This window comes from Vanessa tameamea, chromosome 24 (genome assembly GCF_037043105.1).
Source record: "Vanessa tameamea isolate UH-Manoa-2023 chromosome 24, ilVanTame1 primary haplotype, whole genome shotgun sequence".
NCBI lineage: Eukaryota > Metazoa > Arthropoda > Insecta > Lepidoptera > Nymphalidae > Vanessa > Vanessa tameamea.
This window is the reverse complement of record NC_087332.1, coordinates 6,878,522-7,001,218: the sequence shown is the minus strand read 5'-3', so window position 1 is coordinate 7,001,218 and position 122,697 is coordinate 6,878,522. Positions and strand designations below refer to the sequence as shown.

The window sequence follows — 122,697 nt, the reverse complement described above, 5'->3', positions numbered from 1 at the left end:
TTAATTGTATTATATGTAAACAACTTGACAGATATAATTAGTTATAATGTCCGAAAAGTATTTTTATTGTTTTTTATTTTACGCGGCTTACAGTAGAGTGAACTGGCAGACATCGTCACGTAAGGAATAGACTTTTTGCCTCCATCAATCATTCCCTCTCTTTCTGTTTCTCTGTGTCTCTTTCTCTTATATAAGGTTTAATATAATTTTTTTTTTGTTTTAATTTTTTAGTAACAATTTTCTTAATTAAATTATTCACAAATTTATTTCATTTTTTCTCATCAAATACATAATTTAACGCGAAAGCAACTTCGTTTCAACCGAGTGTGCCACTACACCTAATTTTATATTTTGTACGCATTTGATTGTACTGGTGTATCAATGACAATGAAATTATAAGGCCCTGTCCACACCGCAGTGTACTATATATATTAATGTAAAGTCGGAATAGGTAACTAAGTATAGTGTAAGGCGTAACGAACGATGTAAATATCCTGACATATAAATTATTGTATTTCATAATAAAAATTTAACTATAAATCTGTGATTTATTTTATACTTATAATCCTTTTAGTTGTGCTGAAATTATAATAATAAATATTGCATGAAGGTTATAAGTTATAGAGGGAGTGTTACGTCGTCACGGTATACGACTTTATCTAAAAGGCGCGCCAATGTTGCTACATATCAAAATTCAAAAACATTTGCCGTTGAATGAGACACCGACCTATTGCAATCCTTCAATCTTTTTTTTTTTTAATAAGTACTAAGTCAATTTTAATTTATAAAAAAAACGATCACTTTAAATATGGCCGTTGTAGAAATAAACCACTCCTTATATAATTAGTGTTACTAATCAAGAAATCTGAGATTGTCTGTATCGTCTCCTCTGCCTAGTATTTAATATGTTATATATTTAGATGGGCCAGTTATTATATAAATAATTATAAAAATATAGCGAAAAAATATTTGAACTTTGCCTATTAATAAATTTAAATATGTTAAATACTAAGACTTATTACATAAGACTGCATCTCCCTACTCATATACCAATATAAAAAATATGTACGGGTACTGTCGCTATAAAAAATATTTTAACTTTTTATATAAATACCTTTTAATAGTCCTTCTGTGGGTTTGAAGTTTGAATATATATGGAAAACAGATTCCAACTATATAACTTCTATTCAAATCGACCGCGGGAGTGGTGTCAAAAATGGTATTAAATATAATGTCTAATTTACTGGGCGAAAAATAGATCATTAATCTGTTTTATCTACATTTAAAAAAAAGTTTGACATTAGTTTGATAGAAGTAGGTATTTAACCTAGCGTTTTGTATTTTATTTATTTCGTTTCATAAAATTTATGTAAATATTCCAATTATTTATTTGTTAAAAGTTTATGTGTGTGGACGTCATGTGTTACAAATATAGATTCGTTTCATGAAAGTGAGTGCCTACTTTTTGATAAAAAAAAACGGTTTTAGAGTTTTAATAATTTTTTTTATCATCATTAGTAACTTGCAAATGTCCATATTAAATTTCACAAAATGTAGTAGTTATCAATTTATAAACAGATAATTAAATTCTAATGTATTTTTAAGAATTATTCAAATGTAATTGCTAGTCTACTAATGGAAAAAAGGTTTAGAGCGGCCTCGTGTCTACCCACACAATGAACCAACCAATATTCCTATAATACTAATCAGATACATTTTAATCTATACTAATATTATATATACTAATGTAATTCTGTCTGTTACCTTTGTACTCTTAAACATCTGAACCGATTATGATGATATTTGGTATGTAGATAGATAGATTACCGGGGAGGGACAAAATGGTGGGGACGGTTTGTGTTGTATAGGGCAAGTTTGAAAGAGTAAAGCAGCAGGTTCAGCTAGTGAAATATATTTCCAGCTTTGCATTCATGTTGCTAATAATCTTGATACTTCTGGATTTAACCGCATCTGAAGTGGACGATCAAACGTACTGCGCTCTGCGGTACAGGCGCCTCTGTCAGGGCAAAAGACAACATGTTGCCTGTCATTTCTCTTCTGTAAGTTAAGACTTCATATTTTCATACAATTCAGCAGTGGTACAGTCAGCAAAATAAAATTTTATTGAATGGCTAATTTAACCAGTTGGTTCTATGAAATAGTGATGTTTTCAGCCTGGACCGGGCCCCTCGTGCCAGAATTACACTAAAATGGAATTCAAAAGTGACTTAAAACATTTCGTCATACATTATATTAACAGGTGACTTATATTTTATTATTATATTAATATGCTCAAGGGTTATTATGCATTCGCCTCAATATTGATTGAAAACTATTGTGTTAAAACAATCTAGGATCTAAGACCTAACAAACCCTTTCTTAAATCAAATCAAATGTATTTTATTCAAGCAAACTTCACAATGTAGCGTTTTTGAATTCGTCAATGTTTAAACAGCATCGTTTTGGAAAGCAGCCTCCAGCGAGAAGAAACGGCACAAAACTAGCATAATTGATATTTTCAAATGAACAGTTTTACAATACTGTTGTATTCTTAAAAGTCTGGATAATCTTTTTATAGCGCCAGATGGAGCAAAATTTTACGACAAAATACTTCGTACTTATTTCATTTCATGAATATGCTTAAACCATCAAGTATGTGTAATTTAAATAGAGTGTTTAAAGGCGTCGCCAGCGGATAGCGGCGGGTAACGAACGCGTGCGCGGCGGGGCGCACCTCCCAAGACCCGAGATTATGATGTTAGTTGTAAGTTTGTTAAAATATCAAGTTTATCACAGAATTCAGCTTTATTTTTCAGTTAGTTCTTGTTGATTCCAATGTATGAAATGTGTTCCAAATTTGCGTATTATCTTCCTATATTATATGGACATTGGGACCTTGTAAGTTTGAAGTACTACTGGTACTTGTGTCAGGAGATTCCGCTCCATTTTACTTTATACTTTTACTAAAAAGTGAATATTGGATACACATGAAAGTAGGAGACGATATTAAATGGAAGGCAATTTAGAGGAAGGCTCTAGCTCTGGGCCCTTGACAAAAATTAGCCCTCCCAAATAAGATTTATTTTTATAGATAAGAAAACATTTTTCCACATTTTTCATAATTATTCTATCAGAAAAAAATAATGTTCATATTCACAAAACGCTTTTGCAAAACTATTTCAATTTCTAATTGTTAGGTTAGTTCATCGATATCAATTTTCTGTTAAAACAAAATTTCGTGCTCCGGTTCCAAGCCTTTAAATTCAACTTTATCTATCAATATCTGACAAGTACAGCTTTTAATCACGAATTTGTGTGCGTGTGTGTGATATAATTGCCATTCACATCCACAACTTCATTTATATTTAAGTTAATACATATTTGCCTCATATTCTAGAATTAGCCGTATCCGAATAGCATCTGGCTAACTTGTGAACTTCTTTCAGGGCTGGGACCGCGAGTTGGCTTTTCTGGCACAACGTCTGGCAGACCAGTGTGAATTCGTGCACGATTATTGTCGAGCCACAGGTACAGTAATTTACCTTACTGTCGTTTGTGTTATGGCTAGCTTAGTAGGCTGGAAATCCTCGATCGATCCGAATCGAAAAGAAAGATCGGTTTTTCTGTGAAGACTTTTTTTGTAGCAGCTAAATTTCTTAGAAAGTTGGTAGTGTGTGGGCAAGAAGTAGTCCTTGCCTTGGGAAGCAGATAAGGCTGTTATCCCATCCCCAGCCTATGATAGAACGAAGGAATAAAGAGTTCCCCTGAGCCTGATTAAAACCATATTAGATATGTGCATACCTAAAACGGTTTTAATATGTTCTATGTATACGTTATAATATAATCTTCGCTACCTAGCTAGTCTTATTACTATCTTAATCTATAATTTATTTCGTATCTTATAAAGCAATTACTTTTATACTTAACTTCAATTGATTGGCTGTGAACCGGCAAACAGCAGTTCTTAGTATTGTTGTGTTCCGGTTTGAAACGTGAGTTAGTCAATGAAGTCAGTCATGTTATGGTTAATAGTTCTTACAGCACCAATGCCTGTGGACGGTGTGGTTGTGGCCACAACCTTCAGTCAAATGCCCGTCATTCTACATATAATAATAAAAAATATGAACATTTGTATTAAGTTTAGTTAGAAATAATTCTCCTCTCAAATTGTCTGGTAGAAATTGCTAATAACAATAAGTCCATATAGGCCAGTCAATAAGGCCCGTGAAGGTCAAGTAATTAGTATCATTGTGATTTTTTGATATGTGGTTTTGGGACGTTAAAATAATAACAAATTAAAATTTTCAACCCTCTGGGGTGAACGCTAGGGGGTTGAGAGGATGAAAAGCGTTTTTGTTTATAACTTTGTGAAAAAAATTGTTAAATGGTTGAAAATTGGACAGAAGGTATAAATAATTATAACTTACCTTGTATTAAAATTTCAACCTTTATTGTTAAGTGCAAAATTAGTTATTAACAAAAAAGTATGTTTTCGAATAACAGTGGTAAAAACTTGTTTAAACGAGTTTAAATGTTTATATAAATTTGTTAATTAGTAATTAATTCAAGTGTCACCCTCAATGGTACTTGTTTTATTATTTTTTCATAAACAAATTCAAATTTAACAATAATGAATGTGAAAAAAGGGGAAAGTAGGGCAAAATGATAGATAACTTAGAAAATTGTCTTTAACATTCGTATTACAGATACGATTTTTGCAAACAACATTTTATTATTATTTGTTAATTAAAAATTACATGAAAATCATTGTTTTTAGTTTTAACCGCTCAAAAAAATTAAAGAAACATTTAAGAGGACAGTCCTTGCGGAACGCCTAAATAGCGCTTACTGTTTTCGAAATATCTTAAAACTGGAGCATTGATTATGGATGAAAAAAAACATTCAGTATCTTAATAGATAGATCTCAAGTTTCACCGCATGATATTTATAAAATTTGTATAAATAACTCAGTAAATTCATCGTCAACATCACTCCAAACACTGAAATCGACCTTTTCTATTAACGTTTTTTAAGCTATTTAGCTGCTAGTTTATACATGTATTTTTGGTTAAATGGGGACACAAAAGTGTAAATAATAAGTTCACCGTGTTAAATTTCTATTATATCACATAATATTATAGTAATTTTTATTTAAATATTGCTTACTTTTTGGCATTCGTCGTCCATACTTTTTAGTATGGAGAAAATCATTTGACGGTTTTGACTTATTATTCGACATCGCTGTCAATAAATTTTCAGTCCCTCCCCAGATCTTAAGGTGGGAGCACGTCAGTTTTTATTTCGAGCCGAGTCTTATAATTTCGCGAATCGTCTACGCACACATAGACAAGTTAGCATAAGGGTGGGGCGCGAGTGTCATGGGATGCAATTGTTAATTTTTACTTTTCAAGATTTATCGACTATTAGTCAAGTCACATATTATTAAGTTAGTTCTTTGATAAATAAATATTTTTGTAATAATTAATAAAAATTGAACGATTTTAATTGCCCTGTATGAATCTACCCCATGGCGTACGAATTTACCGCATTTACTGTACGAACGTACCCCTACCATACCAATACGTGGGGTACATTCGTACAATTATTTTCTGTAGAAAAAAGCTTATAACCCTTTAACCTTTTGTCATAAGAATTTTGGACTTTTTTGTAACAAACTATAATATATTTGTTGCACTTAAGCACATAAACTAGGTAAATACGACAATTAATCACATCGTAAAAAAATAAAATCTGAAAAGTGTACGAAGGGTAACTATTTTCCCCTAATGTCGAATTAAAAGTACAAAATTATAAGGATGAACATAGTGAATACCCGAATGAACCTGAATGTAATGTAATTTTTGCACTATCGTGCTTATTTTTTTCTCTTAATACGAAATTTAAAACAAACGCCAACTCATACCCAAACTCATGTCGTTTCGTTCGTCTGCTTAATTCCTAATTATTTAAATGCTTAATTAAAATAGTGCATAGTGCTAAGCAAAAACGGTTGATATACATTCCATTTTGTACTGATGCTATACTTAGTTAGTACCTTTCATGACCAGATACCGTCAGCGGGCCGCCCCCCTGATTTTTGTGTAATATAAAATAATTTTAATTGACTTGTTTAACCAAGAAGATTTATGTCTTTAGTTAATTAAAAAAAAACTGATTAATATTTACCTCCATTATTTTTATTTATAAAATTTAAGTAAGTGATTATAAAATGTGTCTTAACGCCCTAATTCGTTATACCTACCAACCTTAAAATATACAGAAAATAATTATTTAGTTAGAGGAGAGCAGTAGAATCAATAAAAATCATAATGTATATGAGGCATCTTAATGCACTCTGACCGCACCCTATGCTAACAAATAATTTATAATTGTGTTTGCGAGTGACATCCTTATAGCTAATACATTACTCATAAATAAATGTATTTTTATAAATCCTACGTTATGAACGCGCAATGAAAATTTAATTTATTCGTTGCAACGAAAACAAGCAACTAATTGTCTAGGGGGTGCGTACGATACACTGCACAATGCAAGTGTATTATTGGAAAGTACCTATGTGTGTGTTCTAAAATAAATTCCCACGCTGACAAACTATGCTCTTAAAAGAAAAATTGGAAAGACACTTCTTACACAATCCTATGTTGCCTCTCCGTCACAGTCATCTGAAAGTCTTAAAATTATTACTTCAATTATCTATTTAGAGTAAGATGGAAGTTCATAAGCGAAGTAATTTTGCAATTGCTCCTGAGTCTCTTTAGTAAAAGAAATCCGCTGGAACAGTAGCATTGGATCCACAGAAACGACGGTATCATCGATTTTCAGAGATGAGATTTTCAGAGTATTGTTATTAATTTAAAAAAAACATTGTAACATTGTAACAATGTTTTTTTTTTATTATTTTATACTACATGAATACTTCAAACAGCTCTGCATGATCAATAATTACATATCTTTCTGTAAACATACGTATGTTTTATTTCATAGAATATGCTCAACAATATTTGTTTATCAAAACCGCTTATCACAAAAATCTATAGTACGCAATCAGCGAATGAGGTCATCTGATAATAAATACATATTATATTACAAACATGTCAATTATAAAAACTAAATTATCGTGAAATCAAAAAGTTATGATGTAATTTTTTTAAACGGATACTATTACGAGGTCAAGACATGTTATATTGATATATAAATATTCCGTTTTTCTTTGGGAAACTTTTAACGGTATAAAAAATTACTAGCTTTGCGAACCAAGTGATAGACTATAAGATTTTTTATATTAATTCCAACAAATATCGAAATATTAGGGACTTTATTCAAGATTAAATTAAGCTTAAAGTCACCACCGACTTGGAAGGTAAATCCCACTGAGAAAAATCGCAACAGGAACTTCTTTTAAGAATAGTAGCAATGCCCCACTTTGGAGTTACTAATATACCTATTTACCCCTCCAATTAAGCTTTAAGCTTGTGCTATGAATAGAGACGACAATTGCCCAAGGGGTCACGATCGAACCTGTTACTTAACATGTCTAGTTGGTCCGTAAGCAATGAGCTATTGACGCTTCATTAAAATTAGTAGTTTCTCTCATCCAAGATTAATTTGGAAAGTAGAAACTACCATGCCAATAATGATTTATTCGGAATGGTTAACATTTTTTATACTGGCAATGTCTATGAGACTCGATGACCACCTCCTTTGAATAGACAAATTAAAAAATATATAGTCGTTATTTATATTTATATGTATTATAGACAGATATACTAACCCGTTTAATTAAATATAAAGCATTTTAATTATACTTTAGTACGATTCCCGTACGCTGGTCAAAGCGTTGGTGAGGTACGCTGGCGTCGTTCAAGCGACTCCGATAAGCTGAGCACGCAGCGTGTAATACGACGCGTACTGGATGCCTGGTGGGGCGAGCGGAGACGTGTGCAGATCCAACAACTGGTTGCACCTTTCAGGCTGAATCCAAAGTTAGTATATTCGTTAACCAGAGGTGTCCTAAAAACAACTGATATGCATATTACTTAAAACTCCTCCTTGAGTCTGTTCACCGCTAGGAATTACTTTTTTTACATTCTAATAAATTTAGTGACACTTATATATTCTTTACCTACGATGAAGTATTATACAAGCACAATACTAAGCACAAAACGATTTCGCTCGATATTACACAAATAATAAAAAGTAATCACTTGGTTGTACCATACACTCATCAGATCTTCTACTACCAACCAGGATTACTTTGTATTGTTGTGTTCCGGTTTAAAGGGTGAGTGATCCAGTGTAACTACAGGCACAAGACACAAGTACTATGCGCAGATGTGACCACTTGAGATCATAGAAAAAAAAATATTGTGATATATACAAGATTCAAACAATTTTGTATCAGTCAGGAATAGCATCTCGTTAACGTAAATGTAAAATTACATATATATAAACCATTAGTCACGTGGTCAAAAGAATACATACATTAAAAATGAAATTCGTTTATTTGTGACGATAATACTTCTAATATTTCCATAGAGGATCAGTTTGGGGTCACTTCAGTCAGCTGGCAGTGTGGACTCTCCGCGCGGTGGGTTGTGGCGCAGTGCGCCACGGCTTTGATTACACACGGATGCTCTTGGTCTGCGACTTTTCCCACACGAACATGCTCGGTCAAAGAACGCTCAATCCTGGCCCACTTGCACCGTGTCCGATACACACAATACGACGGCCGAGAACCGCTTATCCGTTACTCTGTGCACCGGTAAGTACTTTTTCCAATATCTTTGAAATCGAAAACTTTAGGTTTTCACATCACAAATTTACTTTGTATTCCTAAGAATATGTTGTCATTTTACTAGACTTAAGATTAAACTTAAGGTTAGGGTAGTTCCTTTTTTTCATCAATGATGTCATTCTTACCGATTTCCGTAGTAGAGACCAGCCAGCTACGCAGGACATGTTATAGTGCACAGATTTGTACGCAAATACAGGTGCACTCTTTATTCCTTCACTTTCATAATCCGATGGAACCGCAAATCTGACACCGACCAACGGCTTTACGTGCACTCCGAGGCACGTTAGTGTACACACTTCGTACTTCCAGACTCCGTGCTGTTCCTGAGAAGTTTTCGTCAGAGAAACCCAATAAATTTTACCCAACTTGACTTTTTTGAACCCAGAAACTTGTGATCTGTGACGAAATTTAACCTCTAAATCAACGAGGCACACATACACATGTAATATGTAATCATATTCAATGTTAAGTAGATATGTATACAGACATATATCATGTAGGAGAATCAACGATTACTATTTCCAAGATATTTTACGACCGCGTCTTTATAATCTTGTAACGTATAATACGCCTGTTTTGTTATTGTATTGTAGTCTGGGTTTTATCCAATAGTAATATAAAATTTAACAAGATTTAGTCGTCTCTTGTTCATGATAAATATTTGCAATAACTTTACGGGTGATCACATGATTTGTATTAATATAACGTTGACTGACGGTTCTGGGTTGAAATCCCAAGTCGAGCCGATAAACAGTTTTTGTGTTTTTCTGTCCAAAAATTTGTCCAAAAGTTGGAACGTTACGTACGTTGAAAGTTAAACCCTGGAGTTCTGCGTATGAACTCTTTCCTCTCATGTCGGATTTGCCGTCCCATCAGATTATAAAAGTGAGTCAGTAGTTGGGTGGTAGCGAGATTGGCGGCCTTGACCGAAATCTGCCAGGTCGATATCATCATCATAATTAATATTACCAGACCATGGAATGAGGTTTGTTTAAATAAATGTTTCTAATAACTTATTTATACAGGTAAAACGACAAATATCTTCGGAAAATGATTATTATGAAATCAAAGAAAAATATAAAGATGATTACGATGATGATTTTGAAAATGAGCGTGTTGTTACAACTGTCCAATCAGAAGATACGTCTCGTGTCGAAATTGTGAAGACAGCAGCGACTAATAAATATTTGAGAACAACAGTATTACAAGATAATGGATCTATGAATTTTAATACTGGAATAAGTTACTTGGGTACTTAAAATTTTTGATCGTTTTCTTCTAATAGTAGTAGTTGGATTATAATCACTGGAACAGTTAAACGAGGTTAGATTTTAATCTCGCTTAACTATTAATTCAATTTGTACGTTTTAATGGCCGAGATGGCCCAGTGGAGAGCCGAGATGGCCCAGTGGTTAGAACGCGTGCATCTTAACCGATCATTTCGGGTTCAAACCCAGGCAGGCACCACTGAAATTTCATGTGCTTAATTTGTGTTTATAATTCATCTCGTGCTCGGCGGTGAAGGAAAACATCGTGAGGAAACCTGCATGTGTCTAATTTCAACGAAATTCTGCCACATGTGTATTCCACCAACCCGCATTGGAGCAGCGTGGTGGAATATGCTCCATACCTTCTCCTCAATGGGAGAGGAGTCCTTAGTCCAGCAGTGGGAAATTTACAGGCTGATTATGTTTATGTTATGTTTTAATTATTACCGCGATATCCGACTCGTACTACTCGCCATAGCCTTCTGACGTAATAAAAATATTATTTACGTTAGATACGAAACAAACTAATCTAAAATTTTTCCGTGGAAAATTTCCTAACTAATTTGAAATATTCCTATAAGACTTGTAAAAATTTTATGTTTTCGGATGTTTGGAAATTTGGAGATCGTGGACTCAACTTTGCATAGCATCGCTGACTTTTCATGTACTTAGTTTATTTATATTTCATTGTTTGTAATGTATCTCGTACTTTGGTATCATTTTTAAACGTGTCATTTAAAATTCTGCCACACTTGTATCCCGACATTTGAGCGGTGTGGTCTAATAGCTTGTTCGTAAAAGGATTACTTGTTTTGCTTATCAGACACATCTAGTAAATATTCCATATGATTTACAGGAACTTTAGAAGAACCATCGACTCGTGTATTAGAAAAACTACAGCACGAGTTAGAATCAAAAAACAGTGAGAAGCAGCTAGTTCCGATGAGTAAATACCAGGAGTGGGTTACAAAAAGAAATTATTTTGGACGAGTGAGGTACAATTTATAATTATCGTTTCTTTTTGGAATTATACTACAAGCAAGCTTATCTCTTTTGATAATACAAATATTACAGATACCAACGGATGGTAAGTGTTTTTTTATAAACAATAGGTAGTCGGACTGGCAAATGGTAACTTGATGGTAAGTGGTCACTATCGTCCATTGACAATGGCGCCGTAAGAAATTTGAATCATTCCTTATATCTCCAATGCGCAACTAACCTTGGTAACTAAGTTATTATGTACCTTGTGCCTGTAGTAACACTGGCTCACTTATTCTTGAAACTGGAACACAGCAATACAAATAACTGCTGTATGGCTATAGTATATACGATGAGTGAGTGGTACCACTCAGACAGGCTTGCACAAAGACATTCCATCAAGAAAGTGTTATCCGCCAATATATGCCACTCTATCACTGCGTCACTTCCCATTAAATCTAACATATATTATGTTTCACGTGATTGTAGAAACAAAGAACATCCTTATACTTAAATATAACGATAAAAGTACCTTTTGCTATTTGGTCGGAGAATAGCTGGTGAATTAGTCGTATCTCCCACTTAATATGAGTAAATGTAGGTAAATAATTAACTTACGATAATCAAACAAACTATTTGTTTGATTTATACAAATAATTTCATGTTAGAGAAGATCAAGAAAGTGTCACGAATACGTTAAATACCTTCGTAGCTGATGAAGATGAAGAACCTTCCCATGTGTACTACACGAAGTTCACAACAAAATTAAACTTCGGTACCAAACAAGTACGTCAATAATAATCCGTCGCCCAGATCCGCACGCGTAGCCATATGTAGAACTAATTGTCCGCCTCGGCTTTGCTCTAGTTTCAACGGTTGGTCGTCAGGTGCTGACATAAAAAAGTGGCCGAAGTCCTTCCTTGGAGTTCGGAGTTGCTTCATACCAAATTTCATCAAATTTGTTTTAGTAGTTTAATAGACAAACAGACAGACAGACAGACAGTGTTACTTTCGCATTTATAATATCAGTATAGATGACTGGTGTTCATGAATGTAAATTATCAACTTTATGAAATCCGCATCAATATCCAACGCCTGACGTCACATCATTCTATATTCGTTTTTATTGTATATATAATTATGTACATAAGAATTATTAAAATTAATTCCATAAATATATAGATACAATAATGAAATAAAAATTATTACTGTATAAATCTTAACCACGTGGAATGGTGTCAAGATTGCTAGCAGCATTTCCCCGTTGAATCGCAATTCCGACCCTCTGGGCAAAAAACGAACAATTCACCAGTGGAGGCAATGAGGCAAAGGTGTTATTTAAATATATTGTAGATTAAATATTAAATAAATAAATATTGGACAACATCACATACATCACTCTGATCCCAATGTAAGTAGCTAAAGAACTTGTGTTATGGAAAATCAGAGGTAACGACGGTACCACAAACACCCAGATCCAAGACCACCCAAGACAAAACTAACTTTTTCTACAGAAACTTTCGGCCGGAAATCGAACCCGGGACCTCGGAGTGGCGTACTCATGAAAACCGGTGTACACACTATTCGACCACGGAGGTCGTCGTGTATCATATAATTATTAATTGCTTTATGTTAAAATGAATTTTTATAATTATAAATATGTCTCTGTTATAGAGCAGGCAGAGGTGGAGACAGACAAGATTAAGACCTCAAAGGTTGGTTTATATTTAAGAAAATTGAGTTCGACCATGAGACAAGAGACTTGTTTGATTGTTTTTTGATTTAAGATCGACAATTCCACACAAAGCGCAACTGCATTGTTGTTCAAGTAGAACATGAAAACGACTGAACGGCAATGATTAATTTTCAATTAATAATAAATTGACAATTTGTTAGTAAAATTGGCGACCAGTTTTTGAAATTCGAGCATATTTTTTTCCTTTTATTTCCAAAATGTTTTTGTTGATAGCACTGAGGTGGTCAATAAGTCTTCCGAACAAAAATTGGAGGCCGTGGAAGGTCGATCAGATGGACATTATTATTTGAAATATTTTTTGCCATTATGGGTCACCTTTTGGTAAGTTGGCACCAATTCTCTGAGACATTGGCACTGTAAAGAAATATTAACCAGCCCTTATATACGCTGATAACCTTGAGGACTAAGACGTTATACACAGTTTAGTTTTGCTGGCTCACTCACTCTTCAAACCGCAACATATCAACACTAAGTATTGCTATTTGGTGGTAGATAAATTTACGAATGGTTACCACGAAATGTGCATTTTTCTAGGCCTGGTGTGAATGCGCTTATAAAGAGACCGCCCGAGAAGTCGTTACGTGGACCATCAGTGGTAAGTGTCTCTATTTCCGTTTGAAACATGCAGATTTTCTATGGGTGGTCACGACTGAAGTGGTCATTATTATAGTGTCCTTTAAAATATAATACTAATCACATGAATGCGATTCTTTTAAATTATTAAAATGAACAATTTAGTAAGTGAACTTTTTCGTATTGTTACCAGTACAAAACTGAGCAAAATGTCAACTCGCCTGTGTGGAATTAGCTTGAAATTAATTAAAAGAATTCGCCTACTTATTTTGGCAGATGGACTTGTAAGACGAAATAAAATCTATTTGTAATTGTCAAAAACGAAAGCTTGTTTGTATTAATAACTTATGATTTTCAAACAATGCAGTGTTATTTGAAGCTGGATCAAGACGACGTGGATCAACTATACCGCGATACTGGTTTCAAGGTTAATTGGAGGAACCAGTCTTCATCTCTGTGAATAAACTTTTTTCTTTATTAATCTTATTTTTATTTTATAATTTAAATATCGAAGATCGACTTAATAATCAGAGAAATATTACAAATGTGATTATAACCTGTCTATGTAAAAATAAAATTGGATTGAGCCGACTGAAACGAAATTAACACGTAGCAACGGTCGTTGCTTGCTTGTATTTGAAGTTTGGTGGTTCGAATTACGTAACAATATCATTAATGTTATACTAAAGTAACGCTAAATATAATATGAGTAGAAGTGAATATTAATTATAATCCTATTTAGTAATATGAATTTAAAAATAAATAAATTCTGAAATACAAAGTAGCGAGTGTGTCTCAGCCTTAAATTTAAATATTCTTTCTGTAATTATTTGATAAATTATTGTCAAATATCATATGACAGAATAAGATTATTTATTTGACATGCTATTTACAAAACATAATGAATTATTGTAATACAATATTTTAACCTAAAATATTTTGTTACACGGATATTTTTAATAAATTTTATTTTGATAAAAATATAAAATACAATGTTCAAGTTTAACAATTAAGTTGTAAGAGTCATGTGAAAAACGATAATGTGCTGTTGCTGCTGCGATTGGTGCTGGCGCTGCGTGCGAGTGGTGTGCTGCTTGTCGTGCTGCATCTGGCTGCTGCATTTGTGCGGGTGTGAAGAGTGCTGTGAAGACTTAACTGTAGCGGACGATTAAACTTTTTAAAACATGATTAATATTTCAATGTAGAACATTGAAATATAAAAAATATAGACATACGTAGATTAAAGATTTTTGAAATAAAAGTTTGTGTAGTTCCATTGGATCTTTGTATATTGTGTAATATATAATTACTGATTTGCTCTACCAAGTCCTGAAGTCCTATGAAGGTGAAGTGAGAAGGCAATGGTAATTACTAAACGGTTGGTGCAGTGGCGTAGCTGTAGGCAGGGGTCCCGGTGCATTGGAAAATAATCAGGCCCTCACCCCCTCTTTGACTCATATTGCCCTTCAAAAGTTTAGATAGGAAAACAAATTCTTGTGAGCAAGGTCGAGGTATTCTAGCTTCAGGAGCTGGCGAGTTGGTTGACCCGTTTTTTTTTAAAAGTTTGGGTTAGAGCGAACTCTGAGCTCCGGGGCCCCGATGCACTGCACCACCTGGCTACGCCACTGGTATGGTAGCGAATTTGATCATCTGACTCCCATCCATACATTTATTTATGCAACGGCTAAACGTGCACGAGAGAGTACACACTTCTAACCTCCAGACTCCGGGTTGTTACTGAATTTTTTGACGGAAAAATCTCAAAACTTTTTATTGGCCTGAATTGAAGTTTGAATTCAGTGATGTGACAAGATTATAATAACAGAAGAGTAGCAGACTTGATTTGGAATAGAATTGGTGAAACCTTTAACGAACTAGATAACGTCCGGTTCCTCTCAAGACAGTTGAGGGTGGCATACTTCAAAAACGACGGATACTTTACTTATTCCTAAACAAACGGTTGTATTGCGTTTTCGAGAGATGAGATGGCTCAGTGGTTAGAACGCGTGCATTTTAACTGATGGTTTCGGGTTCAAACCCAGGCAGGCACCACTGAATTTTCATATGCTTAATTTGTGTTTATAATTCATCTCGAGCTCAGCGGTGAAGGAAAACATCGTAAGGAAACCTGCATGTGTCTAATTTCAACGAAATTTTGCCACATGTGAATTCCACCAACCGGCATTGGAGCATTGTGGTGGAATATGCTCCAAACCTTCTCCTCAAAGGGAGAGGAGGACTCAGACCAGCAGTGGGAAATTTACAGGCTGCTAATGTATTGTGTTTTCCGAGAGGTTGATTGAAACCCAAAACTTCCTAGCACCAGCGTGCTACTGACAATTTGTCGAGAGAAAAACAGCCGATTCAGCCAGCTCATGTACCAACTGCACCGGGAATTAGTGCAGTGTCTTTCAACATCTTGCTTATACTTGCTTATACGTACTTGGGCTTTTAGACATACGCTGATACCTAAAAATACTCATCGACCCGTTCACGTAATAAAAAACTAAAATGTAAACCCTATTGACTGATGTTAGATGTGTGTATATTGATTAAATATTAAATATTTTTATCATTATATTGCCAATATAAAAAAGGAATGATTCCTCATCTCTTAATTTAAATATTCATACCCACAGATTGTAAATACGTTTACTGATAAGGATGGTTCAAAATAATTTAGTATGTCATTCTTGGCGAGATATGTACATAGGTACTTCATAAATGTGGATTAGATTTTTTATTGCAACTAAATAAAACTGAAAGGGAAATACATATTAGTTTGGCTGCGCTTAATAACAAATATTCAAAATATTTGAAAATATGGCACTGAGAATATTTACTTAAAAGTAAGGTGACATAATTACCTGATAGCTTCTAAATTCTACATCAATTCTGTATTGTTATCAAAATAGAGGTATTGTCTTGTTTGGCTACTATTAGAGAGTCCTTCGGCATACACCCTACCCACATAACAGCCTTCTGGCGTAGTTTCAAATATAAAAGGAATGAACTAGAAAACAGAGATAATAAAATTTAGACATAGACGGTTTTGCTACTTTTTATTCCTTACAATTTTATGTACATTCTAATTAATTAATCAATAAATTCCGTAATGACTTTATTAATAAAAATTGTATAGTGGTTATATAGTTACCCAAGTCAACGTTGTCTTCTTGTGAACTAAATTACTGATGTCGGAGAGAGAGAGATTGAGAAAGAGTAATCAGTGTGAAAATATATTAAGTACTGCTGTTTGGCGGTAGAATACGTACCGCCTAACAGCAGTACTGTTGTTTTCTGGTTTGAACGGTGAGTGAGCCAGTGTAACTACAGGCATAAGGGACATAACGTCTTAGCTCCCAAGGTTGGTGGCGCATTGGCGATGTAAACAATGGTTAACATTTCTTACAGCGCCACCAACCAATATCATAAAAAAATATATATTAAGTAAGTGAAATTTATTAATATATACCTACTAATATCATAAATGCGAAAGTAATTGATACTTTCATGGCTAAACGGCTGAACCAAATTTGATAAAATTTAGTATCAAGCAAACTTGAACCCCAAGAAAGTAATATAGGCTATTTTAATACAGAATACCTAACGTCCAATCAGTAAAACGAGAGCGGAGCCGCGGCCGACATTTAGTTTTTAATAAAATAAACTTATCAAATATATAATATCAAATATATAATATGTATGTATTTTTTGCTATATTTACTCTTAGTCGTCTCACACACTTATCCATCTTGTCATTACGAATCAGCCCTGTCTTGAGCACAACAAGCGCCAAAGTGCAAGCAGTGTTCTCGTGACCTTTATTAAAAAGATTTTGAAGAGACTGAGGCCTCACCGATAATCCAAGACTTGATCACGATCGGCGAAAGAAGCACCACCCAAGACGCGGTGCTCGAGTTTCTTTCGGCACTCCTGCAATTTTGACGGATCTGCCACGTCACTCATACTAATGTACGCCTATAATAATTTACCATGAAACGCGCGTTCGGAATTAACAGCTATTTACCGCTAAACGAAGTTTATAAGTGAAATCTTAATAAAGGGTTATTCTTTTAATAAATTCTCAATGGCAGCAATCTGGGACGATGCGATTAATGCAAAGAAAATTTCACAACTTTTTAATGATTTTATATATTCGTAATAGTACTTCTTGTGTTAATGTACATACTAGTCGTTAACAAAAACTCCAAGGTATATGTATATATGTATATGCTATTCCAGTGGAAGTAGGAATAAAAATAAACAAACCTTAGATTTATGAATTCCATGCGATTTTACTTCCAAAATTTCGATAACAATTTCGTCGACATTAAAAACGCGATTTTTTTCGCAAATCCATAGTGAATATCATAGATTGATCAAGCTCTCGACCAATGATATCCCCTCAATTCGCTGTCAAATGTTGTTTATTTGGCTTTTCTCCTCTTATGGTTAGAATAGAGTATAGATGTTATTAGAAGAATGCCCAAAAATCGGGAGTTGGTCTTCATACAGACATCAACAGACAGATAGTTTGAAAATAATCATTGTTTTTCATTATATAAATAGCATTAGTCATTCCAAAATCATCATTACGACACCGACGAAATAAACTCGCAAAACCGTGTTGATCTTATCAGCACTGATAATAAAAAATAATAATAATACGAAATCAAATATAGTCATAAGTAAGATTTATTTCGTTTATTTTACAGAACTGTGTATGTAGAGTAACTCCTTATTTATCAATGAGAAAAATATTATTACGTCATAACCATTCAAGCGTGTAAAGTATGACTAACAGACAATAAAACCCATTGTATTCGAATTGTCCGTGTATTAAAACAAATACTTTTGTTGCGACGGTGAGCGAGTTTTGATGAATATTGAAAACTGTTCTTTTTGCCGTTTAGACGTTATTTGAATTGATATAAAGTTAGAAATTCAGCAAGATGTGTTGCTGGAAGCCCTGTCGCAGGATCCTGAGATTCTCTGCATAGGATGCTGTATTCAACTGTTTAGGTGCTGCGGCGTTGAAGTGGACGAAACCTGCTGCTGGGGTGAAGGACCAAACCCAGAATCGTAACATATAATGATGATATAAATATTTTTTTATAAAACAATGTTTTTTTTTAATTTGTTTTATTAATATCGTTATACGTTTATTTTGTTGGAATAAACAAATTCTTACACTACCAAGAAAAGAGATGATAGTTTCTTGTAATTTGCATTATTAAAAAAGAGAAAGAAATGTTAAATCTTGTATTATGATGCTAAGTTTAATATATTTACATGTTATTCATAGTTGAATTCATAATTACGCCGCGGAAAATGCATCTCTTATAACAAATTATGTGCTTGTCCTATTTGCAATTGAAAGTCTTGAATCTTGGAGTAATAATGCAAATACCTTTATTAAAAGTATAACCTTATTGCCACCATTGTTAACAGGAGGTCTGGTTCGTTTTTTGCCCAGCGGATCGACATTGCGATTCAACGGGGAAAACTGCTAGCATTCTTGCCACTATTCCACGCGGTCATGATTTGTACAGTAACAAATTTTATTTGTGTATAGTTAAGTCATATAATGTTAATATGTAATTAAATATATATTTGTATTGAAATATGTACGATTACCTGTGTAATTTAATTTGTGGGAAAAATTAACAAGTAATATTCTTGCAGCTTCTCAGTGGAACCTAAGTATATTCCGAAGCGGAGATTACACCAACCTCAGGATCGGTCGCCGATTAGGCACCTACGGCGGCAAAGCTTGGTTAAAACACCAACGATCTCACACATCATGGTTTTAAACTAAAAAACACATCTAAAATTACACGTATGTATAGGTACACAATTTTTAGGTACACGTTTATTAATCCTTTTGTTTATTTCACCGGCATTCACGATATGAATTATAATATTTATTAAACACATGATAACAACAAACAATAACGAATTACTTGACCGGATGTTAAAACTGAAATCTACGGTTAAAATTCACGCACTCTAACCACTGGTCTGATTTGACTAAGAACTCAGTTAATGTTTGAAATTAATAATACTGCCAAAATATTTTTGGATTATCATTATAAAGTCATCTCTTTTAATAGTAATATAGTAACTCTTACATAAAACAGTAAACAAAAATGCTATATAAGAATCAGGACCCTATTTAGGGGAGGGCAACTGTCTGGTGGGGCAACTGCCCTGGGGCCTCCACAATAGAGGTTACGACGAGTTAGGAATTTTAATATAATATATGTTTAGATATCTGGATATAGTCAAATTATAATAATATTAGTAATTACTTTTTTAAAAGACACTCATAAAAAGAGTAAATAAACTATTGTCTATTTTTACTGATAGAAATTATTTGTTCAATTAATTTGTAAAATAAAAATTAGGGGCCTCCAATCCTCTCTTGCCCAGGACCTCCACTCCTTTGTGACCCCAGAGTCTCCAAACCTCCAAATTCGGTCCTGATAAGAATAGATAATATATAGGAAAGTATGTAGTTAACTAGTAGACTAAATAACTGAATAATGATAATAGTACAAAAAAAACATGCGTATGATTTGTATGATACCCATTTGTCATCTTATAAGTCATTCATTCGGTCATTCAGTCATCAGCCATTTTTGATCTTACAGTAACAAAATCAGCCTGTAGATTTGCTGCAGCTGAGCTAAAGCCTCGTCTCCCTTTGAAGAGAAGACTTGGAGTTTATTCCCTGCGCTGCTCCAATGCGGTTTGGTACATACACATTTTACTTCCAAAATTCCGATAACAGTTTCGTCGACGTTCAAAACGTCAGTTTTTTTGCAATTCCATAGTGAATGTCATAGATTGATCAAGCTCTCGACCAATGATATCCCGTCAATTTGCTGTCAAATGTTGTTTATTTTACTTTTCTCCTCTTTATTATACTCTTATTATTCCAACCATAAGGTTGGAATAGCAACCATAAGGTTGGAATAGAGTATAGATAAGAATTAAAATAGAAGAATGCCCATAAATCGGGAGTTGGTCATCACACAGACATCAACAGACAGATAGTTTGAAAAAAACATTGATTTTTTTTATATACATATCAATAGTCATTCCAAAATCATTATTACGACACCGACGAAATAAACTCGCAAAGCCGCATCGATCTTATCAGCACTGATAAGTTATCAGTGATAACACGAAATCAAATATACAGTCACAGGTAAGAGCATTCATTTCGTATTTAAAAATCGAACTGAACTATCGTCCATCTTTACAGAACTGTGTATGTTAAAGTATCTCATTGTTTATTAAGGAGAAAAGTATTATTACGTCATAACCATTCAAGCTTGTCCAACAGACAATAAATAACCCATTGTATTCGAACTGTTCGTGTATTAAAACAAATACTTTTGTTGCGACGGTGAGCGAGTTTTGTTGAATTGAAAAGTGTTTTTATTGCTGTTTAGACGTTATTTGCATTGATATAAAGTTACCAAGATGTGTTGTGACCTCTGTGAGCCCTGTTGCAAGATTCTAAAATGTCTTCTCTGCGTAGGACTCTGTATTCAAATATTGAAGTGTTGTGGCGTTGAAGTGGACGATACCTGCGGCTGTGGTGAAGGAGATCAATAATTGTAATTTATGAATTAAATATTTTTATATAAAAAAAATTGTTTCTTTTTTCTCATCGTATTACGTTTATTGGTTTGAAATAAATAAATCCATACATTAACTGTTTATTTCGAATATTTGCTGCTAATAAAAATAATAGGTACTATAATAAAATAAGGAAGTTTAAGTCGTGAAGGGGCGTAGGTAAATCCCATAGATATTTAATAGAAAAAAAAACCATTCTGGCATCTGTTCCTCCACTTTCGCTTCCAAAACTAAAAAAAAAAAATTTTTTTTAATGATATAGGTATACGGACGGTGAAATGGGCCATCTGATGGTAAGTGGTTACCACCGCCCATAGACAATGGCTCTGTATGATACAGTAGATTCCGGTTATAACGACGGCAAAAGGACCGGTGACATTACGCCGTACTTACCGGAAGTCGTACTAAGGAAAAAAATTGCTAGTTCGTATAGTATCATAGAAACCACAATATACCAACATAGAAAGTAAATATTTAAATATAATTTTATTTATTTCACATAACTAAGAATGAAAAGAAATATATTTAGCTTCATATAAACATACTCGTAGATAACCAAACATAGGTACATATGTACTTAAACATATAATATTGTGTTTGGTTTTTTACTATACTAAAAGGGTTGGACAATAATATGCAAAGCAGACATAATTCTTTTCATAGTGTCATATCATCAAAATTAAAAAGCACGAACACGTTCAACACTTCTGCAAGTTTTAGAGATTCAGATGAACTCGGAGTGCTACAATGTTCTTTCAGGTCGTCCTCATTATTATAGTCGCCATCTTTGCTGTTGATGATAACATTTTGTGGAATATTTTCGTCAGGTCCTTGCACGTTGGGAAATCATTATCAACAATTGAATATTGTTCAAATTCTTAATTTCCTATGCGCAGTCCTATATTCAGAGCTCTTGCCCAGACAGGCAGCGGTTTATCATCATCAAAATCGTTGTCATTGTAACTGGACAGTTTGAGTTAAATACAGTCGTTAGGGCGATCGTTGTAAGCGCAGTCGCAATAAACGGATATATTTTCATAGCGGCTCATTTTTAAAACGAAACATATTCCTATACTTACGTTGCTAAAAACGGTTGGTTGTTGTAGTCCCGAATTCATACTTTAGAGGTGTGTAGCAGTACAATAAAACGTCTGCTTTGTAGTGAGTAGAATTGTGGAATGTTTATCAGAAAAATGTTTCGAGTATATATACAAAATGTTTCAACGTAACAAACAACTCTTTTCAGAGCCTATCATCTGTTTCAAATAAATAGTTTATTGTTAGAATCAGTATAACAGTGATGCGTTTGACCGTATTTCGCGCTGCTTCCCGCCAAGTGTGGATACATTTTAAAACCAATCTGACAGCTTGGCCTAATGAAATTCGGATACTTAGACTCCTTGTTATTACAATACAATAATAATATATTTTTTTTAAGTTTGAAATAAAACATTATCATGATTATCATTTCAAGACGAACAAACAGAGAGATGATAATTCTCTATTGTTTGGGCATTAGTCCATGCGTGATGCGAGAGTACCCCAGGGTTTAGTTTTTAGTTGAGTCTTGTACAACATATCTACGTTTGATATTTCATTAACCAGCGCCAAAGCTACAACTACAATAAATACTTGATAAAATAGATATAATATGTTGAATTAAAGATAAAACATATCGTTACGGAACAACTAAAAGCGAAATAATAAAAATCCGTTTAGTCACTAAACGTTATCAACGACATTAATCTATTGGGCGGAATTTGGTACGACGGTCTCGTAACTCAAGTATCTAGCTTAATTTGGAACTTAGCAGTTTAACACTCTCACTCATCCAGCGTTAGGTTCACACTCGGGGGTGCCCAGGGTGGAAAATTTTCAGTAAAAAATAGGAGTATGAGAAAAAAAGTCCGCGTAATCGAAAATGCTGTTATCTTCTAAAATATGAATATTTAAAAAAAAAATACATAAGTTTCTGTGAAGAATGAGCCATTTTATTTATTTAAAAATGGAGTTTCGAAAATGTGTTACGTTTCGTGCGGCGGAACTTTTCAGTGCCTAAGGCGGCACTAAAGTCGACTTCTGAAAGCAGTGCAAGTATCTAAAGTGTCTACAAGTATTTTAGTTTTTTTTTTTATAGTCTTATACTCTTCGATCTTATATGTGAAAATATGTGATTAGAGTTGTGTCACGCTTGCACTTTATTTCCTGTTTAGTTAATATCCGTAGAAAATAGGAAAAAAATAAAATGGCGGACAAAATAATCTATGAATAGACTTTGTTACTCGTTTAATCTTATCTCGGTTTCGATTTCCTGTTAGATAAAATATTTTTCCTGATAGACAAGACCGGATTTGGAGGTCTGGAGGCCCTGGGGCAACAGAGAAGTAGGGTTCGTCATCCGTACATCGTTATTTATATATATATAATTTAATTTCTGTCAGTAAGGTTTGTTTATAATTTATTAACTCTTTGTATCGATAACTTTTAAAACAGCAATACTGCAATATTACTATTAATATAATTTGACTATATCTAAATATCTAAACATGTATTGCATTAAAAATGTTAACTCGTCGAAAGTTATTACGGGGGCTCCAGGGCATTTGCCTCGGTTGCACTCCTTTAAATCCGGCCCTGCTGATAGATTCTACGTCTAATGCCAACGGTAGAATACATTTTTCATTTTCATTCTGATATTACGGGATAGGTGATGTAATGACATTCTCATCATTTTTTCTATCCCTACCGTCTTCCACCTACAGTTCTAAAAGTACAGTATCATGGTCAGCATTAGCGTTAGCAGCCTGTAAATTTCCCACTGCTGGGCTAAAGGCCTCCTCTCCCTTTGAGGAGAAGGTTTGGAGCATATTCCACCACGTTGCTCCAATGCGGGTTGGCGGAATACACATGTGGCAGAATTTCGTTGAAATTAGACACATGCAGGTTTCCTCACGATGTTTTCCTTCACCGCCGAGCACGAGATTAATTATAAACACAAATTAAGCACATGAAATTTCAGTGGTGCCTGCCTGGGTTTGAACCCGAAATCATCGGTTAAGATGCACGCGTTCTATCCACAGGGCCGTCTCGGCTCTCAATCGCCATTTTACTATATCTATGGGCAGATTATATCTACCAAAACAGTTTCAGTGATTATGATAAACTACGTATCTGCGTATTTTATTCTTTGCTATCTGTTAAGGAATATAAAATGTGATAAAAAAAAAAATGTTGTTTATAGAATTTGTAACTGCTCCCTTAGGGTCGAAGCGGGAAGTTAAGTGACTTGCTCATAAAATCATATAAGCGAATCATACAAACTAACGCAAATATAAGATTGCATTAAGCCATAAAAACAGTTCAGATTTATATATATTTATATAATTATCTAACTTGTATTTAAAAATTTAATATATCAGCGCAAACATCTGAATGGAAAGACGGAAATAAAATAACTTAATTTTGTTCAAAACATTTATTAATTTTATTCATAATAACTTGAACTGATTATAATTAAACGATTACATATTTTATTACGAACAGATTATATAATATATAATATTTGTTGCATTTAAATACAAAGAATGGAGTATTATCTAATTAATCTCAATTAATCAAGGGAGTGATAAGAACAGAATGACATCTTCGTCTCCCTCTAGTGCGAGCTGATACAGATAATATATAATATATTGCACAACAAACAAAGAAGCGCTTTCTTAGTTTGGACCGACTCATGTCCGAGACTAAACTCCTCACTCGAGTACATCCTCACATGCATTAAAAAAAGTGAATTGTCTATCAGTAAGGATTTTTTATCAATAGATTCTATTAATAAGAGACTAAGCTTTTGTATAGTGTTTTTTGTTTATGTAACTGAAAAATATTTAGCTCACAATGCCTTTAAAATGTAATTTAAACGGCTATTTCGGCATAAACGCTCTTAATTTTTTTTTTTTAAATATTGCTCAACATCTCATACATTACTCTGATCCCAATGTAAGTAGTTAAAGCACTTGTGTTATTGAAAATCAGAAGTAACGACGGTACCACATCCACCCAGACCCAAGACAACATAGAAAACTAATGAACTTTTTCTACATCGACTCGGCCGGGAATCGAATCCGGGACCTTGGAGTGGCGTATGAAAACCGGTGTACACACGGAGGTCGTCATCATATCTCATAGTAATACTTTAATTTTATATACAGGTGATCGTTAGACGCAATTAAATTCGAATTGTAATATCGCTTGAAAAAAAAATTACATCAAGCTATATTAAACTTTAAGTTGATCAAGATATTCAAAGTTTAATAATCGAGTATATAATCATAGTAAGATTGACATATAACTTTAGTTAGACCAAATACCACAATTCTTCTACCGAGGATCGAGATTATTTTCAATTTTTCCACTTTATTGACTGAAAATAAAACAAAACATATTACTTAAATGTATTATTCGTAATAATACATTGAGTAAAGTAAATTAATGATGAATTTTGACTTTATTACACAACAATACAATACAATTTACGTTATTAAATTATAAACAATAATTTAATAAAATGTTATTAGGAATCTATCGGACTCACAAAAGGTCATAACTTACACAATAAAAAAAAAAGGTAACTTAAAAAGGCCCAGACGATAACGCTGTTTTTTGGTCTGTTCTGTTCACCGAGCAACGTGCGACTATAGACAGACATAGTGTGCGAGCAAGAGGTGAATAAGGATGACGTAATTTTTAATTTCAATCTTTATTTTCGTAGTTAGAATACAATTTTGTTAATTGAGTTTATTATATATATATTACTTGAGTCTGGACTGAGATAAGTATCGCAGTCCAGGTTACTGACTGTGTAAGACAACAAAGACTGGATATCACGTATTTTATTAGCAAACTGGCCCGATAGAAGGGAGGGAGGCCTGTTCCCAAGCCAGATCACTCTCGTCGAGTCTACACTCATTGCTAAAGTATTTCATACTCACCGCATCCCTGAGCGTGTTATCGGCCAGGATGTACTCCTCTGACTGAGGATTCAAGGTCATCTTGTAATTCGTAAGAGTCGACCTGTCCTTCTGTTTCGCGAGTGATTCAATCACAACGGAATGCACCTGAAAAGTTTATACTTATTATAATTGAAGATTAATAAGACGTTTGAAATACTATACTATATAACGAAAACACGCTACTCTAGTGGAAATTAGGCCACTTGATGGAACACGATGGTAGGTGACGGTATTTGATGGTCACAACCGCCCATGGACATTAGCACTAAGAAATATTAACCATTCCTTACATCACACCAATGCGCGAGCTACTTTTGGGAGCCAAGATGAGTTCACGATTGCATCATTTTAAATTAATTAGTAATCACCTTTATATCTCCAGATGGCCCAGTGGTTAGAACGCGAGTATCTTAACCGATGATTGCGGGTATACCAATATCCAAGTGCTCAATTTGTCCTTATAATAACGCCTTGTGTGTCACAGTGAAAAAAATATCACGAGGAAACCTGCATGTAACTTATTTCAATGAAATTCTGCCACATATGGTTCCATCAAAGGGGGGAGGAGGCCTTAGCCCAGCAGTAGGACATTCAGCGGTCGTTACTTTACCTTATATTTTTGCGCTAATCTTAGTCGATCCTCTGAATTATGTATCTTGTTGAGGCAAGTCGCCAACATTTGCTTGCTGGCGGACAGTTCGCTCAGTCTCGATAGGAGTGTCTCCATCGGTATGTGAGACGAAACCGTTGTACGACCGAGCCAGTCCTGTTAGTGTTGCCATGATACAAATGAAAGAGAGAATAGTTTACATTACACTTAAATTACAAAATACTGAGATATTCAGATGTAACATAAGCTATTTAACTTTATAATACTTTAAAAGAAGGTACGCATTATGATTTGTTGCCAAACATATTAACAACTTTTTTAAAAAAAACTAAATTAATAAAATGTTACAAAGAGTTCTTGGAAAATAACTTTAACTGTCTCCTATGATACATTCATAAAGTTTTTAAGCCAACTTTAACCAATAAAAAGCAATTATTACCTATGGCAATACATAAATTACAATATTAATATTTTATCTATTTCTAAGTTCTAATTGTATTATCTAAGAATAATACTTACTTTTTTCGTGAAAAGAGACTCTACGATGTCCCATTTGTTCGAGTTCGCGTGAACGTTTAAAACCACCCAGTCGTACTGTAATGGCGTCACCTGAAATAGAAATATAGCAATGTCACATATAGTATTTGTGGCAAACATATACAAATAAAAAAATTAAAAAACATGTAACCGGCGTTAAATTGTTTTTTTTTTCAAATTTAAATGGGAGAAATAAATCTAAATCAGTTCATAAATTACGAACGAAGAGGTAACAATAATAAAAACTTTATTTTAGTTGGTTGTTAATCGAAAAATTGCCATAAGAAGTTATCAGTTTAATATAAAAAATCCTGTATTTTATTTAGAGGCATTATACGAACATGGTCTCGAAAAACAAACTGATACTGAACTTAAATGAACCGATGAATGAAAAACAACAATAAAAGTAGAACATGCATGTTTACATATGGCAAAGAAATAGTCCGAAAAAAAAAAAATTGTTAAGATAATACTAAAATAATACCTGCTACTACTTTTCAACCTACAAAAAAAAAAAACAAAGTGAGACGAATTTAATTCGAGAGATCTTGTGTTATATACCTGTTGTCGTTGGCAAAGCGTGAGCGGTGACATCATATTCCCCGCCCCCTCGTTCCAATGATGAGTACAACAATACGACAAGCAATGTAACGTTGACTTGTTGTTCAGTTCCGTTTTGTTAGCGCATTTCTGCCATTCTTTAAACACAATATTAAAAACACATTTTTTTATATTGGAACACCATGTACATATTATCAGAGTTTACACTTAAGACATTTTTATTTAGGACTTGATCTTCAATCATCTTAGTTATATTATTGATATTATAAATCTATCTTTTATATCTATCTATATATATCTTTTTTTCTGAGTTTGTGCTTGTTTTAGTTTCTTTTACTAATTTAATAATGTATTACTTTTTATTGTAATTCAATAGTGCTGTAAATACCTGTAGTGGTGTACCGTGTACTTTTGATTGCATTGTTTTTGTGAATATGCCGATGGTGTTTCGAATAAATAAATCATGAATAAGTACCTGAGGATCTGCGGTCTTATATTCAGTCACTAGACCAACCCCAAGTCGGGCTAGTAAAAATTTATTGGGTTATTCGATAGAAAAAAAAACTCAGTAACAGCCCGCAGTCTAGAAGTTGGAAGTGTACACTCCCGTGCCTCGGAAAGCACGTAAAGCCGTTGGTCCTGCATCTGATCTATCCGATCGTGTCGGATTTGCCGTCCCATCGGATTATGAGGGTGAGTCAATAGAGAGTGCACCTGTGTTTGAGCACACAGTTGTGCACGATAATATGTCCTGCGTAGTTGGCTGATATGCCTTGACATTGGCTGCCGTGGCCAAAATTGGTGCCGACGACGGTCATATATTAGTATCGTACATTATTATTATTATTATTTTATGATATCGGTAGGCGGACGAGCAAATAGGTCACGTGATTGTAAGTGGTCACTACCGCCCATAGACAATGGCGCTGTAAGAAATATTAACCATTCCTTACATCACCAATGCGCCACCAACATCGGGAACTAAGATGTTATGTCCGTTGTGCCTGTAGTTACACTGGCTCACTCACCCTTCAAACCGGAACACAAGAATACTGAGTACTGCTGTTGGGCGGTAGAATATCTGATGGTACCTACCCAAACGGGGTTGCACAAAGCCCTACCACCAAGTAAAATAAACAGCATTCATAGATACTATTTTTCTTTGTTATCTGTGACTATAACTTACCTAATAATTTAACATAGTCTGTGACCATTTTAGTCTGATGAGTGTCAACTCCGGGTTGATTGAAATGATTCGATAACAAATTATTTAGTTTCCTCAACAATCCTTCGACGCTGTTCCCTTGCGTCTTCACTATATGTTGGAATTGATGAACCTGAAAATTATCAAAATAAATCAATGGAAATGAAAATAAAACAAAATTCATTCAAGCCAATACAATCTCAAAACTAAGTATGGAAAAAGATTTTGCATGTCAAGGGGTGTATCATAATTGTGATATTGTGGTGCACCGTACAGGAGAAAATAAATTATACATAAAATATTTTTAAAAAGGTACATTTTCTCAAATATCTCATAACACACACACACAGAAATAAAAATTATAATGGTTACCGCGGCTTCTGGACTTCTTCCGGGCATGCTGAAAATGAAACATACCATTACTAAAAATTCTTAAAGAATATAAAACAATATATGGAAAGATATAATATTTTTTCTGTATTATATTGTATACAATTAATTGAACTTGAAAAAAATGCTTTTAAACTATTGTTTTATATTATTATGTAATATATATAAGCATTATAAACATTTATTGTATACAGGTGATGTTCAAATCCAAAGAGTTTTAAAGTAAAATTCTCATGACACCTTAATCCAAATAAATTAGGATTAAAGTAGACCAATAACAATTAACATGTACGTGAGTTTATTTAGTTTTTTTTTTAAATAATAACTTACGTAAGTAAATCGGTGAGGTCAGTAATTTTTCCTTCTGTTTGGAGGAAACTGATATAATGATTCAACGCTAACGGCCGTGATGATAGCAGCTCATAGACTAGCTTCTTATTCAGTGTTTGAATTAAGAAGAGAACCACCTAGAATATATTTAAAAATGTGTTTGATTTTGTTTTTTAAACAAATGACAGACAACTGCCTGTAAAGGAGATTAGATTGTTGAGATGAATGTGTGGTCTTACACAAATGGACAGAGTAAGGATTGAGTTCGTAAGAGGAAGTCTGAAAGTGGAACCGATAACCGAGTCATGGTATGGGCATGTTATTCGGAGGAATGAGGACCATGTTGTGAGAAAGCTCTTGAGCATGGATGTGGATGGATATAGAGGAAGGGGACGACCGAAGAAACGATGGATGGATTGTTTGAAAAACGATATGGCTGGAAATAATTTTACTAGTAAGATGACGTCTGACAGAGAAGTATGGACGAAGAAGACATGCTGCACCGAGCCCAAATAAAATTGGGATGAGAGCAGGAGGATGGATGAAACAAATGAATCGCTTGGAGAAAACACAAACAGTAAAAAGTAAATAAGTACAGCAGTACTTTACTAATAAACCTACTAATTATGTCGTCTTGACCGATTTCCAATCTCAAGGGAGACCAGTTAGGTATGTGCGCAAACACAGGTGGACTCTTTATTTTCTCACTCTCATAATCAAATAGGACGGCGAATCCGATACGACCGGAAAGAGGGGCAGGAACAACGGTTCTATGTACTTTCAAGGCAAGGCAAGGGAGTGTACACACATACAACTTCAAGTGCTAACGAGAAATTTTCCAAAGTAAAACCCAAGGATCTAAGGCCTTCTATCTAGCGACTTCACAATGAGGCAGTCGAGCCTACTAATATTATAAACAGAGCCATCTCAAGCTGGGGAACCTTTGCTAGATATTTAATAAAATTAAATATTTAACAAAATAACAATGAAACAACTTATATTTAATTTTAAAAATACGTCTACATTCATTAAGTTTAGTTTCAAATAAACGGTGCGGTAATTTTCGTAAATTTTTTGGAATCTGATTGTTCGTTATGGCACGTCTATATCTTTCAACTTTTGTTACTATACTGACTGAGTGACTATCGTCACTAATACTTTGATCTATATGTTAGTTATTTCTTACAAATATGGCAATTTTGAAAATATATATAGCAGTCAACTTGTGAAAGAAATTGTTGGTTCTTAGGATGCCCCTCCCCTGGGCACGTGTGCCGTGTGCCCTTAGGGTAAAGATGGTAATGATTATAAATGATAAGGTTGTATGCTTAGTTATTCAATCACATAAAAACATCAAACAGAAATTTATACATAGGGTACCCAACACATGACGACTTAAACATGGACAAAGCCATGAACTGAAACTAGTTACTATAAAATGAATGCTTACAGTTAAAATAGCATTGCCATCACCAATTGCTACGGCCCCATCCAGTAATTCAGTTTTACTTTTCAGGCTGCGGTGGGTATGCAGTAGGAAGCTTCGACCCAGGACTAATCTCTTTAAAGTCACCGCCACTGTTTGTTCTGGTTCAGGTTTATCTTTTGGATCTTTACCAGATTGTGCTAACAGAACTGCAATAAACGAACGAGTCTTAGAGTAGTTGTATATGTGTTACATCTGACATCTTACCTAATGGTAATAAACAAGATTAATATTATATCCCCTGGAAAATGGGTTGGTACCATCTGGAGTGCAAAGCTTCCTATAATATAAGTGTGTACACTTTACTGTCTTTTACTTGGTGGTAGGGCTTTGTGCAAGCCTGTCTGGGTAGGTACCACCCACTCATCAGATATTCTACTGCCAAACAACAGTACTCAGTATTGTTGTGTTTCGGTTTGAAGGGTGAGTGAGCCAGTGTGAACAAATTTATTATTTTTAGTCAACTAAAATCAAATGTTTTAACTAATACTCACTTAAATCCAAAACTTTAGATGAAACCAAACTTGACAGAGGTAAAAGTGTTGTCTTAGCATTACTAACAGTTGAAGTGAACACATTCTCCGATTGTCCTGGGTAAGACTTTTGACCGATAGCGAGGATTTCTTGAGGAGTTAACTGGAAGTAACATTATAAACATACTTAAAACAGTCATATCTAATATATTAAATACGTTAATGGTAAAATTGATCTAATAGTTAGCTTATAATATAAGGCTGCAGATTCTGAAGGTCCTGGGTTAAAATCTTAGGTTAATTTCAATAACAATTTATTTGATTGTTCTACACTGCATATAAATCATTTGGTCCCGCAACTAAACTGCATCCTATCTACTTCTACAACTAAACTGCTAACCCGTTCAATAATGAACGAAGGGGGGGGGGGCGGAATAGTTCCCTAGTTAATATAACGCACAAACATCTCATCATATCTAAATCTTCCGTAGCCGAAATTTATCAAAATCTAATTAAATAACAATAATATACTAAGCAAGAAGTAAATAAGAATGTTCATAGAAAAATCTCTACGAACCACATCATCGTCAAAGCTAAAGGCTTTAGTTTTAGTTTCACTAGTATTCCAATAGTCATCGTCAGCCATTATCGCGACAATTAATTAGAAAATTCTAATAAAAAACTCAAATTAATAATATAATAACAAAAGTAAATAAACAAGATATTACATCAATTGTCAATTTGACATTTGTCATTTGTCATTTGTGGCAAAGGTGCACAGGTTGTCAACTGCAAAAATAATAGCCACACGTAATGATTACTCCAAAATTCAAAAATCTTTAAAAAGCTGAAATAGTTGAAATAATTTGGCAAAGAAAAAAAAGACTGATAAAGAGATTAAATATGAAAAACATTTCATAGCTATATTTATTTTGTTAAAAACTAGCGACATGCCTCGGATGCACCCATAGATAATACACTTATCCTAAATGCAAATTATCTGTACATAGTATAAAACAAAGTCGCTTTGTCCCTTTGTACGCTTAAATCTTTAAAACTACGCAACGGATTTTGATGCGGTTTTTTAAATAGAGAGTGATTCGAGAGGAAGGTTTTTGTATATAATACATAGACAATATAGTTAAGTAACATTAATCATTTTAAAAGTTTCTAATGTGATGTCGTAAATTTATATTTTTTTTGCGCTTACATTGTAAACGCTGGCTGAACCCTACTAGATAGATCAAAATAATGTACTACAGAATTGTACACCTCAAAAATGTCTATAAAAAATCCGCAATGGTATATGTCTTATCTCTTAAAGATAACCCACTATAAACATTTTTTATCGTTTACTTTTTACGAGAAATAATGGCTTATTTTCGAAGCGATTTTAAGCAATATAGCATTAATCCTTATCCAATTAGGTACCTTAAATAAATTGTGCATTCAATATAGATCAATATGGCCCTTTACAGCATGTTATTTAAATGAATATTTTTGAAGATATTACAGTTTTAAAACGCAGGGACATAGCGGTTTGTATTTCATAATGAGTGAAAACTGTGTAAGTTGTACCTATTTGTTATCACTACATAGTATAAAACAAAATTGCTTCCCGCTGACTGTCTTTTCCTGTCTATGCTTAAATCTTTAAAACTATGCAACGGATTTTGATAAGGTATTTTTTAATAGATGGAGTGATTTAAAGTGAATGATTTTGTATGTATAATACGTGGACAATATAGTAGATAAACACTGATAATTTTAGAGGTTTCTAATGTGATGTCGTAAAAAGACACATTTTTTGCGCATATATTGCAAACGCTGTCTGAACACTATGAGATAGATCAAAATAATGTACTACAGAATTGTACACCTCAAAAATGTCTACAAAAAAGTCCTCGATCTTATGTGTCTATCTGTAAGTGATAACCCACAATAATATTTTTTGTTATTTATTTTTTACCACAAATATTGGCTAATTTTCGAAGCGATTTTAATCTATACAGCATTTATCCTTATCCAATGAAATACCTTAAATACATTGTTGATTTAATATTGATCTATATGGCCCTTTACAGCATATGATTTAAATGAATATTTTCGAAGATATTACAGATTTAAAAATTGCGGAACGTAGCGTTTGCGGTGGTACCGGCCGGCCGGGATGGCGGGAGCGTGCTATAGGCGCATCGGAGGCCGCGGTTCTCCCTGTAGCACTTTGAATTTAGCAGTGATCGGACGCGGTTATTATCGGAGCTCTCTAGCGATTGAAATAACAATCCATACTTCCATACTAATATTATAAATGCGAAAGTAACTTTGTCTGTCTGTCTGTCTGTCTCGCTTTCACGCCAAAACTACTGGACCGATTTAAATGAAATTTGGTACACAAATAATCCTGAGAGACATAGCCTGAGAAACGACATAGACTTTTTATTAGGAAAAAAGTGCTGTAAAGGTTTGAAAAGGGGGATGAAAGGTTGTAAGTTGTTGAAAGTATTGTCATGTTTAGAATTTTTAGAACTAGAAGCATAAAACTTATATTTTATATAAACTAATAAAATAACATATCATGACACCCACTCAGGAGGGAATTTTGGATTTGGACCCACGTAGGGGTGATATAAGGGTTTAAAGCTTGTATAGAAGTCCGTCATTTTTAAGATAGAAACATGAAACTTTATTTTTGGGATACTGATAAAAAATGAGTAGATACGTATTTAAACGTTTCTAGATAATCTACCATTAAGGGGGTGAAGTAAGGGTTGAAAGTTTTTATGGGAGTCAGTCATTTTTTAAGTGACAAACATGAAACTTTATTTTTGAGATACTGATCAAAAATGAGTAGATACGTATTTAAGCGTTTCTAGATAATCTACCATTAAGGGGGTGAAATAAGGGTTGAAAGTTTTTATGGGAGTCAGCCATTTTTTAAGTAACAAACATGAAACTTTATTTTTGGGATACTGATTAAAAATGAGTAGATACGTATTTAAGCGTTTCTTGATATTCTACCTCTGAGGGGGTGAAATAAGGGATGAAAGTTTTTATGCGAAATCGAAAGCGAACTCGTAGCAAAGTAATGATTCCTCGTTACTCGAACCATCATCGTCGAGTTCCTCCTCATCAAGTTCATCATCATCGTCTAGTGAGAGGGATCGCTTCCGGCGTCGCCGCCATGTAAAGAAGTCGTCAACCGTGAGTCAAAATACCATCTTATCAACTGTGATACCAGAGTTTGATCCTTTAAGTGATAATATCGATGTGGATTAATTTGGTTGAAGCTAATGCCCGTGCGTACGGTTGATGACTAAATTTCAAGCATTAATTTTTTTTTAATAAAAACGTTTCCACGTAGTCCAACGTGTTTCAATCGGTCTTTCTTAATTCAATTTAATCAGTTTTTCTTAAATTTTTTTTATTGCTTGAAATTTAGTCATCAACCGAACGCACGGGCATTAGTTCTTTTTACCTGAAAAGTATTGGATAATCTGATTATCCAACACTTTTCAGGTAAAAAGAAATACCAACATTTTTAAAAAAAATAAAATTGATACTTGGCCTTTCCAAAGGCAATCACTATATGAAAATGTCGAATGGATAAGTTATCATTTTCTTTTTCGGAATATAACATAGTTTCGATTATTGTAGGAACAATAGGTGACAAAACTCGTCGATTGCGTCGGAATCGGGTAGCTTTAGATATTGTGACGAATTAGCGTCCTTTTTAAATTCCAAAATTTATGAGTGCGTAAAAGAATATAAAAGTAACCATTTAAAAAACAATTATATTTGCACAGGGTTTTCAATCTCGAAATGTACCTAAGAATAATACAAGTAATAGTTCGAGTATGAATTATGCCGATTCAGGGACTAAAAGTAGCAATATCCGTTGTTTGATTCTCCACAGAGAATCCGGACATAAAATAAGTGATTGTGATATAAAGTATGTATGATGATATAATATGCGTTTTGTAAAAAAAGGCCATTTAGACATGGCTTGCATGACTAGGCTACAATGAAATCGGAAAAAGATGTCATAGATAATTTAATTAGCGAGACGGAATCGAATCAAACATTTTTTTAAAACATTGTAATTAATAATACTTTTGACTGTCGTGCATTTATTGATATGTGGGAGATAATATTTTTAATCAAGTTTCGGTCTTATAACACGGTTGTGTAATTGACTCAAGTGACAAGTCTTTATAAGAAGCTCGACAGATGTCAACAGATCACCGCTTACTATGCATTGCCTCGGGCTGTCCGTGGTACATGCGCAACGTAGACCTCCATAGAGATTTTAAAATCGAGTCAATAGCTAAGCTATTCAAAGACCTCTCAATCCGATAGTTCGACAAAGCGTCAAACATTAAAACCCACTCATATCCAAGGCGAGCAAGTATAGCCCCTTGGAGTTACCCTATCCGATCCGTAGGCGCATAGATAATACATATATACTGCAACGTAGGCGTCCTAAGCACGTCCTACATGATCCCGTCGACAGACTTACTGCCGACAACTCTATTTTTATAGGTACATACAACACACACCGACCCCGCCGGCAGGGTCGAGGTCCCTCATACTTACCGTCTCGTCGACGCCTAGGCGTGCGACGTTGAATGCACACGTCATTTCTCCCTCGAGTCAACGACGGCGTCCTAAGCCGAGGTTCGGCCTCACAAGAGGCCTTAGGACGCGCGTATTCTGAGCCCTTAAGTGGGCTCCCAACACTAGGCTTGAGTAGTTTAGCTCACCTACCCCACCCGGTGACGCTGTAGAAGCCCTTAGGGCCAACAGCAACAAACATTTCGAAAAAAAAAAAATCAACAAATCAGTACCCTTAGTACGAGTTTGACAGTTAACTTCAAGTAATTTACTTTCGGTTTTCTTTTCATACAAATCCTATCAGCGCCCCAAGCGTAAACGCAGAGGAACTAAAATCGGTAGTAAGAGTTTTTATAATTAAAGTTATCGAGTTTGAAGTCGAAATAACGGGCGGTTTCGACATTTTGGTAGTACGAGTAACACTTTTGACAGATTTACGCATGTCAATTGACGTTTTCGTTAATTTCTTTTCGAGTTTGAACTCACTTGATTTATTTAGACGAGAGCAAGTGAAACTTCATTTTGAAAATTAACTATTAAGCGTGAGTTAAGAAGTTATAGATGTAGCGTCACACTGGAAAATGCAGCATAGATGCATGATGGATGGATATTAGTAGTAGTGTCTAGGTTTGTATTTCTTCTTTGTAACTGTAATCACAAACAATATTTTTTTTTTTTATTAAAACATTCACAAACATATAAAATAATCATGATCATAGAATAATTATAATCTAATAATAGAAATATTAGGTCTATGTATTTAATGATAATTAGATATGCTTATTATTATAATACACTGAAACGCAAACATCATTTGGGAAACTCAAACAATATTATGGAGTTTTTCACACAAAAGAAGAGCATATTATCTATAGAATTAATCTATGTATGTTTGTTTAAATTAACACACAAGACACATCGCAATTAAACGCGAAGTAAGCCAAGGAAATTAAATTTACAATACTTAAGGTTAGGTTAGTTACAGTTTAACTCAAATTCCTCTATATTAAAAACAATATACACTGTTTATAAGTTTTTAAAACATTTCTAATCTCTATTATAAATTTACGGTCCTTATAATTATTACGGGTCGTATTGTATATAAAGCGTAATAATAAATTTATGTTTACATACCTCTTGATGAATTTTATAATAATTTCAAACTCCGATAAATATTTCTTTAAGCCAATCATGTTTCAATGTAATTATTATTTTTTCACCACTACTAAAACACTTACAAATTAATACATTCACAGTTTTTATTTCTTTTAATAAAATAAACATTGTAAAATAAGATAATATAACCTTCAAAATTTTAGAGACAATACTTTGCGACAAATGTCAAATACAATAAAAAAGGGCGAATATATTTTTCTCACCTTTTTTAGCGCGTGTAAGTGAGATGGAAATATAAATTTTGGTGTAGTCTATTTCGAGTAGCTCGACGGTTATCATGGGTTTAACGCAAACGTGTAATGTCAAACTCATACTACCGAATACAAATTACAAATACTTCGTAAACGTTTTCGAGAATTATTGAAACTCGTACTAGGGGTACAGAAGCGGTTCAGTGTTGAACACGGCACTATCGGTGCTCTGAACTGCTATTTGGTAATAATCTAGGTGAGCGTATTTTTGTGTTTATTCTGTAATAATGTAATTTAACTTAATTGTTTTATATGGAATTCATTGTAATCCGTGATTAGAAATAAGTATAATTACCTGCTAATATTATATATTAAATATACTTTGTTTACTTATAAATTGGTTTTACTATTTGTTTTGGCTTCCGTTCTCTCACAGATATGAGTACTGATTGTTCCTTAATTGTTTCTGACTTCGCTGAAGAATATTCATTACATACATAATCAGCCTGTAAATTTCCCACTGCTGGGCTAAGGCCTCCTCTCCCGTTGAGAAGGTATGGAGCATATTGCACCACGCTGCTCCAATGCGGGTTGGTGGAATACACATGTGGCAGAATTTCGTTGAAATTAGACACATGCAGGTTTCCTCACGATGTTTTCCTTCACCGCCGAGCACGAGATGAATTATAAACACAAATTAAGCACATGAAAATTCAGTGGTGCCTGCCTGGGTTTGAACCCGAAATCATCGGTTAAGATGCACGCGTTCTAACCACTGGGCCATCTCGACAAATTAGATTATAGGGTATCTTTAAAGTACGAATGGACGATGTGGAGCTTCCCATTACAATGTTTAATATTATTAAAAAGTTATCTGGTTAAGGGGTACTCATGGATAGAAATTTTACTGAAAATAAAAGCATAATGTATAGCTGTATCGGTAATTCATTGAAATTTAGGAACATTTATTTAAAAATACATACATAACTAAGCATCTAAAGAATGCCTTAAAGATATTTTGTCAGAATGTTTTACGAATGATTTGAGTAGCCTGGACAAGGTACCTGGTATCGAAATGGAAATCGACGTAGGCACCAATAAACCGGTTGTACGGCGCCCTTATCGTATGTCAGATCGCGAGCGTATAATGACGCGAGCAATTATTGAAGATTTGCTAAATTTGCTAAAAAACTGAATCATACTCTGCAGTATCTCACCATATGCTAGTCCGGCATTATTGTTTGTTAAAGCTTCCGGAGAAAAAAATACTTTGTATAGATTACCGAAAATTAAATTAAATCCATTTTAACAAGTGATACTGTACTCAATACTTGAGTTGATACCAAGTTACCTATTCTTCTTTATATCGATGCCAGTCGTGAGGGCTTAGGATGGGTTCTTATGGAAATGACCGAATCATGGGAGAGCCCAGTTTACTTTTATAGTCGACAAACAAGTTATGAAGAAAAAAATACCACTCGTTTGAACTCAAGCTGTTAGCGATAGATAAGATTAGATTAAATAAATTTAGACAAGGTTCATTACGTTCAAACTTCAAAATCACAACAGACTGTAACGCGGTTCGCCATGCTTTTAATAAACGTGATATTGTTCCACGTATTAGCAGGTGGGAATTACAAACCCAAGAATTTACGTTTAAGGCTATCCACCTACCAGGAATTCAAATGCAGCACGATGCCTTAAGCAGGAACCCTGCCATCATTGCTAACCACAATACATGTGCAGAGAGTAATGTTTTGTCCATTTCAGAAGGCGACTGGTTGCTGTCGGTACAGCTACAAATACAAATACAAATTTAAAAAATTGCAGAATTAGATATATTTTACATTTAGGACAGAACGAGTCTAATATGCAAATATTCAATAATTACGAATTACTGGGCAATAAATGCCTTAAAAACAAAAAAAAATCGTTATGAAACCTGTCCTGAAGGTGATTTTAAAAACATAACCGTTTTCTTAACTCTCCAAAAATGTATTACAACTAAGAACTTATTTCAAAGCAACCGCAATAAAATGACCGCAAAGGACGCTGGTGGAAATTCGTATTCGAACATGAACGAAATCGGACTAAAGGTCGCTCTTTATAATTCCTACAAAATTAATTTAAAACAATATCCAACGTAAATAAAACAAAAATACAAATAAATTCAAACAAAATTTAGAAACACTTCAGTAGTTAAGTTACAGTTAAGAAATTTTGTAATTTAGCCTAATAAGTTCTTGCTCGAAAGCGTGGATAAACAATCCAATGATGATTTAATGCATTTGTCAAAATACATTATTATAAAGAAAAAAAAAAAACTGTAAGTTACTTAAATTTAATGCCTTCGACGAATATCAATGTTTAAAAATATAGCAATTGTCTAATGTCTGGTGTACAAAGCTTTGAATAGAGTGTTGAATCATTTTGATCTTTAAAAGCATGTGACAGATGACAGGCATCGATGTGACGCTGTCTCTTGCGAAAGATAACATGGTGATATGCAACATCAGTGACCTAAGGTTGACCATGAAGTTGAATTAGTTAGACGCTGATGGGATAACTTGAATAATACGTACGTTACTAGCACGATTACCACGATGAGATACCTTGTTAAAGCTTGATTGGGTAGTATTCATTATGGGATATAATCATCATCCTTATATGAATACTATTTTATATATATATATAAAATAATATATATTCAATTTATTATAATATATTCAACCTTCGTTTACAGCTGTATACACCAGACTGACAGACAAAAAAGTGGCTCAAATTGTCGCGAATGAAACTCTTTCCAACCGGCTTGACCCTTAGGTTTTGTTAGACACATAGAACCACTCTGCATCTTTTCCGGCATTTTCGGAGGCTTAATCCCGTTGTTATAATTTTTTTGGATTAATCCCAGCCGCTTTCAACATCGGATATTGCGCCAGAATTCCAAATTCCATTAACCTCGATGTCTAGAAATCTACAATAGATAATTTTAAAGGCATTTTCTGCCATTCTGTGATCAATTAAAGACTATCTACGCACCTGCAAGGCTCCCGGTGGTGATATCCATGGGGCTCCTGGCTGTTTGCCATATTTCATTAAATATTTCAAAAAAGCCCTCCAGCCTCAAACATATATAATTTGTATAGGAATCTTAGTCCAGAAAATTCAAATAGCCACTTTGCTTGTACTTATAGTTTTAGTTCGTATTATATGGATATAATTATTTGGTATTATAATTAGCGCCAATATTTTTTGATATTATGCTCATGCTATTTTAATACTTTTGTAGATCCATTGTCTATTATTCTGCGGATCCGTCGTAACTGCTCGTAGACGACAAAGTGCATTCAGCAAAGCATCAAAGCGATTTTGAACTTAATTATCGTCCACTTAATCTTCTGTTAATTAATGTTATTTATGTACGTTTTTACATTTCAGTTGCTCCCGTTCTTTACTATTACATCGTACCTCACGCCTCACGTATTATTTATGTATTTATTAAAATATATCTATATTCGCTTTGTTTTTTTTAAAATTTATAGTTCGAATTGCTATGTGTTAAATGCAATATTTATCTTTATGAAACGTTTAAAAAAAATTGATATCAAAATGTAAACATGATTCACGTTATGACGAAACGAAACTGCCATTATTGCAATTGCCATTGTTTTCCCCCTTTTCCTTATAGAAAGATGACAGATAAGGACCTCCAAATACTAAAGTACTAATACTATGTTAAAGTTAGTGCAGCGACCGCATATGCATATTAAGAAATATCTCAAAAAAGATACAACATTTACATGTAATATTATCCTCTGGTCAACTTGGAATTATAAGCTAAAATTACTTAAATAAAGTTCTATACAAATGAAATTATAGTTTTTGCGTGAAGCTGACAAAAACAAACCATACACAGAGCCGTCTCAAGCTGTGCTGGGGCCCTTGGGCACCCACGAATTTGGGGCCCTTTTACTATATATTTTTTGGTTTAATTTGGTAAATTGCTGATTCTTCGGGGCCCTCTCAGGATGGTGGCCCTGGGCACGTGCCCCATGTGCCCTTTGGTAAAGACGGTAATGACCATACATATATGTATGTAATATTAGCAACAATAAATCGTTTCTTGTCCAAGTATTATTACAAATTTATGGCATTCATTTTTTTAACCGACCTGTAATATTAAAATTGATCGACTTTATATTATAGTGCATATAATCTTATATATAAAAATATCTAAAATTAAAGGCATGGATTAGGTATCGGAGATAGAATACAAGATAAAGTTATCAAGATAACGTTATAATGTTTCCTTTGTCTGGTTTCAATAAAAAAAAAATGATGACAAGATTACATATTAATCAGAGAAGTCCGAGTCGTATTCTAAGTTCAAAATTAATGTATAGAAAATCCGTACGACTTGTAAAATAAGATGCTGCTGTTTTTCTATTTTAAATAAATGCCTCTTTATTCTTGGTGTATTGTAAGCCGGTCTATTAAAAATATATTGCCCAAATGTGAACATACCTTTAGTGAAAGTTAAACCACCTTGTGATAATCATGGTTTTGCCATTCGTATTGCGTATTCTGTGTGAATGACATTGTGGCTGACGATCGCGACGTTTTGATCGCGAGTATTTTATTTAGAAATAAACAAGTGGAATATAATGGTGTGATTTTAAATTTAAAAAATAGAATTGAAGTTTAAATTATGAATAATACGTGAAATAAGTGAATTTAAAAATTATTTTTTGGATCAAGTAATATAGTCTGTGCTATTGTTAAGTGTTATAAAATAATTTAAAATGAAGCTTAATATTTCACCATCGTTAATTAGGCAGTATGCTGTGGTTGTAATAGGTATTACATTTTTTGTTTATTTAAAAAAAAAAAACAATATAGGGTAGTAAGTGTTTTTCTTAAAGATTTAGTTAAAGAAAAAATTGACACAAGTTTTATTTTATAATTAAAAAAAAATATTATGAAAAGAGACATTATGAATTTCTTAATATTTTTATCAAACCCATGTATGGATAATAGGTACAGCAGGTTGTATTTATTATAGTATACTATATTTTTGTTATAGTAATCTGCTATCTTAAATTATCTAATAATAATCCTGATATGAAACCCATGATCGGGCCGATATGAACTTGTCAATCGAATTCTGTCAGATTATGTTTATACAGTCTGTTTATTTTGATGATCTTTTAATTTTCCACAGTTTTTAGTATTTTTATATTTTTTATTTTATCATCACTGTCAGACAGAAATAATTTATGCTTGGTTGTCTTGCTTCCAATATTATGAATATTGATATATTTTTCTAACTTATAAACTCAACAAAAAACCTAGTTTGTACGAAGAACTTTGAATTTTTAAAAAAGTCTAAGTTTTAGTTCTGTTTAACTACCGAAGATGCTATGCTAGGCTTGGCAGTTACTTCTTCTTGCAGTTTTGATAGTATTTGTAAAATTTAATTTATTCCCTCCCATACTTGTTTAATCAACGACCTTTTAATAAGTATTTGAAGGTCTTCCTATAACATTTTTTTACAACCGCCATAAGTTTTATAATAGATTAACGTATGTAGGTACATCCCGATGTGTGTTTAGGACAGAATAAGATCCGACCTTGACCATTTGGATAGTTTCAATTGCGAATATTAGATTATTTAGCTTATTCGATTAAGACAGAAAAACATATAGCCTTAATAAACTACCTTAAAACTATAATAAACATATTTTTTTGTTGGATTCGATTATAGTTTCGGATAGATTTTTATTTTGGATATTTTTCGGTTATTACATAAGAATTTGAATAAAATAACAATAATAAGATAATGCGTTGAATGGGTAGCAATTTTAAGACGAACACGAATATTATATTGCCATATACATATGTGTATTCTCATGTAAGCAACTTATGTCTTTTTGAGAATAAATGATAAATCTATCTAAAGTTAGGTCTTTAAACAAATTAGCGAAGGAATGACCAATAACGTAGTTATTAAAATATATTATTTATATTGATCGACAATTGTCGCCCGATTTCGCTAGGTCGTTAGGTTTTAATCATAAAATACTCTGTCCTTCCTTGGAGTTCACTCTTATTTTATAATAAATTTCATTAAATTGGACCCAGTGGCGACAGACATACAGTTATTTTCGCATTTATAATATTAGTATAGGAAATATTGTCTTTGTGTTTGCCGAGACATGAATTATTGTAACAAGTACATGAGATAAATTCCATAGCAAGTGACGAATTAACAGCGGATATGGATAGCGGGACAATGGTTACAATTGAATGATTCCATTGTGTGGTGATGATACGATTCTCAGTGGAGACCAATCTCTTCAAGTACAACATGTACTCTGATTTTTCTATGTATTATAATTTTTCCACAGACGTGCAATCCGACGCTTTTATATCATATAATTGTTATATAAAATTATGCACCAGTCGTTTCGTTCGTGATGGTACGATGAACACCAGTGTCATAATGTCTCATTTATTACAAATTCCCTTATTTTATAAATAATGATTAGGATACGGGACCGTACTAGCCAATCCCATTGCGGGTTCAAACCCGAGCAAGCACCGCCAAGACTGAGCACTCGAACAAAAAAATCAGAAACACAGGAGTTTTCATGCGCTTAGTTTGTATTTAAATTTAATAAAAATAAAATAAACTATTATAAACAGGGTTGTTAAGATTAATGTGTTCTATTCACTAAGCTATCTCAATAAATATTTAACTTTCGACTATTGTGAACCAAAAACAACACTACTATATTTATATTTGAAGAGTAATAAGGATTACTCACTGAGTACTTAAATTAACTTACTTTAAATTAGTTCAGCGGATGTGCTACACTACGAGTATGTTATCGAGCATCAATTTACAAAACCAGAAGCACTTTTATTAGGCACTCACTTCGTATCTCATTCGTAAAATTCTACAAATCAATTAACAGTGATACGCAATATTGATGCGTGAATGCTTTAAATGTTTTTATTATAATAGTCAGTATTGCGTATCACTTACTAACATTTTACGATCCAGTTCTGCGGTTAGATTTTTTTATGTAATAGTTAGGCGGACGGCCACCTGATGGTACGTCATTATCTTCCATATACATTGGCGCTTTAAGAAATATCAATCATTCCATACATCACACCAATGCGCCATCAACCTTGGAAGTTAAGATGTTTTGTGCCTGTCACTCTCCTGTCAGGCATTCACCTGGAACCAGACACACAACAAAACTAACCTAACCTAACCTACCCAGACCGGCTTCTTCAGTTTCGAGTTTATAACAGAACTCTACAGATATTATTTGCCAATAATGTCATGGCGTTTCTTTATAGCTGACCTTTAGTAGTTTTGTAATATTAACACTTGTAAGTATTTACTATTGATAAATAAGTTTATCCGTTTCTACATATTTGGTTATGGTGAAGCAATAAAGGTAGTAATGAGTTTAATTAACAGATTAAACATTCATTTAATTATTCGATTCAATAGAAACGCAACGTCTAAGGTGTTGTTTATAGTTACGTTCATGTATAAGTACAATAAATTGTTATGTTCAAGACACTGCATGATGTTGCTAGAAGAAACGGAGGTTATGAAGGCTTTAAAGGTCAAATGTTAAGGTCGATTCGTGTATGATGTACTATTATTTAATACATATTCATATAAATTATATATATTCGATACAATATGTTATAAATTAATCGTTTTGTCTGTTGTTTCGCAAATTTACTATTAGAAGGCCTGTCGGTTAATCTTTCGCGCTCCCCCTTGCAGGCTCTTTGGAGGTCTCGAAGTTAAGGGTAAAAAAAAACTTTGGATATGTTAATCTCAGTTTTGACGAGTTGATAATCTTAATAAATTATCTTGTAAAGTACTAGTCATACCAGACGTTTCTTTCGTTAAAAGACGTCACTCACGATTCCTATGGCCCCAGAATTGGCTAAGACCTTGTCCACATACGATTTGGTCTTGTCCCACGACAGCTTACTAAATATGCTAATCTTATGCTAATATGTAAAGTTGACGAGTTTATTTATTTATTCGAATGCATTTATCACAGTATTCATCTCGGGATATCCTTATCTATTAAGGTATAATAATTACGATACGTTCGTTCGATCCTATTTCGATCCAATTTCGACAATTCCTCACAAAAACAAATTCTACATAATATTTACTTTACGAAAAGATTCTGATTATATTTCGATCCAAATTCGACTGAACCGCAACTGTATTGTTGTGTTAGTAGAATAGTTAAACGGCTGATCAGAAACAGTAAGTTGTTACGTGAGACGAATTGGCGCCCAGTTCGATTAAAAAATAGAGTAAACATACTTATTAATAAATGTTATAGAATATTAATTATTAATTATAACACGCAACGACCTTCAGGTGTAGAACATTGACGTTTTAAGTTTAAAAACGCATGGAACGGCTAGCAATAAATAATAATTATTAAATTAAGTAATCTTCAATTACTGAGTTATCTGTTTAATATACAATATAATGGTTTATATGTTTACGGTGTCTAAAGATTATTATCATTTCTATGCTCAGAAGATAAGCCGCGAGTTATCTGTAACAATGCATAGCATATATTATCTAATCTTCCATGATATATGTATAGAAATTAACTCGATAGCAACATTTTATTATATATATAAATATTAACACAAATAATAAGATTATGAAAAATGGCTGACATAATTCTCGTTGTTTTACTTTAAAACATAATCATCCTTTGGACATCATTATATTGAAATATTTTAATCGGGACAATTATTATAAGTGGTAGTAAGTACGAGTGGTCGCTAGTTCTGATATCTAATTCTGTCAGGGCCGGATCTACCATATGGCTTTTTTGGCTTCAGCCCAGGGCCCCGTGGATTCAAGGGGCCCCCAGCTAAGTCAAGTCAATGTCAAAAATAGACGATAATGCGAAATAATCCATAACTTTATTAAATTAAACAGATTGTATGGTTTGCAGCCCTGCGAGTCCTGCAATTAATTAAACTCATTCAATTAATTTAAATCAAGTCTACGTTTAGATATGTCTTAGGTGGACCCCTAAGTAGTGTTAGCCCAGGGCCGCCTAAACTTACGGTCCGGCCTTGAATTCTGTATACACTCGCGATCATGCCACGAATAAATATTTGTAGGAGCTAAAAGAGAGCTAGCCAAACTTAGTGTTTATAATGGGTACATAGTGTTTAAATATATCGGTTAATAGCAACAAATACCGAAGGGAGCAAAAATCAACCGAGCTTTGTTCGCACGACACCTCGTCTCATTTAATCGAAAGAGTGGTTCAACCTTTTTTCATCGTAATGGATATTGCCGAAAAATAGGCAATGCGCACACACTTGTGACACAGATCGCTATCTGTGGTATTTAGACACTTGGTCAAGGGGCTCATTATTCTACTACAATTTTTTTTTCAGTGAATTTGGCGGTTTTGACAACTGGTATGAGTCTCTCCTGGCCGTCACCGGTTCTTGTGAAGTTAAGGAATGTCACGGAGACACCATTACCGGCACCTATCACAGCAGAAGAGGGCTCCTGGGTTGTTGCTGGTGGCTATTTATGCGCCATGATTAGTAAGGATTGAGTATTCGTTTTTTTTCAGTTTCCTGCTTCGAGCTTTTTTTATATATAAGATCTAAATATAGTCCCAGTCTGCAAATGCCCCACTTCTGGGCTTAGCTCTCCTCTCAGTTTGAGGAGATGGTTTGGAGCTTATTTAATTGCAGGTTTCCTTACGACGTTCCTTCACCACGAGCAATACATGAGTTGTTTACCAAATTAAGTACATGAAAATTCAGTGGTGCGTTCCTGAGTCTGAATCCACAATCATCGGTTAAGTTGCACGTTCTAGCCAGCGGGCCATCTGGGCAACTTTCTTTATATTCAAGTCCAATCAGTGAAGGCTTTGTAGTTTAAGGTACACTACAATAGTTAGTTAGTTTATTTAAATATAATTATATAATCAGCCGAAAATGAAAAAAAGAGCCGAGATGGCTCAGTGGTTAGAACGCGTGCATCTTAACCGATGATTGCGGGTTGAAACTCAGGCAAGCACCACTGAGTTTTCATGTGCTTAATTTGTGTTTATAATTCATCTCGTGCTCGGCGGTGAAGGAAAACATCGCGAGGAAACCTGCATGTGGCTAATTTCAACGAAATTCTGCCACATGTGTTTTCCACCAACTCGCATTGGAGCAGCATGGTCGAATATGCTCCATATCTTCTCCTCAAAGGGAGAGAAGGCCTTAGCCCAGCAGTGGGAAATTTACAGGCTGTTAATGTAAAAAATGTAATATAATCATACCAAACAAACCCCTTAAACAATTTTTAGCGAATATCTTCGGAGGAATGCTGCTAGATCTTATTGGTAGAAAGTACTGCCTCTTGCTGTCATCGCTGTCCAAGCTCTGTATGGCCCTTCTTCTGATATTTGCTGATAAACTGTGGATGTTCATATTCAGCAGAGCTGTGATGGCCGTCATAGATTCATTTGTGTTTATTATTGTTCCTGTTTACGCATCAGAGATTGCATCTGTGAGTATGCTTATTTTTTTGTTCAACTCCTCACTGCTTTAATGCTTAGATTATACGGTTGGGGTAATAAATGTTTTTTCACTGTGTCAATCTAAATTCAGATACGAAGTTTGCACGAGAGTAAGAGTTACTAAGATTTGCACTAAATACCTCTTGTTACATTGTTCCACAAGTTTTAAATCTCAGATTATTATCTACATAGATTTTTGTACGATAGAAGAAATCAAACGAGACAACAATACTATCTTGGTATGCGTGACAGCTACGCTTGACACACGCCAAACGTCATACAACTTTATTAAGTGCGTTCACTTAGTGACCAACAGTTGGCCATTGGTTTTATCGACGTGTACTCACCTTTGCAATCAATTTACATATATAAATAATCACAGGCTTAAAAAATAGCTTAAATAAGTCATGATTTATTTTTCCTAGAAAGACCACCGCGGCGCTTTGGGCACGTTTCTTCAAGTATTCTCGTCATTAGGAATCGTGATAACTTTGTCAGTTGGACCTTTCCTGTCCTACATAAACTTCAGCATAGTGATGGCGTCAGTGATAGCTGTGACGACGATGCCTTTGCTCTTCTTACCTGATACACCCTTTTATCTGTATTCTAAAGGTACTATTGAGCCATATCTTATTTCAGAAATCAGTTGATTACGAAAATATATATAGAGTTAAACATTCCGAATACAAATTTAATTGGAACGATAACTTAGTCCCAAGTCAATATGACTAAATGAATATGATGAAAAAAAACACCATTCGAATTTTTTTAAGCCTTGTGTCATATTGAAAGAAAACATTTGGAAATTGTAAAATTAAACAGTTGTTAAGTTGCGATAAATTGTGATGTTATGACCAAAAATAAACCAACTTAATTGGGTTTTCATTTAAATATGTAAAATTATTTAATATGGACGAATACGAAAGAATTTACTTTAATGTAAGGTTTCACTAAGCAATATAAACAGCTTTATTTATTGATAACGTTATAAAATTAAGTAGTATAGATATGTTTCACGAGTGACGAGTAACGATGAGAAAATGAAGTGGCGGGCTAGGCTCGCTGCATGCCTACTGAAAGTTATAGCGATCGATGATTTCGTTTGTAGAAAACCCAAAATACCTATATATGAATGACAACATAATATCTTACAGAACAGAAATGAGAATTATCTATACATATAATAAAATTGGAGTGTCTGTTTGTAATATTAAAATAACAGCTTTTTACTAAATGCAAATGTATGTACCGAGCCGAGTAGGCCTAGTGGTTAGAACGCGTGCATCTTAACCGATTTCGGGTTCAAAGCAAGGCAGGCATATACCACAACGATGTTTTTTTTTTAATTTTTGTCTGTATGTCTGTTTGTAAATATTAACCAATCTTGGGTACTAAGATTTTATGTCCCTTGTACCTGTAGTTATACTGGCTCACTCACCCTTAAAACCGGAACCCAACAATACTTACTGAGTACTGTTGTTAGGCGGTAGAATATCTGATGAGCGGGTGGAACCTACCTAATAAAATCCTTAATTAAATCAGTAATATCTCCTTTTTTAAATCAATTAGAAAACGAGAAGAAGTTTGACATTACTTTTACAGGCTATTACATTTTCAGGTCGCACAGAAGAAGCGATTAAAGTTCTAACTCAATTAAGAGGAACAGAATTACTCGCAAACCAAGAAATAGAAGAATATGAGATATCTAAGAAAAATGAAAACAAAGTTGATAAGATTGCTTTATTAAAAAATCGGATGTTCTTAAAATCTATTTCTCTAGGATTTTTGTTAGTTGGTGGAGCACAGCTGGTAGGGTTCAATGCTGTGTCATTTTATCTGCAAACGGTTTTAGAATCTACGAAAACTAGCGTAAAGCCTGAAATCGCGTCTGTTATTATTGGTGTGATTCAAGTGTTGGCGAGTTTCTGCACAACGTTAATTATGAGTAAATTCGGTAGGAGGAGTATCTTAATGACGTCTCTCTCTGGAATGTTCCTTGGCATGGTAGGTTATGTTAAACGGTAATTACTTAATCATCACTCTAAATTATAATTTAATAGACACACAGATAAAACAAAATAAAGTAACTTTACCAAGGATAGGTAGGCGGACCTTACGGCAAGTGGTCAAGCAGACAGCTTTGTAAGAAATATTGACAACGTCAATGCGTCATCAGTCTTGGGAACTAAGATGTTACGAGTATGTCTCTCGTGCCTGTAGTTACAATAGTTTACTAATCATTCAATCCGAAATACAAAAAGTATTTCTGTTTGTCAATATAAAATAATATAATGAGTGGGTTGTACCTACACAGACGGGCTTGCACAAAGTCCAACCACCAAGAACTTTTCGCTGTGAGCAAATATGAATAGCTCTTGAATTGTTTGTCAAAAATTTACGAAACTACTATTAGGTTCATTAATTTGAATTTTGCTTTTTGGTCCTGGTTTTTTTAATGTTCTCTTACATAAAATAATCTTAAGTGAATTCGGTACTGATAGTTAATATATTTTTCAGTTAGGACTTGGAACCTTCTTCAAAATAAGTGGAACCGAGGGCTATGTGATAACCGGCTTTATGAACTATTTACCTATTATATCTCTGATAATTGTTATATTCTGCTTCTGCGCAGGTGAGTAAACATTTTGTTTAAATTTAACTTTAGAGTCATTAAACCAATGAAAGACGGAAACAATTAATCCAACCATTTGGTTGATTTTTTTATTTATTACGATACCTTTTGAATAAATTTCTATATCCATCTCTTACTTTTGTAAATTTAGATGAGTAGCTATGACCATTTTGGCAATTGATTTTAATAAAAATTTGACTTGCTTCAATTACTTTAGCGTCTGATGTTTTTAATTGAAGCGTTTTTTTAACAGGAATCGGTTCGCTGTTGTGGCTGGTAATAGCAGAAATTTTCGAGGGTCCGAGTCGGGCTTTGGGTGTCTCCATCAGTATAACATCATCATCATTATTCATATTTATAACAACCAAGTATTTTGCACAAATGACATTAGCCGTTGGACCAGCACCAACGTATTGGTTCTTTAGTGCTATGTGTGTGTTAGTGGGAGTGCTAATAGCTATTTTCTTACCTGAAACTAAAGGCAAGACGTTTAGTGAAATTCAAGAGGCTTTAGGGGGGAAGACGGAGAAAACAAAAATAACAGATAATAGTGTAAAGGAACGAATATGATTTTTTTAAGTAAGCTGTTTCGATTTCTTCAGAAAAGTGATATTTAAATTTAGCGTTGCTTACAATGGTAGAATTATCTGCAAGGCGTGATTCAAAAGCGTCCTTATAAAAACATTTCTTTCGTTGTGAAGTCGTACAAATTTAACAGTTGTCTCCAGTTTGATTTATAACAGGTGTTGATAAAAGTTAGATTACGAGTAGATTTTTGATGAAACGTGTTTGGTTTGCTAAATTAAATTGCACATGGTGCATTTCGTTAAAGCCTCGTAATCACTAGGAGACAATCGCGCTGTGACTCGGTCGCTCAACTTTGCCAGATATCGTATATCATGTCGGGTAACATGCGATGACTACGCGACTTGTCGTGACATCGTATCAGTTGAGGGACAAAAGTCTCAGAGAATAGACGTGTGTTAAGCAATTGTTCCAGTGATTGTTTATGCGAGCAATAACTGTGGAATAGAAATAAGGAACACGATTTATAGGAAGAAAAATCTGAAACATAAGGATTTCGAAAAAATATATTGAAAAAATAATCATTACGTGTAGGTGGTCTCAATTTATAAGAGAAAGGAAACAATAGGCTGTTTGACAATGCGAAAAATAAAGTGTCAATTATTGTAATCAGTATATATTATGAGTTTAAAAATGTTTATTTATTAACGAACGTTGAAAATAGTAATTAATTTATTATAAAATCCATAAATAAAAATGCATTTTGTTAAACGTTTGTCACATGACACAAAACGCTCCTAATTGGTCGGGCTTATGATGACGTCACTTGCTCGTTAACCTCGTGTGCCTACTGTATGTGGATTTTTATGTGCCACAGATTACAATACAGGCAAGTGACGTCACCGACCCCATTGCAGCACCATATTGTCATAGTAGCGTTTTCGCGCGCTATTTAAATATGGATTTTTTAATTTGATATTTTTCAGCAAATATACACTAGAATTTAAAAAAACAATTTTACTGGGTTCCTTAACCTGTACTAAGTGATATAAAATGGATTTTAAAAACCAGTCAAATAGCCTATTGCAGGCATAGAAAGCAGCCAGGAAGTCAGTCATTATCGCCGAACGACGCCCGACATGTCGAGCGGCACGTGTCGCGGGACATTTATCCCATAGTGAAAACGAGGCTTTAGAAGCATTCGATCTTCAAAAAGCATCGATTATAAGAAAGACAATGTTACATAGACAATGTAGACTAGATTAGAACAGACTAAATCTTACAGTTTTTACAACTGATGGTAGGATTAAGGGGTACGCATAGTGAGACATTAAATAAAATTGATGCATTTTTACTTTTTGTTATTGTAAACACTTTTACTGGTAAGTCTAAATCAAACACATACATATGTATATAGTTCGTTATGTCATACAGATGATACACGCACACATATGCAACAAGATCCAACAACCGGTAACAGGACAAAGTGGTACGAAAAATGAGACATTAGAATAAAATGATGCGTTTTTGTTATTGTAAACGCTGCGAACGCTGTTATTGTGATCTGCGTTTCCTGTCTGTTTGTCTGCTTATGTGATTGAAACAATTAAATGATATTGTAAATAAAATATTACGGTGTTAATTAATATACAAATTTTGAAATTGTAAATATTAAATTGAAATTATAAATATTATACACAGATCAACAATGACATATTAATTAGTATTAGATTAATATTTTATATGAACATATATTATCTGTGTAAATGTCATCTCGAGTGACACAAATCGCGAAGCGCGGGAAAGGATCTGGACAAGTTGGCGCGCAGTGAAGACGATGTGCGTGCACAGCGAGCCGATGTTTAATATAAAATATATTTAATATGCTTTGCAACTAAAATAAAAAATAAAACCAAATTGTACGAAGAGCATCTTTATTTTACAAAATGCACGTATAAAATACAATAAGTGTATTTACACTTGATAAAAATCACATTGGTTCGGATATTAAAACCTATAACTTAGAAACTACGTGTACTTAACCGTATTAATGCTATGATACCACATAAAGCTAACGTAAGCTATATACAGCTACCCGAGAGAGCTCGGAGCGGAGCTCGCTTAACCTAAACATCACCGAGAAGCGAAACTTATGTGCTCACGCCATCTAGTGGCCACTTGACCGAAACTAGAGAATCATCACAATTGCCAAAAGTAACTTCATAAACAGCTAGATTTATTTTTTAATAGACTTAATAAACTTATACGTACATTACGTAGCAAATTAGAAATATATGTCACGATTTCTATGTACTTTTTATATTGTTTTAGCAACGGTGGTCTTTTATTAAATAATTTTAACTGTACATACTATAGTACAAGTACAAGATTATATTGTCTTGAAAACATTTATAATTTGGAATTTGTGATGCGTTAAGCACAAGAATATTGAACCGTACCAAAGGGACTACGTTTTCCTATATTTTAACCTTATAAAGCATAATGTTAGAGTGCCGATAATCCACGCCACGGTGATGAGGAATCCGCTGTAAACGTCAGGGTTGGTGATAGAGGAGCCCTTCTCCATTAGGTCTCGGAGGGACTTGGACGGAAGGGTGAAGGGAAGGCCAAGTGAGAACATGCGGAGATAGTTCGGCATCCCTTCGAGAGGCCAGAGAATTCCTGTGGACAAACGCAATAAAGATTTTTTAGAATTCAGTCTTACTAGTTGTTGGCCGCGGTTTCGCTCGCGTTTTAGGAGTTGGTCGTCAGGTAATTACTCATAAAAAGTAGCCTACGTCCTCTCTTGGAGTTCAAGTTTGCGTTAAATTAGGTTTAGTGGTTTGGCCGTGAAAGAGCAACGGACAGACAGACAAAGTTACTTTCCCATTTATAATATTAATATAGATTGTTTTTGGTAGCGTAGTTTGTTGTAGTGGAATAAAAATAAGTATGTCAAAAAGAATAAATAAGGAATGCTTCTAATTGGAATATAGATTTTTCCTTTTGACATAAATACCAAAGTATCATAGTTAACAGTCTATGATAGTACTTGACCTAGTCCAAAGTCAATAGTGGTAACATTGTTAAAACGTTAAAAGGGCCTGAACCTATACCAACAGCTTAGCATCATTAAATAAAATGCAATAACCTAATTACAAATTTTATTTAAATTAACAGTCTGTAAAGGTCTTCCTTTGCTATCCCCTACAGGAAGTTTTGGACCTTATTCCACCACGCTGTTCCAATACGGGTTAGTGGATACACATGTGGTAGAATTTTAATGAAATTAGACGCATGCAGGTTTCCTCACGATGTTTTCCTTCCCGTCGAAAACAAGATGAATATTCATTGATACTTGTCTGGATTTGAACCCGCAATCATCGGTTAATATGCACGCGTTTGAACGTCTATTGACTATAGATTGTGATCAAATCACTGATTTCAATACTTATTTAATAAATAAATAAAACCAACAATAAGAGAGTCTCACCACAGAGCAGGATCATGGGGTAGAAGCTACCGGTGGCGATGAAGAAGGAGATGGTGTAGCTCGAGCAGAGCACGGAGAGCAGGAAGCCGTAGCACATCCCACCCAGACCCTGCAGGAACAGCAGCAAGCCGCACGCCCACAGCGACCCACGCGAGGGCAGCTGGTATCCCACGAACGCAATCAACATCATCTCGAACGTCTGTAATGAGATGACCGTAGTCATAAGACGAAAACAATTCCACCAAGGTTTCAAAAATGTCATATCAGTAGATATTTTTGTTTTGATTTGATTATCTATAAATATTTCATTGTATCTTTGCGTTACTTTAACAAGAACGGATAGCACGTCCAAAGTTATATTAGTTAAATACAACTATATATAATATATCCTGCCTGGAAACAAGTATCAGTTCCTCGTTTTTTTATTGTCCATATCTTGTGTTGAATAATATGGCGTATTTATTAATGTTTTTTTTTAAAAACGATTTGAATTGATGTATCGGAAAAGTTAAAAATATCCGCGGAATTTTATTATAGAAACGGATACGTTGCCCCAAGAAGGATTTATTGACTTTGCGGAGTTAATATAACACCGTTGTAAATATATTGTGACGCAACAGTGAGTACTCCTCCTTTGTCAAAAACGTCAAAGGGGAGTGTCGAGCTCCAGCTCGAGCTTATGAATATGAAAGCGGCCACGTGAGCCCAGGCGCGCACCTGCACGAGGATGACGCTGGACTGCAGCAGGATGTGCACGTGCAGCATCTCCTGCGGCCGCACGCCCGCCACGGCGCTGCGCTCCCACACACCCTCCAGCCGGTCCGAGATCATCAGCGTCGACGTCACGATCGCCGCCAGGAAGTAGATTATGCTGCGGGGTACCCACTCTTATTCCTCCGTTCATTGGCAGCGCCATCGACACCGTCGGCGTATAGACTCAGTGTGACTACTGCTACTGCTACTTTATTTATGCTTACTGGCAAAGAGTGTCGACTGGATTTTATAGCGCTCTAATGAAGGGTCGAGTCAAAAATATAAATACAACAAAAACAACAATAATCCTGCTCTAGCTAAAAATATTTTGATTGTGGATATCGTTGTCAAGGCTGTTTACAAAAATATGTCCTGATCTGAATTGAGCTGTGATCCTTTACGATTAAACATATTGTTACATAGGATTTATTGAGTTAGTTGTTAAATGCACTTACGTGACCATAACGCCGGGAGCCATGTACGCGACGATCTCGGAGTCCATTTTGCCGTAAACCGGCTCTTCGAACCTTACAGGAATCTGCAAAATATCAGACCAATCAAAATTAATTTAAGTAAGTATGGCTTTGATATGTTTATTTTGGACTATCTACCCGACCCGGCTTCGCACGGGTTCAATATATTTTATTGAATTTAATTTTAAATTCAATTCAATTCAATATAGCTCTATATACAACTTTAAGGTTGAAGAACAAACATGAAATGAAAAAGTATTTTATTTTTACGGCTAAATTTTAAATTGAAATTCTCGGCTTTTCCCTACTATGCATGCATGTATTGTAAATTTAAACCTTCCTCTTGAATCACTCAGCCTATTGATAAAAACCACATTAAAATCCATTGCTTAGCTTAAAAGATCCAAGCGACTTTATTTTATATTATACAGAGATAATAGTCCCGGTTTCCTTACTTGCACGAGTTCCTCATTTTTTCCACAGGCTCGCATTGAACGTCTCGCAAATGATTCGTACGCTTTGTGGATCTGCATCTTCACAAAGTTCGAAATCTGGTGATCTGGAATTTGTATGAAAAAATACTTTCAATATTTAACTCCTTAGCAGTTTCATATTTATGGAACGAAGTTCTTTTACGCGGCTTACAGTAGAGAGATCTGGCAGAAATCGTCACGTAAGGAAAAAGTGTTATGCTCTCTCCATACAATCTTTCCCTCTCTTTCTGTTTCTCCCTGTCTTTTTCTTTTCTATGTCTGGTTTATTTTATCTTAATTTTGTTATTGTTATAATTCATACGAAATTTTTAATAACAATATTATTTCATTGTATTTATTTATCGCATGATACGAGTATATAGTGAAAGCAACTTCGTTCCAACCAAGTGTGCCACGACAGATCTCTTACTTTGGTATCTTAATCTAGTCTAATTTAGTCTTAGACACGTGATATCTAAAACGAAAAACGAATATACACTAAAATTTGCGTATTTTATATTGCCAACTAGTATACGTTTAAGAAACTGTTAAAAGAACATTCGATGGAAATTTCTGTGTGTACAAAGTAAGTGGGGGGTGGACCACTGAGAGGTTAGTCGGTCATGTAAAGTGGAGCATCAGACCGCTCATGTCGAGCCACACGCTGACGGTGCTGTCGTCCACGACGCTGTCGGGCGCGTGTCCCTCGGCGACGCGCACGGCCAGCGCGTCGCTGAAGTTCCGCGGGAAGCGCAGCGCGCCGTACAGCTGGCGCTTCGTCACCGCGTACTTCGCCTCTTCGACCGACTTGTATATCGTCTGGGACATTTTGTTACTCATTACAAGGGAGACTAGACTGTTTAAAATTAAATCAAATCGAATTCCTCTATTCAATGTTACATTTACTTATTGATTGTCGAATTAAACGCTACCATTGAAATACCATGAAAATATTGTAACCGTTATACCATTGCCCCACAAAAGAGTTACTGACTCTATGCATTCGAGTAACTAGAGTAATGTTTATGTTTGTTCCTAGTACCAATACCATGAATATCACATTTTCTCAAAAAAAAAACATTAATATTTTTACAAACATACATAAAACTACAGGATGGGCTATATTGAAAAGCAACAGTTAATACAACCAGTCATTTTAAAAATAAGGAATTTAAGGTTATAATTTCATTACATTGAATTTGGTAAGGCATTTAATAATATTTATCACCTAAGAATATTTCTGAAATGAGCTGCCTTTTATAGTTCTTCACATCATGGTACAGTTACTCATATAATACATAATTATTTAAAATATTTAGAATATTATAAATAATTAAATATTTATTATAAATAATATTAACATTTCATGACTTACGTATCCTTCAAGGTTCTTATCTAGGTCCACTATTTAATTAAGTGTTTACATTAACATTTTTAATTTATATTGCAACGAGATTATTTATTTCAATTGTAAAGTCAATGACTGAATATGTATAAGTATTTAAATTGTAAATATATAAAAACTTACAGAATACAATTTCCGTTTTTCCATTTCTTCAAGGAACCAGCAACTTAGCATGTATTGCTCGCACGTTTCATCTTCCCTTTGCGTCACAGTCGTCATGTTTCCGTACTTACAAATGTCTAATCCAACTGCAAATAATATTAAGAAAATGTTACGTATATTAGTGTTTTTTCCGAATGAAATGGAAACTTAAGTCATTGTGTACACATACTAGTTATCTATCAGGTGTGCCTTTGGGTATATTTCCCTGCCTTTTAGTATATTTAGGAGTTCTTACTGATCTTTCTTAATGGACTGTTTGAGATTAATCGTAAATCTACTGGAGATATTAATGATTACAAGAATCACGCAGGAACTTTTGATAAAGTATTATTGATATTCAAACTTGATCGTTGATCTACCGTATATAAACTAGGTTTCGGGTTCAAGGGTCGTGGAATAGCAAAGTGTTAGATATTCTGTCAAGATATTCTCAGGAGTTAGGAAGCACGTAATTTAGATAAAGTAATAAAAAATATATATATTTCTAAACCACGACTATGAAATCCCGGAGTATTTTAACCCAGAGAAGCAGCAATGGAATTTAACAGGAAAACCTTGCTATGTCTGGCACTTGGCAGTACATACTTGAAGAGTGTGTACCGCCAATTAAACGAACACATTTATAATTATATAAGAACATTGTGTAAATAAATGATTTCAAAAATAAAGTACTTGACGAGAATGCAGCTTCATCGTTGACCACAGCTAAATGTAGGTCTATAGGGTCGTGACCCACCGCGAGGAAGAACGCCACCACTTGTATAATTGGGAAAAACACGGCGAATATTAGACCCCTGAAAAGGAAACACGTAACAGTTTAAAAATCGATATAGACACCTTCTGCTAAGAGAGCTTATTAGGTACAATTACCATTTAAATTAAGCTTGGAATAAACTCACAATTTATGGGTAAAAACAGAGTTAAGATCACACACATTATTGTAAAATTTTCGAAAACATCCAATTTTAACAAATAATTCGTCGAATATCACTAATATTTATTTAGGATTTTCTCAATAGATTCTATTAATAGAAGATCAAACACTTCTGTATAGTATTTTTTTTAAGTAACTGATAAATATTAGGCTCACGATACCTTTGAGAAAACTCGTGAAAACGGCCAACCCGCCATAAATACGCAAATGAGAAATCTAATGTCAATAAAACATAATGGTTTTATGACATATAGTGTATTCCGATCACAAGAGGAGTGAAGGGAAATAAAAAACTTTGACATTGAATAGACACGATATCACTGGTCGAGATCTCGAATAATGTTATTCAACATGGTTTTGCGAAATAAAGGAGTTTTGCATGTCGTCGAAGATGTTATCGGATTTTAAAGGTTAAGTGGAGTAATAATATATTATAAATAAAGATATTCATTAAAAACTGTAAGAGAGCTATTTAGCAAATTGCATGTAATATGTAAATCTAATGTTTCTTTAATGTACAACAACAACAGGCTGTATATTTCCCACTGCTGGGCTAGGGCCTCCTCTTCCTTTTTAGGAGAAGGTTTGGAGTTTATTTGCTACTTGCGGGTTGGTGGATAAACGTGGCAGAATTTCGTTGAAATTCGAAACATGCAGGTTTCCTCACAATGTGTTCCTTCACCGCCGAGTACGAGATAAATTATAAACACAAATTAAGCCCTTTAAAAAATTCGGTAGTTCAGAGGTGTTTGCCTGGGTTTGAACCCGCAATCATCGGTCAAAAATCACGCTTTTTAACCACTGAGCCATCTCTGCTCATGTTTGTTTATCTTTACTCATTCGATTGGAATACGGTAAAGTGTTTTAACGATACAGAAAATAATATAAAAATTAATAACTATCAATTACAACGCTAAGTGTAGTGTGAAATATAGCAAGCCAACAAATCATGATCATCGCAATTGCTTCTTTTAGATATATATTTAGAAATATATATATAATTACAAGAATTTTATTATTTTCACACAGACTTAAAATAATAAGTTTATTTAAACCAGGGCCGCCAGACCTCTAAATCCGGCGTTGTATAAATCCTATAAAAATAAGTTTGTCTAATACATTATTTATTTCATTGCTCCTCGTGAGCATCAATACCTATCTAGGCATTGATGCCTTAAGCATTCAATATCGATATTAAATGCAAACATTCAGTATATGTTTATAAAAATAGTATTTTAAAATGGCTATTGTAAGAGGCGTAAATGGCATTCACGATTTGCCAATACTCTGCTAATTATAATCTGAAGTTTAAATGTTACAATGCCGATAAGATTAAAAAAAATATTAATGTCAGTCGTACTAAAGATTGCTTAAATGTAAGTTTTTCTAGAAATACTCGGTTGATTGATATGATTTTTTTTAACGGCGTATCAAGTTTATGAATGTTGAAAATTCGGACTAAAATGGGTTGGCTATCAAAAACTTAACATTTGAAATATTAATATTTAATTTATCAAAAATAGAAAGTAGAAAAATGTAAGTGTTGCAAGTTTAAAAATCAAATTTCCACCTTAAAAAAAACAAAAGCTTATTTGGTCTCCTTTCCTAGTATTAATTGCGCTCCAATATTGTTTAAGATGACAGTAAGTAATTAATTAAATTGACACCACTAAGGAAGAAACGAACAAAAACAGGAACTTTATTTAGTTAACCTTTAATGTTAGGAAGTCTTTCCGTTCACGTATAGAACAAATTGGATTGTCACGTTACTCGCCGTATTGGTTAGCGGACATGAATGTTTGTCTATACAAAAATACGTGACTACAATATAAACGTAACCGAATAATATCTCAAAGGACAATGTATGGGCTGATAAAATAAAATCAAATTAATTATACCGCCCCCGGAGAATCTTGATACTATTGACTATAATTATAGTTTCGTTAATTATCTGTTGTTGTGATTTGGTATGAGAATAACATATAAATAGTTATATTAATAAATATATTATACTTTTGTAAATCTTTTTTGTGATTGTTCAGATTATTACTGTAAAAATTTTTTTTTATACAAAATTCCGAATTTATAAAGATTTTGTTCAACATCGATAACCACTAAGATGTTTGCGATAACAATTATCAAAACCAAAATTCGACCTTTGTATAAATACTTACAAATTGAGCAGTAGAGAAGTTTGAAAGTCTACAAGGAAAAGCAATCTTTCGAGTATATATATGTGCCTTTACTGACGATTTTAAATGCTATTAAAGTCGAATCTCAAACATACAAAAAAAAAACGCCTGTATTTATAAAGATTTACTAAAAATTAAACCTCATCTCTCCGCCGCTACTGGGAGGGCTGGCTGAGTAAACAATTCTAATGATTATCTACGTAAGAAGTAAAAACTGTATATTTAAGTTAATTAATGTGACCTTACCCTGGATGCCTTGAAAACTGTTGTATACATTTTATTAAAACGGCTTTATATCGACCTTTTGACATGTTCTTTTTGTGTTCTTTTTCTTGGCTGGTTAATATCTGAAAAAAAAAAATAATAAAATACCGACATCAATATTAAAACTTCTTTTCTTGATCATCTTTTTTTTTCAATTATTTATCATTTAGTTTATTTCGTTAAGAGGATTCGGAGGTTAATAAAAACATTACAATTTGCAGTTGGAATATTTATGAATAAATCATTAATGTTTATCATGTTTTCGAACACGCGTACATTAATGTTCAATAAATTTAACTTTGCCTATCGTTTTTAACATAAGATTTAAACTTATTCATTTACATTGATCAAGCATTAATAGATAAGCCGTATTAACTACACAATCAAATACCATACCTATATATGATAGAATAGCATCGAGTTCGACGTTCATATATATGTTGAATTGTGTACATAATATAATATATGATAGTTTATAATGTATTTTATATGAGAATAATTGTAAAGACTAAGTTTCTCGCCGGTTCTTGTCGGTATAATTATAATTTCAAATACTTACATCTGTACTGCTAGTAACTACGTTAAAATCTTCTCTGGACTGATAACGGCTGTCATTCACTATACTGCTTTCTGGTATCACGTCAGGCGAAGTCGTGAGAGCTGAAATAAACTTTAACATAAAAACAAATCTAACTTAATTTACGGAACTTATGTTATATTCATATCTAGATAGAATGTTTCACTACAGAGGAACTAAAACAAACGAACTTAACAAGGATTTTTATAATCGATATTTGTAGCAGTTACTGCCTGTTATTCGCGTCCCTACCGACCGATGTAACATTGTACAAGCGTCTATTATTTTGAGTGTTTCTATTTAAATTTACTTTGAAGCGATAATATATAATAGAAAAAGTTTTAAAATTTTCGGATAACGCTTGAATCTTTAGGAACTTTTGTATTGTATGTATTTTTTTAAATATTTTTACAATTTTTATAATCATTAAATTAAGAAAATAATATGTTCGTCATTGCAAAGTTATGTCGATCAGAAAAATATTCATCTGTCAAAAAGATCAAGCTGTCTTGTACAGGGTATAGTGTGCTTGAAATTAGTGGCAAAATATTAGCCAGTATTTTTTGTAACGCGTTCTCCGCTTTGACAGTCTATCTAGACATTATTAAAGGTACAGAAAGAACCTAAAAAATGCAAAAAATTCTAGAGAAAAAGGATTTTATGTTTGGACGTTAATTGGATAACATACGTCATTTAGCTTCTATGTTCATTATCCAAATGTTGCTTGGAGGAGACTGTGTAAACAATACGTCTTTCGTACTTTTTGTTTTGTAATCTTTGATTCAAGTCCCAATAACGGGTTTTGTGTCGAATATAAGTTGAAAACAGTGAATAATCACCATACAAGTTTTCAAAGTCATGTCCTGACTTCGAAAAGTCAGAAGTACATGCCGTGGGAGTGAACATTTACGTTGCAGTCCATCAATCTAACCACTAGGTTATGCTGCTTCGTAATAATTTACACAGTACCTATCTTTAATTGAAAAATGAATTATTATTATAAATAGAAATAACCGAATTTTAAAATGGTGCGATTTTAGACTTAAGATTTTAATGGCGACGCCGTGGGTCAGGGCCGGATCTACGGTGTGGCTTTTTGGGCTTCAGCCTAGGGCCCCGAGGATTCAAGGTCCAGCTAAGTCAAGTCAAATTAAGAATCAGACGATAGTGCGAAAGAATCCATCATCCTATTAAATTAGATCGTATGGATTGCAGCCCTGCGAGTATTTATTATTCAAACCCATTCAATTAATTTAATGCAAGCCTACATTCAGATATGTCTCAAGTGGGCCCCAAAGTAGTGTTAGCCCAGGGCCCCCTAAACTCACGGTCCGGCTCTGCCGTGAGTTCAAGTATACATATTGTTTATTTTAGACACAAATTTTGTTTAAATTTTTAATACTGCTTTAAAGTAATTTAAAGTAGACTTTAAAGTCTACTTTAAACTCTAGTATTTATTTATATAGGCAATGATCGCGCGATGTTATATCAGTCAGTCGAGCATTGAATAAAAAACTAAAGTCACTCACTCGATCTCCGTCTGTGTGAGATTTCGTGTTGTCTGAGCGCCATCTTGAAGAAAGCGTCCTCGAGCGTATCACAGTCGTATTTACGAAGGATTTCATTTGGGGAATCTTCATCTAACAGCTGACCATCTCGGAGTAGACCGATCTATAAAAGAAAACATGATTTAAATACATTTCTGATTATTATTCGAAATAATTAGTGGAAATTAATCTTTAAAATTTTGTATCACTTAAATGTCATGTCAACGACCAATGAACGGCATCTGGGTCCTCTGGAATAGCTCAATTTGCTCATGATATAAGTTTTTATTTTTTTTATTTTAATAAACAAGTAAAAATGTTTCCTTAAATACTTGGCTTAATAAATATTTAGCACTATGATATCTTTCAATGAACTATTCTTATCCTTAAAGTGGTCACAAATTCTGAAAATAAAAGATAGATTTTTGCTATATTTCTCTATCGTATAAAGTTTCTTCAATCGTCTATGGATTTCCTAAAGTTGATATGAAACTTCAAGAATCGTAGTTAATATTTTTCTGTGTCATAACGGCATTGAAACTTTTTTTATATACAATTGAAAGTAATCAAAATAAAAATATTCTTTATTCATATAAATATAAGTCGTATCGGCAGGAGAGGATATCTGGGTCTCGGTAAGAAAGAGCAAGGCCGGCTTCGCCGTCTCAAGGTGGAAGTGAACGGCGTTCAAGTTGGAGTTGAGTCCCCTTATGTTGCAGAAGTCCACAGTGAGGGTGGTAGGGGTTGCCTTATGATGCCTGCTCCGCTTGCCCCGAACAGTGGCGAGCGCAAAATTGACCCCCCCCCCCCAGAATTCGGAGGGCAGCCTGAGCATCCCTGCTAAGGTGGTGTACGTCCTGAGCATAGATGCCCAGAGAGGGATTCTCCACCGCAGTCGCTGATGGTACCCTCCTGGGGTAATGTAACCAAATTCTGCACAACCATCATGTTGGGGGGCGGGGATCGGGCCTCCGGGACTCTCACATACCAGACGAAACGCGGTAGCATAGCTACCACTTTACGCCGGTTTTAAGTGAGAGAGTGGTACTTCCCCGGGCGTGCCGGCCCATTCGGCTGCAACCCGAAGGTATGCCGTGTGGCACTACCACTACTACCCAGTAGAACCGGCTGTAAACTCAGGCGTTACTCTCTTCCACCATTTTAATCACATATGTATTTTGTCGGTAAAGTACTTACAATTAACTGTTTAGATATCCTGCTTTGAAATCAATAAATACTAAATGCACGCCTATTATAATATAATCTTGTGTTGAGTAATATGCCTTATTTATCAATGTTTTTTTTTTAAATAAGCTTTTAAAATTTTTATCCGCAATTTACATATTATTATTTTCTGTCTGTGTCTTTGAACTGTGTAATCATTATATTATACAGAGATACATTATAGTCATCACAATATGTTATTGTATATATATGTGTATAATATATATATACACACTAAATAGTCTGTATGTTTAGTTGCACTAGATTCAAAAGAACTTATTACTCAAACATTAATAAAATAAAAATATATTATACGAAACCATACATACATATTAAATAAATCGATTATATATTTATATGGAGTATCGGATAATTCTTGTTCTTCGTATACATAAGTTAACGCGTGTGAAACCGCGGGGCACGGCTTGTTAACAATATAATCATAGAAACACCTTAGGTTATTTTATATAATACGAGTAATTTACACATTTGAATTTTCATGTTGATTGATCAATTAACATGATTTATTATATACATTTATATGCGACATTACTGATATAATGATGAATGCAGAAATAAAATAATCCGCACACAAAGACGTAATTATATTTATAAGTGACAGTCACATCTACGCGACCGTCACCGCGTTATAAGATATCTCAGACGCTCAGGAATTCTTTTCTTAGCGCAGGTCCGGTACAAGCTTTAATCAGTAAACCTTTCCTAGTACTTTTTATGAAGCCAATTGGTCTATTGAGTACGTCAATTCGCTAATGTTGCAATGGATTATTGGCTCTTCTCAGTGGAAAACATATTCTAAACCTAATGTTTAGTTTTGAACGGTCTTGAGATATGCCTATTGTTAGGATTCAAACCTAAATGTAAAGGTTTAGTAATTCCAATAATGGTAGGCAAATATACAATAATAAAATTTTTATTAGTATACTAGTGCCCGCGGCACTTAATCTATGATATTCACTATGAATTTGCGAAAAAATGGCGTTATGAACGTCTACAAAACCGTTGGAAATATGGAAATAAAATTTCCTAGTATAAGTACCGATGTATTAATTATAAACTCTTAGTGCACAATATAGCTGAGTTATTAGCAAATCGCATGAAATACGTAAATCTAAAGTTTGTTTAACTTATTTCCTACTTCCCTTCGAATAGGCAATGTGTGTTTTACCGTATCCCGGACAATGTGTATTCAAAATTTCACGATCAGTTATATACTTTAAACGTGAAAGCGTTATTAATGAATAAACTAACTTTGGGATTTATACTATCAGTTAAGATTAAATCAACATTGTCGAGCTGACATTAGAAAGAGATAGACACATTTGTGTACGAAATAAGCAACAGGATGATGAAATGCAAACAAATCGATCTATTATTGCATTTGAATGAGAGCTATTTTGTAAGACTTGGACTTGGGTAAGTAGGAAAATAAATGATATCTTCCCAAGGTCGGTGTTGCCAGATCTTAAATTATCTCTTAACACGCTAAGCGATCAGTTGTAACAATGACTTAGGTAGGTCATAGAATATTAATTATTGAATGAACTGCCATTATATAATACAATAAAGATAAATAAAACATTGTAATTTTATTTAATAAGCGATATATTTTGTTGATAAATAAGTATATTAAAGTTTTACAACTTAGCTATGACATGTCCTATCACTAAGTAAATAAGAATAAACTTGTAACCCCTACCCCTTTTGCATACGGTACAGAGAACGTTTTTGGGCAATGGTATACGCTTATATAATAAGATACCGGGAAATGTAACCAATTTAACATTTACGAAATTTAAAAAGTTTATTAAGACTCAATTAAAAAATAAGTCTTATTATTCATTAAAAGAGTACTTTTTAGAAAAAAACACCTGGATTTAGGCTCGGTTTCCATCACAGGACACTAATTATTGTAAAAAAACAGCTTTGTAAATCTGTTTATTTGAAAAGAGCAACTATGCGAGTTTCTTGCCATTTCTTCTCGCTGGAGGCTGCTTTCCGAAACGGTGGTAGTATTTTAATATCGACGATTCAAAAACGCTTTGTTGTGAAGTTTACTTGAATAAAATTGATTTGATTTGATTTAATTTGAAAGTATTTATTATTATTAACATCATACCTTATGTGCCTGTTTCGTTTCGTCGATGTAGTGCGTCGTGATTATAACTGTTGTGCCTCCCCTGGCCAGTCCAGCCAGGTACTCCCAGATTCTGGAAAAAAAATCCAGGATAAGTTTTGAAGTAACGGAAATATATAGATCAAAGTAAGGGTCAAAAATGAGAGTTCATAGAAATCGATAATAATGTTTTGAAAAGGATTTTTAAAATTATACTTTAGTCAGTCCAATGGCAACAGAGGTTTAGTGACCTAACTTTATGATTTCGTCCAAGGCGGTTATTTTCAAAAGAGGTTAGGTTTATGACCTGCACAAGTGTGTGTGCAAACGTACGGGAGTAGCAACACTGCCAACTTCTAAACTCTAGGTTGATACTGAAGATTTTTGAGGGCAACATCTAATAAATTTTGCAGGCCAATCGTGGGATTTGAACTCAGAACCTCAGAAATTGCAGCATTATATCCACCAGACCAACAATTGTCAGGTCATGGGATAGCATTTAGTAGTCAAATAGGACATAGAGTATTATATTTTTTTATACAACATGAAAACAATTAACATAATTAAATTTACACCGAGAAAAGTTAAGACTGAGATCGATATAAAGATATCAAAGTGCAACTAATTATCGTTTAATCAGTATCACCACAAATAGTTGGTGATGGAAATAAAAGGAAGCAAGTCATTTTACCTTATAAGGTTATCATACAATCAGGTTTCTAATTGATACATGGTTTCAATCGTCAATTATGAGGAACTAGCGATCCGCCCCGGTCTCGCACGTAGTGCAATTTAATCATAAAGAAAATTATTCTTTGTAAGATAAATAAGCTTAATTCTCTTAAATAGATTTTCCCGAAAACGTCTTTTTTGAAGTTCGTGAACATCCGAACTCAAAATCTACTGAACCGATCCTTTTCAAAATTTGAACATTTTCTTCTTCACATAAATCAACAGGTAATCAGCAAGAGATTTTTTTTTCATATTTTTCTATTTTTTAATAACAAATTAACCGCGTTTTTCACTTCGAAGTGCTGTAAAAAACTAGAAAAAAAAAAACTCTTCCTGATTACCTCGATAAATACATCACTTTTAAAATGCATATCAATTTTTTTGTTTCAGATAATCCGGTAACGATTACACCGCAAAACCACTTTTTTTCAAGGCGCCTCTGGAGATTCACCGCCACCGGCTCATTTATCAATATTTTTCTTTGAAATTTTTTTTCTGACATACTTCAAAAGTTGTTCAATAATATGTAATGAAAATTAATAAAATTATATTATTGAGGTCGCCGCAAAAAAAATCATAAAAATATGCGTTTTTCTCGCCATTAAAACCCAACCCCGCTCTTAAAAGACAAATGGGACATTTAAAATGTTAGCAAAGTAGCTTGGCGTGTGAGTCGCCTGATTATTATTATTTTTGTGATGTCTGTAGGCAGACGAGCAAATGGGTCACCTGATGGTAAGCGGTCACCACCGCTTATAGACATTGGCGCTGTAAGAAATATTAACCATTCCTTACATAACCAATGCACCACCAACCTTGGGAACTAAGATGTTATGCCTGTAGTTACATTGGCTCCCTCACCCTTCAAACCGGAACACATCAATACTGTGTATCGCTGTTTGGCGGTAGACTATCTGATGAGTGGATGGTACCTACCCAGACGGCCGTGCAGAAAGCCCTATCATCATCATCGCTCATATATATTTGCGCCGTAATTTTAACCAAACCTTATGTCCCTTTTCATTACTCGCCCTTCAAACCGGAACACAATACCAAGTTTTATTGTTTGGCGCTAGAATATGATGATGAGTGGATGGAACCACAGGCTTGCACAAAACCCTACCTTGGTGGTAGTGGTGGGTCGTGTCGTAGTCATCTTTCGTATATTAAATTACAGGTTTAATGTTAAGGAGATAAAACAGCCGTTTCGGATTCAAAATAAAATTATACCCAATTTTTAATATATCATATTTTCAAGAAAACACAAAATAAGAGGGCAGACTTAAGTTAGCAATATTTTAAATGAAATAAATAGGGCTCACTACACGCCGGTGCCCTTGACTATGTTATAATGTTTATAGTATATTTTTAGCACTTACTATGTGATTATACGTAAAATAAGATCAAAGTTCATCATATAATATATATAGAAGATGTTACCTGCTTTGTAACATTCACTACAACACAACATATTTTTTTAAACTTTTTGAAGTGATAACTTCTTATGGGAGGGTAAGCTTCGTTACGTAACGCGTTACGGCGACAGACTCTCAGGCTTCTCTTTCTCTAACGTATATGGCAGCGGTAGGCAGCTGAATTTACACAGCGCTAGCCGTATTTTGGATAGACGTTCTTTTTAAGTTACTACTTCTGTCGGACGTCACAAGACATACACGTTATTTTTTTTTTTTTTTGAGACCAATGGACGCGAAATCGTCTGTAGGGTCATAGGTCCATATTTTTTCAGTTCGGTTGATCTTTTATTTTTTTATACAAAAACACGCGAAACGGGCCGCTGGTGATTAATATAATTTAAATCTATAATTACGTTTAAATTCTTTTTTTACTTTTTTTTTATGGTGATATAACATGGAATTTATCTTAAACGACTGATAGGTTCTGGTATGATCCTGTAATCTTCGGTTAAGTTAAATCTTTCTAACCAATATTGACCAATTTAATGCCTCTATCAATAAAATTACTACACTACGTATCGTGGACTTAACAATGCATTTTTAATTGCCATATGATTTTGTCATGATTTGTTAGCAAGAAAATGACACGCGATGGTCTGTTGTGCTGTTGCCTGACTGATTCCGCCCACAATGGCATCCAAGTCATACTGTATTATAAAATTACACAATTTTTGCATGATGGGTATCATTTTCACCGATTTTAACCAAAGAAGCCATTCCTAATGGACACTAACAAACTGTGCTGGATATTATGGTGCACCAGTGCAAACATACAAGGAATATCTATACCGGTGGGAGATAAGGGAGTAACCAGACATGATAGAAGCAAGATCGGGTAAAGGAGGAATGCCGTCCCAGTCATAAGAGTCAAGAATACTGCCTATTGTCTAACTTCGTACTGCTATTTAAACTCCTTAACATTTTTCAAGACCCTTTGGAACGAATTTGTTTTACGCGGCCTACAGTAACCCCGGTAACTTTTACCTATTGTGTATTTTATATAATATTATTTCAATTAATATTTTAATTCAGATAATAATTGTTTCAATCCACACGGGTTTTTTAATAACAATATTTTCATTGCCATTTCATTGTTTTCAAACTTTGATAATGCAAGCGAATTCGTTAAAGCCGGGTATTTCACAACACCTAGCATATTTTTATTGTCACTCATAACATAACACCAAACAGCAACAGTAGCAGTTTGGGGGTTGAGTGAACCTATAAATAATGACCCAACGGGCATAGCAACACAGTTCCTAAGATTGATAGCGCATGGATTATAATCGTATAAAACTAGGTAATATTTCTTTTTTAAAATAAAACACTGTCTAATTTCAAAAAAAATTCAGTGGCAATTACTTTACTTTTCTCCGAGTTCGATATCAGCTATAACTTGTAATTTTGTTACGAAATAATTACATACATAAGTATATTATAATTGTATGTTAGGTTTGACAGATAAGTAACATTTAATACAACCGTCCGTAAAGCAATTATACCGATTTGAAGGTACACTAACGGTTTATGCAAGCTCATCTGCCTACCACACATTAACATTTGTACAATCAAGCAGTAAAATATTTAGCTTCGTTTTTGAGCATGTGTGAGCCAGTCAATTACAGACATATATATATATATATATAAATATAAATATATATATAGGTCTGGGAGAAATCGTATTCTCAGATCAATTATACTCGCATAATATCGTGGTGTATTTTTTTACTATCTACCGCGATCTATTTCCTCACGTAGTAGACCCAGATAGTGTAGCTTTCAAGCAAATAAACTATTAACTTAACGAACGAGTCAACTATATTATGTTGGTGTGCGTGACAGTTACGTTTGACACGCCAAACGTCACTACTTTACTAGTGTGCGTGTACAAAATGGCTAACTGTTGCTACTCTTTTTTCCGACGTGTTCTCAGCTTGGACAGTCTATTTAGTTATATAAATCAAAGAGATTACGAATTAAATCAATCTCATAGCTCTTACGATTCTAGAAACACTTTTTTTTTTCAGAATAGTTACTCGCAGCTATAAACTGACCTAGTATGTAATCTATCAATTAGTATTGATGGGTTTCATGAAAACTCCTCGAGTTTCCGCGGAAATCATCAAAGACTTACAGGTGCTTCCGATATGAATCAATCTGATGATCGAAACGATCTTGTAAATAAAACTATTTGCATTAGATGGCTACTTCTTTTAACAGCACAGAATATCACATAATGTATATTTCAAAATAGGCCATTAAAACTGTTGCGTCGGAAAAATAATGGCCAATACTTGAAAACTCAGTACACGCACACTAGTAAAGTATTATGACATTTGGCGAGTGTTAAGCGTTGCTGTCACGCACACCGAGATAATGAAGTTTATGTTAATGTTTAAGTATATGTTATTTAATGCATTTACACATAAGTTTTAAAGTGGATTAATCTTAATAAGAAACGTTGGAGTTGATTTGATTTTCGCTATATTCAGTGCTAATTACTAATTATATAAACTATTTGTAATTATATTGGCACAGTTACGGCCTTACTAATAAATGTTGCTTCACAGTTGAACAGTTATACATCGATTTATCTCTTTCTTTCACCAGTAATTTGAGATTTGAAAAAAGAAGACAAAGTATATTGTCTAGATAACTATATAAAACTGTTCTGTTTGCTGGATTTTTTCACATTCACCCAAAGAGAATAAAAACTTGATTTATAAATCAATTAACCCATTTTCTGTTCACTTAGACAACGTTGCAGAGTTTTTCAGATTATATTTTTAGTGACATATTATTTGAATTTTAAAATATGAAACTCAGAGGTTCACCTTAAGGTAGGGCTTTATATTACGCATATTCTATAGCTAAACCATAGTACGAATTGTTGTGTTCCGGTTTCAAGGGTAAATCCTGTATTACTACTGGCTCAAGAGAATCTAGGTTCCTAATTTTGTATGACCATTGACAGGCTGGTTTTTATTTCGTACTGTTTCAATGTTTCTGTAGAATCTGATTAATAAACACGAGCAACATCAATCCTAATGACCTTTAAACGATTGACACATCATGGACGAAGATATTGCGAAGTTAGAAAAAGTCCTTCTTCTTTTAAGTCAGTTCATAACGTTCAGAAAACCGAAGACGTCTTTCGTTATTCCGCAATAACTATTGCATTAGATAAAAATCGCAGAATAAAAACGCAATTTAATCCGTGCGAAGGACGGACGGATAGCTAGTCTAATAAACAACTTAGATATTTAAAATTTATTCAAGTCGTCCGATTTGAATTTTTCGCTAACACGAGGAATATTAAACTTAAATCGATAAAACGAGTTTTATGAAGGCATTTTACTAGTTATAAAGTACATGTTGAATATAAGAAACTCCATCATTTAAGTTCGTTAAAGGTTCTTCCTAATTTGAATAAATACCTCATATATATTTTTGCAAATGTACATAAATGTATCTTCTGAGATTTTAATCGCAGTTTCTATTCTCAACGAAACATTGTCAAGTGCACAAGTATGTGCAAAGACATGTGCAATCGACAAAACTGCAAAGAGTTCGATCGCATGAACGACGAACAATAATCAAATCAAAATAAAGTTTTAAAGTTTGTGTTTATAATTCATCTCGTACTCAGCGGAGAAGGAAATCATAGTGTGGTAGGTTTCCACATGTGCATGTGCATGTGTCTAATTTCAATGTTCCGCAACATATATACCAACTCGCATTGGAGCAATGTGCTGGAATGAGCTCCTAATCTCCTCCTTAAAGAGAGAGAAGCCATTAGCCCAGCAGTAGGACATTTGAAGGTGGTTAGTTTACTTTTTACTTTTAAAGTATATTTTTTAATATTCATTTAAAAAATAACACCGGTTAGGATTGTCATTATACCGAAAGGTATCTCTATTGGCTTAAAAGTCGTAATATTTTAATTTGATTCGGAAAGTTTCAGTCCTTGTTCATTTTTATTAATAAGCAATAATTTAAAAAATAACAAGATTAAAATGATCGAAATATTTACATAAACATTCGATTGTATATTTTTACATATTTAGTGTTTTTGCCTTTTCGCAAATGTGTAGTAAAAACCAGTTAAGGCTTAAGTTCGATGACAAGTCATTAATCAATTTAAGTAGATAAGCAAATCAACATATATAAGTGATCATCTTTTCCTGCCCGTGTCCCAATACTGAAGACGGTATTGAAGAAGAGAAAACTATATAAAAAAAAGAAAGGGAAATACTTGGGAGAGACATGCACGCAAAATCGCATTCGATGGCGAACTCTAAGGCTCTTTGCTGGACACAAAGACAGTCTTCACATACCGGTATCAAACAAATAAGATTATTGTATTTATATGTTAGGAAAGATTGTTAAATTAAGGCTACTTTATTAATATTATTATCCTGAAGGCAGGTGTGCAAATACACCATTGGGTTCAATGTGAATTGTCATCATCTGTGTGCTTTAGCAACTTACATTGGGATCAGAGTAATGTATGTGATGTTGTCAAATATTAAAAAAAAAAGTCCGCCCATAGACATTGTCACTGTAAAAAATATTAACCATTCCTTACATTACCAATGCGTCACCAACTTTGGGTTTTGGGAACAAAGATGTTATGTCCCTTGTGCCTGTAGTTACACTGGTTCAATCCCCTTCAAACGGGATCATAAAAATATTAAGTATCTAAATGGTGTTAAAATATCTGATGGGTGGGTGACACTCTCTCGGACGGGCTCGCACAAAGCCCTACCAAATAAATGATTACTTACATCATTGAAATATATGTTTTTTATTAAAATATATTGAGAGATTGGCAAATAGATAACATTAATTATCATTACATTATTCAAACTCGTTGACCTGCCTACATTCTTGACTCGACGACCGTGATTTAATTTTTATTTAATTGATAAACAAGAAAGGTAGGTTGTTTAGCGAATATTTAAATTCATCAGATAAGGTATCATGTTTACATAGTAAAGTAATTATCATATAATATAACAGGCAAATGTATATTATATATACCTAAGAAAATGAGTGGTGATGTGTCATACCCGGTTCGAACTATATAACATTAACATAAACATTGCTACAGCCTGTATATTACCCACTGCTGGGCCAAGGCTTCCTCTCCCTTTGAGGAGAAGGTTTGGAGCAGACATGTGGCAGAATTTCGTTGAAATACACGCAGGTTTCCTCTTGATGTTTTCCTTCACCGTCAAGCACGAGATGAATTTAAGCAATAATCATTGCATTACAAACAAAATCACAATACAAACGCAATTTAATCCATGCGAAGAAGGGACGGATAGCTAGTCTAATAAACGTTAGTTTTACAAATTATACAAGTTACACAACTTTACAAGCAAATTTAATTTTTTCCGTAACACGAGGCACATTTATACTTATGCTATAAATCAATCAAACGAGTTCTACGAAGACTTTTACGGTCAGTTATCAGGTATACGTGGAATATAAACACATTTACAAATTTAAATAAACTCTATCATTTCAAGTTCATTAAAGGTTCTCTCTTATTAGTAGAAATACCTAACTTATTACTTTTAAACGTACATAAACGACTAACAACTCATTTACGGCGTCTATTCTCAACTGTAAAGTAATTATAATATTTATAATTTAACAATTATTTCTAAATCACACAGATGAACTGACAAATAAATATAATGTTATGTATTAAATAACATACACAATGAAATAAATTAACTATTTTTAAAAGTAATAGACTATTTGACTGGTTTTTAAAATCCATTTTATATTACTTAGTAGAGGTTAAGGAACTGGGTTCCTTAACCTCTACTAAGAGGTACCTAAAAGTTGTTTTATTTAATTCTAGTACATATGTATTTTTTATTACGTTTAGATTACATAGATTTATTACGTGTTAGATTTTTTTATAGAGTCTTAATACATTATCTCAGGATATTTTAAAATGATTTATATTTCTTTATTATTTTATTATATTTAAGGTTATAAGACAATAAAAGATTATATATGAAACACAAATATTTATTTAGCCATTATAATAGCTGTAGTAATTCGAAATATTGTATCAATTAATAATTACAATAAAACCAATTACCTTAATCAAAATATACTTTATTCACGAAGGCTTTTACAAGCACCTTTGAATCGTCATTTAACAAACTATTTAAATGTAAATTGTATATGTAATGTAAAGCTACCACCGGTTCGGAATGTAGATTCTACCGAGAAGAACCGGCAAGAAACTCAGTAGTTACTCTTTTTCAATATCCAAAAATACAGTCATTTTAGTTAAATACAATTATATTAACTTTGTATATTGATAATTGCAAAAACACAATTCATATATTCATCAATAATTTAAAAAGCAATAACAATTATATTATATCACAAAATTATATCGTACCTTAAATGTTAGCAGCAGCTTGCTGGTCCAGGATCAAAGTGAAAATTAAAAGTAAAGTGTTCTGTACGGAGCTTCCATCACTTATATAAGCCTCACTACAAATCACGTGACTCACAATAATGAACAGAAAAGTCAAAGTACCCTCTTATTTAATATCAATGTTATCGACACAATTCAAAAGTAACTTAAATTAAATTATTATTATTACAGAATTGATTAAAACATACAATACATATTGTAAGCCTTGTTTGTAATTGTCTAATTATTTATTTATTTCTTACTTAATTTGACACGCGCGAAAACGCTACTTTGACAATATAAGGCTGCAATGGAATCGGTGACGTCACTAGCCTGTATTGTAATCTGTGGGACATATAATCCACACACAGTAGGTAAATGAGATTAACAAGCAAGTGACGTCATCATAAACACAACCAATCAGGAGCGTTTTGTGTCACGTGACAAACGTTTAAAAAACTGCATTTTTATTTATGGATTTTTGAATAAATTATTATTTTCCCCTTTCGTTAATAAATAACCATTTTTAAACTCATAATATATACTGATTACAATAATTTACACTTAATTTTTCGCATTGTCAAATAGCCTATTAAACGACAATGAACAATTTTATTAAAAATCTCGTGAAAATCTCGAGAGCGAGAAATAAAAGCTACATTATTCCTGAATGTTATGGGGCATAAATTTTATGATTATCACATCATTCTCTTTGAAATTGAAGCCGTGCGAAGCCGGGGCTGTCTTTAGTTTATAAATAGGCGACGAAAAAAAAAACAGTTTCATGTTTTCCTCCTCTGTATGTCGAAATGTTAGTAACTTTTGGTAATTTTCACCACTGGTTTGAAAAAAAAAATCGGACTAGCGCTCTGAGGGTTCCGTACCACTACACAATACTGAAAGATTTATCAGGTTATTATAAGATTTAAATTTTCATAGGCTTTCCTTTAATTATTAAAAAAAAAAACCTTATTTTTTACAAATAGACAAACAGACATTGATGTAAAAACAAATTTACAGGGTCTTATTTATTTAATAGTATTAACGGAGAGACAAGCAGACAGATAGCGAAGTAATCTTATGAGGGTTCCATTATTCCTTTAAAAGATACGGAATCAAAAATAGTAAAACAATTGAATACAAAAGCTACTCACCGTTCTCTTAAGACAGGATCCAGCCCTACTGTTGGTTCATCCAATATAAGCAGTTCTGGATCATGAACCAACGCAGCTGCCAGGGACACTCTTCTTTGCTGTCCCCCAGACAGTGACTTTATAAGTCGACCGCCACTAGGCAAATCTAGAAGATTGGTCAGGAAATCAAATTGTTCCGTTAACTTCTGCGCCTTCATGGCGTATATTCTTCCGAAGTAGTAAACAGCATCGCGAACAGTGAACTCGCCGACGAGAGCAATGTCCTAGTAATAAAAAAAAAATTAAGCCATGGAAAATTTTTGAATACCTGTTCTATAATTAGTATATATACAAGAAATCAACTTATATATTTGATTAATAACTTCATTTTAATTAAAATATGCGCGTAAGCTCTTTACAAAAAGGCACTTATTATTGCTTTATAATACAACTTCCTTTACTTTAACAACAATAAATATTCCTAACAAATAAGAGAGATGGTCCAGTGGTTGGAACGAGTGCATCTTAACCGATGAGTGTGGTTCAGGCCCAAGCAAGCACCAATTCTGAGTGGTGAAGGATAACATCGTGAGGTGCACACCTGCTTGTGTCTAATTTCAATGTAATTCTACCACATGTGTATCCAACAATTCGCATTAGATCAGTGTGGTGGATTACGCTCCAAGACCTTCTCCTCAAATGGAGAGGAGGCCTGAGCCCAGTGGTGGAAAATTTACAGGAAGTTACTTTTTTACTTTTGTATTAAGATATAATACAGTTAAAATAATTAAAACTAAAACTAAATTTATTTTAGGAACAATATAACAATAAATTTGTATACAGATGAATTTAAACGCGAGAATAATAATACAATACACTAAAATAACAAAAATGGGTAACTACAGGTACCTTTTTTAATTGTAACCTCGATTTTTAGTATTTTTACACAAAGCTTGTCAAGGTATTATTATCGTTAAAACAATCTTGAGACATGAAATAAAACTTAATGAACGGATTTCAGTAGATCGAAGGAAAACTACTTTTAAAAATCCTTTCTGAACTATATTTAACTTCAATATATTTAATTAAAATAAGCGAAACGATTGTTAATACTTTAATGTCATACGTGCACGATCTATAGAATATTTACTGTGGTAGGGCTTTGTGCAAGTCCGTCTGGATAGGTACCACCCACTCATCAGATATTCTACCGCCACACAGTAGTAGTACTTATTATTGTCGTGTTCTGGTTTGAAGAATGACAGCCAGTGTTTAAAATTGTAGGCAGAGCGGATATAACATTTTCGTTATTTTACTTAAGGTTGCTGGCGCATTGGCGATGTAAGAAACGGATAATATTTCTTACTGCGCCATTGTCTATGGGCGGTGGTGACCACTTATCTCCAGGTGCCCCATTTTCCCGTCTGCCGACCTATATATGTATACTAGCTGTTACCCGTGGCTTTGATGGCGTAAAATATGAATATATTTGCAAATTAACTTATATCACGTTAAGACCTCTTTGTATACCACATTGGTGTGTATTCCAGCCCTTAGGGTAGAATGTTCAAAAACGTTTAAATACGTATCTACTCCTTTTTAATCAGTAGCCCAAAAATAAAGTTTCATGTTATTAACTTCAAAAATGACGGATTCCCATAAAAAAATTCAACCCTTATTTCATCCCCTTAGTGGTAGATTATATAGAAACGCTTAAATATGTATCTAGTCATTTTTAATCAGTATCACAAAAATAAAGTTTGATGTTTCTATCTTAAAAAATGACGGACTACTATACAAACTTTCAACCATTATTTCATCCCCTTAGGGGTAGAATATGCAGAAACACTTAAATAAGTATATACTCCTTTTTAATCAGTATCCCAAAAATAAAGTTTCATGTTTCTAACTTAAAAAATACGGACTTTCATACATACTTTCATCCCTTATTTCACCCCCTTAGGAGTATAATATGCAGAAACGCTTAAATGTTTATGTACTCATTTTTAATCAGTATCCTAAAATAAAATATTATGTTTCCAACTTAAAAATGATGGACTTCCATACAAACGTTCAACCCCTATTATTCCTTTAGGGAATTTCCAAAATTCCCTTCTTAGTGGGTATCATGATAAGTTAGTTTATAAATGTACAGCCTAAAATATAAGTTTTATGCTTCTATTTTTAAAAATGACAATACTTTCAACAACTTACAACCCCGTTTCAACCCTTTACAGCACTTTTTTCCAATAAAAAAGTAACCTATGTCCTTTCTCAGGTTCTAGACTATTTGTATACCAAATTTCATTGAAATCTGTCCAGTAGTTTTGGCGTGAAAGCGAGACAGATAGACAGAGTTACTTTCGCATTTATAATATTAAGTATGGATAGTATGGATTATTCAAAAAATGAATTACTCAAAAGCGTATTGCAATTACAAAAAATATTTAAAAGTATTTCGTCTGCCTAAGTATGTCTGTCTGTATGCCTAAGATTCGTCTCTTCTCCATTGTTTTTTAATGAAGTCTTTTACCCCTATTCTTATACGAAATTGACAGTTTATCGATTTCTTAATCGATATTATTATTTCGATTTATTAATCGAATCGAAACGTAATCGTTGCCATTCAGTCAAGTATCTATTCCACATAGGCGACGATCCAGTTGCGCTTCGGTCGAAGTTGGATCGAAATATAATTGGGATCGTATCGTAGCTGCCATTAATAATAATTAGAATTGTTCCTCAGTTACGATTAACCTGAGGTTAATTTTTGTGAGGAATGTTCGAAGTTGCATCGGAATAAAATCGGAAACATATCATTACCGTTATGAGTTAATAGAATGAAGGGTGACCCCTTGGTCTATTTGGTTGGATCGGCATTCGGTACCGCGGGGGTTATTATGTTTAATTATTCGCATAAAAATAGCAATTCAACAATTAATAGTCCATTGATTACGTATTTATTTTGTGATTTAATTTACACACGCGTTTTAATTATTTATTCATAGGTACACAAACAGAATACAATCAGACATACATTCAAATTACGGACTTACACAATTTTTGAGTTAGATTACATTCCCAAGCATGTGTACACGGCATGCTCGTTACAATTATATATTAATAGAGTCTGGTGCTCTTTTATATAATATTGATAAATTAATAAATTACAGTAAACAGTAAACAATACTTAAATTATCTAAATAACATTGAATATTTTTTACTATTAAACGTTTTGTGTAGAATGTCTAAATTAAACAGCTCCGAAAAATACCCATTAAGTAGAAAAATAAAACAAAGTAAATTATAAAAGTCGTCTAATCGAGATATTTCAATATTAAATCCATAAAATTCAATGACATGACAGTTCAACGGGCGGCCATGTTTGACGTTTACGGGTGCGTTCAGAGAGTGTGTTCCGAATAATAATTTCGTGCTGGAGTACGGATGAAAACTTATCCAGACTAAATTATAGATCAACGTTCATGAAAAAAAAAGTTTTTGTTTAGTTTCATTTATTTTACCCGAGCGAAACGAGATGTTTATCTAGTAAGGTGAATAAAATAAAGCCTCCGTTACTTTTAGATAAAGTATCTTTCTAGTGGTGAAATATTTATTAAAATCGGTTAAATAGTTCCAGGGCTTATAGATTACAAAAAATAAAAAATAAATAAATAGAGTGTGAAAATCTTATTAAGCGCTACCGGAAATCAGATACTCAGACGAGACTGTTGTTTTAAATGAAGGTGCAAAAAAAAATCTGGAGACGAAGGTCTGTAAAATATCGATTCAATAATTCAGGTAAAAGTCTACTTGAATAATGTTTATTTTGATGTATACTTCTTTTCTTTTGATTATTTTACGTCTTGTTATATACAGCTTATAACATATTATTGATTAATAAACGAAGAGACGTTTGTAGGGGTCGAAAAATATACTAAAACGTATACAGATGCAGCGCCATTTGGCGAAATAGTACGAAAACAGTCTCCGAAACTCGCTGTATCTTCTGTTATAAGTTTTATTAATATTGGTGTAGTAGTTTTTTCAAATCAAATCAAATCAAGTTTATTCAAGTAAACTTCACAACGAAGCGTTTTTGAATCGTCAATATTAAAATACTACCACCGTTTCGGAAATCAGCCTCCAGCGAGAAGAAACGGCAAGTAACTCGCATAGTTGCTCTTTTCAAATAAACAGATTTACAATGCTGTTTTTTTACAATAATTAGTGTCCTGTATCCAGGCGTTTTTTTTCTAAAAGGTACTCTTTTAATGAATAATAAGACTTATTTATTAATTTAGTCTTAATAAACTTTTTATATTTCGTAAACGGTAAAGTGGTTACATTTCCCGCTATCTTATTATATATGCGTATACCATTGCCCAAAAACGTTCTCTGTACCGTATGCAAACGGAAAGTAGGGGTTACAAGTTTATTCTTATTTCTTGTATTAATAGTATGTATATCAGCTTTTATGGAATACTTTTGTATATTCTTCAGTAGGGCATTACAAGCGTATCCTCATTACTCTACTCGTTGATTATATAACTGAGTGTGTTTCACAGATTCACCCGCTTTGAACTTAGACCAGTGACGTGACAGATTTATATGCATCAAAGTTCTGACTACGTCAAATGCCTACGTTTGTTTTATTTAAAATACCGTGAAAATTTTCGTTAAAATTCAAATAATTTGTAAAAAATACATTAGTAAATAAAGCAAAGAATAATAATTCAACGTAAGATTATATAGATGTTGAAAGGCTTGGAATTACTGTTGACTTTCAGGGAGGATATATTATACATATATATCATTGTATTTAACTAAAATATGTTTGTATTTTAAATGTTACAAAAGAGTAACTACTGATTTTCTTGTCGGTTCTTCTCGGTAGAATCTACATTCCGAATCGGTGGTAGCTTTACTTAATATAGTTCTGTAAAATGACGATTCAAAAGTGCTTGTAAAAGCTTACTTGAATGAAATATATTTTGATTTTGTTTAACATAATATTTGATAACTAGCTTACCTGAGGCATGTACCCAACTCTTGGCCCAGGAACACCACTACCCTTTTCTCCTGGTTTACCACCAAGGACCCAAACTTCTCCGCTGTCAAGTTTCCGTCTACCAACAATACATGATAGCAACGTTGTTTTTCCACAGCCAGATGCTCCCAGAAGACCATATCTGGAAACAGAGGTATTATAAGTATTTTGATTACTGCGGTGTACGTAATACCAAACATTTCTAACAGCTACCAATCTCAAGAACGCTGCTGCCATTACTATGACTCATACACCTGTAACGATTCTGAATATTGTTTAGGGGTGGACAAGAAGTGACGTCTTACTGTGTACCAGTATGCCACTGAATAGTCCTCACAATGTTAGTGCTATTGAACGTACGTGGTCGGATTTATAGACGAGTGACCTTAACCCGTTTGAAATGAAATAATACTACATCATTTGAATTTAGAATTTAAAAAAATTAGGCAGCTGTCGCGTTACCACGACGTGATTTGAAAGTTTGACTGCAACGTATTCTTTTTTATGCATTTATAGTTTGGCAAAGGGGCCACCTGATAAGTAGTCATCGCTGTTGATAGACATTGGCGCAAACAGAAATTTCAAATATTATTAGCATCGCCAGTGAACCACCAATCTTGATTGCAACCGAGATTTTATGGCAATATTAAGTATGGCTGTTTAGCATTAGAATATATCAGACGGGTTTACACAAATACCTACTACCAAGCAAATTCAACTGACGTCTTTGCTTGCACTAATAATAACATTTCAACATACTTTCGAGCACACTTATTGTTTCTATGCGTGCTTCTTTCTGTTACTACATATTATCAGTATTAAACTCTGAATAAATTACTACTTGAATTACCGAAAGCATTGCTTACGAACGGGATGTTTTATAAATTATAAAAACATTATCTCTTCATTTAATCTTAACACGGGCGTTATAATTGAATGCATGTACGTAAACAACAGATCTGAATGACGCAATAACTCGGTTTATTTTAAAATAATTTTATTTTTAAATGAGTTTTTTTTTTTTTTAATATTAATGTGTCGAATCATTGCGAATGCTACGCATAATAATGCCCCATTAACAGAGATAAGTAAAACAAAACCACACGTTATTTATAAAAATTAACGATCGTTCTGTCAACCATGACGGCCTTGAACTATAATATACATTATATATGAATCGTGGGTAGAGTTGCCAGGTCGCCAAACCTAAGAGCCGGACAGACCAGCCAGTTTGGCCGGACACCCTACATTATTGATGATTGTATGTCTCAGTATTAATAAGTACAAAAATTTTTTTTTATGTAAAGTCAATCTTTTGTGTTTATTACCATAAAACTTGTTTAAATCTAATGAAATATCAATAATATCAAATGTATCCAGTTAATATAAATAAATAAAATGTAAAAAGTCTAACAAAAGCCGGACACGTTGTTTATTTTGGCCGGACACGCAATCAAAAAGCTTATCTATGTCCGGCTTTATCCGATCGCCTGGCAACCCTAATCGGACGTAAATTTTCAATTACTTCAATCTTATAGTCCATATCGTAATAAAATAAAAAAATACATATAAAATAAATGTTTTTGTTGCCACCTGACTGTAAGTGGCCATTGCCGCCTATAGACATTGCTGCTGTAAGTAATATTAACCATCGCTAATGCGCCACAAACCTTTGGAACTAAAATTATATGTTCCTCGTGCCTGTAGTTCACGGGTTCCCTAACTTCAAACCGAAGCATAATTATCTTATTTAATGCTGCATGGCGGTACAATATGTATCTACCCATACACAAAGCCCTACCGCCAAGCAATGTATAGTTCGAATGAATTCTATGAGTTTTTCGTTCATATTTCGTTGGAGTAATCTCCTGGAAATCTTGGTCGACAATTTGATAGGCTACAAATCATGCTTCTTGTTTAACATGCATTTTTAAATGTATGCGATGATCGTCCAGTCAAAAATAATGTGTCACTACCGGAAGGAGCTTATAATTTGTTATACTGCGAATATTTTCTACTCAGGATTGCTACTGAATATCAGACAAGCAAATCAGGAAGATTATTGCTGTGATAATATTTATGATTTTGAAATTTTGTTAAAGAAACATATGTATGTTATATGCATTGCGAGTATAATTTAAACTGCAGAATGATTAAATGTTCAAGAAATATAATGGTAATTGTAACACAGTATATTTGATAAGATCTGCTGAAGTTTTATTAGCCTCTTCGATAAATTTATTTATATATACAGACAAGTTACATGTATAATGATCAGCAATAGAATTAAGGCTTTTTACGGCTTTTTTATTAAACGAGTTAAAGATTTAGATCCTTTATACTAATTTGATATTCATGCTTAATTTAATATAAAGTTACTTCAAAATATGTTATGGTTATACTACCAATAAAATGGAAAGGATACAATTAAATATTTTTATTGGAAAAACATAGAAATTTCATGAATAAAATAATTATATATTTGTTACTATTAAAATAATATATAACACTGAAGTATATAGGTACATGAAAGATGAGGCGGGTAAGGTGTTATGTAGAGATGAGGAAATAAAAGAGCGATGGAAGATTTATTTTGAAAGGCTTATGAATAAAGAGAATGACTGGAATGGTATTCTCCAAGAGGCACAAGTAAATAAGGGATTAGTAAGAGAAATAAGCATGGAAGAGATAATTACAGCAGTCAAAAGCATGAAAAATGGGAAGGCTTTGGGTCCAGATGACATACCAGTTGAAGTATGGAAGGTGTTAAAGACTGACGGATGTATGTGGTTGACTTTATTCTTCAATAAGTTGTTGCATGAAGAAACCATCCCTCAAGAATGGTGCAATAGTTCGCTAGTGCCCATCTTCAAAAATAAAGGGGATGTACAGGATTGCAACAACTATAGAGGGATAAAGCTCATGTCACATACTATGAAAGTATGGGAGAAGGTAATAGAGAGAAGATTGCGAGAAGAGAGTGAAATTACCCAAAATCAGTTGGGGTTTATGTCAGGTCGAGGGACAATGGACGCTATTTTTGCACTCCGCCAATTGTGCGAGAAGTACAGACGTGCTCACAAAAACCTGCACATGGTGTTCATTGATCTTGAGAAAGCCTATGATAGGGTGCCTCGTGAAGTGTTATGGTGGGCATTGAAAGAGAAAGGTTTGCCTGGGAAGTATGTGGAGTTAGTCCGTGCTATGTACAGGGGATCCTGTACCTACGTCCGATCGTCTGCCGGCAACACCGACCAGTTCAGTGTGGCTGTAGGGTTGCACCAAGGGTCGGCTCTAAGTCCTTACCTCTTCCTGCTAATTATGGACGCTCTAACGGCGGACATACAGGAGGAGGCACCCTGGTGCATGCTTTTTGCCGACGACATTGTACTGGTTAGTGAAGATGGACCTGAGATCCAGAGCAGATTGGAGGATTGGCAACAGAAACTGGAGAATGTTGGCTTGAAAATCAGTAGAACGAAGACTGAATACATGTTCTGTGATTTCGGCGGTCTCTCCGGTCCTGAAGCCATAGCGCTTGATGGCGTGGCCCTTCCAGTCTGCTCCGACTTCCGGTATCTCGGTTCACTCATTCAAGGCGATGGCGAAATAGATCGAACGGTGAAGCATAGGATTAACACAGGGTGGATGAAATGGCGGCAGGTTACGGGAACAATTTGTGACCCCCGTATTTCCCTTAAACTTAAGGGGAAGATCTATAAGACCATGGTCAGACCTGCTGTTCTATATGGATCAGAGTGTTGGGCTATAAAAGGGATGACTGAAAGACAATTGCATGTGGCGGAGATGAGAATGCTGACAGGAATGTGTGGTGTTACGCGAATGGATAGAGTAAGGAATGAGTACATAAGAGGAAGTTTGAAAGTGGCACCGGTAACCGAGAAGCTATCCGGAAACCGGCTGTCTTGGTATGGGCATGTTATGCGGAGGAATGAGGACCATGTTGTGAGAAAGGTTTTGAAAATGGATGTGGTTGGATATAGAGGTAGGGGAAGACCCAAGAAACGATGGATGGATTGTGTGAAAGACGATATGGTTAGAAAGAATGTTACTAGTGAGATGACGTCCGACAGAGAAGTATGGAAGAAGAAGACATGCTGCGCCGACCCCAAGTAGAGTTGGGATAAGGGCAGGAGGATGATGATGAAGTATATAGGTACATATGTGCCATGCACAGACAGGAGACTTTAAACGAGAGCGTCACGACGGTTGCCGTCATGATGTTCAAAGATAATCAAAGATAATCTTAATTTAGTGAAACTGCACTGGTTAATTTTTTTTTTTTAATGTTTCATTTACTTTAGTACCATATACTTTTTGAGATTAGAGAAACGCATCGAATTGGATTCTTTTTTTTTTTTAAATTACTGCAAGCATTTTCCTAATGTATAACTTCGGTTTAAAGATTTATTTATTCTCATAAAGAATATGTACAGTATCTTATTTTTCGTGATGTTCTTCGGTATGTAGTGGTATCAACAGATTTTCAGTATGTACTTCTACAGATATTAAGTACATTTTTTTCTATCCCAACCATAAGTCAAATAAACATTTGACAGCAAATTGACGCGATATCATTGGTCGAGAGCTTGATTGATCTGATATTCACATGGGATTTGCGAAAAAATTGTGTTTTGAACATCGACGAAACTATTATCGGAAATTTTAAAGTAAAATTAAAGTAAATATATGTAGTTAAGTGTAATAGTGCACAATATAGCTGACTTATTCGCAAATCGCGTGAAATATTTAAATCTAAGGTTTGTTTATCTTTATTCCTTCCTTTATTTATGTACATTTTAGTACTTACACCGAATATTGCATCATATAAATCAAGTATTTTGAACTAATCTAGAATAGGTTCCAATGCATATAAAATTGAAACAAACTTTAATTAATTAAACATAAATAATATATTAGTATTAAATGGATCAAATATACTACGTTATTAACAATATATAACTAGTTTAAAATGTATTTGCCTAAACACGTTTAACCAATTTTAAAATTAATATAATGGAATACAAGTTTTTTAAGAACTCGACTGTACGGATCAGATCAGAATTTTCAACTTTTTTCGTTTGTTTTATTTTGCGTAAGTATTTTTACATGGCCAAGGTTGGCGGCGCATTGGTGATGTAAGGTCTAGTTAATATATGTTGGTGATATGTAGTCCTTTCATTTACCATGTCTAGGGTGCTAGTCTGCACCAAATAAAAATAGAACACAAAAAATCTCCTTACATTATGCCTTTTTCAACGGTCATGTCCAAGTATTGTAAAACAGGCTTGTAGCCCGGCTTGTCCTGCTTTCCATAGTACTTGTAGGCGCGCTTCACCACCACAGCTGGCACGGCCATCTTTAATCTTGTGGTATCACCGTTATGTGAACATTGTTTATGTACACCTGTAACAAAAATACGTTGAAATATTTATAAAAGGAGAATTTAACTGTTTTTTTTTAACGCCGTAAAGTATATTTAAATATGATTAAATTAATTACATAAAATTTTTATTATATACTTTTATAAATAAAAGGTGAAAAAAAAAACTTTATAATAATATTCGAGGTGGGCCAAAGGTCGAACGAGTGATCAGTAACCGAATACTGCGAGTAGGTACAAATCCGAGCAAACACTACATACTTCAATTTTATGTGTTGAATATGTTGATTATATTAATAAAATAAAATATATTAAATAAACGAAACTCAAAGCTTTTATTGATTTTAATTCTTATTTATTTATTAGTTTTTCTTTTCAATAACCAACAGTTTGATGTTACACATATTTGAGTATTTTATAGCTAAGCGGTAGGGGTCAAAAATCGTACAGTATCTATACTAAATAATTCTCATATATAGACTTGTTATATATAGTTTTGAATAATTCGACAAATGACTCACCACGAAGTAGGATTTTACGAACTCAACAATAAGTATTAGCATTTGATGTAAATTAAACGTTCCTTATTGTTTTGTCCACTTCGTATGCATTTCCGACCTTCATAATATTATCAGACAATTCAAATTACTAATTTTATTTAACACAGAACAACTCTTTAATTGTTAGTTTTAACAGATTAAAAATTAATACTAGGTACTTGATTAAAGTAAATTTAAAGTTATCACTGATTATAAATTCTACCCAGAACGAACTATACCCCGTACAATTTAACTTGATATTTTTTAAAGACGGGCTAGTGATGTAAACAGAATTTTTTTTTATATTACATTATTTTATTATATTATATACTTTTTATATTATATTATTTAATATTACAGGGTTATTTTTGGAGTTCAGACCAAGAAAGTAAACAACTTTTCCAAAAAAATACGGGTCGAAAAGTGAAAAAAAAATTCAGACCTTCCATACGAAATCTTTTTTTTTTCCTAAGAGTTATACCAGGTAAAGAGACCCCAACCAAAAGGACTCCCGTTCGTAACAATAACTTAACAATGATCTTTTTTGTAATCAATATTTGTAACAGTTACTGCCTGTTATTCGTGTCCCCATCCCATCCGTCCGACCGATGTAACATTTTACAAGCGTCTATTATTTTCAGTGTTCCTATTTCAATTTTAATTTGAAGCAATAAAAAGTCTAAAAATTTTCGGATAACGCTTGAATCTTTAGGGAATTTTGTGTTATATGTATTTTTTAATATTTTAACAATTTTTGAAATCATTAAATTAAGAAAATAATATGTTCGTCATTACAAAATCTTGTCGGTCAGAAAAATTTACATCTGTTAAAAATATCAAGCTAACTTGTACAGGGTATAGTAGGAAAAATTTCTTAGTTAATAATAACACTTTAATGGCATAGGTATTTTAAGAAAGTACAATTAAAATATTATTTTCGACCAGAAATGACATAAACTTTTTAAAAAGAAAAGTCATTTTAAAGTTATCTGACTTTATAATAACAAATAACAATAAACGATAACATTAATTTCTTTAAATTAATAATAATTAATAAAAAGGTCTACTAAAACGATAAACGTACTGTGAGTCTGGGACTAAGAAATAGTATGTCCGCAGCACCGAAACTTCGCGCCAAATTGACGCCCCGAGCTGTGGGACAGGCGACCGCGCGTTTTTTTTTTTTAAATGTAGAACGCTACAAGGTATTAATGCATTAGGCGGTAAGAATATTATATAAAATTAGAAAAATCGAATTGAAAAAAGATTTTTTTGATGTCCACCTATTTAAATGATTAAAAAATTGGTTTTTCTTCAATTTAATATTATTTGAATAGATTTGAAGGAAGGACCTGAATTTCTACATTTTTAATGTTTCATATGACAGCCAGCAATAGTTATTTTTTATTTGTTGTGATAACCTCTCAGAGTACTTCTAGGCCGTCTCAGAGTACTTGTTGCTGGTGATACTTGTCAAGTTTAATTTTAAGATTTTTCCTATCGTATGGCAATGCGTACGTTTCCAACCTCCGTCTCCACAAAGCAAAGGAAGGTAACGGGTCAGTTTTAGGCTGAACGATTACTTTCATTTATAATTATTTCCGGACCTGCATATATAGTTTTTAAACAATGGATCTTGGGAGTTAAAGAAGTTTTTAATAAACAGCACACGTAATGTATGCGTCGCGTAATCTCTAGAAGCGGTTAAACGACGCGTGATTATCGAGGCGAGCAAGTATCGGCGCGGTCGTTTAATCGCCTGGCTTGATCGGTACGGTACGGATAATTAGTTTGCACGATCAATGATTGGATCAACGATGCTTGTTAATTATTTGACACAGATCTAAGGCGAGTTTGCAACCTTCGATATCTAGACCATGCAGAGCATAATCCTAGAAGATATCTTAAACTATAGTCGTAGTTTTGCACGAACAGTAAGCGATGTTTCACGTGGCGGGCGTTTTTTTTAATATATCATCACTTGTAGACTGGTCACTTGCTGGTGAGTGGTCACCGTCGCCACAGAGATTGACACTATAAGAAATATTAACCATCCCATCGTAAGTTTGAAGGTGGGTAGGTTCACACTCACCTTTCAAACCGAAACACAACAATAGTAAATATTACTGTTTGGCGGTAGATATATTATGATGAGCGGTAGTGGTTGTAGTTATGCAACTACTCGGGGAATATGACTACGACTAATTCAATAAGTTAACAAATACATACCACAGTTCGTTAGTTCATAATTAGAAACCATTTACAAATTCGTTCAAAAAGCGACATTTATAACTTCAATTTTGTGTATTCTCGGCGGTGGAAAATATACAGTAGTCACACACACACACACATGTCACATACACAATGGGAAATACTTCTTGGTCAGTTTTTCCAGCCCCGAGAGGTTTTTTTTGGATATTCAACTAATATGAATACCAATATTCACTGCATCACTTGTAGGTACGGACGGGTTTGCATAAAAATCAACTTTTTAATCCAAAGAATAACTATTAATATCCTTCTACCTGAGATCTCTAACGCATATAACTACATATAATATACATGTTGAAATAATACTAAAAATTAAATATATTTCGCACAACGTTCTTAAATGTGATAAAGTCCAGTTAATTCGTCAATCTGAATTGTCATTGGTCGGCTGCAGATAATGCCATAACCGACCAATGAGCGTTTAGATTGAAGCCATATGAATCAATCTGAGTTTAACCAACCCAGTAATTGGGAGCTAGCAACAAAAATTTCATCATCATCATCCTCCTGCCCTTATCCCAATTTTACTTGGGGTCGGCGCAGCATGTCTTATTCTTCCATACTTCTCTGTCGGACGTCATCTCACAAGTAACTTTCTTTCTAAACATATCGTTAGCTAAAAATAAATAAACTTAATTCTGTAACAAATATAATGTCATAGTTATTAAAACTTGTATAGTTATAACATTGGTCACAGTCGAAATTATTGTATTATAAATTAAGATTTTTTCGATAATTGCACAATGAATAACTAAAAAATCAGTTACACATAATTATGTCTGTTTTTGTTTGTATGTGTAGGTAATATACTATTGTTATATATATATATATACTTAATGTTTTTGTGTAAATGATTAAAAATAAGTGCCTCGTTGGTTACTGATACTATAAAACCTTTCCAGGTTAGAGTCAGAGTTAATGACAAAACTTGTAGAATGTTCTATCAATCAAATCAGCCATACTACTAAATAGCAAATAGTACTTCTAAGGTTTGGAAGTTGCCCAGACCTCGTAAAGTCATTGGTTGCAACTATGATCTCTTTCCGGTCGTGTCCGACTCGCCGTAACATCTGATCAGGCGCAGGAACAGCGGCTTTACTTACTTTTTAAATCACGGGAGTGTACACACTTCTAACTTTTAGAACAGCCCAATAACATCAACCCAGAAACTCGATATCAGATGCCTTATATGAAGCCACTAGACTGACGAGGGAGGCAAACATGCATAACATCAATGCAAGTAAGACCACAATACACTAATAGACGGTAGCTATAATAATAAAGTTATTATGTAAATATACATAGGTACAAGAGCCTTAAAGCTTTATCAAATCTTTAAGGTCGATGTATTTAGTAGGCATGTATAATTGTTATTAAAATATACAAAAAAAAAAATGTAATATTTGCATCAATGCTGTTATCCTGTGTTAGGAATTTGACGGGCGACAACTGGTATAAAATTTTTATTATTGGTATAAAATTTAATTATTGGTATAAAATTTTAATTATTGGTATAAAATTTTAATTGTTATAAAATTATTAGTAGAGCTAAGTATCCAGAGGTTCGGAAGGTATATTTTAAATCGGTTTTTATAACCAGTATGAAACTTAGTAGTTACCTACTCTTTTATACGAAATTAAATATATAGTTTAATTTATTACTGTTCCACTTGTGATTGTGATTTATGGTAACCCTGTATATTACGTAATTATAGTATATTTATTACGTGAGAACATTTCTGTTATAAGTGTGTCTAGACGACGGTAAGACTTTGTGGAAGCTCTCCTGAATCCACCACACACGCATCAGATATGGTAAAGTAACATTTGTTGAAGATAGCAGTCTTCGAATTAAATTATTATCGACATCAAAATCCCCAAAAGTCTTAACCTTAATTGGCATATAAAATCAAATCTTCTAAATTAAAGTTTAAATCTAAATTGTCGATACGTCAACATCGTAATCTATATATATCCATCACATCGACATAAAGACGAAGTTTAGGTTGGCGCATAGGTTGGCGGACGAGCATATGGGCCACCTGATGATAAGTGATCACCACCGCCCATAGACAATGACGCTTTAAGAAATATTAACCATTCCTTACATCGCCAATGCGCCACCAACCTTGGGAACTAGGATTTTATGTCCCTTGTGCTTGTAGTTACACTGGCTCACTCACCCTTCAAACCGGAACACAACAATACTGTTGTTTGGTTATGTCTGATGAGTGGATGGTACCTACCCAGACGGGCTTGCAAAAAGTCCTACCACAAAGTAATTTAAAGCTTATGATGATGATCTGATTAAGGGTAAAAGAAAAAATTCTTTCACGATAGAATCTTTGTATTACTTACTAAATAGGTGAAAGATGTTATATGCTCGTACACGCTTGCCTGAACATCGGTGTCGTATACAGTACGGGAAATAAATACGGACGTTTGTACTGCGGTTTTTATTCAGTAGAATTCGTGCTACATATGAACTGTTATAAATACGCGTGTCTCAGAAACGCTTCATGCGTCCGTCATGTTGTAACATGCTCGTTTTAATGCTAAGCGCGTGGCTATAGCAGGGCCAAATTTAAAGGTTTGGAGACCCAGGAGCGACAAAGTTATGGAGCTTATTGTTTTCCAAATTGTTTGAACGTTTTTTGCAGTCGGATATTTATTACGGAACAAACTAAATTAACTAAATCAAAAATAAGTTTTACATTTGTTTTAATATGTCAATAAATACAATACAATTTTTATTACGTAAATAAAATGTGTTTACTCATTGAAATTGGGATTTTTTCGTTTTAGTAAATTGGGGATTGGCCGAGATGGCCCATTGGTCAGAACGTTTGCATTTTAACCGATGGTTGCGGGTTCAAACCCAGGCAAGCACTACTGAATTTTCATATGCTTAATCTGTGTTTATAATTCGTCTCGTGTTCAGCGGTGAATTAAAACATCGTGATGAAGCAGGTGCAGGTGTCTAATATTAATGATATTCCGCTATATATGTAACTACCCGCATGGGAACAGCGTGGTGGAATAAGCTCCAAAACCTTCGCCTTAAAGAGAGAAGAGTTAACCCAGGAGTAGGACATTATAGGCTCTGACTTTTGACTTTACTATGCCACCATTCCTCACGAGATCTTCATCGCTGAACAAGACACGAATTATATATATTAATTTAGCATAATCATCGGTCAAGATTCACATCTTCTGACGTGTAAACTTTAAAATTAAACTCCAATTCTTCTCGGTCTATGAGCACTTTTTTAAAATGAATATATTCAAACGCTAACTACTGAATTTCGCACGCTCTTTATTATTTTTATTATCAAGATAAATATGATCTATCCTTTTAACCTACTAAGTACCTAATTCCAGTTGCACAGGAAAGGGTTAGTGGGGGTATATTATCCTTTCGGACATGCATGTTTGCTCACGATGTTTTCCTTCAAAGTCATCATTTGAATTGCAAATTTGTCTACTTTCTTGCAATCCATATGAATATTTTAATTTGAAACGTCATCAACTATACCGTGTGGTTCCGGCAATCGAATAGACACCCCATGAATGTCGTACGTTCCGTGAAAGAATAATTCATTTCATTAAAAGTGAACCCCTTGATAGTTGACGGTAAACCAATCTACAAAAGATTTCTCAAATATATCAAGCATCAGGCATTTATACAGTGTACATATTACTTAAAAAAAAAAAAATGTAATCACGGCGTCAATTCTAATTGCCACTTTATCACAATGGAAACCGACACGTAAACGTTGCCATTTAGCCGTTATCCCATTGAAATAACACAGCGATCAAGTTACAGTTGGATCTGCTAGGCTATTCTGTAATAAGAAACTCGAAATTCGCAGAACACGAGCTTGAAATGTCAGAATTTGAGATACGACACTGACTATATTAAATTTATAACATACACTTACCAAAATTGCGTATCACAGTAAGTCGCTTCTCAATATTTCACGATACGAAGTTACAGATTCGCACTGCATCGGGATCGTATCGAAACCATAATTCATTTCTTCACAAATAAGTTGAATTGAATGTTTAGTTTTGCAGGAATATTCAAAGTTGAATTAAGATAGAATCGACAACGTGTCTTCACCATTATAATTTTCTAGAATTAGACCCCAGGCTCTCACAAATATAGAAGAAATATTCTGTTTATGTAATAATTCATGAAATTCAACGAATACTAACTAAGATTTTACCATCTATATAAGCCAGTATGGCGTAAAATACTATATACAATAATAATAGTATACTTTTTAAATATTAATAAATAAGACTTAACAATTAGTAGGATAAATGGACAATAGATGGATTCATGAAAATTTAATATTGGTGTTATTTGCAACTTGGCAAATAAGATAGAAGATACAGCTATTGTGGATACAGACTTATAACTGCCACTGAATCAGAAGCGTAGCGTGCCTTGGCCCTTAGGAAGGGTATAGATTTCTCACAAAAGAAATTATTCACGGTCATGTATAGTTAGCGTAAAATTACTTCTAATGGAAACACCGTTAAACCATGCAGAGGAGTACGATTTGCTTGTACGATCTGCATCTTATAAGATCTGATCTGAAGTGGCAATACGGTTTCTTTAAAACATTAGAAGAACATAACCATGGTCTTTGATTTTATGCCTCATTGATATATGAATAAAAGTAGACCGAAAAGGGTCGGTTACTTTGTAAATCTTTTGGAAATGGTCCTTGTGGTTTAAATGGACCCAATTTAAAAATAATTTTTGTTCGTATTTAAAAATGATACGCCCCCCCCCCTGCACTGAATAATCGTGAACTATCATAAAACAATAAGCGACATTAATTATATCAACAATTATAACATGTAATCAACGCATGCGTGTAGTATACACGTGTAAAAATCGCATATCATCTTAAGTAGTTATTCGACATTTTGCGCGTGAAATACGAAATGAGTTGATGCCGTTTCTTTTTTTTATGAGAAAATATAATGACGTCACAATCGCAATTCATTCCGAAATGAATTACTTTGCAACAGTCATTAATCGGCAATTCACTTCAATTGGGTAATCGCTCTTTTATCAAGCCGGGCGAGAGAGTAAAAAGTATGATTATAATTATATCGTATGGTTTAAGTTTTATTTTGGTTTAAATTAGGAATTTTAACGAGCGAAACGTCTGGTGTTATGTGGTCACCTCCAATTATAACAAATGCCACGTTGTATTAAATAATAACCATACGACTGACATGGTCAATGTTCTCAGATGAAACTCGAGTCTCACTGCAGAACGCGAACGTGAAATGTCATAATGTGACGTATATGATGGTGACTTAGAAACTTGAAATTTATAGATGCGTATCAATATGGAGTATAAACGGAAGTCGGTTATCAAAATTTCACGACAGAGGTACGAAGTGAATTCTTACAGAATCGCATTGCTTGTACTTATTTTTCTAAATGGAATGACTTTTTCAATAGGATAAGTAATCAATGATTTGCAATAAAGTTAAATTAAAATTATATATTAACGCAAAACGTCTTTTTTTAATATTAATATATAGGACCTCATTTTACTTACCTATCTAACTACGTAAATAAAGAACAGAACAGAACTTACAAAAAAAAAATACAATAACGAAAAATTAAAAAGCTACAAAAGATTTATTCAACAACACCTATGCAACAGGAAATGTAAACATAAATTGACATTTAAATATTAATTATAAACAAAATTGTTTATACACGAATTTAGGTTCTGCAAATATGATTTGTGCAGAATTGTGTATGGAAACGAGGCCGAGCCATCAAACCTGTTTCCACTGTCCCACTGAGAGCTCTCCTGCACCCACACATGCACGTGAGATTACACTTGTTATAACTATGTGTATAATCTCGGGGCTTTCCATTGGTCACATATTTATTCGGAAACGTCTGTTTCGTAATATGCATATTGAATTCTTAAGTAAGTTTTTTTTTTTAATTTTAGTAACTAAATTTGACACAGAAATGAAAAAAATAATAATCAAATAATTATAAAAAAGGTTTTATCATCTAATATTAATATGTTATGCTGGTGTTTGTTTGTACGCTCTATAAATCTTGGTACACTTTCAGGCATTTAATGTTTTCGCACAACGATTGGTTTTCGAGTGCATATATGCCCTTGTGTAAAGGAAGTCGGATCTTTTAGCTTACACGGCCTTTCTTGTTCCGGTACTTTTCCTGTTATCTCTGAACGATACAACAAAAAAAAACTTTCCAACGTCGATGATTCGGCTTTTATTGAGTCGGTTTTGGCAGTTCAAATATCATAATAAATTTGAAGTAAATGTCGTTGACACTTGCGTAGAAACCTTGCGAGCACCTTTATATGGATTATTAAAACATTTTTTTTTCATGGTGAGATTCTTGGTGCCTTTGCGGCAACAACGGTAATAATTGAAAAATGATTGTAATCAGAAAAGGGTTTGTACGTCATTGACCTTGTTCGATCAGACGTTGCCGATAAATAAGCCGTGCGGAATCCTTACACGCCATGTGCCTTGTGTTTGAGGATAAAAATGACACAGGCCTGTTTACGCAGCGAACGTCTAGTCCCGTACTGATTTTCACAACGATTACTGAGAAAAAAGGTTTTAATGCTAACATAAAACAATTTTAAACATATATTAATAGAATTTTCAGTTTTTTTTTTTATAATTTACTTAATCCATTCCGAAAGGCAACTTGCATGCTATATATTTCCATATTATTCTGAAATCATTTAAAGAAACATTTAACTTAAAAGTTATTTTATATAAATTAGTACACACACGGCCTTGGCTGAGAACAATTACTTTATTTAAATGTATATATATATATATATATATATATTATACTATACATATTTAAATTTTGATAATTACAGGGATTTAAGATCAAGCAATCTATACAATTACGGACAATAAATATAATTTAAGAACATGTAGGTATATCTTAGAATATAAATAAAATATATATAAATAAAAATAATAATATAAATTCCGAATTAAATCAAAAGCTACGATTTGGATAATTATTTTTTTAGTATTTATTGACCATTAAATTGTTTCATACGAATCGTCTTCATTTCTTGTTGTTGTTACCGTATATATTTTCTTATGTCACCAGTAAACTTAAGGTACTTGTTATATTGATATTTCATGTTTTATTTTACTTATGCGTATGTATCTATGTATTTTCTCTTTATTAGACTACATATACGTTCAAATTTCATAAGCATTAGCAGCCTGTAAATTTCCCACTGCTGGGCTAAAGGCCTCCTCTCCCTTTGAGGAGAAGGTTTTTGGAGCATATTCCCCACGCTGCTCCAATGCGTGTTGGCGGAAATTCTGCCACATGTGTAGATGTGGCAGAATTTCGTTGAAATTAGACACATGCAGGTTTCCTCACGATGTTTTCCTTCACCGCCGAGCACGAGATGAATTATAAACACAAATTAAGCACATAAAAGTTCAGTGGTGCCTGCCTGGGTTTGAACCCGAAATCATCGGTTAAGATGCACGCGTTCTAACCACTGGGCCATCGCGGCTCTAATTTCATTAGTGTAAGCGTTAAAATTTTATTGTGTTCTGTCGTCAGAGCTTCTATGTAAATAAGTTTACTTACATAAAAGCTCCGTATATCCATTGAATATACATCCTTGTGGGTTGTAACTTTTGAAAGGCTATAACTATTTTTTTTATTTTTAGTATAATATAGCTTATCATTTCAACAGATATAGATGGTTACTACCGAAAAATTATGACAACAAATTACTTCCTTTAATAAATTTAAGATTTACTTAGTATTCATGTATAAATTGATTTATATATATTAAAACAAAAACATTTTTATTTATCTTATAAATTATTATTCCTATACTATATACCTATATAAAACAATGAATGTAGCAAATTACACAATTATATATAATTATGTGTTAATTAAGACAATATTTTTTTCATTGAGGTTGCTGAGGTATTTTTTTTCGTTTTGATGATGTTGGTTTGTCGTACAGTCATTTATGAATATTTCTACACATACACTTTTGTTAAATGGCTTTTAGATACTATATATAATATGAAGATATTATATCTTAATGGCCAGATAAGAAAATTACCCATGAGAAAGAAATAGACGTTACGAGAGATCACATACAGTGCAAGAAGAAATAAATTATGAGATTAGACGCAAGAAAAATCTGCATCGAATCGAAGCAAAATATTAGGGCAAGTGAATTATGATAAACTATATATCATAATGTTGAGGTAGGTTTCCTTACGGTGTTTTCATTTCTAATGAACACGAGTTAAACTGTAACAGACAAGTTATTAACAACGCAAGGCTTGTTCTATCATAATGAGGTAGCAACTATGTTTTATATAATAAAAGAACTAAAATGCTAATAGCAGCGATAAACATCGATCATGTTATAATTGCATTGAGACGCATTCAAAGCGAAACAATACGTCCCTACCATTGTTTAATGTTGGCACAAAAATAAAAGCCTAGTAAGCTAATTATATTTTAATTTAAGAATAATTTTAAATGTTTAATGTTATAAAACCGTTAAAAGAAAATATGTTATAAGTTAAACCGAATATAAATTTGAAATTCGAATCAATAAATAGTCTCATATAGGTTTGAATAAGAATGTGATAATCAAAGATGTCGGCACCATTGGTCAAACGCCTCTTGACGCAACTATTACGTGCTATCGGATGACCGGAACAGTGTGCTAACCTTAGTTACGTCACGACCTCGCGTCGGGCCGGCGAAATTCTCGGTGCAAGTTGTATACGACCTTAATCGAACGACCTCACATTTCGAACTTCGAATCGGTGTCTATTGCCGATTAACTTTTTTTTTTACATGTTGTGGACAGTTTCGCTGGTGTCAATTTGAATTTGACATTTAAAAAAAAAATAACAATCGAACGCGTTCTTAAATTCGCTTATTTGAATTTTTTTTTTTTTTATAGAATAGACTATAGTTTCCGCAATAAATTATTATAATAGCACATGTATGTAGAGGAAATTGAATTTTATTAATTTATATATTATATGTGAATTGCATGAGATATTGCTTGTTATGTAAACTCAAGAGAGCGACGAAATCGTTGGCAGGTCAACAAACGCGGACAAAACTATGACATATATAAGTAAAACTTACCAACATACAATTTATTTGTTACGATATGAGCCGTTTAAATTTTGAAAAACTACAAAATCCTCATCAAAATATAATTATTTAAACCATTTTTTTTAATTCTTCGTGAAAATAGACGTGTGATTAATGAGTTTCGAATATTTTGAAATATGGTTTTTAAAAGCGTAAGGCAAAGGGCGTGCGTTAAGATGTTGGCACTGGGTCAGTCAGGTAGAAGTTACTGACTGATTGATTAGTTGATACTGTATAGAAGGCTGACGTATAGTTAAACCTCCTTTCAAAACATGACGAATGCTGGCAATTAAGTTATCAGTTTAATTCAAATGATAGAAGTTATTCTTACGATATAGGATTAATATACTAATAAATGACGTTGCGGTTATATTCTATGTAAGAACATGTCTGTATTAAGGAATGAGAAGACTTTTTTCTAACGCCAATAGACAAAACTTAAACCAGAAGAAGAAGTATGTCAAAATCGAAATCTTCTTTATTCAAGTAGGATCATAAAAGCACTTTTGAACCGTCATTTTACGGTGTTGAAATAAATGTAAAGCTACCACCGATTCAGAAAGTAGATTCTACCGAGATGAACCGACAAGAAACTCAGTAGATACTCTTTTCTAGTATTTTAATTACAGAGTATGTCAATAAAGTACAATTATATTTTTTTATAGCAAATAAGTCCAAAGTCTACACTTTTTTATCTGTAATATAATCTTGTATTGAGTAATATGCCTTTTTTGACATGAGCTTAACATTTTTTTATAGACCAAGTTAAAAATAACTGTGGAATCTTCCTATAGAAACGAATACCGTGTCCCAGGAAGGATGTATTAACCTAGCGAAATCGGAAACTAGGTGTCATTTTTAATCAATATCCCAAAAATAAAGTTTAATGTTTCTAACTTAAAAAAATGCCAGACTTCCATACAAACTATCAAACCCTATTTCACACCCTAAGGGGTAGAATATGCAGAAACGCTTAATTACGTATCTACTAATTTTTAATCAGTATCCCAAAAATAAAGTTTAATGTTTGTAACTTAAAAAATGCCAGACTTCCATACAAACTTTCAAACCCTATTTCACCCCCTTTGGTTTAGAATTTCCAAATATCCTTCCTTATTGGGTGTTTACTCAATAAAACGATCCTACTCACCAAATTTCATGGCCCTAACTTTAATAATTTACGCTCGGCGGTGATGAATCATTCAGTCAAGACATTTTACTTTATAAGTATAGATATATAATTATTGATTTTCTTTGTACTTCAATCAAGTGAAATCCACTGACCGTATCAGTGTGACCAATCGACGTGGAATCGTCAGTAGATGGGTAAAGGCTATTTATTTGAATCCCCATTTTGGTTAAAGTTCAGCAAAGCGGTCGCGTTATAATTATTTGTATATATAAACCTACTATTCGATACGAAAATTGGATAGGAACTATTTGTCATGGCTATTTTGAAAGGTTGATGTGCTGCAACGCCTTCTTAAATCATTATTCAAAAATGTCTACTTAGAGTAATGTATATTTTGACTTGATTTATAACTACCCGTTAGGAAGATGTCTAATGCCCGATCTCTGTTTGATCATCTGTTGTAGTCGCACTAGCGTCTAGTCGGTTTATCTGTGTTTCCGCACATATTTGTGCGCTTTTATGTCTCGTGTGCAGAATTCCGTTATGGCCGGTGTCCAGATGAATGTTATTTACATGTGATCTCAATTTGTTTGCTCTCTTATACCAACTTCTTATAAATATATAAATAACTATCGGTGTGCCCAATAAAACAATGTTGGTCTATTACTTATAAATAGAAGCCTATATATATAACTTTAAAGACAGTCTTAATATATTTTAAAGTAAACCTTTCTCTGTACAATTCGCCAATACCGGACAAAATATTGCTCAAACGGTTTCTGCTTTCAAAATACTAGTAATGAGCTTCATTGTTAAGCTCATTATTTAATTTACTGATTATATTTCGTTCGATACGTACTTATATGCATATATTATATGTAATCATATGGTTTACATCTAGACATACATTTTGTTACATAATAAACGTATATCTTATTATATAATAACATTTTACTATGTGTAATAATTGTAGGTCCAATCTATGTTTATAAAAATTAAACACTTAAGTGGTTTCTTTGTATTTATTGCTTAAATTCGTACAGCCCTGTTCCCTAACCGTCATATTTGTGTCGTGGTGTAAACTGCAAGTAACTGATTACATTTGGCACCAAAATGATGAAACCTTATTTAAATAAAACCTTTAATGTCAAATAGTTCAGCTAGAATTGAAGTTTGTCGAAAACAATTTATTTTAATTTAGTAAATTGCAATCGAGATTAGTCTTTATATTTCTGCACATTTACGGCAGGAGCTCTTCAAAATGAGACCATAACTGATTTTTTACGTGCAGCTATCGTCCCATAATCACTGGGACAAAAATCGGCTCACACCATTAATATATAAGATAAGAAACCTGGCACGCAATAAACACAACAATGGTTATTGATTGTCGTATAAAAACACATGCAAATACTAAGAACAATCCATGGCGATTGTGATCGAGGGGAAAAAAACCAGTAATTACTGATTATAACATCGTTAATAGTTATTTAATAATCGCGGCATAGACAAAAAAAAATTGACTTACAATATATAATTGTTGAATAAATATTATCAGTTTTAATTTAAAGGTATGGAAATATTATAATGACGGTTATCGTTAAAAGGGTCATGTATCAATATATAAAACTTTATCCTCCTTTAAAAGATAGATATCTACTCCCACTCCCACCGAGGAGTAACAATTTGGCACAGTTAAAGTTTATACGAAGAAGAAACGCGGAAATATATTGTATTGTTATAGGTAATTTTAATTTAATAAAAAAAATATTACGCACCCTACCGTGTGTGTAACACACACTAACATGTGTGTAACACACACTACCATGTGTGTAGCACACACTACCATGTGTGTGACACACACACATTATAAACATTTATAGTTTACGTACTGATAACATTGATGACACGAGTCATGTCAATATAAAAATAAATTACTCTTCTTTTTTAAATATGTGATTTTTTATTGTAATAATGATAGTCTAGCTGTTCCTATCAATGTTTGTTGCGGATTGATATCAAATCAGATCAAATAAAAAAATGTATAAATCAGTATTATGGATCTATGGCATAGCATAATACTCCATCATACTGATTAATGGACTGCAACATTTATAAATCTGCAACAAACATTTGATAGCAACATTTGCTATGCTATAGCCGTAATAGCCCCACCGGTCTCCTGCCATCAAAATTCGTGACTAAAAATCTTCTCGCAATATGACATTTATCTTTGCACAAAAACATCCGTATCACAATGATGACTGATTCAAACTTTTCTGTCATAAATAGACAGAAAAAATAATCTGTCCTTAGATAACAAATTTCACATAAATAATTCCATCAACGACGATTCCATTTATAATTCCTAGTTATATTGCATCCATTTGATTGCCGTTCATAATGCAGTTAGTTATATTTTAAATTTCCCCGTCAATCACGTGCAAGGTGTTGGATTTGAAGCGGCTGTAATCCTTATAAGGTGTGGTAATTGCAGGTTATCATATATAATGTTAGTTGAATTGACATTTGATATTTAAACATGCAATGGCATATATTTTACTACTAAATTGGAATACTTAGTAGTTATATATTTAGTTCTTGTCCGGTTTGATGGATGTACGACCTGCCGTTATTAAACGTGTAACAAACAATTTAGTTCTCAAAGTTTGATAAGGAGTAAATGCGTAAGAAATAGTTAATATAAAATAAAAATAGAAGTTTTTCAAGAAGCAAATGGAGCACCTAATGGTATGTGGTCACCACCGATAAACATTGGCGCTGTGAGCAACAATAACCACAAAGCCCTACCAAGTTACTATAAAGAAACAAACAAACACTCTAAAGACATTTTAGTCTTACTTTTAAACTTAATGGTTTTATATAAACCAGTATGTTGTAACTCATCATTATCTTAACATTTCCTAATATGATTGGGATACAGATTGACTTTAACACTAGGAAGACGGCAAAATACTCTTACCAAGAGAGACGGCTAGGCGGCTGCTGTCTTTCTAGTGTTAAAAATGGAAAGTTTGTTCAAATACTACCGCAATCGACTTTAACTGTTAATATTCGTATTGTATTTAGTCTGTGGGTATCATTATAATAAACGCGTATTTTTAATTGACACTTTATAATGTCTTTTTTTTCAAAGTTACTACATATACTTCTGGATAACACTTACTTATTGATTGTCAAGAAAAAACTCAAACACCAATTTGGAAAGAATACACTTAATACTTAAGAAGAACCGGCGAAAAGCTATTTTTGCAATATTTTTTTTCATATTTCTCTTTGAAACGGCTTGGCGGCGATCGTTTCTTCCTCAATGTGTGTTATCAAATAATTTATAATATATTTTAACACACATACGTTCCTTAACGATTTTTTTTTAATTTAAGTAACAACCTAGTTTTAATGAAGGCCTGGTTGTGGATAAAGCTCGAAACTTAGCAAATTATTTATGTTTTAACATAAACAAACAACCTACGTCCTGGGGGTAATACCATTATATATTTCTGAGAAATGTGAGAGGATTCATGTTATAATTAGTTAACGTTGTAAATTGGAACATCAAAATGTTTTTAGGTTTTAAAATACATTTAAATATGTAAGCTTTATTACAAAAAAATCATTGAATATATTAATAGTTAACTAAGATGCTGTTAGTTGTCAAAAAATATAACAGAAATCATGTCTATGCATGTCAAAAGCCATCCAAATTCCGAAAAGGGCAGTTATCAATATAACTTGTAATCATTGATGTATGCCAGACAGTAGTCATAACATAGTAAGTTATATAGTTCAAATGAATTGATTCCAAGCATTCAAATACAGTCTTGAACGATGTTAGTACGTCATACTTATCAATAAAAGGCAATGCATCGCCATTGCAATCCATATAACAGTTTAATAATTGTGGCCCTTTGTCAATGGAAAACCCTGATCGAATATGACTTCAGTTACGACATATGACAAGAAATTATTTCTAGAAAGATCAGAATTTATACTAAGGAAAAAAACCTGGGTGAAGGTGATAACATATTATTTTAATATTAATCATCTTTTTACTTAATAGATATAAATGGCAGACTGGCAAATGGATCAACACTGGCATTGATATTGGCGCTTTAAGAAATATTAATCATCCCTTACAATGATCAATGATCTACCAACCTTGGGAACTACGATGTTATATCCCTTGTGCCTGCAGTTACACTGGCTCAATAGCCGTTTAAACCCGTAACACAACAATATTATACTTTATTCCAACGATAAGAGGAAAAAAGTTAAGTAAACAAAATTTAACAGGGAATTGACGCGATATCATTGGTCGAGAGCTTGATTAATCTATGATATTCTCTATGGATTTGCGAAGAAATGGCGTTTTGAACTTCGACGAAATTGTAATCGCAATTTTGGAAGTAAAATTCAAGCGGTTATAAGTAGTTAAGTGTAATAGTGTTGTATCATAAATAAATATATATTAATCATAAACTCTTAGTAGTGCACAATATAGCTGAGTTATTAGCAAATAGGATGAAATAGGTAAATCTAAGGTTTGTTTGTCTTTATTCCTACTTCGATTGGAATAGGCTATAAGTATTATTGTTTAAGTTTAGGGGTTTAGAATTCAATGATTCTTATCACCAATAAAATTAACGTGAGATTAATTTTATCAATGGCCTATAACACTATTGTCTATTCCAAGGGCATGATTAGTAAATATAAATATAAATAATGTAGACCTTGAATGGATATGACATCATTGATCTAGAATAATCTATGATATTAACTATTGACTCGTGAAAAAGTATCATTTAAGTCTAATTTTGTTTATATTTAAGCCATTGACATAGGTTATAGGGATTTTTTTTTGTGCCAATGTGAAGATAAATTTTTCTTACATTATTCGTTTTTGTTCAAAAAAAATGTATTGATCCTTTTCAGAGTAAACACACTTAAGGACGATACTACGCTGTTATGAAGTTAGCGAACCAAACTATAGATTTTAATTTATATTCGCATAAAAAGTGAATACTTGGTTAAAATGTTTATTTCAAAGTCGTCTTGAACATTGATGCCGTTTATGAGTCCGGCAGTGTGTATAAATTAAGTTCAACCGTAATAGAGATATTTCAAAAGACTGCGGTTTAAAGCAGGAAGAAAATTATGTAGAACAAAAATGATTTTCCAAGTAATATAGAAGCATAAATATTTGACTGTAACTCTAAATAATTAATTCGCAGCAATATCTGTTCAATCCGTCTGTGTACCGACACTGATTAAAATAAAATTGTAAAGATTGTGAATGCGAAAACGGAACTCGAATTTTGGCTATCAAATTAATTGTCCCAAACACATTGTTACAAACACGTCATAATAAAATTACATAAGTATATGAACTGATCCGAAATAGCCAAGCGGTTGACACACGATTTTAAACCGAAAATTTTGCTTAAATTGTTCTTAAATCATGCTATATGAGTATCCAATTCCAGGCCTCTTTAAGAGAAGGACTTTGCCCAGCAATGGGCTGACATTTAATTACTTACAAGACGAACACGTGTAAAGTTAAGTAGAAATATTAAGCAAATATTATAATAACATCATAGCTTTAAGCCAATCGCTTGATGAGCTGTCAGCTACGGGCAAAGTATGCAACGTCACATTTGCTTATGGGTTTATAAATAGAAGTAATATGTAGTAATAACTCTCCCCCTCAAACGCAGGCGAAGCCACTGGCTGAAACTAGTATCATGAAATTGCTGTTCTCATAATCGTTATGTTATTTATTTTAATAAGAGTTAGACTTTGTGAGAAAATTTAATTGATTTAAAATTTTAAACAAAAACTTGTTTACTATTCTTAAAATACATATATTCAAAACAAATATTATATGGTGCGGAGGTAAGATGGTGTTCTGTTTGACGGAATGACGTATAGCCTGAACTATACAGTCCAGTCATTATATACAAAAAACAGGCCGAGAAATGCTAATGAACTTAGCTCTACCCAGCAAACTTGCACAGACAAATGCACCCAGTAAAAAGCACATTTATTTATGTTAATACTTCGGTAGTACATATCGTATCGTAAACGTTACGTGATCTATAAATAAACTTAACAGAACCGTTAAGGAATGAAAATGTGGTCATTGTTCTGCTTATCCGTCGCGCGTTACGAACAAACGGACAAAAAACATGAATTAAACTTTGTCTATTAAAATAGAAGCCTTGTAAGAATAAATTATTTTTAATTTGTACTCCAGCATTTCAAGATGTTTTCTATGACTATTTCACTACTTATTAAAAAAAAACGATGTTTTCGTCTTTGTATCACAATATATATACTAATATTATAAATGTGAAGTAACTCTGTCTGTCTGTTGTTCTTTCACGGCGAAACTACTGAGCCGACTGATGAAATTTGATGCGAAGCAAGCTTGAACTCCAAGGAAGGATATAGGCTACTTTTTATACATAACACCTGACGATCAGTCCCCAAAAACGCGAGCGAAGCCACAGGCTATAACTAGTATAATCAAAATTAAATCTCAATAGTAATTAAAAGCCGTAAAACTACACCGATCATCATCTCATTCCTCACACAACACTCGCAAACTCACTTATTTTATTACAGAAAACAGTCATACTCAATACATTCAGAATTGACTGGAAATTCCTATCCAATGATTATTTAATTATAACCGTTTATGTTTGGAAAAAATCCTACAGAAACTGAGTGAAAACCTCGAAAAACGAGAGCCGTGAAAAAGTTGTGTAAGCCGTAAAAATGTACTCATAATAATAAAAATAACCTTATTTTTATTAAATTAACAGACACTCGGAAACAAAATTACAATAAAAATGGCCTTATATAAGTAATAAACGAAACAAAACAAAAAACATTAAAAAATTGATTAATCTCCCACGACACCCTAAAACTGAAACTAAACATATATAATATTTAGCCATTTTAATTAATTAAAACAGAAGGTTCCGTATTTCTCACATTTTCTTCACTGTATAATTTTTATATATTATGTTATAGAATATTCAAATGGAACTAGGACAAAAGACAAACAACCATTAGATTTACGTATTCCATGCGATTTGCTAATAACTCAGCCATATTGAGCACTACTAAGAGTTTATGATCAATATATCTTTATTTATAATACAACACTATTACACTTAACCGCTTATTTCCTCTTTAATTTTGCTTCCAAAATTCCGATAACAGTTTCGTCGACGTTCAAAACGCCATTTTTTCGCAAATCCATAGTGAATAGCATAGATAAATCAAGCTCTCGACCAATGATATCGCGTCAATTTGCTGTCAAATTTTGTTTATTTGACTCTTTTATGTTGCGGTCGGAATAGAGTAACTATATATTTCTCTTACGTCACACAAAGTTGAAACTAAGTGAGTTCCTCGAAACAAACAAAATATATATATTTAAATCATGTACTTAAAAACCAAATTCCACAACCAACGTGTTACTTGTCATTCGTTTTTACTGTTACGTTGGTAGTGTCAACTTAAAATTGAATGTTGGTACAATATGTAACATTTACTCGCAGGAAAGGACAATAACTTTAAAAACATTATGAAGTTTAATTATTATCGGTTAATATTTTACGAAGTTAACGTCCTTCTGTCGTTCGTTTCAGGAAATAATGTGATGTGGATTATTTTTTTGTCGTTTATCGAATAATTGTTGTTTCTCATTGACGTACCAAGATTTTAATAAAAAAATCTTACTAAATTAAAAACCCAAGTATTTTCCGCTTCAAAATGAATAATAGGAAATTAATTTGTCGTGAGAAGTTCAAAATTTATCGTTGGTGGTCGTGACTAACTGCCTACTTCTTAATTAGGACAATACTATACCTATTTGCTTCTTTTTAATTAAACAACAAATATTAGATGTGAGCTTTGGCTTTCAAAGACGCGCACTGAGAGAAGATTTCGAAAATTTTTGACTAGCGATAGAACTCGTAACTCACTAAATAATATAGGCGTGGCACTGAAAACGGAGCTAGAGTTTAATGTTTATGCGTGACTGCTATTCAAATACATATTAATAAGTAATATAAATACACCAATTAGACTTAATCATCAAGATAAAAGGAGGAAAACGTTTTAACAGTATCGCTGGAATTTCAAGAGAAACGTGTATATGAGCAGTTATATCAAACGCAAATCGATTACATAACGCATAGACAATTATTCTGTGCTGGAATGTTTCGATTAGACCATACTAAGTTCAGACAAATGTTCGAATTAGCTTATTTGACTTTAACCAGCGTTTCATAATGTTGTCAATGCCAATCACAATGGGACGATTAACCAACTTCGCAGGACATTTTATGGTGTACAAGTGTGCGAGCAAACACAAGTACACTCTCATAATCTGATGGGACGGTAAATACAACAAGTTCAGATGCAGAACCAAAGGCTTTCCGTGTTTTCCAGAGCACAGAGTGTACTTCCAACTTCCAGCCTCTGGGCCGTTACGATAGAGAAACCCAATAACTTTTTATCGGTCCGACCTGGGGTTTGAAACAGGACCTCGGAATTTGCGGCCACTAAACAGCATTTATTTTTATTTAATGAATTAAGCATTAAGCAAAGAAGCAACGTTTCATATACTATAGATGAGTACCTTGCTTCTTGAAATTAAATAGTAACTCGATAGCCTAGCGATGTAAAAAGTCGCAGGATGGATCCTGACCCCTTGGGCTATTGTCGTTCCTACTCCTAACAAACACTTATAACTACTAATAAGCTTAAAAGGCGGGGTAAATAGGCTTTGCTACTATTCTTAAAAAAAAAAACTACTAAGCCATAGCGACACGAATATACCTTAAAGAGATACCTGGAGCTTGTCAGACATGCTATACGAAATTCATTCTTATTCGTCGGAGTTATTTTATGTGTCCTTGCCACTATAATGTTACATAAGTCAATAAATACTTAACCAGTACACACATTTGAATAATGTACACGTCACTTTGTTTTAGACGCATAACATGTAAGGACGTTGATCATGAGATCCAGGTTTAATCCCCAGTATAAAGGTTTTGGGTTTTTCTGTTAAGAAATTATCAGTTGCAGCTCGGAGTGTGGAAATTTAAAACGCCGTTTAACCAATAACACCGTTTGATCAAAATTTGCAAATCTCTTTTTCAATGTCAAGTCTTAAATAATATGTTATTTATATTTGTCACGATTCTTGTAATGAATACTTATCTTAGAAGAGATAATAATTTTTTGTTCAACACAATAGTCGCGTAGAGACATTTTTCTGAAAATGATGTGATGTGATCACCTGAAGCTGACATAGAATCGAATTGGCGATCCCCGACTCCACACACGACTCGTCTCGTCTGCCCTACCCCTAGTGTTTTTGTAAAGCCGAAGACGTGGAGGCAGGTAGCTCTAGCCCACTGTAACAAAACAAACACAAATTCTGCCATATCAAGACAGATATGGTAGATTTACCAAACCAGGTTTGTACATATATTAACACAAATCTATAATACGAATCCATACTTCCAAAACTGTGATCATTTTTTAATAAAGTACATAAAGACGACGAATACCTTTTATATGTATTAGTATATTAGGTCACCTTAATCATTGTTACAGATGCGGATGTATGTCTGTGTGTTAGATAAATCACGGAAACTGGGAAAGTGGATTGATGATGGATATATCATTTCCTCGCGCGTTGAATTATTTGCGACGTTAATGCGACTTCCTGAGGTGAATTATCGTTACTATTGGTACAAAGGGTCGTATTAACTATTTCTGGGACTGTAAAGGACTATATACGTCATAACAATTACGTCGTATAGTATGTCCCTTAACAATATATAAAATCAATTAATATATTTTCAATTAAAAATCGTAGCTTTTTTATTCTATAGATAGGCGGACGGTCAAACCTGAGAAGTGGTCACCTACAGACACTGACGCTGTAAGAATTATATCGGCAATGCGCCATCAACCTTGGGAACTAAGATGTCAGGTCCCTTGCGCCAGTAGTTAATCTGGCTTACTTTTAAGCCGGAACACAATAATATTAAATGTTTTTTACCAATTAAATTAAATATGTTAATTTAATACAACTTACATACAATTAACGTTTTATTACTATAGTTACTGCGCGATAATTAAAAGGATTCTTTATATTAATTATTTATAATAATACTACCTACGATTTCGCACGCGTCTGCGTTGATAAAGGCAAAATTCCATTTTGATATGTTAAGTAGTTTAGACGAAAAAAGTATTTATAATACTAGTTAGGATTTTATCTCTAATGTATCGATGGCAACTAAAATATTATGTAACTTTTTGGTATTTAATTTATAAATAAAAAATTCAGACACGAAGTTTTACAGTTCGGAATTGGAACATAATTTTCATATACGACCTTTTTAACGAGTAGCATATGTTAATATCAAGTCGTTGCAAGTAAAAGGTTAAGTGTGTGACGTTCTGTATTTCTGTTTTGCAATTCTGTGATCAATTTGCTCTGCTCTGCTCCCAATACCAAGAAAACGATATATATACAAACCGCTATTTGCTAGCGCCTCAACAACGAATGCTATTAAGTTATGCGATTGCCATGGATCATTTATATCATGATTGCTTATAATTTTAATACATACATGGTATAATATTATGTTGTCGCAATGATTGAGAAATTGCTGCGATGATTGAAAATGTCGAACGTTATTGCGAGTACTAATCTTGGCAAGCTAAGTTAACTAAAGTTTCCACATATTTTTGTTTAAAATCATGGTTTGGTTGAACTAACGAAAAGCCCTTCCTAGAATAACTGCCTCTGACAAGCAGTGAAACAATTTAAGGAATAAATAGAATATAACTTCGTCGTTCGAGGCAGAGTTCAAGCTATCAGACCACGTGGTCGCGCTTATGCACTGACCAGATCAGGTCTGCGGTGGGCGGTCCATTACACGAGTATACTAGGATGACAGCTACCGAGAGAGATGGTGTACCATAACATTAGCCAAGACTACACGACCATCACCACTCTGCCAAGAGCATATCGACTAAAACGTTTATTGAGCCTATTAATATTCCTTGGCTAAGAAGAGGAAGCTCTCCTCTCTTGGAGAAGACTCAGTTTTTCTTGATGGTGGAGGTTTCCTCACGATGTCATTGTCACACGAGCTTATACCCGCAATTCCATTCATGATACACATGGTTTACCATTTAGACTAGACTAGACTTATTTATAGAACGAATCATTGTTTTTTTTTTGTTTTATTTGTGGTTTGAGTGTAACTGTGTAAATACTGGCCTTGAATGTTTGCCCACTTTATAAATAACTACTAGTATTAATTTATAGCGAAGGCTTTTTGATGTGCGAATGAGTTGTAAGTTGTTGGGCAAACATTTCGAAGTTATTTTAATATTAAATAAAATATTTATAAGTAAATATGTTTTTTTTTTATCTTGATTTAACTAGCAATGGAATTCTTGGTACCAAGAAGGTCAAGGGAATATGAAATTTCAATCAAAGATCGTTGCTATGACGATAACTAGTAACATACAGTACAAACATAATATTACTTATTATGGAAATCTATATATTCTTTATTCAAATTCATAAGTTACTGTAAGAATAAGGAATTCTCAATCGTCGCGTTATATGTCAAGGGATAAATCTATACTAATACTATAAAATTGAATAGTTTATTTGTTTGTTTGGTTGAACATTCTACTACTGTTCCTATTTGAAAAAATATATAGTGTTAGATAGGCTATATACCCTCACGCTATGACAAATAGGAGCGGAGGAGCGGATCATGTTTGACAGAATTGTTCCCCTTAAAAGTTCTAAAAAATCCTTGCAAATTGAATTTATTTGTAAATGATGCAGTGTTTTTTTTTCCGTGATTTCTCTCAGCAGTTCAATCCTGTGCTAAAACTCAATTCACATATAGAAGATACTTAATTTCTCTGACCCCGAGACGCAGCCAAGAAAAAGGGAGCCCAGAGCTCAGTGAGACGAACGTCCTGCCTCCTGTGAGAACGCACCTTAAGCTATGACGTTGCGGAAATCTAAATACATCAACATTTCATCATCTAAATGTAATAAAACAACTGCAATCCATTTCGATAGACGCAATAATATCTCCAACAACATTAAAGTAACGGGTCAATAAACCATAGATCCCCTACTGTGGAGTCGTTCAATTGATTGCGTTTGCTATTCTTACAGCATGTCAGGTGAAATTAACCTTGCGTGCCGCATTCGAATCACGTTCGGATTCGTAACTTGCCCTTGGAACCATTCGATAAACCGCGGATATATATTCACGCTGTGTTTTAAAAAAACACATCTCTCGCAATGATTTCCTAGCGCTGGATTTTGGCGTGCATATCTTTTTCAATGAATTATTATTGTCGGATTTAGTTGTCATACAAATATTTATCCTAGTAGCAGACTAAGCCGTGTATTTTTTGTTCAAAGCAACGGTTGCAATAGCAACGATTTTCTTGATTTTGGGCAAAACAATTACGATAATTTATTAGCATCAACCATATGCGTGTAAATAGTTCTGTTCAAATTATATCTTGCTACAACTTAATCGGACCATACCTAGCCTGAAAAATACGTGATGGTGATGGAATTATTGATGATGGCTCTTCACCACATCAATAAACAAATAGAATTATTGACCAGACTCTTATTTTTATTGAGAAAGAACCTTAAAAAAATGAAGGGATTACAGGAACAGGAATTGTTGACCTTTTGATAAATAGAGGTTTTGGCTTAATTTTACTAATTAATCATACCATAATTTTTGATGATCTAAACTTATGTTACAGCCGTCCCACCAAAACGATTGAACAGTGACAATGACGTAACATCTGAAAACCTTAACGACTGAAGATATTTCAATTTGGAAGTCCTAACCTGAGTTTGAAAATCATAGACAGATAATAACAATACAAAAAACAAAATGGATCAAACGGACAATAAGGACAAGACAAGGACAAGAGCGTGGCGAAGCTGCACATGAACAGGTAACCCGTCTTGTATATAGTACGACCATATTATAATGATTCTTCACTTACTAGGAAACTTTAGAATACAAATACAACACGATACATTAAACTGATCCATTTACATTGATGCAATCTAGACCACGCTTGAATTTAAATATATTGACGTCTCTTTCCCCCATCTCGCGTGGAAAGAGAAAGGTGAGATGTAGTAACTCTATGTCTTAATCAATATGATAAAACAGGATTTTCCTATAAGTATTAATTAGTGTTTGTAAGAAAAGTAACCAAACTGCGTCACTCAGGTATTTTTGTAAGCATATGGTTAATAATTTGAAAAGGTATGTTATTAGTAAGCTTTACATGTTATCAACAATATTGAGCAGATAAAAATTAAAACCAGATGACTTAGGTAACAGCCAAAAAAATGTCATAAGATTTTAATAATCGTAAAATTATGATTAAGATGCTGATTTAGACTAAAATCTTGTGATGCTGGCGTTCTAAAGAAAAAAAAAATACACCAAAGGTATAGGCGTCTGTAGAGAACTGTTTATTTAACAAAAAAAATATTGAGTAAGAATTTCTGAACCGGTTTCTTCTTAGTTCTTATACTTAAAACGCTGACGCGATTGCCTTTTCGAATAGTCGATCTTGAAGTCAGGTTAGTGTCATCAAGGGTCGATGGAATCGTGAAGTATTAACACTTGAATGGAAGTGTGGATCAAGCTTGTAGAATAATGTTTTGATCTTTTTATTAATATCTGGGAAGATGGTTACGATACTTGAGCAGTTCAGCAATTGAGACAAATCAAATTTTTTGAATGCCTCGAGTTCAAACTTGGCCCAAGTTTGGCTGGGTCGATGAATGGGATTTTTGTCGACAAATTCGCAGTAACAGCCCGGAGTCTGGAACGTGCAAGTGTGTCCCTTGTGTCTTAGAACAAGTAAATCTGTTGGTCTTATCGAACTATTAGTGTTCGATTTGCCGACTCATCAAATTATGAGAGGAAGGGAGGATAAAGGTTCAAAAGACTTGAGCCCAGCGGTGGGTTATTAACAGATAGTTAGTTATTGGATCTTATAAATATAAATAGTGCTATTGGTGACAAAATCGACGGTTATATAAATTTTGCATAACGTCTGAACGTCAAATTTATCCTTGCGATAAAATTTAATTTTCAATTTAGCATAAATATACGCTCAACATCAACACATCCGTCAAAATTGTCGGTACGAGAAATGTGTCCAACGTTATGTGTGCTCATTGTGGTGATCTAACGGATCTTCGTCTTAGTCATGATGTACACAGTCTTTAGAATAATACGTAACAAAACTTCTCGATAATTCACATTTATAGACTTGTGAGTTGCGACGTTAAATATAAGTACGATTTAGAAGTTTATTGATTAATTAACGTTGTCTTCTTCTTTTAAATGTTAAATTAATTATGACTGAAAGAGATAAACCTATTTTTAACACATCCCGCTAAACAAAGTTCATAAGTAAAGCTGTTAAATTGTAACCATTACAATTTAACTAAATATTTTACTAACATAATAAATGCGTTAAAGTTTGGATGGATGTTTGTTACTCAATGACGAAATAACGGCTGAACTGGTTTGAATGAAATTTCGCACAGAGATAGATTGTAGTCCGGAATAGAATCTAATTATTATTTTTTCCCCGGAATAATCTACCAAATTTCTTATAGACGAATCTACTGTACGTGTGTATGTTACTGAACTCTTAAATGGTTGGGCTGATTTCAATGTTTTTTTTGTTTATATATGAGTAGGTCCCAGTTTTAGATTGGACCAGGTAGGTGGCGCTGCGGTCGGCAAATAAATTAAATTCATATATCACCCGGACGAAGTCGCGACCTGTAGCTAGTTTATTTGTTTGTTTTTACGACGCTGCAAATAAAACACTGCACAGAAAAGTAATTAATAAATAAACTCTGTTGGCATTAATCATTTCAACATAAATATATGTCTATATATATTTTACTATGTAAAGATATACTAGTAAACATATTGTTGTGTGTTTATCGAGATTGCCTCATTGATTTAGCTAGCTAGCTTATAAGACTGCAGTCTAGAAGTGTTGGATTCAAGCTCCGGGTCTGGAAATTAACAAGTTTTGGAATTTTCAAGAAATTCTCTACAGTAGCCCGAAATTTAATTTGCACTAGAGATACGTCAAGCTTTCGGTCCCGAGTCTGAAGTCATCGGCCGTGTCAGCTTGCTGTCCTATCAGATCATATGAACCGATATGATATTTGTGGGTGCAACGATGTTTGCGCACTCATTTCGATCACTATAATCTCAGATTATAAAACAAAAGGCAGAGGGAGCGTACGGAACATTATAGTGAAGCAACAAAAGCGAATATAAAATCAAAGTTAAATCAAATTCCCTATAGAGAAGAGACTATAATAGCTTCTGTGCAGATGGTAATTGATGGTTCAGTAGCCTCGTGTGTGCATACATCCCTGTGTAAGCTGCCGTATACTTAAGTTCTAACCGCCGAGCTGCTGAGTCCAAAAAATTGTTACTGGCCCTGAGCCCAAGACATCAAGGTATTATACAGCCGCCTAAGCCGACATATAAGTTGCCGGGGGTACTGAAGACAAGATAAGGTTTCCAATACGTAAGCAAACAAATGCAAAAAAAAAGCAAAGCCGCGGTTAAGAATTAGTTTAATAATATAATAAAACTTTAAGTAGGTGCTCATTAGGATAAATAAAAAAAAAATGCTATTAAAACAATTGCTTTGTTACAAGGAAGTCAATTTAAATAATAAATTACTATGATTAGATATTATTACGCAAACGATGATCGGTCGCTGAAGACACATTTTTCATTAATTACAATTTAAATAAAAATTATTAATATAAATAATGTATTATTTTTTACCTATTACTACATGTACACTGACATCCGCATGGAAGTATGCTCTACTTCGATAAATTAATTCATATTATATGTTATTCGTGTACGTTTATCCAAACATATGGAATGTAGATTCTACCGAGAAGAAATAATTGAAACAATAATATACGTACATTCCATTGAAATCTATACTATACACAAACAAACAATTGATGTTTAATAAATGAATACATATATTATTAAAATAACATATATAGGTAAACCGCTAAGCTAATTGTAATAATATTAGTAAATACTTTGAAACATTGTTAACAGTACCGGTTTTTTCAGAAAAGCTGAAGCATACAAATGATGCGAAATATTTGTCTAATTTCGATGTCTTCGTTCCAGTAGCAGTTGATACACTTGGACATTGGACTAATAGTGGTAAACCTTACGTTATTGCCTCCACTAGTGACAGGAGGGCTGGTTAATTTTTCGCTTAGAGGATCGAATTGCAATTCAACAGGGATAATGCTACTAGGATTCTTGCTACCACGCGGTCGTGATATATACAGTAACTGTTTTAATTTCTATTTGTACATAATTAAGGCATGATTTAAATACTTCTTATGTAAATAACGAAATATTATAATGCCACATTTGAAATTATGAGAATCTTTAAATCTCTTCTCAAAACATCAAATATAATATTTATGTATACTGATTGCATCCAAATCCATTATAGTTGACGAGTTTCGTCTTAACACTAAACCAAACAAACACTTGACGTTGAATGCAATAGTGTACACATTATCTAAACAATGTATACTAATATAATAAATGCGAAAGTAACTTTGTCTGTCTGTCCGTTGCTCTTTCAAAACGACTGAAACGAATTTGATGAAATTTATGAAGTAGGCATGAACTCCAAGGACTGACATAGACTTTTTTTGCCTAACACCTAACGACTATCCCCTCCAACAAGAACGAAGCGGCGAACAATAACTTCTATAATATAAGTAGGTATATAAATGACAGCAAATATTTTCTAAGCTGGTATTTTGCTTTCCCGGCACACAAGCTCAGCCTAACCCACTTCCAAAGGTCACTGAGTCTATACACATACAATTATAAACATGCAACTATACATATTTATGCATTCGTTGGGATAAATCTACACGCGTTAAGTTAGAATAGAAAAGGCAGGGCCGGTCCGTATGTTTAGGCCCTGGGCTAACACTACTTAGGGGCCTACTTAAGACATATCTGAATGGAGACTTGAATCAAATTAATTGAATGGATTTGATTAATTGCAGGACTCGCAGGGCTGCAAACCATACGATCTGTTTAATTTAATTAAGTTATGGATCCTTTCGCATTATCGTCTATTTTTGACTTTGACTTGACTTAGCTGGGGCCCCCTTGAATCCACGGGGCCCTGGGCTGAAGCCCAAAAAGCCTTATAGTAGATCCGGCCCTGAGAAAAGGGATATTATCGTACCTAAGGCATCTGTGATATTAGTAACATTTATGCTACGCTAAAAGCAACATGGGGGTCTAACATCTGGTCTCCCTCTCACACGTGGGTGGAAATTAGTATAATATTAAAGAATTAAATACTTGTACAAATATTGTTAGGAGCTAAGTAATAGCACAATGGACAAATATTTTGAAAATATTAGATAAAGGTCCGTCGTCTTCAGGAAAGGTTGAAGATGTCATTCGATTGGCGGGTTATAACATGCAGGTGTCTCACGATGCTTTATGAATTATTAAGGTGGGTACGTCGTTACCTTGCTCGATAGGACGTTACCGATAAATATGCCACGCGAAATAACTCCTGTGTTCTGTATTTGTGGGGAAAACCGTTACAGGATACCAAGACAAAATCCCGTTTCGCACTTTTTATTAGGCGACCGCGGTGCATTACGATTTGAGCAGATCGAGTAAGTTAAAAAAGAAATTCTTCAAATATAAACCGAAATATTTAAATTTAAATAAAACAAGAAACTTAAGGAAAAAAAATTTAATTACTTTTTGGTTTTTTAACATATTAAATATTTTTATTCAAAGCTATAGCTGTACCGTTAGCATAACGCGAGCGCATACCCAGGAGTGGACACTGTGGTATTCGAACTTTAGACGATTTGACCCAAACCCAGTTGCAATTACAACTGCGCCTGCATCAGTCATCATTACGATCATTGGAGTAGGTATTTGTACTTTAATGTCATCAAGTAAAAGTGTGAATACCTTCTCCAATAGAACGTATTGCACAAGATGCACCATAATGTTCGTTGGTGTATGGTAAAATAACTTATTATGAAGATGTCATTAAAAAACATAACTGGGCAGTTGCCAAAAATATGTAAAAATAATTTAATTAAGGACATATACCTGCTCAAATAACAGCATTCCTTACGTCGTATACGTACAAATTACAGTTATTCATAAAAACAAAATATTAATAGAGGCTGTCTCGGGTCAATGTGTTTTAAGGCGCGTAGTCAATAGTTTATTAGTGTGTTCGGTAATGAAGACAAAATACTTTAATATATTCGTGTGGTCAAACTGTCTTAGGACCCGGTTTTCACGAATCACAGCGACAAAACGTGACATTAACGCGTGACTTAAGTAGGATTACCAGATTTGTTGAAAAAATCATACATGTCGCTGACAGAAGAGAAGAAAAACAGAAAAGTACAGCAAATCTAAGGTCCGATTTATTAAATTTGATCCTAATATATGAATATAAATTTAACTGTTCTGATAAATACCTTACAACCCACAATTAATATAATAATCAGGAATGCTTTACAGACTTCAAACGTCACATCATTCAAAATTAACCCTTAAGATTTCGAACATTAAGATAAATTTAAACACAGTTCACATGAGTATATTTGTGTACGTATGTGATTGTACGATTTGAAAGAGGGGTTAAAAAATATTTTCTCATATCGGAAGCCGCACTAAAGGCCATTGTTAAATTAATAATCACGACCTAATTACGAAGTTTTCTCATGAGTTGCGTTGCTTTTTTAATTAGCTATCACTGTACTTAAAAGAATAATTATACGTAAGGTTAAAGGTTGAGAATAAAATTAAATTCATGGGTTTTAAATTATCTGTCCACTTTAATGTACGTTTATTTTTTATATTTCAAGAACGTAATATTTAGCGTGTACAATGTATCTGACTAAAAAAATATGTAAATACAAAAAATGTGGCAAATGGGCCATCTGATGGTAAGTGGTCACCACTGCTCATATACATACGTTGGCGTGGCATTTATTTCCAAGTCCAAAGGTACCGTCGAATAAATATCTTCGTTAGATAAATACTTTAAAAAAGTTTAACCTTCGTATTTTATTAATGAAAATATTTTTCTTGCGAAGCCATAGTTAGTTTTGAGAGTTTTAATAATAATAATAGCGAGTTAATTGTACGATGTACCCACGATGTACGATTTATTATTGAACTTTTAATAGAAGTTGCCTGGACGTGACCCTTTCAATGATATGGTTTTTATATTAAACTGACATTTGTTTCGAAAAAGTTGCTTGAGAAAAATCGCTTCAAGCACTTTTTTGGCCGATTAAAGCACATTACTTAATTCTGTGGTAAAACGATTTGCTCATTTTGACGTAAGATTGTTAGTTGTCACTCCTCGCGCCCACGCCCATATACTGTATTGTAAGAAATATAAAAATACAAAAACCTTATTTTTGGCAGTGCCGCCAACTTGTAAAATAAATACTACTGAGTTAATGAGTCGTCTACTCAATAAAATTCGAACACTGACTAACTGAAACACAAGACACAGACTTGGTTGGTGTGGAAGCAATTAAAATTTGAGGTTATAACACGATGAAACACTGCTTGACAGAGTAATCAGAAGAATATTTGATAAGAATTACATATTGTAATGTATTTTAAATAATATAATTTTAGATATGACAACCCTATTTACATATGAATAATTATTTGGCTCTAAACTTAACGTTTCATATTCATAAGATTTTACGACTGTATTTGGTACTGTACTTTATATGACTGTATTATAATAATAATGTAAATACTTAATTTTTGTCAGTTATAGTCTTTGGTAAATATTGCTGCTATTCTTTAGTACGAAAGGTCATACGTGAAAAGAAGTGATTTTACTTTTTGCTAAGATTAGTTTAGATTCGTATTTTATTTAACAAATAATTGCCTTTGGAAACAATTTTGTCAAAATTATGATAAAACCGCATGAAATTATATTTCTTTTTAAAACTAAACGCACAAACGGACGTACAGATAACAATGTTGTGTTATATTATACTATAATAATTTTCTCATCTACATAACATGAATAATTAAAAAAATGAGCTTATTATTAATATAATTGTAATTAATATTCAAGTCATTTATTGTTTTTTCTCAATAAAATGAGTATAAATAATTAACAGTTTTTAATTTATTTGAAAATTCGTGACGATAGAGTTGCGCGAATACGATAAAGATTTAAAAAATCTTCTCGCGCAATTGCGCTACTTTTTCTTATTTTTATTGACAAACCACTGTAAACACGTTACAGAGTAAAAAAAAAAGCTCTTTGTTCACCAGTCAACGACATTTGCTAACACGATCATTTAAAAAAAATAATTACAAAGAATTGTGAAACAAATGAACGCTGGTTGAGTTTCTCGATCAACACGCAAATATAAAACGATTGCCATTGAATTGATTTTTTTAATTGATTTTTGACGAAGAATATATTTAAATTAAGAACTCTTTTTTAATTCTTTGTTCGTGTTCGAACTTTTAGTTTTTTTAATAATATCAGTACGTATTTTTTTATGACTGTTCGAAACGTAAATTTTTACATAGTGTTTGAAACAGTCGTGAAACAAAGGCAAAATTTAATTAAAAAAAAAAGGCTATTCTACTAAACCATTGCAGCTTTGATACCGTAAACATAACATGGTTGGTTATATGTCGTATGTGTATAATGTATGTTCAGTATGCGATTGGTCCGAGTAATTTATAATAATAGGTATAATATAAATGAAATTGTTTTAATTTTGATATACAATCGTGTAGTATGCTACGTAATCATTTAACGCTATATTCAAATTTCGAATTACGTGTTTAAAATAAAGACAGTTTTTTTTTTTTTTATAAGAAGGTCCTAAATCTATGTCATTCAGCCTCATCGAATATGATTCATCAGTTTAATTTTAAATTAATGTACAGTTATACAGTTTGTATTCTATTTGCACTGACCTTTCTTTCTAAATTGTGCGACTATTTCATAAATTGTCCTCATTATTATTTGTTACGTTTGTTGTAGTAAATAAAAAAATATTGTTATGTAAGTTATTTTTTAATTGTCATAAGTATCAATTATAGCGCTTAATAAAATAGTTATCGAATATGTAAGTTTATATATTTATAATATACTTGCATCAACCAAAATTATTGATCGTCGTCGTAATGTTGATTTAAGATTTCGTAATGCTATGGATTTTGTTAATAGGTTTAATATTCATAATAAAATTACGTAAAAAAATTACATTGCATACGAATCATTAAAGATTATATGAGAAACAGATTTTTTTTAAAAGGAGAACGTTGCCAGCAACATGATAAACACAACTCACCAAATTAAAAACGTTTCACCTCCTTTTACTTTTCAACACGCACTGGCACAATATAATTAAAAATAAAATAAAACTGTCGATATTTAAATCACTAGGAATCGAAAATGGAACGATATATTTTTTTTTATTTGAAAAAGGCGCGCGCTTTTATAGATATATTTTTTGTAATAATGGGAGTGACCTACACACGACGCGTTCGAATGTTAACTGCCAGATAGCCGTCGAAAGATCGCTCTCTCCAACACAAATGTAGTCTTAAGAAACCTTGAGAGTCGGCAAACTGTACAGTATTGTTTTGTGGCCCGGAATAAATGTTTAAGCTACACTTAACAACTTGGAATTAACACCACAAATATTTTTGTTTTTTAATAAAGTTAAAGATCTTTAAAAAAAAACATTAAGAAGGTTAGAGCAAGAATTATTAAAATATTGTTAAAAAATAATTAAATACGTTTCTATTTGATAAGCTTTACTTTCATCTGTTAAAATAGATATTATTTTTGAACGTATAAAAGAGAGAATATTGGGAATTTTATTTTTTTAAGGAAAAGGTCGGAAAGATATTACTACGTTGTAATTTTTTTCTACGTTATTGCAGATGTAATTTTTCTTATTAATAGTTTAAAGTATATATTTGTTGCTTTTATATCAATAAAGATATAAACGTGTTCGTTTAATATTGACCTTTATTTAT

At 33.4% G+C, this 122,697-nt stretch overlaps 4 protein-coding genes across 4 annotated transcripts; 2 read left to right on the top strand and 2 right to left on the bottom strand.

The window, feature by feature from the left end:
- Positions 1–1,931: 1,931 nt before the first annotated feature.
- LOC113396006 (cysteine-rich venom protein-like) lies at positions 1,932–13,853 on the top strand. Its single transcript, XM_064218733.1, has 12 exons — positions 1,932–2,060; positions 2,175–2,260; positions 2,683–2,764; positions 3,447–3,528; positions 7,832–8,003; positions 8,557–8,782; positions 9,841–10,066; positions 10,940–11,078; positions 11,733–11,850; positions 12,739–12,779; positions 13,355–13,415; positions 13,761–13,853. Exons 1-12 carry the CDS (start codon positions 1,932–1,934, stop codon positions 13,851–13,853), a joined length of 1,455 nt encoding a protein of 484 aa, XP_064074803.1.
- An 11,440-nt stretch (positions 13,854–25,293) lies between these two features.
- Positions 25,294–32,383, bottom strand: LOC113402666 (vacuolar protein sorting-associated protein 16B). Its single transcript, XM_064218749.1, has 11 exons — positions 32,224–32,383; positions 31,668–31,809; positions 31,138–31,322; positions 29,688–29,824; positions 29,340–29,367; positions 28,950–29,100; positions 27,764–27,900; positions 27,185–27,274; positions 26,666–26,821; positions 26,035–26,160; positions 25,294–25,466 (listed from the first exon to the last, which is right to left on the bottom strand). The coding sequence occupies exons 1-11, from the start codon at positions 32,290–32,292 to the stop codon at positions 25,446–25,448; spliced, it is 1,242 nt and encodes a 413-aa protein (XP_064074819.1). The 5' UTR covers positions 32,293–32,383; the 3' UTR covers positions 25,294–25,445.
- Positions 32,384–42,253: 9,870 nt separating this feature from the next.
- On the top strand, positions 42,254–51,454 carry LOC113402671 (facilitated trehalose transporter Tret1-like). The gene is made up of 7 exons (XM_064218748.1): positions 42,254–42,487; positions 47,111–47,266; positions 48,025–48,227; positions 48,663–48,849; positions 49,856–50,245; positions 50,759–50,869; positions 51,123–51,454. The coding sequence occupies exons 1-7, from the start codon at positions 42,433–42,435 to the stop codon at positions 51,437–51,439; spliced, it is 1,419 nt and encodes a 472-aa protein (XP_064074818.1). The 5' UTR covers positions 42,254–42,432; the 3' UTR covers positions 51,440–51,454.
- Positions 51,455–53,308: 1,854 nt separating this feature from the next.
- Positions 53,309–122,217, bottom strand: LOC113402672 (ABC transporter G family member 23-like). The gene is made up of 16 exons (XM_026642979.2): positions 122,004–122,217; positions 87,131–87,293; positions 81,849–82,008; positions 76,838–77,100; positions 67,032–67,122; positions 63,650–63,791; positions 62,103–62,203; positions 61,526–61,626; positions 58,826–58,947; positions 58,115–58,239; positions 57,231–57,405; positions 56,569–56,672; positions 56,096–56,178; positions 55,605–55,758; positions 54,888–55,086; positions 53,309–54,076 (listed from the first exon to the last, which is right to left on the bottom strand). The coding sequence occupies exons 2-16, from the start codon at positions 87,244–87,246 to the stop codon at positions 53,862–53,864; spliced, it is 2,151 nt and encodes a 716-aa protein (XP_026498764.1). The 5' UTR covers positions 87,247–87,293; positions 122,004–122,217; the 3' UTR covers positions 53,309–53,861.
- Positions 122,218–122,697: the final 480 nt, after the last annotated feature.

Excerpts from the sequence above, each read along its gene's own strand:
- LOC113396006 (XM_064218733.1), top strand. The coding sequence starts at position 1,932 with ATGTTGCTAATAATCTTGATACTTCTGGATTTAACCGCATCTGAAGTG. Across the intron at positions 2,765-3,446 it reads CCGAGATTATGATGTTAGTT|GGCTGGGACCGCGAGTTGGC; the intron begins GTAAGTTTGTTA and ends AACTTCTTTCAG. Across the intron at positions 3,529-7,831 it reads CGATTATTGTCGAGCCACAG|TACGATTCCCGTACGCTGGT; the intron begins GTACAGTAATTT and ends ATTATACTTTAG.
- LOC113402666 (XM_064218749.1), bottom strand. The coding sequence starts at position 32,292 with ATGGCTGACGATGACTATTGGAATACTAGTGAAACTAAAACTAAAGCC. Across the intron at positions 27,901-28,949 it reads AGACTATGTTAAATTATTAG|AATGGCAGAAATGCGCTAAC; the intron begins GTAAGTTATAGT and ends TTGTGTTTAAAG. Across the intron at positions 26,822-27,184 it reads AGTCTCTTTTCACGAAAAAA|GACTGGCTCGGTCGTACAAC; the intron begins GTAAGTATTATT and ends CAACACTAACAG.
- LOC113402671 (XM_064218748.1), top strand. The coding sequence starts at position 42,433 with ATGAAGCTTAATATTTCACCATCGTTAATTAGGCAGTATGCTGTGGTT. Across the intron at positions 42,488-47,110 it reads GTATGCTGTGGTTGTAATAG|TGAATTTGGCGGTTTTGACA; the intron begins GTATTACATTTT and ends TTTTTTTTTCAG. Across the intron at positions 47,267-48,024 it reads CTATTTATGCGCCATGATTA|CGAATATCTTCGGAGGAATG; the intron begins GTAAGGATTGAG and ends AACAATTTTTAG.
- LOC113402672 (XM_026642979.2), bottom strand. The coding sequence starts at position 87,246 with ATGGCCGTGCCAGCTGTGGTGGTGAAGCGCGCCTACAAGTACTATGGA. Across the intron at positions 58,240-58,825 it reads TGAAGCTGCATTCTCGTCAA|TTGGATTAGACATTTGTAAG; the intron begins GTACTTTATTTT and ends TATTATTTGCAG. Across the intron at positions 56,673-57,230 it reads CGTGTGGCTCGACATGAGCG|ATCACCAGATTTCGAACTTT; the intron begins GTCTGATGCTCC and ends TACAAATTCCAG.